This window comes from Bos indicus x Bos taurus, chromosome 1 (genome assembly GCF_003369695.1).
Source record: "Bos indicus x Bos taurus breed Angus x Brahman F1 hybrid chromosome 1, Bos_hybrid_MaternalHap_v2.0, whole genome shotgun sequence".
NCBI classification, from domain to species: domain Eukaryota; kingdom Metazoa; phylum Chordata; class Mammalia; order Artiodactyla; family Bovidae; genus Bos; species Bos indicus x Bos taurus.
Genome location: NC_040076.1, coordinates 111,123,820 through 111,247,567, shown reverse-complemented (window position 1 = coordinate 111,247,567; position 123,748 = coordinate 111,123,820). Strand labels below are relative to the sequence as shown.

Genomic DNA, 123,748 nt, shown 5'->3' with positions numbered 1-123,748 from the left:
TTCTGTATCCCTCTGAAATGTTCCTATCATTCTCTGAGCACTTCCTAACTTTCTTGCACAAAAAGATATTCCTTGTCACTTTATCCCTGCTTCCATCCTGAAATTAGCTATTTCTCCAAGAAGTCCTGATTCCTCTTGCTGGAGACTGCTATTTAGAAACCAGTCTGGGTGTTAGGTTTGCTTGTTGCTGCTGGGTTGATATTGTTTCTAGGGCTTTTCTGTGGACAGAAACAAGTGAATGGTAAACATTGTAGAGGGTGGTGAGTAATAATGAAGGACAAAGGGTTACCGGAGCAAAACAGAGGACGAGATATCTAACTCAAAACTTCAGAGTTGTGGGGAGGGGACAGAAATATTCTAGACAAGAGATATTTATGTGCAAAAGGCCCAAGTCAAGAGAATGTGTCACATTTAAGGAATGAAGGCAGTTTAATATGGCTAGAGAGTAGAGTGAGAGGGGCAGCGATCAGAGCAGGCTATAAAGTGAATAGGAACTGGCCAAGTCTCCAAGTACCAAGCAAGAAATGCTAGAAGTCTGGAGTTTATCCCAAGAGCAATGGGGAGCTATTAAGATTTTGGACAAAGGATTTATGACCAGATTTAGAACAGCTGTTTCCAGAATTTTTTTTTTAAACTCACAAACTGCCAACATTATTTGGATTACAGAGAAAGCAAAGGAATTCCAGAAAAACATCTACTTCTGCTTCACTGACTACACTAAAACCTTTGACTGTGTCAATCACAACAAGTTGTGGAAAATTCTTAAAGAGATGGGAATACCAGATCACCTTACCTGCCTCTTGAGAAACCTGTGTGCAGGTCAAGCAGCAATGGTTAGAACTGGACATGGAACAACTGACTGGTTCCAAATTGGGAAAGGACTACCACGAGGCTGTATACTGTCACCCTGCTTATTTGACTTATATGGAGAAGTACATCATGTGAAATGCTGGGCTGGATGAGTCACAAGCTGCAATCAAGATAGCTGGGAGAAATATCAACAATCTCAGATATGCATATGATACCACTCTAATGGCAGAAAGTGAAGAGGAAGTAAAAAGCCTCTTGATGAGGGTGAAAGTGGAGAGTGGAGAAGCTGGCTTGAAACTCAGCATTGGGAAGAATAAGATCATGGCATCCAGTCCCATAACTTCACAGCAGATAGAGGGGGAAAAGTGGAAGTAGTGACAGATTTTATTTTCTTGGGCTCCAGAATCGCTGCAGACGGTGACTGCAGCTGTGAAATTAAGGGACGCTTGCTCCTTGGAGGGAAAGCTGTGACAGACCTGGATTGCGTATTAAAAAGCAGAGATGACTTTGCCAACAAAGATCCGTCTAGTCAAAGCTATAGTTTTTCCAGTAGTCATAAGGATGTGAGAGCTGGACACAAAGAAGGCTGAGTGCCAAAGAAGGCTGAGTGCTTTCTAACTATGGAGATGACTCTTGAGAGTCCCTTGGACTGCAAGGAGATCAAACTAGTCTATCTTAAAGGAAATCAACCCTGAATATTCATTGGAAGGACTGATGCTGAAGTTGAAGCTCCAATGCTTTGGCCATCTGATTTGAAGAGCTGACTCACTGGAAAAGACCTTGATGCTGGGAAAGACTGAAGGCAGAAGGAGAAGGTAGGGTGGTGCAGAGGGTGAGATGCTTCGATGGTATTACTAACTCAATGGACATAAATTTGATCAAATTCCATGCTATAGTTCATGGGGTTGCAAAGAGTCAGACGTGATTTAGTGACTCAACAACAACCATCCTAAAAGGGTTTTGAAAACCTATGTACTTCCTTCCACATTTTAAGCTTACACCTAATATTCTTCATAAACTTAAGTTAATTTTTTTATTAATAGGTTTAAAAATATTAAATATTTGAAAGATGAAGTGAGATGACCATGGATTATACCTGAAATAAATATTTTATGATACTCACCAGATCTGAAAAGTCATATAAATTTTCTCTCTGTGGATTTTCTGAAATGTTTCTTTTAAAATGTGTTCGTTCCAGCAGGAGGGAGGCTCAGGAGGGTGGGTATATATGTATACTTATGGCTGACTCACGTTCTTGTATAGCAGGAAACAAACAGCATTGTAAAGCAATTAGCCTCCAATTAAAAATAAAATTAAGAAAACTCAAATACAAAAAATGTGTTGGCCCCAAAAACAACACAATTACATTTGTAAGAATCAGCATCTCTAATCTATGTTACCTAAGTTGTTCTGAATTCAGGGCAATCTTCACCCTTAACCTTAATAATCACGTAACAGTATGATAGGACCAGTAACAGAAGGAAGACATTATAGGTTTGAGATACCTCAATTAATCATTAAAAGACTTTCATTTCGGCCAAAAATGGAGTAAGGAACTGGATGTGCCCTTCTGGGAACAACAAAATGTATGCAACAATGGTTTCAGGATACTGGGTATTGAGCAACAAAGGACAGTGATCTCTGAGAGACAGGACACAAAAGAAATGAGCCCTTAATTGCCCCAGCTTACTGCCTTGAAAACCTCCAGATTAAAGAAATAAAGTTAACCATATCAATAAACATTTAACTGTAAATGATACAAACACTCGAATTAAAGCAAGACCCAATTATATGCTGTCTACAAGAAACACTTTTTAAGCATAAAGACATGAACAGTATAAACAGTTGCAAAAAATATATCATGCCAAGAACCAATCAAGAAAGCAAAGTTCAATATTTTAATACTGGACAAAGTAAATGTCAGCATGAAGAATATTACTAGGGATCTAAAAAATATCATCCTATAACTATAAAGGGATCAATAACGACCCTAAACATTTATGGGGCTTTCGTGGCTCAGATGGTTAAAAATCTGCATGCTATGCAGGAGGCTGGGGTTCGATCCCTGGATCTGGAAGATCCCCTGGAGACAGGAACGGCTACCCACTCTAGTATTCTTGCCTGGAAAATCCCACTGACAGAAGAGACTGGTGGTCTACAGTCCATGGGGTCACAAAGAGTCAGACATGACTGAAGTAACTTAGCACGCATGCAAACATTTATGACCCTAAAAACAGAACTTCAAAGTACACAAAGCAAAAACTGATAGAACTATAAGAATCTGATAAAATCACAGTTATGTTTGGAAATGTTAGTGTCCTTCTTTCAATACTTGATAGAACAAATGAACAGAAAACTAGCAAGAATAGTCTTGAACAAAGCAGTGTTTTGGACTTGAGTTTAGGACCCACTATGACATTGAACATCTAACTGCGGGTATACACTGTAATAGGGACCTGGGGCTCAGAAGAGAGAGCTGTCATGATAGAGTCTATCAAAGTGTTTTTAAGCAAGTCTGTGTTTTTAAATAAGTGTCCTAGGGAAAACAGGTGAGCAGTAAGATGAGAAGAGGGCTAGGAATGGAAATACTGAAAAAAACCAATACTTAAGTTTCCTTCTGTAGGAAAGATACAGGAAGAGCGACAAGAAAAGGTGATGGAGAACAATCATGGAGGTGAAAAGACATCTCTGTGGTGCCTTGTAAGGAAATGCATTTTCAAGAAGGAGGAAGGGGTGAACAGTAAAAAGTTGCAGAAGACTTAAGCTATAAGGATTTTAGTACATGCTGATGTTCTTAGTCATAAGCACAAGTGACCACTAGAATATATTTAAACTAGGCATTATCTAATACCAGTGAGGTTTAACCAATCCTTAATGCCAGCACATCACATTCCATTCCACTCCAGGTGGATGTTGATGCACTGCTCCTATTGGTTATGACACTGTTCCCTGGTTTGTTTACTCAGACCTATCAACAGAACACAATCTCCATGGCTTTAGACAGTTCAAGTATCCATTTTTCTCCTCAAAAAAAGGTAAATAAAATACTTTCTTTGAGTCTGAGGTCTAGGAAGGTCTTGGGCCTTTTGTTCATGTAAATGTTTTACTAACAACTGGTCTATTCTTTCCCAGATCAGGAGCCTCTTGAGGGAGTAGCACATAATCTCAATGAGCCTCAATTTCCTTATTAGTAAAAGTGTATAAGAACATCAATCTTACTGTACTACTTCCATGGGATTAGTTAGAATAAAACGAGATTTTGGAAGTTTGGGCTGTCTTACTCTAGCCCTTTAATACCTGGACTAGAGTTTGACACATAGCATGAGCTCAGCAAATGTTGCCTGTATTATAAATGACTAAATATTTGTTAAAGGGCTTTGTAAACTAAAGCTGTTGCAAGTGTTATTATTTATTCACCAATCCTGATTTAGACCCCTAGGTGACCAAATTCAAGGAACTATAATACCTTGCATTGATGGATGCCATGGAGTAGCTGGAAAGACTGCTCCCTCTTCCCCACAAAATATCCAAATAAAAATAAAAACACTGCTGTGCAAACAGAGCTCCTGTCCTCGGGTTCAGTTTTCCATCAGACTGCCGCTCCCAAACCCCTTCCTTTTGAAAATTCTGCACCCGATGTAGAACTTCTGAGGGACCTAAGTGATCAAATATCACTTTTAAGCCCACGGCTGTCACCACGAAACTCTTCAAAGCAGCTTTGGCTTCCTCCATGGGCCGCAACCTGAGATGAGGCCGCACCACCCGGTAAGCGTTCCCCAGAGACCCAGCTTCTCTGGAGGCCTCCTTCTCAGGGCCACAAGTTTCTCACAGCCGTCCAAGGCTGCAGGCCGGCAGGCAAACAGCAAGCGGACTGCGGCTTGGGTTTCCATCCAAGGCCGGCTTTAGCGGCTGGGGGTGGGGTAAAGCGCCACACGCCCTCGAAGCCAAGCCGGCTGCGGGGTGCGGAGGCGGGACAGGGGCAGCTAAGCTAGTTGCCGCCGGCTCCTCCTTCCAAGGGCGGGCCAGAGCGGGGTGTGGGCGGGGCTATGAGCCGCAGGCCCCGCCTCCCTTTGGGCGGGCAGGCTGGAGATCCGTGGGTTTCTTTTCCTGGAGGCGGGCCTCGGCGGTGGGGACTGATCTGGAGGCGGGGCCGGACGCCGAAGTCCCCTCCTCCAGAGGCGGGCTTATTCGGTGGCTGCCGCGGCAGCTGCGGGTGTCCGCCGCTCGGCAGCCTAGCCACACGGGCTCTGGCTCCTCCCAGTGGCCGGCCGGGGCGGAAGCAGGAGGCGGGGGCAGCGTGCGCGCTGCTGGTCTGCTCTCCCGCGGCGCTGGGGCCCGCGCTCCGCGGCTGCTGCTCTACTCGGCGCTTCGCAGGCAGCTAGCTGCTCTCCGCGCCTCTTGCTCGCCCGTTCCTCGACCAGGCCTTCTTCTTAGTCGTGGTCCGTGGCGTCGACCCTCGCGGCCCTTTCCCGCCCCGTCTTATCTCTGGTCGCCGCCGCCGCGGCCCCAGCCCCGATGGCTCTGTGCAACGGAGACTCCAAGGTCAGTCTCTGGCGTGGGGGCCCCCTGCCTCACCGCTTCCGGACAGAGGCAAGGCTCCGGGGCCGGGGAGTCACCGCGTGGGGCCCTTCCTTGCTTCCTCCCCCTAGCCCGCCAGCGCAACCCTGCGGCCCGGGCAGCGGCGTGTCGGAGAGCGGGCGGTCGGGGCCTGTGGCTTGTTTTCTCCTCGGGAGCGGCAGGTGCTTTGTTGATTTTTGTCTGCGTGTCGGGGTTCCCGCGCCCGCCGACCTCCGGGCGTCGGGGAGGGCGTCAGCTTTCCGCGGCCGAGCCGCTGGCCCCCGCCTCCCCGGCGTTGCTGTGGGGCGCCGAGCCCGCGGAGGGCGGCCCGAGGGTGGGGGTAGGGAGGCGAGCGGGTGTGTGTGTGTGTGTGTGTGAGTGTGTGTGTGTGTGTGTGTGTGTGTGTGTGTGTGTGAGTGTGAGTGAGGGGGGCTTCCTCAGCCCTCACCCCGTCCCTTCGGGAGCCGGGGAGCCTTTTGTGGAGCTCTCCGGGCCCACCGAAGGCGGGGTAGGGTCAGGGCCTCGCGTGCGGCGTTCGAGCTGGGCCGGCCTCCGTCTTCCCGCCACCCGGTTTCCCGCCTGCCTTCGGTGAGGCTAGTCCAATTCCCCCACGTCAGCCTTGGGGTCCGGCGCGGCGAGGCCGGCCCTGGGTGAGGCCGTGTGACCGTCCACCCCCTCCCCGCACCTCGCCGGTCAGCGGCCCCCCTCCCCCCCTGTCGGATCCGGTGGCGGGAGGGTCGCTCACGCCGTCCCCTGCCCCCCCCCCCCCAAGTCTTCCCCAAGGAAAGGAGCCTGTGTCCAGCCCCGCCCACTCCTTATTTTGCACATTGGTTGGCGGTGGGACCGGCGCCGGGCCTTGGGAGCCCCCTCACGTACGCCGGCCGCCGCCACCGCGCCCTGGGGTCGGGGAAGTCCCGAGTCCCGGGTGCTGGGGAAGTTAACTCGAGGTGCGGAGTGGAGAGAGCAGTTTGGGCCGCCGCTGCGTTTCTCGTCACCTCCGACTCACTTTTTCTTTAGACCCTCTTTTTGTCTCGCTTCCGAACTGAGCACCTTCGCTTTCACTTCTGTGTTAAAATTTTCGTTGGCCCGGAGTTCTTTCAGACCCGCACAGCCCATGTTGTCCGCGGGAAACTGCGCGGTTTTGAATCGGGATTTAGACTTAAGCCAGGTGTGCCTCTTATATACGCTGTTTAGGGCCTGGCTATGTTTCATTCAAGGTGTGTGGAATTTTAGACGTCAGATAGTGCCTTTTCAGGCAGCATTCTCTTATAAAGATGGTGCCTCGTCACATCTGAGCCCTCTCCGTGAATAAATGCTTAGTCTCTAGTAAATATTCAAAAAAGTTATTTGTTGAAAAAATGAGTAAAGATTATAAGCTATCTAATAAACTGCTAAACCGGGGAAACTGATGCTCAGACTAGTTGGAACTCTTTCTGAAGGTTTTAAAAGAAGCTACTCTAAATCTTAACGTACAGCTCTTTCGTGTACACAAGTTAACTTACAAAGCATTTTTCTTCTCTTTAATTTTGAGTCGTAAAATCGTTGAAAAGAGTCATCTTTGTGCTGGAAAAGGAAATGACTATTAGGATTCAAACCTAATTTGCAGACTTTGAAAAATATGTGTTGATTTGAAAACAGTATTTTCCAAAATTAAGTGACAGCAGAAAGTTAAAGATTCAGTTTCCAAATTACTTGATTCAGGTGTGAAGAACATACACTATTTTTTCTAGCTGGTATGTTTTTGTTTCGTTCAACTGGAATTTTACAGGGAATCTTACCAGTTTCATATATTTGAAACTCCGGTGAATCGCTGATTACCTTTATTTCAAGGTTGTTTTGTAGTATAATCAAACATGTGTCTTTTCTGTTTTTTGGCCATGCTGCGTGGCTGGGATGTTAGTTCCCAGATCAGGGATCCAACCTGGACCTCAGGCATTGAAAGCACATGAAAGCTAACCATGGTTTTTTGTTTTTAACTTTGCTAACAATTAGATGTCAATCGAATTGAAAGCATTTTCAGGAGGAGCAATCCAGGAAAATAACATTTCATCAAATCTATTATTATTTCATACGCTCCTAAAGAGGGGGAAAAAATCTCTGTAAATGGTGTTGTAAACAGTGATATGTCATTGATCATAAGGAACATGTCAGGTAAAGAGATGTTTAAATATGGGGGAATATGCATAGTAAAGTGGGTTAAATATGATATTCTGATGGTCCACCCAGAAATCTAAGTAGGCATCTATTTTCTATAGCTTACCACTGAAGCAGCTTTCTTTCTGGCATAAAATACAAGTACTGGACCCAGGCTAACTTTGTACATCTGTTGTGCCTCTGATAGCTGTAAGTCCTAGTTGATAAATGAGAATGGGGAAAGAGCTGATTTTGATTCCTATTGTACATTTCAGTGTTTTTCAGGGTTTTTTCTAAAATAACATTTCTGCCTGATAGACATTAGGGAGAGACCTACCTAAATTCTGTAAAAGTATTTGGACTGTTTTCATTAGTTTTATCCACAGAGTATCATTTTAGAGCTGGAAAGTATCTTCATGTTTTCTAGCTTCCTAAGCTGAAAAAACAGCTGGAATTAGAATCTGGCTTTTCTTTTTTCTTCAGGGCTGGTTAGGTTAAGCATCCAAGGCAGAGAGTATTCTTTTCCTTAAAGACCTGACATAATATTATTTAGTTAAGATCTTATATGAACAAGAGCATAGGCAGTCAGCTCTTCTTTAAAAACTTTTTACAACCATTCAGTGATAAATATGAATATAGCAAATATTAATGACTTTTTTCACTATTATTAAGGCAAGATTGTGAGAGTAATGCTGTTTGAGCTGCTTGTCAGATTTTCCACTTTTGGTCCCATCTAAGCCTTAGACACTTTATTTTGGCTGTTCAGAGTCTTCATTGCTTTTGTACTGGCTTTCTCTCCTTGTGAGAGGGGTCCAGCCACTCAAACTTGCACTGCATGGACTTCTCATTGTGGCTTCTCCTGTTGCGAAGCACAGTCTCCAGGTGCTTGGGCTTCACTAGTTGTGGCACATGGGCTCAGAAGTTGTGGTGCATGGGCTTAGATGCTCGCTGCCTATGGGATCTTCCGGGACGAGGGCTCAAACCCATGCATTGGCAGGTAGATTCTAATCCACTGTGCCACCAGGGAAGTCCTAAGCCTTAAACTCATTTGGTTGGAATAGAGGTAGGATCTGCCCTACTACTTTCACTGAGATGTTGACTAGGGTATATTGTACTTGGATTAAAGGCTTTTAAAAAAATAAATATTGTTAACTGCATGTTATATAGGATCTTTAGTGATATCTAATGTTGAAAATTTAAATTTGCATTTTAAAATTTGCAAATGTGGGATACTTTGAAAATTGAACAACTATCCTTTATAAAGGTAACCCTATTGTGCTGTGCTTAGTCATTAAATTGTGTCCTACTGACACTTTTCGACCCTATGGACTGTAGTCCACCAGGCTCTTCTGTCCTTGGGATTTTCCTGGTGAGAATACTGGAGTTGCAATTTCTTCTCCAGGGGATCTTTCCCACCCTATAGTACATTTTTTTCAAAGGTCAAAGTGGATTTTTTTTTTTTCCTTTTCAGATTTCGTCTCATCTGTTAAGGTATTCACCTAGACTAGAAAAGCTGTTACAGACAAAAAGAATGGTGGGTTGTTTTTTTTTTTAATTGTTTCTCTGTTCTTAGACTTGAAAGGTTTTGAAATTCCTCCAGGAATTCAGATGACTTTGTCTTTAATTTAGCATGGGCCAACTTGTCAATTACAGATAATAATTGTCTTTTAAGAATTTTTTTAAAATACAGATTTTTCCTGTACTTATTCTAATGTATTTGATACTTTTTAAGTCTCTTTAATGAATTATATATTAATCAGTGCTGTTTGGAGAAAGGAATGAATAATTATTTGATATCCAAAATGATGAAATTCTCCTTTGTTACGGGTACTTAAGGGCTTCCCAGGTGGCGATAGTGGTAAAGAACCCACCTGCCAATGCAGGAGATTTAAGAGACAAAGGTTCTATCCCTGGGTGGGGAAGATCCCCTGAAGTAGGGCTTGGTAATCCACTCCAGTGTTCTTGCCTGGTGAATCCCCATGGACAGAGGAGCCTGGCAGGCTGCAGTCCATAGGGTTGTAAAGAGTCAGACACAGCTGAAGTGACCTAGCACAGCACGGTGCTTAAACTATTTTCATGCCTCCTTCTAACCTAAACTCTGTTTAAATGCTCAAAGTGAAGGAAGTCCTCAGGGTTAATACGTGATTTTGAAGCACTTTGTGAACCAACAAAGAACTAATAGAACTCAGAATCTTTTGTGATCGCATATATAGTTCTAGGTGTGGACTATTCTTACTTGTTGTGGAATAGTTTTTTTTTTTTTTGTATTTGTTCAAGAATCACATTGGTTAAAAAAATAATTTTACTATAGAAATAGTGTGGTATTAGTTGGTTTTCTTGTTGGCTGACCCTTGCCTGCCATCCCTTCAGGTTAATGGTTTTGAGGACCTAGGAGATACTTTATGTAGTTAGATTTAGATTTATAGACTCGCTAATATGGTCCACTACAACTTTATAGGGAATAAGGTGTTTGTTTATAGTAGTGTGACCATATACTTTTTGTGTAAACTGGGGCACTTGAACAGAAAAGGAGGTGCTAAAATCGTTTAACTTTCTAATAATTGTTGTAAAATATTATCCAAAAAAAAATTTGTTGTGTTGTGTATATCCAATTAAATAAATGGCAAAACTACTATAGTGTAAGTTCAGATTGCTCTCTCTGTACATTTGCACAGGAACACACAGTCTCGTTCCCACACGTATTTCACAAACAGCTGTATATCCCACTGACTCGGCTGATAGAGGCCTGGAGGTCATGTGCATTTTGCAACCTGAGGAATGGCAGTGGTACTCCTGGCAGGTACACCAAGTGGCTGGCCAGAACAGCAGCTTCAGACATTCCTTCTATCAGCACGCATGGCTGGATAGTTAGCTACCAGTAATTGTCAGTGTCCAAGTTCTAAATGTACTTTGTACTTCGTTTTATCAGGAACATGTCAGGAAAGAGAGATTGGTTCTCAGTGGTTGGCTTTTAGAATGAACCAGAAGTTAAAATGAGAACTCTTCACTGCACCTGCACTTCAACAGAGTACCAGGCAAAGCCATGGCAGAAGGTGGAAGTATAATAAATCCATACTATCTTACCTTAATGCAATTATTCATAATAATATATTAAAAATGAAAGGCATGCGATATATGTTGCCTTGGGTCGGCCGTTGGAATAACAGGTGTAAATTAAGACAGTTCTGGGCAAACTGGGCCATATAGGCACTTCAGTGACGGAGTACATCATCCTGAATTTGAATTTTGATTTCTCTAGTGACTGTATTTAAAATTTGGCTAAAATTCAAGCCTAATGTGTATACATTAAAAGTTTTGTTTTCTAAATTAGTACCTATTCTAAGAGTTATTCTGAAGTTAAAAATTGAGTGCCAAAATTAACTCTAAACTTTGAGAACCAGCAGTGTTGAAACTGACCAAAAGGTAAAATAATCTGTTCTAGTCTGCCATAACATTTACAGAGGACATTTTCCAAACTTTTAAAACTGCCTGCACATGTGAAATTCCCTATTTCTTTTGTTCATCAACTGGAGAACAGAACCTTTTTCATTCTCAAAACGCATGGAGGTTTATGTAAAGTTAAGTCACCCTCACCTTGTCTGTAATTTGGAGAACTAATTCTTAGCCTCTGAGTGTTATTGTGAATGTAAGCCAGGGACTACAGAATTCTAAAATCTGCTTTGGACAAGTTTTCAGTGAACAGTCTCTAATTTGGGAGACTCTTAGATGAATACAATGATTGTAGATAGATCATTGTTTTTATGTATTACTGGTAAAAGTGAAACATTTTTATGCTGTGATTTTTTTTTCCCTCCTTTAACATTTCATGAAAAATTTCGAAACAACAAGCAAGTTGAAAGAAATTTTAGTCAGCATCTGTATCTACCAGGTAGATTCTACTGTACAACAGCTTGAGATATGATTCATATACCATAAAATTCACTCCATTTAAAGAGCACAATTCAATAGTTATTAGTATATGCACAGATTTGTGCAACCATCACCACAGTCAATTTTAAAACATTCTCATGATCCCCAGAAGAAATTCTGTACCCTTTAGCAATCGGTCCTCATTTTCCTCTACCCGGCCTCTCCCAGGGTTTCCCAGGTGGCGCTAGTGGTGAAGAATCCACTTGCCAATGCAGGAGACTTATATAAGAGATGCAAGTTCGATCCCTGGGTCAGGAAGATCCCCTGGAGGAGGGCATTGCAATCCACTACAGTATTCTTGCCTGGAGAATCCCATGGACAGAAGAGCCCGGCAAACTACAGTCCATGGGGTTGCAAAGAGTCGGGCACAACTGAAGTGACAGCACTCCCTCCCAACTGTGGGCAACCACTAACCTATTTTCTGTCTCTATAGATTTGCCTACTTTGGACATTTTATATGACTAGAATCTTAGAATATGCGGTCTCTTGTGAGACCTAGCATAATACTTTCAAAGTTCATCCATGTATAACTACCTTATTCCTTTTTATTAGCAAATAATATTCCGTTGTATGGATATATAGTTGTGTCCGACTCTTTGCGACCCCATGGACTGTAGCCTACCAGGCTCCTCTGTCCATGGGATTTTCCAGGCAATAGCACTGGAGTGGATTGCCATTTACTTCTCCAGGGGATCTTCCCGACCCAGGGATCGAACCCAGGTCTCCTGCATTGTAGACAGACGCTTTACCATCTGAGCCAACAGGGAAGTCCCTCCAGTATTCCGTTGTATGGATATAGCACCTTTTATTTATCCATTCATCGGTGGATGGACATTGGGTTGTTTACATTCTTTTGCTGTTATGGATAGTGTTGCTATGAATATTTCTGTATAGGTTTTTATATAAAAATAACTTCATTTCCATGGGTATACCTAGAAGCAGAATTGCTGGGTCATGGACAGAGGAGCCTTGTGGGCTATAGTCCATAGGGTCACAAAGACTGGGAACATGACTGAGCGCTGTGGTAATTTTATGTTTAACCTTTCGGTGAACTGTCAAACTGTTTTCCAAAGTGGCTGCAGTATTTTACAATTCTGACAGCAGTATATGAGATTCCAGTTTCTTCAAATCCTTGCCAACACATGTCTTTGATTATAACCATCATAGTGAGTATAAAGTGGTATTTCCTTATGGTTTTGATTTGCATTTCCCTAATGACAGATGTGGAGAAGGCAGTGGCACCCCACTTCAGTACTCTTGCCTGGAAAATCCCATGGACAGAGGAGCCTGGTAGGCTGCAGTCCATGGGGTCGATAAGAGTCGGACACGACTGAGCGACTTCACTTTCACTTTTCACTTTCATGCATTGGAGAAGGAAAAGGCAACCCACTCCAGTGTTCTTGCCTGGAGAATCCCAGGTACCTCTTGAGCCTCTTGAGCTGCTGTCTGTGGGGTCGCACAGAGTCGGACACGACTGAAGCAACTTAGAAGCAGCAGCAGCAATGACAGATGATTATGAACATTTTTTGTGTGTGCTTCTTGACCATTTGTATATTTTCTTGGAAGAAATGTCTGTTTAGCTCTTTTGCCCATTTTGAAGGTGGGTTGTTTGTCTTTATTGAATTGTAAGAATTCATTATTTTAGTGACAAATCTTTTCAGAAATATGATTTGCAGATATTTTCTGCAATTCTTTGGGTTGTTTTTCACTTTCTTAATGCTGTCTTCTGATGAATAAAAGCTTTTAATTTTGATGAAGTACTACTTATTTTTTTAAAATTTTGTCACTGTGCTTTTGTTGTCATATCTGAAAAATACTTCTTAATTCAAGATCATGAAGACTTGTGAAATTGCCTATGCTTTTTAAAAGTTTTATAATTTTAGCTTTACTTAGTTTTATATTTAGGTTTTTGATCCATTTTGAGCTAATCTTTGTGTTTGCTATAAGGTAAAGTACCAGCTTTATTTTTTTTTAATTTGTGACTCTCCACTGTTGGGCTTCCCTGGTGGCTCAGTGATAAAGATTCTGCCTGCCAGTGCAGGAGCCGCAGAAGATGTGGGTTCAATCCCTGGGTCCAGAAGATCCCCTGGAGGATGGAATGGCAACCCACTCCAGTGCTCTTGCCTGGAAAATCCCATAGACGGAGGAGCCTGGTAGGCTGCGGTCCATGGGGTCACCAAGAGTCAGACACAACTGAGCGACTTCACTTTCACGCATTGGAGAAGGAAATGGCAACCCACTCCAGTGTTCTTGCTTGGAGAATCCCAGGGACGGGGGAGCCTGGTGGGCTGCCGTCTATGGGGTCACACAGAGTCGGACACGACTGAAGCGACTTAGCAGCAGCATAAAACAATAGAAATGAATCACTACTTTATTTGGTACTACAGTTTGAATTTTAAATAAAAAATAATTGGATAGTAAAGCTGATTAAAATAAATAGAATTTCAAGCATTGTGGATTTAACAAGAGTGGGTGTTTTAAAAATGCAACCTTGGCATTGGTATACTATTTTCATATGAAAACTGTTTTCAAGTATTATAAAAGAAAATTTCTATCAATTTGTCTGTGAGACATATTATTATGTCTAGTCTGGTATCTCTTTGAGTTCACCAGGCTTGGCCTTCCAGAGGTTATTTTATAGTGCTTCTAAGTGGTTTCTCTTTCCTGATGTAGTTCCTTCATTCATTACCCCCTTACAAAAAAAAAGTATGGAATTATTTTAACCTCTAAAGGCAAAGATTCAGTGTAATATGTATTTTGAAGTCATGGTCGTAGAGAACTAAGCATGATAATAACCATCTTGTACAATTTCTCATACATTCTTACATATTTCTACTATAAATGGCCAGGGAAAGCAGAATCATAATTTGCTACTGATTCATAACCTGCCATGAATGCTTTGCTGTTAGATGGTTTTTTAAAATTTGCTTTAGGTTGATTTAGAAACATTTTCAGAAAAACAAGTGATGCCTACTTCTTGCTCAAGAGTTTGTGGGTGAGCTCAGCTGAGCTCCACTACTCTCATCTTTTGCTTGGACCAGTAAGTAGCTCACAGCATTTTCATGATGATGACAGAAGCACAGGAAACAAGTGGAAACATGAAGATGGCTTAAGGTTTGGCACATTGTCACCACTGCCCTCATTACAGTGGCAAAAGCAGGTGTCAGGGTTGAGCCCAGTGTCAAGAGTATGGAAATATATTCTGCCTATAATGGGACAGACTGCAAAGTGACACTACAAAAGACATGATTATAGGGAATAGTGAAGAACTGGGGTCAGTGTAGTCTGTTGCATATGGAAAATTTAAAAACATGCACAAGCAGAGCAAAGAGTATAATGTCCCGTCATTCGGCTCAGCAGTTATAAACGTTAGTTTTCCTACGGATATTTACTTAGTGCCTCATAGTAAGAGTTGCATGTATCTGTAAATTCCATCAGTGGTTTCTTAAGTCAGTCTCCCAAAGCAACAGAAATAATAACAAACTAATGGGATCTAGTCAAACTTAAAAGTTTTTGTGCAGCAAGGGAAACCATACACAAAACGAAAAACAGCCTACAGAATGGGAGAAAATATTTGCAAACAATGCAACTGACAAAGGCTTAATTTCCAGAATATACAAATAGCTCATACAACTCAGCAAAAAAAAAAAAAAAAAAACCCACCCAGTTGAAAATTGAGCAGAAGACCTAAATAGACATTTCTCCAAAGAAATGGCCCATAGGCACGTGAAAAGATGTTCAACATTGCTAATTATTCAGTTCAGTTCAGTTGCTCAGTCATGTCCGAATCTTTGTGACCCCACAGACTGTAGCATGCTGGCTTCTGTGTTGATCACCAACTCCCTGAGCTTGCTCAAATACATGTCCATTGAGTAGGTGATGCCATCCAACCATCTCATCCTCTGTCGTCCTCTTCTCTTCCTGCCTTCGATCTTTCCCAGGATCAGGGGTTTATCCAGTGAGTCAGTTCTTCGCATCAGGTGGCCAAAGTATTAGAGTTTCAGCTTCAGCATCACTCCTTCCAATGAATATTCAGGGCTGATTTCCTTAAGGATGGACTGGTTGGATCTCCTTGCAGTCCAATGGACTCTCAAGAGTCTTCTCCAACACCACAGTTCAAAAGCATCAATTCTTAGGTGCTCAGCTTTCTTTATAGTCCAACTCTCACATCCATACATGACCACTGGGAAAACCATAGCTTTGACTAGACAGACCTTTGTTGGTAAAGTAATGTCTCTGCTTTTTAATGTGCTCTCTAGGTTGGTCATAGCTTTTTTTCCAAGGAGCAAGTGTCCTTTAATTTCATGGCTGCAGTCACCACCTGCAGTGATTTTGGAGCCCAAGAAGATAAAGTCTGCCACTGTTTGCCCTGTTTCCCCATCTATTTGCCATAAAGTGATGGGACCGGATTCCATGATCTTAGTTTTTGAATGTTGAGTTTTTAACCAACTTTTTCACTCTCCTCTTTGACTTTCATCAAGAGGCTCTTTAGTTCTTCTTCACTTTCTGCCATAAGGGTGGTGTCATTTGCATATCTGAGGTTATTGGTATTTCTCCTGGCGGTCTTGATTCCAGCTTGTGCTTAATCCAGCCCGGCATTTCACATGATGTACTTTGCATATAAGTTAAATAGGCAGAGTAACAATATACAGCCTTGACATACTTCTTTCCCAATTTGCAACCAGTCTGTTGTTCCATGTCCAGTTCTAACTGTTACTTCTTGACCTGCATATAGATTTCTCAGAAGGCAGATAAGGTGTTCTGGTATTCCCATCTCTTTCAGAATTGGCCACAGTTTGTTGTGATCCACACAGTCAAAGGCTTTGGCATAGTCAATAAAAGAGAAGTAGATGTCTTTTCTGGAACTCTCTTGCTTTTTTGATGATCCAACGGATGTTGGCAATTTGATCTCTGGTTCCTCTGCCTTTTCTAAATCCAGCTTGAACATCTGGTTCACGGTTCATGTACTGTTGAAGCCTGGCTTGGAGAATTTTGAGCATTACTTTACTAGCATGTGAGATGAGTACAATTGTGCAGTAGTTTGAGCATTCTTTGACATTGCCCTTCTTTGGGATTGGAATGAAAACTGACCTTTTCCAGTCCTGTGGCCACTGCTGAGTTTTCCAAATTTGCTGGCATATTGAGTGCAGCACTTTCACAGCATCATCTTTCAGGATTTGAAATAGCTCCACTGGAATTCCATCACCTCCACTAGCTTTGTTCATAGTGATGCTTCCTAAGTCCCACTTGACTTCATATTCTAGGATGTTTGGCTCTAGGTGAGTGATCACACCATCGTGGTTATCTGGGCCATGAAGATCTTTTTTGTATAGATTTTCTGTGTATTCTTGTCACCTCCTAATATCTTCTGCTTCTATTAGAAGCATTCTGTTAGAAGCGTGTTAGAGGCATACCATTTCTGTCCTTTATCGAGCCCATCTTGGCATGAAATGTTCCCTTGGTGTCTCTAATTTTCTTGAAGAGATCTCTAGTCTTTCCCATTCTTTTGTTTTCCTCTATTTTTTTGTGTTGATCACTGTGGAAGCCTTTCTTATCTCTCCTTGCTGTTCTTTGGAACTATGCATTCTTATGGGTATTTCTTTCCTTTTCTCCTTTGCCTTTAGCTTCTCTTCTCAGCTATTCATATTGCTAAACATAGAATTACCGTATGATCCAGCAGCCCCATTCCTGGGCATAAATCCAGATGAAGCTCTAATATGAAAAGATACATGGACCCTGTGTTCATAGCAGCACTGTTTACAATAACCAAGACATGGAAGCACTCTAAATTTTCATCAACAGATGAAAGGATAAAGATGTGGTTATATGTACACAATGAAATACTACTTAACCATAAAAGAATGGAGAAGTGTTGTTTGCAGCAGCATAGATGCAGCTAGAGATTATCATACTAAGTGAAGTAAGTCAGAGAAAAATACCATACGATATCACTTATTTGTGGAATGTAAAATATGACACAAATGAGCCTATCTATGAAATAGAAACAGACTCACAGTCATAGGGAACAGACAAGGAGGGAACAGACATAGGGAACAGATTGCCAAGGAGGAGTGGTTGGCGGGAGGGATGCTGTGGGAGGTTGGGGTTAGCAGATGTAAGATGTTATATCCAGAATGGATAAACAAATATTTTCAATATCCTATGATAAACCATAATGGAAAAGAATGTTAAAAATGATGTATTAACATATATATATACACACACACATCCTTTTTAAAATATATATATACCTGAATCACTTTGCTTTATAGGAGAAATTAACATTGTAAATCAACTACACCTTAATTACAAAAAAAAAGTCATGTATGTCTGGTCTCTATTTTTGTAGTTAAGATTTATCAGAGTGTTGCCATCTTACCCATCCATTGTCAAATTTCTCATCAGTCTTTAGTGATTTTAATAGCCAACATCTAGTTCTGTGCTCCTCATAGATCTGCAATAAAAAGCCAGTTTTTAAAAAAGTTTTCAGTTTTGCCATGGCTGCTATCTTTGTAAAATAGAATAAATTTTTAGACAAATGATATTTAAAACTCTTAAGACGTAGACCATAAAGGCTCCAAATTTTTATTATAGATTCAAGGAAATAAAATTGCTGTCAAGTTGTTATATGTTTATGAATGCTTATATAAAATTTATGAATGAACTGCTCTATTTCTTATGAACTGGTGGCAGTTTGCAAACCAGCAGTGGTTTGTAGGCTGCAGTAGCTTAGGTCATTATTTTATGAGAGATTACAAAATGGTGATATTCTAATTCTGTTCTTTCTGGAACTGTGTATAAAGAACTTTCTTTCATCTGCTAAATGGTTACTTGTGGCCAAGTTGATAGTAAAAAGGCAGAACGCATGCTTGATTCCTTCCCTAACTTTCACCAGTTTTGTTCATAGGTTTTTCAAGTTCTAATAACTCAGGATTATTTTCAACAAAGTAGTTCAGGCTCATGCTACAGTAGAAAGGGCAGGATTAGAAAGGAGGTTGGGTTTATTAAGTATAATAGTTGCATCTTGAAAAATGGTCTGTGTGCGAAATAACTGAAATTAGGACATTCTACTGTTTAAACTTTAAAGTTTTTCTTAGGAAAAATGTACAGATCTCTTCTAAGCTAAGGTTACTTCTTAAGAGTATTTTAGAGGTAGTAACTAGAGACAAAATTGAGTCTGTTCACAAACTCGGTATATTTAAGAAGAGGTAGCTGTTTGATTATCTTTCATCTCTGCATGGGAAGTGTTGTTATCTGAGATCATCTTTAGTATACTGATAGTATGTGGAGATGAACTGAAGAGGGACAGTGATGTTTGGATATATAAATCTATATTCTAGATCGTTGTTTCTTTGCAAAGAGCCTTTGGTTCTTGTTCATGTGAACAGGCTACGCACACTTGAGTCACCATTCAAAGAAGTATTTTTTTGTTAAAATAGTAGATCTCAGTCATAAGTCAGAGATCTCAGTACAGAGTTAGTCAGGAAATCTAAAGGTCAACATTTAAAAAAAAAATTTGAGGAGTGTAACTAAGTAGATAATGAGACTGAACATGGTTCAAAACTTTTCCTTCTGATATTTTAACGGTATGACAACAGTTGTTACTGAATGTTGTTTGTGTGTGTTTGTGTAAATTGCTGACTTTTAGAAGTAGGATGATTTGGGCTAATTAATAATGGTTTAGGTTTATCTAGAGATACCTTTGTTCCTCAGTTGGCTAATGCTTATCATCAAATGGGAGAAGTAGCTATGGTAAAACTTAAGGATTGAAAGAATCATGAGGTAAACAATAGTGTATTTTGATTTTAGCCAACAGTACCAAGTTTTATTAATTTAAAACTGGCTACATAAATGCTGTTTGTCAACCAAATAACATTGCTATAACTTTCTGCAAAAACTTCATTGAAATCCAAGGGGAAAATAGTTGATTTAAAAAGATTTAAAAATTGGAATTACCAATTGTGACATAGGAGTAAATTTTATTTCCTCTGAAGTTGGAAAAGAAAGATAATAAACAGTTGTGTGTTTACTTTCTTACCCAGTGATCATGTGTCTCAGTTAAACCCATTAAACTATATTTGGCATTATAACTATATTTACCTAAGAAGTTAAGTTCTCCAGAAACTTCCATGAATAGAGTTTGTGTTTATGGGGTCTGTTTGCTGTCTTTTAAGTGGGTGCTAGTGGTAGTATCTGCCCCATGGACCATACAGTCCATGGGATTCTCCAGGTCACAGTACTGGAGTGGGTAGCCTTTCCCTTCTCCAGGGGATCTTCCCAACCCAGGGATCAAACCCAGGTCTCTTGCATTGCAGGCAGATTCTTTACCAGTCGAGCTGCCAGGGAAGCCCAAGAATACTGGAGTGGGTAGCCTATCCCTTCTCCAGTGGATCTTCCTGACCCAGGAATCAAACTAGGGTCTTCTGCATTGCACGCGGACTCTTGTCCAGCTGAGGTACCAGAGAAGCCTGAGTCCAGACTAAACTGCTTTTTGATTTGTTGATTTAGATAGTACATTCAGACTGTGTTCATTATGCTCTGGGGTGGTGCTTGCTTGAACTTGAAAGGAACTATTAGTACATTTATAGATAGGGGAGAAGAGAATTTGGAATGACTTTGAAAAGTCAAGAGACATAGTTTATTCAAAAAAGGATCAAGTTGTAATCAGAATTACTATAAATTGGTCGGTAAAGGAGAATAAATTAGAAGTGATATGGAAATGATAGTAGCAGGATCGCAGATAACATGTAGAAACAAAGTAGGAATGTTGAACAACCACTAGCTTGAAATCTCAGTAGGGAAAAGTGTTTCCTCAGTGTATGAGCTCATTAACAAACCAGGAGCAGTAAAAGGCTAAGATAACACTATATGTCACTAGGGACTTGTATTTCACAAACGTTGTGAACACTGAAAACTTTAAAACATAGTAATTTATTGAAATATTTGTTGAGGAGGCCTATAGGTTGCATACTTAGATTAAACAAGATGGAGAAAAATAAATACAGACAAATTGAGTGATCAAAATGATCAAAAGTTAGGGATCATAATTTAGGCAATATGAGACAGTCAGTGCTAAGTGAGCATTGCTTGAACAACTAAATGTACATACAATGTTGCGTATTATTGCATCAAAGCATGGTTCATGGCTTCTAGATTTTTCTTAGGTGTATGACATTGTTTCCTAAAGGCATTTTATACATTTATTATGTAAAATGAGCAACGGTGTAATTGTCACTTGTATTCAATGATTGCACCTGGAATTTTATATATACATATATATTTTTTTCTGGAGAAGGCAGTGGCATCCCACTCTAGTACTCTTGCATGGAAAATCCCATGGACAGAGAAGCCTGGTAGGCTGCAGTCCATGGGGTCGCTAAGAGTCGGGCATGACTGAGCGACTTCACTTTCACTTTTCACTTTCATGCATTGGAGAAGGAAATGGCAACCCACTCCAGTGTTCTTGCCTGGAGAATCCCAGGGATGGGGGAGCCTGGTGGGCTGCCGTCTATGGGGTCGCACAGAGTCGGACATGACTGAAGCGACTTAGCAGCAGCAGCAGCATATATATTTTTCAGAGACTTAGACTTTTAATTTACTCTTATTTTTAATAAAAACATTATTTATTCATTTGGCTGCATCGGGTCTTAGCTGCAGCAAACAGGATCTTCCTGTGGTGCACAGAATCTCTAGTTTCGACATTTGGGCTGAGTTGCTCTGTGGCTTGTGGGATCTTAGTTCCCCGACCAGGGATCAAACCCATATCCCCTGCATTGCAAAATGGATTCTTATCCTGACTTAGACTTTAAATTTTTTTTTAAATTTTATTTATTTTTATTTTTGGCTGTGGCATGTGCCATGTAGGATCTTAGTTTCCCAACCAAGGGTTGAACCCATGCCCCCTGCAGTGGAAGTGCTGAGTCTTAACTACTGGATGACCAGTGAAGTCCCTGGACTTAGCCTTTTTTAGAAGAATCATATACTACTTAGGTATAGAGAAAGGATATCTATATATCTATTTATATGAAATAAATTGGTTTTCATATAAGTCAATTCAGTGTGAACTTTCTTCACATTTAGCCTGACTCCTCAATTACTTTTTGACTTGAGTTGTCCAGGTCTTGTTTTTCTACAGATCTTTTGTTCCATCAAGAATTTTGATGATTCATTATTTCTTGTGAGTGCTCAATTACATCTGGGATTTTTTTCCAGACCATTGACAACTCATTCTGGGATTCTTTTTTTTTTTTGCTAGTACTTCCTTGTTCTTACCAGAAGATGTCAATGGAAGTTTTCAGATAATAACCAGAACTCAGTCCTTCTTCAAATGGTTTTTTTTTTTTTATTTTTTTTATTTTTAAACTTTACATAATTGTATTAGTTTTGCCAAATATCAAAATGAATCTGCCACAGGTATACATGTGTTCCCCATCCTGAACCCTCCTCCCTCCTCCCTCCCCATACCATCCCTCTGGGTCGTCCCAGTGCACCAGCCCCAAGCAACCAGTATTGTTCATCGAACCTGAACTGGCGACTCGTTTCATACATGATATTTTACATGTTTCAATGCCATTCTCCCAAATCTTCCCACCCTCTCCCTCTCCCACAGAGTCCATAAGACTGTTCTATACATCAGTGTCTCTTTTGCTGTCTCATACACGGGGTTATTGTTACCATCTTTCTAAATTCCATATATATGCGTTAGTATACTGTATTGGTGTTTTTCTTTCTGGCTTACTTCACTCTGTATAATAGGCTCCAGTTTCATCCACCTCATTAGAACTGATTCAAATGTATTCTTTTTAATGGCTGAGTAATACTCCATTGTGTATATGTACCATAGCTTTCTTATCCATTCATCTGCTGATGGACATCTAGGTTGCTTCCATGTCCTGGCTATTATAAACAGTGCTGCGATGAACATTGGGGTACATGTGTCTCTTTCCCTTCTGGTTTCCTCAGTGTGTATGCCCAGCAGTGGGATTGCTGGATCATAAGGCAGTTCTATTTCCAGTTTTTTAAGGAATCTCCACACTGTTCTCCACAGTGGCTGTACTAGTTTGCATTCCCACCAACAGTGTAAGAGGGTTCCCTTTTCTCCACACCCTCTCCAGCATTTATTATTTGTAGACTTTTGGATCACAGCCATTCTGACTGGTGTGAGATGGTACCTCATTGTGGTTTTGATTTGCATTTCTCTGATAATGAGTGATGTTGAGCATCTTTTCATGTGTTTGTTAGCCCTCTGTATGTCTTCTTTGGAGAAATGTCTATTTAGTTCTTTGGCCCATTTTTTGATTGGGTCATTTATTTTTCTGGAGTTGAGCTGTAGGAGTTGCTTGTATATTTTTGAGATTAGTTGTTTGTCAGTTGCTTCATTTGCTATTATTTTCTCCCATTCTGAAGGCTGCTTTTCACCTTGCTAATAGTTTCCTTTGATGTGCAGAAGCTTTTAAGGTTAATTAGGTCTGATTTGTTTATTTTTGCTTTTATTTCCAATATTCTGGGAGGTGGGTCATAGAGGATCCTGCTGTGATGTATGTCAGAGAGTGTTTTGCCTATGTTCTCCTCTAGGAGTTTTATAGTTTCTGGTCTTACGTTTAGATCTTTAATCTATTTTGAGTTTATTTTTGTGTATGGTGTTAGAAAGTGTTCTAGTTTCATTCTTTTACAAGTGGTTGACCAGATTTCCCAGCACCACTTTTTAAATGTTCTGCTGACTGAAGTGTTAAGGGGTTGCACTTGCTCAGTCATATCACTAGAAATAAAGAATCACTACACTTTCTAGGGATCTTAACTCATAGACTGCATAGAGAAATGATGTACTTGAGCTACATCAAGCTCCAGCATGTCTATTCTAGATGACTTTCAGCCAGACTCACCTGTATTTCTTTCTCTGAACTCTTGGGACATCTTTCTGCTCTAAGGCAAATTTCCTGAGAGATTCCTGGAATCCCCTTTTCTTTAGAGGATTTTATGTCAGCTTATATGTAGCTATCACCGTGGCAGTGACAGCTTTGTCACTGGGCAAATGGAAAATGTTAAGATATAGCATGATTTCGGAGATGTCTGATTTCTTTTAGTGACATATTTGAGATCGATTCAGAGGACAGTTATACTTACTATGTGGGACTGTAGAGAGTTTAAAAGAGCAGTTTAGGCTTAAGTGTAGGCCAAGGCCTCACAGGACTTGTATTTTGGACCTTATTGAACTTGATTCTGAGAGAGAGTCACTATAGGGTTTTAAGCAGGGGGAAGACTTGAATCAGATTTTTTTTCTTTTAATCGCAAAATCATGTTAATCAAGTGATCAAAGTCAGTATCACCAATAATGGAACAAAATGACACTGTGTCCTTGCCATTGTATGACATCAGGAGAAGGCAGTGTAAAATCATCACCAATGTAAAATCGCTGCAAGAAAAAAAAGTTTGTCTAGAATCTAATCATGAAGTAGGAAGCAGATCCTGGTATGGGTCATTCTACAAAAAGAATTTAAAAATTAAAAAAATGAAATATTTGAAATTTAAAAAATGACAGTGTCATGAAAGATCTTAAAAAACTGAATAATTAGGTTAATTGTGGGAAGTGTGTGGTCTTTGATAAGAGTTCTGGAATTAAAAAATCCTTTAAAGTATTTGTGACATTTGGGAGAATTTGTATATAGATACTATCAGTGTTAAATTTCTTGGATATGAAAATAGTATTGTAGTTATGTAGGAGAATGTCTCTGTTTCTAAGAGGTACATGGTGAGAAATAGCTTGGAGAGTGAAATATCTACAATTTACTTTCCAGTTGTTTAGGGGATAGAATGTTACTAATGTTATATTTAGGTGGAGGATGCTGTTAACTGTACCATACTTTCAAATTTTGTAGGTTCAAAATTTTTCAAAATAAAAGGAGGGTATAACAAGTATATGGTGAAGTCAAGAGCTAGAATCTGACTCTTTGATTTAACCCTTTAAGTTGTAGGTTCCAAAGTAATTGAGCATTGTAAGTGAGGTGATGGTCTCTTGTAGAAAAATCTTTAGTGAAGTTGATTCATCCAGAATACCTGAGATGTTGGATAATTTTGTCAAGAAACTGTACTATTTTTTTAGTTATAGGTGTGGTGAGATTAGAAAGATAAATGTGTTCAAACTTCCACTAGCCTTTTGGTAATGAAAGGATTATTCTGAATAGTTGAGATTCTCAGATCACTAAAATAGGTGTTGGTGAGTGTTTTTAAAATCTTTCTTAACCCTAAAACTTTCTAATTTTAACAGTTGAAGGGTTCTAATTTGAAAGACCTTTTAAAGACAGCTACTTGGCTATGGTTTTTCCAGTGGTCATGTATGGATGCGAGAGTTGGACTGTGAAGAAAGCTGAGCACCAAAGAATTGATGCTTTTGAACTGTGGTGTTGGAGAAGGCTCTTGAGAGTCCCTTGGACTGCAAGGAGATCCAACCAGTCCATTCTGAAGGAGATCAGTCCTGGGATTTCTTTGGAAGGAATGATGCTAAAGCTGAAACTCCAGTACTTTGGCCACCTCGTGCGAAGAGTTGACTCACTGGAAAAGACTCTGATGCTGGGAGGGATTGGGGGCAGGAGGAAAAGGGGACGACGGAGGATGAGATGGCTGGATGGCATCACCGACTACATGGATGTGAGTTTGAGTGAACTCCGGGAGTTGGTGATGGACAGGGAGGCCTGGCGTGCTGCGGTTCATGGGGTTGCAAAGAGTCGGACACGACTGAGCGACTGAACTGAGCTGAACTGAACTTGAATAAACTTAGTACTGATGAAATTCAGTTTCAAAAATGATTTATAAAATAGTACTTTTCTCAGACACAAACAGAACATTATTTTACTCATGTAAGAAAGCTTTTTAAAATAATAAAGCTTACCCTTTTAAGTACCAAAATACTAAAGAATAAAATAACTTTGAAGATTATTTACCCACTTTCCTTCTGCAGTGCTAATTATTTTGGGGTTGGAAAAGCTTACATTTTAGTCCTATCTCTAGGCAACCGACATTTTCTTCATCTGTAAAACAAATGTATTACGAGTAAGAAAGTACGTAAGACACCTAAAAGAATAGGTATAGGCTGTTACTTCCCTTCTTTTGCTTTATTTAAAAAATTTTCATTGTAACATAAGACACATATCAAGAAAACTACATAACAGATGTGTAGTTGATTGAATTACGTTTTTACCCAAAATAGTCAAGATTTTTTTTTTTTCTATGAAGCCCAATAATATTGTTAAGAGTATGTCTTGGGATTGATCCTTTTGGGTTTTAGTCTGATTTTTATTCATATTCTTTGATCCTTTGCATACCTTTTGTCTCATTTAGAAATAGCACATTCCAGTTTTGATCTGGCGTTTGAGTTTGCCTTTCTCTCTTGCTCTCTTTAAAGATATTATTCTATTCCTTATTTCCTTTTTTACTTTTAATAACTTTGTATGGGATTTAACTTCTCTGCTTATTGTTTTTCTTCCATTCTAATTTAACTTCTTGCAGTTTAATTTTTTAAATTTTATATTGGGGTATAGGTGATTAACAATGTTGTGTTAGTATCAGGTGTGCTTCTTGCTTTTTTTGACCACCTGTGGTAATCTTGTGGTAATCTTAGTTCCCCAACCAGGGATTGAACTTGTGCCCTTTGCAGTGGAAGCACAGAATCCTAACCTGTGGACCGCTAGGGAAGTCCCAGCATTTCTTTTTGCATTTTAGACTGCCTTTCTAAACTTCTACAACTTGATAGAGCTCCTTCTTCTGTTAAAATTATGGCCGTTTGTTTTCTAAGCATTCCTGGCATGGATTCCTCCCCCTGCTTTATCTGGCCTTTCTGTTTTTTTTTGGTGCTTCCCTGGTGGGTGGCTCAGATGGTAAAGAATCTGCTTGCAATGCAGGAGACCCAGGTTCAATCCCTGGGTCAGGAAGATTCCCCTGGAGAAGGAAATGGCAACCTAAGTATTCTTGCCTGGAGAATTCCATGGACAGAGGAACCTGGTGAGCTACAGTCCATGGCGTCACAAAAGAGTTGGCTGCGACTGAGCGACTAAACTTAGAGCACTTCTGTTTTCCTTATCCTACTTAATTATGATTCTGATCCCAGCAGTTGCTCCTTGTCATGCATGAGCTCTGACCCACAAGGGAGTCCAGTTCTGTTAGTTTCAAAGCTTCATGGGAATTAAAACCATTCTCTCCTGGAGGCCTTACTGTGCGTTCTCCTGCTGGCTCTGCACCTTTGGAGTGGCCATCCCTCCTTCCAGCGCAGCTGCTATTTTTAAATTGGCTCCCTGCTTTTTTTTAAGCTTGTACCTGTCGGTATTTTGGCTTTTTCTTGTTTTCTTTAATGGTGCTTCCCTCACACCAGGGATTGTGGCTGTGGTAGTTCATTCTCACCAGATTGTATTTTGGGGACCTTGGGGGATAACTTGGTATTTAGTTATATATGTCATGGGTTTTGGCTTTGCTGTCTGGTTGGTCAGTGATATGTGGAGCTTCAGGAAGATCCAAAAATGATGCTGTCTAAGAATTTGCAAGATTCTTTTGCTTTATTCTAAAATAGGGTACTGAATATGATTTAGTTTTTACTTAATACTGTTTTCTTACTATCTTAAAACATGAATATTTATTATGATGACTTCAGGTCACTTGAGAAGGGGTAGCCTTTGTATTTACTTTTAAATCAATTTTTTAAATAGATACAATAGGTTTTTTCTGTCTCCTGATGTTGAATTTTGCTTGTCTCTACTATTGATGTGATTAATGAGCTGTTTTTCTCTTTAGGGTGCTTTTTCTAGTCGGTGGAAGGTTTGGGAGCTTAATGATCAAACTGTAACTCTGTGTGAAGTAAGAATAAATAGATTCAGGGTCTTCAGGGAAAGGAACTTTCCCTTTTATCACTGGTGTCCTTTTGCTTTTCCCTGAGTTGTTGAAACTATGCTAGATAAGCAAGTTGATAGCTGAAGTGGAGAAGTATGAGGCAAGGTTCATTGTTTCCTCAGTGATCTCTGATGTCATTTGCTTGAACAGTTTTAAAATGTGCTAAGTAAGCACTATACATTTTTATTAAAAACCCATTTATTTAAGAAAAACTTGTTGATTTAAATAAATAGGAGTCCTTACTATGTGGTAGTAAAATGATTATAAAAATGAACTTACCAGGTGAAACCATGCAAAGCAATCTTGTAATCAATGGGAAAATTGTGATGGTTTCCTTATGTTTTAAAAAGTTTTGTTGGAATATAAACTTCCTGTTATTACTATAAAGAATAGAGATGTATAATATAAAGAAGTAGTGAAACTAACATTTAGTGTAACTTAAAACATTGGAAACATTGAGAATTGTGTTTTATTTTTAAACTACTCTTGATAAGTTTGTACACAGTGCTTCTCTTCACAGTTTTTGTATGCTTTGATGACTTTTAACATTTTATCCTTTGCACTTGAATGTTATGAAATATCTCCAAGAGTTTGTTGTATTTTCAAATATTTGAAGTATTTTCTTGGAGTCCCTTCCTCTGGGACATTGTCATTCTTTTTATTACAACCACTTTCCTCGTTGATCATTTCGCCTTCACTAAAGTCCTCTGCAGCGGTGTCATCCTTGCCACCACCAGCTACTTCTTCTATAACTCCATTTACTTTGGACTTGAAATTCACTTCCAGCATATCACTTTTCATTTCTTTGCTGTACTTTGATCCTTTATTGGTTAGACTGCCCTTTGAATATGTGTAAAATGGCATGTAGATTTGTCACTGGGCAACAAGGAGACGACACAGTTGTACTCTCAGCTATGTGTTGTGCAGTGACTAGTTGCCAATACACTTTGAAAGAGGGACATGATTGGCCACTGATTATGATGTTCATCTGCTATTTATGTGACGATTTGTGGACTGAGGAGCAAAGTTTGTACTTATGTAATAGTTAATATGTTAGCAGAAATTGGAGCCATGGTGTTGGGGACTGTTCTTAGTTAACTAAAAGTGTGAAAAAGTGTATATGTTAGTTGTTTAGTCGTATCTGACTCTTTGCAACCCATGGACTGTGTGTAGCCCGCCAGGGTTCTCTGTCCATGGAATTCTTAAGGGAAGAATACTGGAGTGGCTTGCCATGCCCTCCTGCAGGGGATCTTCCCAACCCAGAGATCAAACCCAGGTCTGCCACATTGCAGGCAGATTCTTTACTATCTGAGCCACCAGGGAAGCCTTTAGTTAACTAAACCCTGGTGTAAAACATGGAATGAAATTCTTACACAACAGAATCATGCAAAGTGAGAACTCTGTCCTTAATACGAAATATCAGGTTGTACTTGGATTTGGTGACAATTGTGAAGATGATAATGGAATTAATCCGAGACACTTATACAGTAACATGATAGTCTTTCAAAAATTCTTTATTAAAAAAAAAGATTAAAAATATTTTTTTCAATAAATTCCTTAACAGGGGAATGTGTGTGTGTATTTCTGTATGTATACTAAGGGTAAAGATTTGAAAGGAAAAAGTTTTAGCATTTGTTGCATTAATATATTCTATAAACATCTGTTTTCTGTGATCTGATTATTCTACACTGCTCAGTGTTACGATTACAACCTTCATTTCGCCATCTGAGGAATTCCTTCTGGCCTGTGGTTGGGTCCCTCTCACAGATCCTCCTCTGTAGATGGCTGTGATTGTTGCTTTTTTTTCATTACTGCTGTGAAGAGTTAGTGGTGTTGTGAGGCCTCCATTTATTTGTTCACATAAATGGAGAGGGATAAGGGATGAAAGGATTAAAAAACATGCCTCCAGGGCTGGGCTTAAGTATTTTTTACTGTGCAGATTTTACAACTGGAGGGGGAAAAACTATGACATGTATATGAACATACTGAAGAGCATGAAGAAAAATTTTAAATCGCCTACTGTAGCTCCATTTCTCTATTGCCTCTATTAGTATATAGGTGTATATCTGTTTATACATTTCTTCTTCATATATATTCATATACTCTTGTATTTTTACCCAAAATGTTATAAATGTTTTTCATATTCTTTATGCTTCCAAGTGGATTTTCAAGATACATACACATTTTAAAGCTTTTTCTTATGTAAAAATGTGTGAAAACAGAACAGAGACTAAAGTGAGGACAGTACATGTATTACCCAACTTTAGTGATTTCGTTCCCAGGCAATCTTATTTCGTCCATACCCACCTACTCTATTATTTTGAAGTCAGTTCCAGGCGAATATTTTAGTACACTCCAGATAACTATTTCAGCACATAGAGTTAAATTTTTTTTTGCCAAATTGTTCTCCAGAAAAGTGTTCTCTGTGTATACTTGTCAGAGATGGGATTGTGTGTGTTAGTCACTCAGTTGTGTCCGACTCTTTGCAACCCCACGGACAGTAGCCTGCTAGGCTTCTCTGTCCATGGGATTGTCCAGGCAAGAATGCTGGAGTGGATTGCCATTTCCTTCACCAGAGGATCTTCCCAACTCAGGGATCGAACCTGGGTCTCCTGTACTGCAGGCAGATCTTTACCGTTTGAGCTACAGGGGAGTCTGAGATAATATTAAAACACATTAAAAAATGTAGTATTGTTGGTCAGACACATGTATATGTGTAATTTTCCTCAGATAATATAAAAAACCTAATAAAGTGAGTTTGGGTATGCTTATATACTCTGGCAGGAAACTTTCGGTTCTCATCAGTATGTCCCTCATAGGAATGCTGTGACAATTAGGGTGATTGTATAGTTCACCACCCAGACTGGGACACGTTTGAGACTTGACAGAGGCACTGTTAGTAATAATGCCAGTGTAACAGACTAGCATAGACCTGTGCAGTGTTTTGGCACAGCTGGACCGTATGCTTACCTTAGTTCTACATAATGTGTGTAAGATGGAATAAACATGAAGTGACTGTATCATGTAGTCAGTCAGTTCAGTCGCTCAGTCGTGTCCAACTCTTGTAACCCTATGAATTGCAACACGCCAGACCTCCCTGTCCATCGCCAACTCCCAGAGTTCACTCAAACTCACGTCCATCGAGTAGGTGATGCCATCCAGCCATCTCATCCTCTTTCGTCCCCTTTTCTTCCTGCCCCCAATCCCTCTCAGCATCAGAGTCTTTTCCAGTGAGTCAGCTCTTCGCACGAGGTGGCCAAAGTACTGGAGTTTGAACTTTAGCATCAGTCCTTCCAGTGAACACCCAGGACTGGTCTCCTTTAGGATGGACTGGGTGGATCTCCTTGCAGTCCAAGGAACTCTCAAGAGTCTTCTCCAACACCACACTTCAAAAGCATCAATTCTTTGGTGCTCAGCTTTCTTCACAGTCCAACTCTCACATCCATACATGATCACTGGAAAAACCATAGCCTTGACTAGACAGACTTTTGTTGGCAAAGTAATGTCTTTGCTTTTTAATATGCTGTCTAGGTTGGTCATAACTTTCCTTCCAAGGCATAAGTGTCTGTTAATTTCATGGCTGCAGTCGCATCTGCAGTGATTTCGGAGCCCAAAAAAATAAAGTCTGACACTGTTTCCACTGTTTCCCCATCTATTTCCCATGAAGTGATGGGACCAGATGCCATTTTGGGATCAAACGAAGAACCAGATCTTCGTTTTCTGAATGTTGAGCTTTAAGCCAACTTTTTCACTCTCCTCTTTCACTTTCATCAAGAGGTTTTTTAGTTCCTTTTCAGTTTCTGCCATAAGGGTGGTGTCATCTGCATATCTGAGGTTATTGATGTTTCTGCCAGCAATCTTGATTCCAGCTTGTGCTTTTTCCAGTCCAGCGTTTGTCATGATGTACTCTGCATATAAGTTAAATAAGCAGGGTGACAATATACAGCCTTGACATACTCCTTTTCCTATTTGGAACCAGTCTGTTGTTCCATGTCCAGTTCTAACTGTTGCTTCCTGACCTGCATATAGGTTTCTCAAGAGGCAGGTCAGGTGGTCTGGTATTCCCATCTCTTTTAGAATTTTCCACCGTTTATTGTGATCCACACAGTCAAAGGCTTTGGCATAGTCAATAAAGCAGAAATAGATGTTTTTCTGGAACTCTCTTGCTTTTTCAATAATCCAGCGGATGTTGGCAATTTGATCTCTGGTTCCTCTGCCTTTTCTAAAACCAGCTTGAACGTCTGGAAGTTCACGGTTCACGTATTGCTGAATCCTGGCTTGGAGAATTTTGAGCATTACTTTACTAGCATGTGAAATGAGTGCAATTGTGCAGTAGTTTGAGCATTCTTTGGCTTTGCCTTTCTTTGGGATTGGAATGAAAACTGACCTTTTCCAGTCCTGTGGCCACTGCTGAGTTTTCCAAATTTGCTGGCATATTGAGTGTAGCACTTTCACAGCATCATCTTTCAGGGTTTGAAATAGCTCCCCTGGAATTCCATCACCTCCACTAGCTGTGTGCATAGTGATGCTTTCTAAGGCCCACTTGACTTTGCATTCCAGGATGTCTGGCTCTAGGTCAGTGATCACACCATCGTGATTATCTGGGTTGTGAAGCTCTTTTTTGTACAGTTCTTCTGTGTATTCTTGCCACCTCTTCTTCTGTTAGGTCCCTACCATTTCTGTCCTTTATCGATCCCATCTTTGCATGAAATGTTCCCTTGGTATCTCTCATTTTCTTGAAGAGATCTCTAGTCTTTCCCATTCTGTTGTTTTCCTCTATTTCCATGTAGTCAGTAGATGGTAGCTTTTGTTTATTGCCTGTGTGTTAATATGTATAAAAGTCTTTCCTTTAAAGAAGTGTTTTTGAATTAGCAATCCAAAATCCTAAGTTAACAGTTTGTGTTTCTACGTGTTTTTGGAGCTGACAGTGACCATAGTTATTAAAAGTACATCTGATTTTCATAATTAGGAAAGTTCTGTGTTCATATTTGCAGCTGGAAAATGCTGGAGGGGACCTCAAGGATGGCCACCACCACAATGAAGGAGCTGTTGTCATTCTGGATGCGGGTGCTCAGTACGGAAAAGTCATAGACCGAAGAGTGAGGGAACTGTTCGTGCAGTCTGAAATCTTCCCTTTGGAAACACCAGCATTTGCCATAAAAGAGCAAGGATTCCGGTGAGATTAGATTGCAGGATATTTTATTATTAATTTGCTTGGACACTGAATTTTTTAATGAAAATAAAATGGATTGGTTTTAATACAAGACATTTTCCATAGCTCTTGACATTAAAAGAAATTAAAATTAAAGGAGAAGATTATGTTAATTTTATTTGCACAGTTTAAGAATTTATCATTTGAATATTTTATGTTTTATAGCAGGGGTCCCCAACCTCTGGGCCAAGGTCCGGCACCTGTCAGATCAGTGGTTGCATTAGATTAGAATAAAGTCTGCACCAAATGTAATGTATGAGAATCATCCTGACACTACCCCCACCCATGGAAAACTTGTCTTTCATGAAACCACTCCCTGGTGCCAGAAAGGTTGGGGACTGCTGTTGTATAGGATTTCTGCATCAGACTTAGATTTGGCTGTTATGGTCATTCATTCATCCCAGATTACTTGATCAAAGGGATATATATAATGGTTAGAGTACCTAAATTAGAGAATGCTGTGTACAGTGCGTCCCTTTTGCTTCCTATCCCAGGAGACTGGTTTCTAAATTATGAAGACTTCTAATTTAAGGGCTAATTCTATAACTTGTACTATTAAAACTAGTCAAAATGACATTCAATTTATATGTAACTTTGTCCTACAACTATTTTTGGTTAATGCTGTATCTTTTCTCTTGGAATTAATGTTTGTTTTTTATTGATTGTTATTCAGAAGCAAGCACCTTAATTAGCTCTCAAGATTTGGTGTTGTATTTCTTCCAAAATTCAGTATGTTTAATTTTTCTTAAAAGCATATAATGTTTTTCCTTCAGACAAATGGTTACCTTTCAGAAACTTTATAAATGTGTATACATTATCCTTTGTTTCTTGTTTTTGAAATGGAGTGAATTGTGAATCAGAAAACATTTAACTCTGTTTTAGTTGTAGGATGCAGATAATTTTATAGTAAGAAGGAACGCTTTGAGTTTATCTTATTCAACTGTCTTGATTTGCCAGTGAGAACCAATTTTAAGGGAATTAAAACTGTAAGGAATCTGAATGGCTCTCTGTCAAATCCAAGCTCCATCATTCCCCAAATCCAAAGCAAACAGACAAAAATTCCCAGCAAACTAATTGAAACCAAATGTTGTGGAATAGGTTAACCAATATTGACAATAGAAGTCTGACTTTCTTGTCATCGGATTACCTGATCGTAAACAGTTTCTAGGTCCTGCTTCACCAACAGCTGCTTCTCTCTGTAGGAGAACGGGAACTATAGCACTGTTGCTTTCCTTACCATGATCCTTTCTGCTGAGATAGCCATTTGATCACCCTTTTACTAGAATAAATTTTAGATTTATGACTTGAAAGACATCTTAACCTACCTGTTTTTAGAGCTTGATCTGCTTGATACATAAGCTGGTATCTGGAATGCCTTGAGACTTACTGGGCCTTGTAATTGCAAGTTATTTCAAAATAATAGCAGGGTAGAAATAGAAAACTCAGAAAGAGTGATTAGCTTTTCTCAAGCTTATTGAGATAAGAATTTTCATAATTGGCTTAAATGCTGCTTGAGTTTTATCCTTGACTAAGTCCATTGCTTTTTCTTTTTAATAGTATTAAGAATCTTATAGCAGATTAATGAGGGATGCTGGGCAGTCCCATGGTGGTTATCATTTATAAAACTAAATGTAACATACTGAAATTCTAGAGATCTTGGTTATTGAATATATTTTACAGAGTTTTAGCTTCTGCATTTTAAGGAGCTAGGTTACATATCTACCCTTAGGGCTAGCCCCATTCCCCTTTAAAATTGTTATCTTAAAGGGATGTCCCATTTATCATCTTGAGTAAGGAGATTGTCTTCAGTCTGTTTGCAAGAGATAAGCTAACGAACATAATGTATACCAAGATTCATGTTACCAATATAAAGTTCAGAGAGTAGGGCTTTTGTCCTCACTCAGATTATTATATATTTTTTTTAAAATTGAGTAATTTTCATGATTTATATTATTTTATTGGATGTATTACAAGTCTGTCATTTTAGTTTATGTTTTTACATGGCAGGCAGCCACTGATTATACAGTGGATTGTAATCCAGATTTGTTTGTAAGTAGATTTTGGTTACATCTTGGAATGTGTTTTCCTTTAGAAATTTGGACTTCCCAAGTGACTGAGTGGTAAAGAATCCACCTGCCAATGCAGGATACTTGGATTTGATCCCTGGGTTGGGAAGATCCTCTGGAGAAGGAAATGGCAACCCATTCCAGTATTCTTGGCTGGGAAATCCCGTGGACAGAGGAACCTGGCTGGCTACAGTCCATGGGCCAGGCCCCAAAAGAGTCCGACATGACTTAGTGACTAAGCAACAACATGCCTGTATTGTATAAGTGGGTGTGTGTGACAAACTGGGGAGCCTAAGTAATCGGAAGGTGCAAATCTTTCTGTGATTCCAGTTATTTGTAGCCATGAGAATGAGTCCAATGTTAGCAGATTTTTTTCCTAAAGAAAATATAGAAATCTGTATTTTTATGTAAAAATCATGATATTAAAGTGTTCCAAAATTTTTTGATTGAATGGGGAGGACCAAGGTTACCTGTGTCAGAAGCCAGCCTCATTTTTCAGCTTTCTTTATACAAATAGTCTGTTCCCAAGTTAACCCATAGAATGCTCTATAAATTCTAATTTATAGAATACTGACTTGGGTTCTGAGAGCAGGGCATATGAGGCAGGTCATGTTGGCTCCTACTTCTGGGTCTCAGGTAGAATTGTTGGGAATACTGGACAGGTTGTAAACAGGCAAAATTAGGTAATTCTTCACATTGTCTGATATTCTTTATTGTATTTTGCTCTGCATAATCCAGGGCTTTCATAATACTTTCACTTGTCCCGCTGTGTAACTGCTTTACTCCTTAACCTCTCAGAAGACGTGTATTTTCACCTTCTGCCTCGAGAATTCTCATTTACTTCCTCCACTGATGAGGAAAACAAAACAAATTCAGGCTTACCTTCATAGATTGAGACATTGGTTTTATATGTTTGGAAGTTTGTGCTTATAAACAAGTGACTGTTGAATTGGTCAGCTTTCCCATATTGCAATAAAACAGTAAAAATAGCTGTGTAGGGGATTCCCTGTCAGTCCAGTGCTTGAGACTTCCACTACAGGTGGTATGGAGCATGGATTTGATCTCTGATTGGGGAACTAAGATCCCACATGTCACACAGTCCAAAAGAAAAAAAAAAATAAGCTGTGTAGGAGACTATTAATTAGCTGTGATAAAATCTGGATCTGCTGTGGCATACTAAAAACATAACAAAATCTGAGTCTGTATTGAGTTTCCCTCAGTGGTACAAGCAAGAGAGGGCATAGACCTTGTATAAAAATTAACAAAGATTCTTCGTTACTGTCTTCTTTAAATCCACAGTGCTATTATCATCTCTGGAGGGCCTAATTCTGTGTATGCAGAGGATGCTCCCTGGTTTGATCCAGCAATATTCACTATTGGCAAGCCTGTTCTTGGAATTTGCTATGGCATGCAGGTACATACATCTGTGAATTTGCCTTAAAAGTTAATTTGTTCTGCTTGTGACTCCTACTGTTTTAGTGTTTTCTGTCTTTAGAGCATTTAGGATATTTAGTTGTATGAGAGAATTTGTTCATATTAAAACTGTTTATGAATTGCCACACTAGTATGGCAAAACTGATTTGAGTGGGGATTTTCAAAGGAGAAACTATATGTATTACTGCTTACAACAAAACCCTGTCCATTATAAAAAAATTTAAATATACATGAAATATTTAATATATACATGAAATTTAAATATACATGAAAGTTGAAGTAGTAGTTCAGAAAGAGCTCCTTTTACATTTACTCAATTCCCTAATTATAACATTTTTAACCATTTTGAGAGTAATTTGCAAACATGGTGTTCTGTTACTTGTTGTATCCTAAGTACTAGAATTCTGTCTTACATAACCACAGTATGGTTATCAAAATCAGCAAGTTAACATTGACTTGGTGTTCACATCTGATCCACAGACTGCATTAACATTTCACAGGCTCATTAATGTCTCTTAAAAGTCATGAATTCAATCTAGACCATGTGTTGTATTTAGTTGTCATGTCTCTTTACATTCCTTTAGTTTGGAATCATTTCTCAATCTTTCCTTCTCTTTCATGACCTTGCCAATTTAAAAAAAAAAGTGCATTCCCGTTACCTTGTAGAATAGTCTTCAGTTTTGGTTTGTTTGATGTTTCCTCTTTGTTAGATTCAGGTTATATGTTTTCGGCAGGAATAGCACAGGAGTAATGTGCTCGTGTTTCTGGTGGCTCAGTGGGAAAGAATCCCCTGCAATGCAGGAAACATGGGTTCGATCCCTGGGTTGGGAAGATCCCCTGGAGAAGGAAGTGGCAACCCACTCCAGTATTCTGCCTGGGAAATTCCATGGACAGAGGAGCCTGGCATGCTGCAGTCCCTGGGGTTGCAAAAGAGTCATATATGACTTTGCAAAACTAAACAGCAAATGCTGTGCTCTTCTCAGCATCTCATTAGAAGGCTGCTGCTGCTGCTAAGTCGCTTCAGTCATGTCTGACTCTGTGCGACCCCATAGACGGCAGGCCACCAGGCTCCCCTGTCCCTGGGATTCTCCAGGCAAGAACACTGGAGTGGGTTGCCATATGTCAATTAATCTGTGATAGGTGGTTTTCCTTTAGATTATTTGGTTACGGTGGTGTCTGCCAAGTGTCTTCACTGTAATGTAAATTAGGTATATGTAGGGTAGTGGCCAAGATAGTGGAATAGGAAAACCCTGAGCTCACCTTCTCTCTTGGGCACAGGGATCCTATGCCAGGAAAATGAGCCCCCAGAACATTTGGCTTTGAAGGCCAGTGAGACTTACTTTTGGGAGAGACAAAGGGTCATGGGAAATAGTGATTCCTTTCTTAAAGGGCACCCACAAAAACTTACATGCTCCAAGACCCAGGGCAGATGCAGTAATTTGGAAGGAGACTGGGTCAGACTCACCGGCTGATCTTAGAGTCTGCTGCAGAGGCAGGAGCGACTGGAGCTCACCCTAGGGACATGGGCGCTTGTGGCAGCCATTTTGTGAAGCTCGTGCTGCCGTGAGGAGCTGCTGCTAGTGCCATTTTTGTGTCCTCCTCATTTTAGTAAGTGAGCAAAACAGTGCATTCTCTTTTTTTAAACAGTCTGCTTGAAACCTGTGTACTGATATGAATAATGCTCAGAGGGAATCTGTTCAAAAGTTAGAAAGTGAACAGACCAATATATTTTCTTCTGGCTATCTCTGGAGCTTTCAGTAAAGGAAGGAAATATAAATCAGTGTTCATGTAAGAATGTGAATATTTTTATTTCTATTCTTAATACAGGGCAGAATATTAGAAGTTGCTGGTCTGCAAAACAGCTTTAGTTGATTTTGTTTCTTTCTAATTGTTACGATTTTCCATTATAACATAAAGAAGAGTCTTGCAGGATATTTTTTTAGGACCCACTTAGAGTGAAATAGGTGTGAAATATGCTCCTTTAATATAAAATGATAGTGGCTACTTGTCCATTTTGCCAGTACCCCCTTGTAATTGTGAGGCCACATTTTCTGTCATTCAGGATGGATCTTTTGGTAGCCAGAGCCAGGTCTGTTTATGTTAAATGCATAAAAAAATTGCCTACTGCTTTCATAGGAGGATAATGGAACAGAATGATCTTGTTCCTTTGGGCAGAAATTATCTTTCTATAAAATGCTGATATAAATAATGCCTCGTAGCTAACGTGCAGTTTGTAAAGGACTAACACTTCCTAGAGACTCTTGATTGGGTAATGTTAGCACCAAAGGCCTCCCTCTAGTGTATACGTTTGCCCCCCTCCATGGCAGCCTGAAATCTTATGTACTGTCTTTTCCCATTAACTCTTGAGTCTTACTGATTGCTTCCTGGTAATTCTTTGCTTTGGAAGAAAAAAGTCTGTCCTGCTCCTTGAACTGTTTATTTCTATTATGGTTTATCCGTCACTCAGCATAAGAAATAGAATATTAGAACTTTTGAAACTCTCTTTGTACTTTTTTCCAATCCACATTGTTCTATCGTCCAGCAAGAGGTAAGTAACACTTTTATTGAATTGTTATTCATTCCCTTTCTTTTCTTTATAGATATATACACATTGTATTTCTAGATAATATATTATCTAGTTTTGTCTGTTGATCTTCATGTAAGTGAATTCATGCTTTGTGTAGTTCCAGTTTTGGTTTTGAAAGTCACTAATTTTAAGTTATTTTCACTACTGAAATTATTGTTTGAATGTAGTGATACATTCAAGTGTATCGCAAATAGTGATATATTCGACTGTTAGCGTTGCTGGTCTTTTTCCAAGTTTTTGCAGTTACAGATGCTGCCATGAATATTTTTGGACTTTGGTATTGTACATACACAAAATTTTCTCTAAGCTAACCATTAATTGAAATGCTGAGTCTCAACTTCACTAAGAACTATTTTCCCCCAATATACCTTCCCACAGCAGTATGTAAAAATTCCTTTTGCTCTATATCCCTGCAGGCCTTGACAAGGTTAGATTTTTTTTTTTTTAATTTGCCTAGCTGAAGAGGTGTTAAATGACATGTTGTAGTCTTAATGGTCATTTTCCTTATTTTAAGATTCATGGATTTATTTGCCATTAGTCATTAGTGTCTGGTTTGCTGTAAAGATTAGTCATGATTTTTGCACATTTTTTGTTGAATTTTAAAATTGTTTTTATATATGCTAGATGCTAAACTTTTGCCAATTATATATATTGCATATACCTTCTAGATTCTGACTTCTCTCTTCACTATAGTTTCATTTTTTTAAGAAAACATCTCTATTACAAGCATTTGGTTCCTTTATATACTGTCACACAGATTTTGTTAAATTTTTTGTTGGGAGAATTTCCTTTCATTTCCCCCTCCCAAATCTAAGATTTATTTTGAAATCTTGACATACAAGACAGATAAAAGGGGAGCTGACCCAATTGCAGCGGTAAACCTGCTAGACCTACAGGGCTTTTGTTGTTGTTTGAGGCATTTAGGACCTCAAGGTTAGCATGAATCCAAAGCAGAAGCCATTTCCTTAAGTCAAAAAAGAATATTAAAACAAAATTTTAACCAAGTAGAGTGTTCTGCTTTACATAAAGTTATTCCCTCTCCCCTCTGCCACACACAGACGCTTAGCTGATCCTTCAGTTCCTTGTATTTTCACTTTTACCTAGCATACATGCATACATAAGTTAGGAGTCAAGAATAAACATGAAAGCCTTCTGAACAGGTGAGATAGCTCTAAATTTTGCTGCAAGCCTTTGGCTTTATAAAAACCTTTAATTTAGACTTTGTGGAGTTTTAAACTGTGTTGTGTTCTAGCAGCTTTGGTCAGCTTGACCATTCAGCTGTCTTCTGATTAAGAACTGGAAATTTAGAGGAGGCAGAGGCACACAAGGTTCATCTGGTACATAGAGGAAAACATTCACTTTTCATTCAGCAAATTGAATGACTGCTCTGGGCCACATACTTAGCTAGGCCACTGGTACTGTGACCAGACCTGAAGACATGGTGGGGAGAGAATATTGCTAATTCTACGTTGCTAATCACACTAGCTTGAATGGCTTGAGTAGAGAATAATGGGAAATATGAAAAGTGGAGTTAGATGGAGGCAGTGCATTGAAAAGTCTTTGTTGAGTATAAGGGACTTGGACTTTATCCTGTAGACAGGAGGTCAGCAAATTACAGCCTGCTGCCAAAGCTGGCCACTGCCTGATTTTTGTATGACCAGCAAGCTAAGAATGGTTTTTATGATTTTAAAGTGATTTTTATGGTTGGAGTTGAAAAACATTTTTAAAAAAGAATTGTATGCTATGACATGTGAAAATGAAATGAAATTCAAATTTCAGTGTCCATAAATAAAGTTTATTGGAACATCATCATATCCATTCCTTTAAATATCTGTGGTTGCTTCTGTGCTTCAACGACAAGAACTGAGTAGTTGCTTCAGAAACAGTAGGGCCTACAAAAACTAAAATACTTATTCTCTGGTCCTTTACAGGAAAAATTTGCTAACCCAAATATAGATGATAGCCATTAAGAATTTAATCATGGACTAACACAGTCATATTTATATTTTAGTAGCTGACATTCATCGATCTCTGGAAGATGGGCACTATTAGAGGCAAGGGGACTGATTAGACTGCAGCAGTGTTTCTTCAACTATGTGTTTGTTAAGATGCTGCAGAAAGTGTTTGACGTATGAGTCTTTAGTTTGGGAAGTACTGGGTTAAACGGGTTAGGAGGTGTTTTTTTTGTTTTTTATTTAATTGCTGGACTTCATGCAGACCTTTATTGCAGGAAGTTTTATAGTCAATGTCTAACAGGAGAATGTAGAGGGCAGCATTTGCTGATGCATATTTGAAGAATATGCCATTGTGCATTGCAAGAATGAACACATGTTTAGCCCTCTGCCTGTTTTTCTGTTGGGTGCTGGGTACACCTACATCGTGTATCATTGTGGCAGATATCTTACGACACCTGTTGTGGAGCAGACATAATGAAGATAGGTTGTATTGATTTTATCAATGCAGATTTAATGTTCCTAAAAATCCTATGTATATCTGTTTTGTGTTGGAAGAGTTTAGGCATATGTAAATGATGAAGAAGATTGACACAGAAGGGTCAGACTGGAGAGACTACTTAAAACAAAAGTCTATAGGTGGATGGGATTTGAACAAATTAATTTAAAGACCAGATTATATTGCTTATCCCATCTCCACAGCACAGCCTTCTGTAGACTTTCAGACTGACTGTTCCTTTGGGGCCAAAGATTAAACAGTTTGGAGGAATTTATAGCTGCTAGTTTTAATACCAACTGGGTACTTTCTGAGTTCAAAGAGTGTTTTAAAATGCTTTAAAAATTAAACTCAGATATTAAAGAAATACTTATCTTTTATAAAGAAATCTTTATTTTTAACAGAGGAATTAAAGTATGTTAAATGGAAAATTTGCCAGTGTTTAATAAAAATTAACATTAGATCAAATTCCTAATCTAGTTTTGCAACTGTTCCTTTTAAGAACTAGATAATTATATATAATAATAACAAGTAATTTACAGTTAGCAAACTTCCTGTATTTTGAAGGCACAAACATAACAGCTATCCTAAGAACAAGAAATAAAAATTTTTAGTGTAAGAAATTGGGTAATTTTCTTTTGAATTATATTAACCTCAATTTATTTTCTCCTGGAACAGATGATGAATAAGGTATTTGGAGGTACTGTGCACAAAAAAAGTGTTAGAGAAGATGGAGTCTTCAGTATTAGTGTGGATAACACATGCTCCTTATTCAGGTATGATAGATATTTTTATATCAGTAAGAATGTTAGAGGAGTAACTTACAGCTGGGAATGTTATTCTTCAAAATTGGAGATTCTGTAATTCTTAGACAAAATTAAGGCCACGGCATTGGCCAAAGGTATTGTCATATTTGTTTTCCAATTGAGTGTCAAGACAGAAGAGGATGGTGGTGATGCTAATTAGGAATAAGAAAAGCACTTAATGACAGAATTGAAAAGCAGTTGTGCAGTCTTAAACCCCTATTTGGGATTGCAGATGGCGATGCCAACATTTGTAGTTTTCCCTTTTCACTTTTTAGCAGAGCATGATTCTAAATATTAGTATGACAGATGTGACAGACAATGCTTTAAACTGCCTGCGTTTGTACACATCTTCTTCTACCATGTTCTTTCTCTGGGTGCTTAACTAGCTACCCATTTGCTGGCCTCATTACTAAATATGTATTGCACTTTTTGTACTGAGCATAAGTATATCTTGTGTACTGTCTTTTTAATATAGTGAATGTATTAATTGATTTTATTGCTGGTTGATAAGGCAATGGCACCCCATTCCAGTACTTTTGCCTGGAAAATCCCATGGATGGAGGAGCCTGGTAGGCTGCAGTCCATGGGGTCGCTAAGAGTCAGACATGACTGAGCGACTTTGCTTTCACTTTTCACTTTCATGCATTGGAGAAGGAAATGGCAACCCACTCCAGTGTTCTTGCCTGGAGAATCCCAGGGACAGGGGAGCCTGATGGCTGCTGTCTGTGGGGTCACACAGAGTCGGACATGACTGAAGTGACTTAGCATAGCATAGCACAGATAATAGTTTAGGTGTATTAGCTCTAATGTATTTAAAGATTGGTGAATGAGCTGTTCATTAGCTTTCTAGAATCATTTATAAATCTTCTGCTTTACAAAAAACCAGGTGAGTTTTCATTCAGCTTCCTGAAAGACTAGAAAACTTAAATTTTAGTCACTTTCTTTCTTTCTTTGGGTTTTCCCATGTTTTGGGTATAACCCACTTAGGTGGACAGTTCATTTTTCTTTAAAAATCACATTTCTCCCTAACTGCATTAAATCTATGAAATGTAGGCTGGTGTCAGTTAATGTGCATATGTAGTTTATTATCATTTCTTGTAACTGTGCTAATTATCTTTATAGATTTGTTTTATTAACATATATTCTTACATCCTCCATAGAGTTGTACCTAAATTAATTCTTAATGGATAGTGTTCTCCAAATTGGACAAATCAGTTTTAAAATCCAAGTTAAGACCTTTTGTCTAAAATGGAGAAATCCCAGTTTTTACACAAAACTGGCTGTGGCTGGCTTTTCTTTAATATTAGAACAAGAATATCAGTATTCAGAGATTCTCATTTTCAAAGTGATATTAATAAAAAAGCAACAGTTGCTCAAAATAATTTTATGAACTGAAGCTACTCATTGCCAAAATACGTTTTTGAAATCCATTTCTTGTTCTACTTTATAATGGAGAGGTGTTGCTTACATTCATCTGTATCTCTAACAAATTCTTGAGAACTACTTCAGGAATCTTGCTGGTGGAATGTGATACTACAAGAGACTTTAAAGATCTGATTAAGATTTAAAGTTTTTCTGTCTTGACAGTTCTAAAATCCTGGTACTCAATTACAGCCTACACTAATCCTAAATAACAATGAACAGTGATGACAGTAACAACCCCCCCAAAACATCCTTTTGGTTTTAATGTACTTAATCTTCTTGCTTTATTCTTAATTTTTGTTTCTTAATATTATTTAATACAAAGTCCTTATTCAAATTTTTTCATAATATAACAAATATGTTTTATAAAATTCATTCGTTTACATCAAGGTCCAAAGTCTGCACAGTTGGTTTGGTAAATGTTACTTACATCTGTTTTAAACCATGCCATTAATTACTTCTGTTCTTAAGATTAATTCCAGTAGAGATATAATTTTGAAACCATGATAGCCTCTTGAAACTGTGTGTGTGGTTATACCACCAGCTTTATATATTCAGTTTCAGTTTTTATGGATTGCCTTTTCCTGGTATTTATTATTGTTATTGGCTTTATAATGAATAGAGTAAATTTAAATTCTAGCAGTGTTGTGCTGTTACCTGCTTTCTCTGTTTTGTTGATTTATGCATAGAAGCTAGTAACTTTTAAAGCAAAAAACTACCAGTTTATAAGATGAATTAAGTTCTAGGAATCTAATGTAAAGCGTGATGACTACAGTTAACAACAATGTATTGTATATTTGAAAGTTGCTAAGAGAGTAGAGCCTAAATGTCCTTACCATACACAAAGAATGGTAATTCTGTGAGGTGGTAGATGTGTTAACTAAATTAGTGGTAATCATTTCACAGTATATAGGTGTATCAAATTATCACATTGTACACCTTAAACTTACAGTGTTACAAGTCATTATATCTCAGTAAAGCTAGAAAAAAATAAAGCAAAAGACTCCATTAATCGTGTCTAATAAAGCTATTTGTATATTGTTTTATTTTCTATTTACTTAGGGGTCTTCAGAAGGAAGAAATTGTTTTACTTACCCATGGAGATAGTGTAGACAAAGTAGCTGATGGATTCAAGGTTGTGGCACGTTCTGGGAACATTGTAGCAGGTAAAACTTCTAAAACTTTTGAAGATTTTCTTTTTAAAAGTTTATCTGAAAGGTTTATAAACATGTTTCTGTATGTGATACTGTTTTTGATGTTTCTTAATTTTTTTAAAGATACTGTAAATGTCAAGGTCAATTGTTAACTCATGAAGGATATTTAATATTAGAAGGATTATCTAGAAGTCACTTACTAGTTTGCTCTGAAATACTTTTAAAATTGTTTATTCTACTATGCTTTTCAAACATAAATATATCTGTTGTAACTCAGGAAAGTTTTGAGAACCGTTTACCTCTCTAGCATGTACAGCATGCTAGAGAGGTACAGATAGGTACATTTTTAGGTATAGATAGGCATGTATCTTGGATGTCTGTAAAACATCAGACTAAGCATTCAGAGCATTGCTCTGAACCAGGGTAACCTGTGGGTCAAATCCAGCCTACAGACTGTTTTTTGTATGTTCAGGAACTAAGAATGCTTTTTATATTATTTAAGGGTTATAATAAATGACAGGGACTGTATGCATATGTCCCACCAAGCTTAGTTTATAACATCCAGCCCTTTGTAGGAAGTTTGCTAGTTAATGCTCTAAACAATTTTTTGTTCTGTTTTTCTTGAAGAGGAGTTGATGTTCTGGCAGTTTGTCATTTTTTTTACTTGCTTACTTGAATAATTGTAAATAATCACCAGTAATCCTGGATATCTGTAAAAGAGAAAAAGTGGAGTTATCATAAAGTTGTTGTTTTTATGTTACACCTAAAAAGTTGGGGAAAAAAAATTTGTCATGGATAAACTGAATTGAGTAATCTACCTGCAGTTACTTAATGGATTATTGTATTAGCATAGGAATTATCAAGAATAGTTTCCTTTTTGACAGGTTTCTATTTCTTATACAAAATCAAGTGGTAGATGAGATTATATATTTTTATTCATTCAACAAATATTTGAGTACCCACATGTCCCAGGCACAGTTCTAGGTGCCAGTGAACAAAATGAATTATACCTCTGTTTAATGTTCTAGTTAGTGAGGCTGGGGATGGGGGAGGGGTGGGACAGACAGTAACCAGATAATACAGAAAAGTCAGTGCTGGACAGTGTTCAAATGCATTGAAAAAATAAAAAGATGAGAGGAGTGTTATGGAATGTGTCATGTGGACTGTTACTCTTTTAGATAGGATATTCAGAGATGGTGTCCCTATTAGATGGTACTAGACATGGAGGAAGTAGGTGCTTGGCCCTTTTGGATATTTGGGGAAAGAGTACATAGCAGTACAGAATTCCTGGGAGGGGACTTTGTTTAAGGAACAGCAAGGAAACCACATGGGTAGAGCTGGGTAAGTGTGTGGGGGTATGTGGTAGAAGGTAAGGTAGAGAGGCTGTTGGGAGCCAGAATCCCAGGACCTTTGAAGCCATTATGAGAATGTTGGCTTTACTTATAGTGAGTGAAGATTTGAACAAAGGAGAGACATGATCTAATTTCAGGATTACCCTGGCTACAGAGGAGTAAAGAGACTGTTAAATGTAGGAGCAGAGACCAGCTAGAAATGTATTGTGGTAATCAGGAAAGGAGACTGTAAGGAGCAGAGTGGTAGAGGTATAAGCGCTCAGGAGTGATTGGGTTCTCATATACATATTGGACATATTTTGTTAGATTTATACCAAAATATTTCATTTGGGAGTGTTAATGTTAATTGTATTTATAATTTAAATTCCACTTGTTCATTGCTGGTATATGGTAAAGCCATGAACTTTTGTGTATTAACCTTCTGTCTGGCAACTCTGGTGTACTCACTTACTAGTTCTAGGAATTTTTTTTGGTTGATTTTTTAAAATTTTATACATAGACACTCATGTCATCTGTGAACAAAGACCGTTTTATTTCCTTTTCCCCTCAATCTGTATATCTTTTATTTCCTTTTCTTGTCCTGTTGCGTTAACTGGGACTTCTGTTATGATGTTGAAAAGCAGTGGATAGAGGGAACATCCTTGCTTTGTTCCTGATCTTAGTGGAAAAGTTTTGAGTTTCTCATGGTTAAGTATGATGTTAGTTGTAGGTTTTCAGAAAATACTCTTTGTCAACTTGAAGTCCCTCTCTGTTCCTAGTCTCCTGAGAGTTATCATGATTGAGTGTTTGGATATATCTCATATACTCTTTCTGCATTTATTGATATGATCATATAATCTTTCTTCCTTAGCCTATTGATATGATGGATTACAGTAATTGACTCTTATTTGTGACAGAGGGATTTTGAAGTATCTAACTGCAGTAGTGGATTCATGTATTTCTCCTTAAAATTATATCAGTTTTTGCCTTACATATTTTGATGCTTTCCTGTTGCTGCTGCTGCTGCTGCTAAGTCGCTTCAGTCGTGTCCGACTCTGTGCGACCCCATAGATGGCAGCCCACCAGGCTCCCCTATCCCTGGGATTCTCCAGGCAGGAACACTGGAGTGGGTTGCCATTTCCTTCTCCGGTGCATGAAAGTGAAAAGTGAAAGTGAAGTCACTCAGTCGTGTCCGACTCATAGCGACCCCATGGACTGCAGCCTACCAGGCTCCTCCATCCATGGGATTTTCCAGGCAAGAGTACTGGAGTAGGGTGCCAGTGGGTTCCTGTTAGGTGCTTATATATGAAGGATTATTATGTCTTCTTTAGGAATGGATTCCTTTATCATTATATGTATGCCCCTCTTTATCCCTGATAAATTTTCTTTTTTCTCTTTTTTTCTTTTTAAATTATGAAAGTATGATAACACATTTACAAGAGACTTGGAAAAATACAGAATGAAGTTATATATAGTTCTATCATACAACTATTTTTTAAGTAGATAAATTAAAAATTTTAGTTGCAGTATCAAAAGTCTCAAAAATTAAGAGTGAATATACAAAAAAGTAGAAGGATATAGTAGACCTGAAAAGCACCATGAACCAATTCAGCATAATTAAGATTTATACAATTTTCACACAACAGATATAAATTCTATTCCAAGTTCCCATAGACCACATAAAGTAGGAGACACTGGAACATATCCAGGGAATAAAACAAGGTGCAAAAATTTTGTGGTCTTAAGATATTGAAATCATACAGAGTCTGTTCTCTTACCACTGTGGAATTGTGTTAGAAATCAGTATCAAAAGACAGTTGAAAATAACTCACATATTTTCAAGTGCAATATGACATTTACCAAGAGGCATCATTTAACCTAGCCATTAAAAGCCTCAAAAAGTTGAAGACTGAAAAAACAACAGGATGATTGCAAAGAGGAAAGCATTTATATGAGAAATCAATCCTGGTAACTTTTGGCTGAAGTCTGCTCTGACATTGATGTATCTACTCGTGTTATCTTTTTATTTATTTATTCATGGCTGTGCTGGGTCTTGGTTGTGGTGTATGAGCTTCTCATTGCAGAGAACATGGGCTCTAGGACACTTGGGCTCAGTGGTTACAGCTCGCAGGTTCTGGAGTGTGGGGTCGTTAATTGTGGCGCACAGGCTTATTTGCCCATTGGGATATGGAATCTTCCCAAATGAAGGATTGAACCCGTGTCCTCTTCATTGGCAGGTGGATTCTTAACCACTGGACCACCAGGAAGGTCTCTCATGCTATCTTTTAATTAGTGTTATCGTGACATATCTTTCTCTGTCCATTTACTTTTGATCTGGGTTTTTATATTTAAAGTGGGCAAGAGACAATACATATAAATTATGTTTTCTTTCTTGATCCACTGTGACAATCTCTGTCTTTTAATTGGTACATTTAGACTATTGGAGTTTAAAGGGATTGTTGATAGTGTTGGATTAATATCCATCGTATCTGTTGTTTTCTATTTATTGTCCTTGTTCTTTGTTCATATTATTTTTGTCTTTTCCTACCTTTTGTGGTTTTAACTGATCATTTTATATGGTCTTATTTTCTCTTTCTTTGCACGTCAGTTATATCTCTTTTTTTACATTTTCTAAGAAAAAGTTGCCCATGATTTTACAATATACATTCACAGCTAACCCAAATTCACTTTCAGATAACAGTGTACCATTTCACAGGTAGTGTACCTTATCATAACAAAATAAACGTGATTTTTTCCCTCATATCCCTTGTACATTGCTGTCATCATTTCACTTAAAAGTAAGCATGAATAATATATCTCTATATAAGCATGCATAATTATATCATTGTTGCTATTATTTTGAATGAAGTTATCTCTTAGCTCAATTAGGAAGAAGAAAGTTTTTATTTTACCTTCATTTATGCTTCCTCTGCTCTTTTTTATGTGGATCCAAGTTTCTGATCTTTATCATTTTCCTTCTCTCTAAAGAACTTCTTTTAACATTTCTTGCAGAGCAGCCTATTGGCAACAGATGGTCTCAGGTTTTGTTTGTTTGAAACTTTTATATTTTTCCTGAACTTTTGGAGGATAATTTCTCAAGGCACAGAATTCTAGGTTGGTGGTTTTTTCCCAAAAACATTTTTTTAAAAATTAACTTTTTTAGCTTTATTGAGGTATAATCAGCAAAATTGTAAAATATTTGAAGTGTACAATGTGATGATTTGATAAAGTGAAGTTGCTCAGTCATGTCCGCCTCTTTGCGACCCCATGGACTGTACCCTACCAGGCTCCTCTGTCCATGGGATTTTCCAGGCAAGAGTACTGGAGTGGGGTGCCATTCCCTTCTCCAGGAGATCTTCCCGAACCCAGGGATTGAACCGGGGTCTCCCGCATTGTAGGCAGATGCTTTACCATCTGAGCCACCAGGGAAGTCCCCTAATATACATTATGAAAAGATTTTTCCCCATTGAGTTAATTAACCCATCCATCACCTCACATACAGTTGATCCTTGAACAACACAGTTTTGAACTCTGCGGGTCACCTTATATATGGATTTTTTCACTAAATATGTGCTTCAGTACTACATGATCTGGGTTGGTTGAAACCGTGGATGTGGAACTGCAGATCCAGAGGCCTGACTGTAAAGTTATGCACAGATTTTTGACTGCACTGAGGGTAGGTAACTAACCCATGAATTGTTCAAGGGTCAACTGTATTTACCTTTTTTTTTGGTAAGAACATTTAAATTCTGCTCACTTAACACTGTATTGGATCACTGAAATTTGCTATCAGCTATAATTACCATATTTATTATACATTAGATCCTCAGACCTTATTTATCTTAAAATCAAGAATTTGTATCCTTTAACCAACTCTCCCTATTCCCCTTGTTCCCTCACCCCTAGGTCACTACATTTGTACCTTCCATTTTTGATAGAGGTTGAATTGAATCTGTAGATTACTTTGGGTAGAACTGACTTTTTTTTAAAAACCTTTTTTTTTTTTTGATGTGGACCATTTTTAAAGTCTTTATTGAATTTGTTACAACATTACTTTTGTATTTTTTTGGCCACAAGACATATGTGGGGTCTTATCTCCCTGACCAAGGATCAAACCCACACACACTCCCTGCACTAAAAGGCAAAGTCTTGACTGCTGGACTGCCAGCAAAGTCCCTAGAACTGACATTTTAACAATATATTAGTAATTCATCTAATCCATGAACATGGAATATCTTTTTATTTGTGCCTTCTTCAGTTTCTTTCATCAAGGTCTTACGGTGTTCAGTGTACAGATCTTTCACCTTTTTTGGTTAAATTTATTCCTAAGTGTTTTATTCTTTTTGAATTTGTTGATGGGAGTGTTTTCTTCATTTCTTCAGCTGATTGTTGTTGATACATACAGAGTTGATTTCTGTATGTTGATTATGTATCCTGCAATCTTGCGGAAATAATTAGTTCTAATGGCATTTTAGTAGAGTCTCTAGGGTTTCTTAGATACAATGTTGTGTCATCTGCAAATAGAGACAGTTTACTTATTACTTTTAATTTGGATAATTTTATTTCTTTTTCTGGCCTGGCTGGTCTGGCTTGTACTTCCAGTACTTTGTTGAATTCTTGACTTGTTCTAGTACTTTGTTGAATTCTTGACTTGTTTCTGATCTTAGAGGAAAAGCTTTTCATCACTAAGTATGTTAACTGTGGGCTCGTTGTATATGGCCTTTATTATATTTGAGATATGTTCCTTCTGTACCCAGTTTGTTGAGAGTTTTTATCATGTGTGATGTTGAATTTTATGTATTGCTTTTTCTGTATCTATTGAGATGACCATATTATTTTTATCCTTCATTTTGTTAATATGGTATATCATATTGATTGGCAGATGTTAAACTATCCCTGCATCCCTGGAATAAATTTCACTTGATTATGGTGTATGATCTTTTTACTGTATTGTATTTGATTTGCTAATATATTGTTGAGGATTTTTGCAACATTGTTTATCAGAGAAATTAGCCTATAATTTTCTTTTTTTGGTAGTCTTTTCTTGTCTAGCTGTGATATAATATTGCTAGTTTCATAGAATGTGTTTGGAAGTGTTCCTTCTGCTTCTGTTTCTCATGAGTTGTTACTAGTTCTTTAAGTGTTTGGTAGAACTCACTAGTGAAGCCATCTGGTTTTGCAACTTTTGGGGAGGTATTTGATTATTGATTCAATCTCCTTACTTAAAATGAGTCCATTCAAATTTTCTGTTGCTTCATGATTTAGTCCTGGTAAGTTACATGTTTCTAGGAATTTATCCATTTCTTCTAAGTTTTTCAGTTTGTTGGTGTATAATTGTTCATAGTATTTATGTGGTATCTGTTTTAATATCTCCTTTTTCATTTCTAATTTTGAGTCCTCTCTTTTTCTTGGGAAGTCTGGCTAGAGGTTTATCTATCTTTTCAAGAAACTATCTTTTATTTTCATCTTTTTAAAAATCATCATTTGTCTGTTTATTTCTGCTCTGATCTTTGTAATTTCCATTCTTCTATTAACTTTGGGCTTAGTTTCTTTTTTTTTTTTTCTAGTTCTTTGAAGTTATTAGGTTGTTTAAGGCCTGACCTTTTTTTGGATGTGGGCATTTATCTTTGTGAACTTCTATCTTAGAATTGCTTTTGGCATATACCGTAAGTTTTGGTTGTTTGGTTTTCAATTTTCTTTGTCTCAGGCTTCTAAAATTGCTCTCTTGATTCCTTCTTTGACTTATTAGTTTCTCAGGAGCATGTAGTTTAATTGTCACATATTTGTGAATTTTCCAGTTTTCTTCTTGTAATTTCTACTTCTACCATTGTGGTCAGAAAAGATACTTGATTATCATTTCAGTCTTCTTGAATTTAGTATGACTTGTTTTGTGGCCAAACGTGATTTATTCTGGAGAATGTTCCAACTGTGCTTGAGAAGAATATGTATTTTTCTCCACATTTTACTTATTTCAGTCTATTCTCACTTCCATGGTTTACAGTCAGTTGGATGTATCAATAATTCTTATCTTTCCTCTATAAGTGAGGCTCCCCCCCTCCATAAGCTTCTTTCAAGATGTTTTTTATTTTGTAAGTCATATGCCTAGGTGTAATTTTTTTCTTTTTGTATTTATGCTGCTCAGTGTTTTCTGAGCTTCCTGGGTTAGTTTGATGTCTTATATTAATTTCAGGGGAAATTCTCATTCATTATGGTTTTAAATATTCTGTTCCTCTTTCTCTTTCTTCTAGAAGTTCCATTGTTTATGTTATTTGTACTTGTGTCACAGTTCCTGGATGTTCTGTTTTTTTTTTTTTTTTCCCAGTGTTTTTTTCTTTTTGGTTTTCAGCTTCTAGCTTAGAGAGTATTTCTTAAGCCATGTCCAGTGATAAGCCCATCAAAGACATTCTTCATTTCTGTTATAGTGTTTTTGATCCCTTGAAATCATTTTGGTCCCTTGGAGAATTTCCAACTCTCTGCTTACATTGCCCAGCTCTTCTTGCGTACTCTATCCATTTGAGCCCTTAGCTTCTTAATAATACTTATTTTAAATTCCCAAGCTGATAATTCCAATATCTCTGCAGTATCTGAGTCTCTTTTAACACTTGATCTATCTCTTCAAACTTATTTTTTCCCTTTTAGTGTATCTTGTACTTTTTTCTTGCTAGCTTGACATGATGTACTGGGTACAAGGAATTGCTGTAGATGGCAAGGTGTTGGGGAGAGGGAAAGTGTTCTGTGGTCTTAGGAGTAGGTCTCAGTCTTAGTGAACCTGTGGCTTCGGGCTGTAGATTTCAGTGTTTTCAGTTTTTCCCTCTGTTAGATGGGACAGGAGGACTAGAATGGGCTAGAGTTGAGTGTTTTCTTTTCTCCCAAGTTAGTTTGTTCTGATAAAACCCTGTCATATTAGACTGGTTAAATAGTTTCTCCTGAGAGTAGAAGACCTTATTAAGAAGAAAAGAATGGCTTGGTGTATTTCAAAATGTTTTATTTTTCCCTCCCCTTTTGGAAGCACAAGGGGATTTTCCTCTAATATTCACTGTGAGAACTTAGTGAAGCTACTGGAGAGTGTGGGGATCCCAGATGACTGGGTCTTCCTGGACATTTTATCTCTCAGATTTGTCCATGCTGAGCCTCCAGTGATATCAATTATAGTTCAAGTTTCCCTACCTCAGCAATGGTTCCTATAGAGGTTTGCAATCATGGAGTTCTCCAGTAAGTTGTGATTCTCTGTATTTACCTGTCAGTCTCTCTAAGGGTATTTAATCAACTTTTTACTTGTTGTTAGAACATAGTGGTGTCTTCTAGCTTCTTACTTCCAAGTGTTTTAGCCTGAGCAACCAGAGGATGGTTTCTGTTTACCTGATGTGAAAGAATGAAGTAATTTGGGTTTGCATATTAAATTTAAGGTTTCTTATTAAACATTGAAATGAAGGTGTGACTAGGCAGTTTTATATATTTTTGAGTAGGACTGTAGAAGAGAAAACTGGACTGGAGGAATAAATTCAGGGATATACCAACATACAGGTAACATTTAAGGTCATGAGAGTTTGGAATCATTCAGAATGTATAGAGCAGAAATTTAAGGACTGAATACTGTTTGACTTTCATGTGTAGAGATGGATAAGATGAGGAACCAACAAAGAAGGTTCAGCTTAGACAATGAAATAAGGAATGAACCAGGACAGTGGTGTCTGAGAAGCCAAGTAAAGAAAGTGTGAGCTTCCCTAGTAGAGGAGAATGAGTGTAAGTTTGGGAGGTTAGCAAGCCTGATTTATCTACTTAATTAGCTGGGGATACTGGCAAGTTTCTTGATTTCTCAGAGCCATAGACAGCGGGTAGTACATGTACATGTAAAACATCTAGCCTATCGTCTGCTGCTTTGTAGATGATTATTTGTCAGAAGCCCATTAGTCAAGTAAGTGGAGTTATATTCATGGTTAATAGTATGCAAGAAGGAAACACTTAGGATATTCTGATGGGTTTAATGTATGAGGATTTTCTAATATAGAAAATTGGTAGCTGCACATTGCATGTTGAAGGCATATAAGACTGAGATCTAAAACTGAGTTACCCTTGCGTTGAATAGACAAAATGATTGCAGTAATGATTCTCCACTGGGTGGAGAAGTGAGGATACTGTGAAATGATGTCACAGCCATGTCGTTCATTAATTGCTATATGAAGGAAGGCCTTATAAAGCCAGATCATGGCAATGTAGTTTTTATTTGTATTTTTTTTCCCCATAGCTAAAAATCTACTAATTTGAATCAGTTTCCACATTTATGGAGGAAGAAATTGTGAGGAATTACTGTGGGTGCTCACTGAGTATTTTCAATATGAAAAAAAAATTATTTATGATTATTTTTTTCTATAAAGGTATAGCAAATGAATCTAAAAAATTGTATGGAGCCCAGTTCCACCCTGAAGTTGGCCTTACAGAAAATGGGAAAGTAATACTGAAGAATTTTCTCTACGATATAGCTGGGTGCAGTGGGACCTTCACTGTGCAGAACAGAGAAATTGAGTGCATTCGAGAGATCAAAGAGGGAGTGGGCACATCAAAAGTTTTGGTAAGCAATTTACATCTGAAAGTCTAAAACTTTGTGCCAGTAATGTTAGACTCAAGGTTGACTTACTTAGTATAGCCCTTAAATTTTGACTGGGTGATAAGTGTTTTTGAGTTGCCCTGTTTCAGAGTGCTTTTTCAGTTACCATACATATCTTTAATACAAACCAGGGGTTGAACCTGAGCCCTTAGCAGTGAGAGCACGGAGTCCTAACCACTGGACCACCAGGGAATTCCCCAGTGTTTTTAGGTAGTGATTTAAGCTCTTACTGTCTTTGTGCTTATTTTACTCAATTTGACTTTTCATTTCACCCTGCAGGTTTTACTCAGTGGTGGAGTAGACTCAACAGTTTGTACAGCTTTGTTAAATCGTGCTTTGAACCAAGATCAAGTCATTGCTGTGCACATTGATAATGGCTTTATGAGAAAACGAGAAAGTCAGTCTGTTGAAGAGGCCCTCAGAAAGCTTGGAATTCAAGTCAAAGGTATTGATGAACTCCAGAAAAGTTAACTTACATCTCAGGACTTGTTTAATCAAATCTAGCTTGTGATTAAATTAACCAAGTAGAGTTTTCCCAGTAATCGAGTACAGTTTTCCCAGTAAGCTTATGGTTGAAATGTTTTTTATTTTTACATTGTAGTTACTTCTGGTTCAAGAGTGGCCACAGTATAAATTTTGCAAATTGATTCCTCCTAATGTTATATATAGAAGAATAAGTTACCATTTTCCAGCCACCATTCTGTTCTTTCTATTCATCTTCTTAGGCCTTAACTGCTTTTACATTTATGGATATCTTCTGCACTTTTATAAAAAAAGATGTAAGCCATAGTTATAGTGAAATTAAATTAGTAGTTTAATGATATAAACTATTGACTTAATTGGAATTGATGCCAAAATGTTGAGTGTAAAATGAAGACTTGTATAGTTAAACATGAAGTAAAAATGAGTCTATTTCTTTCTTCTTTGGAAATATCACTAAAATAACAATACAGGCATAAAACAAGTGTAATGCCAGAAGGATGAAGAATAGAGAGGAGGTGATAATAGCAGTCTAATGGTTTCAACAAAATGTTGGGAAGTGGAAAGCAGATGGTTTATGCAGATTTTCTCTGATAAGCTAATGAAGCTTAAATTTTAGGGCTACTCACCAGCCAGGCCTTTTCCAAAATTTGGGAAAGGACCGTATTAGTATCTTCTCATAGTTACACATTTTATGAAATTTGAAGTAAGGTATTTTAATAATTTATAGTTAATTTATTTTGTCTTTCTCCTCTTTCTCTCTTTTGGGTGGTTTTATAGTGGCTGCAGGCATTTGGGAATTATGCTAAGAAAACATCGAGTTGGGGATACATTTAGTTTGGATTTGGTGCTATATTTGTGATTTGCAGTAGTTTCTGTGTATAGTTTATAGTTTGTGTTAGCCATAGGAGTATTGCGTGATTTGTTATTCCTTTTCTTGAAAGGGCCCTCTGAATGGTTTCGTTTCAGCCCCACAGAAACCTGCATCTGTCTTTGTTAACTGAAGTGGTAGGATGGAGGACTCAGAAACTTGGGGAAGGGTTGCGGGAAGGAAGCCCAGCAAAACGCAGGGCTTCTGGGAAGCTCAGGAGATGGGAACACTGGCTGCCTCACAGGGCCTGCTCACTGTCAGCCTAGAATGTGTTGGATCAAAGTCTGAGAAGCAGTTACTTTCCCCTTTAAATAGGAACACAGCTGCTGCTGTCCCTCAGACCCTAGGCTAAACAAGAGAGGCTTTGGACTTGGGCATGTCAATACCAGGCATAGTTGAAGGTGGAAGGAAGATTGTATGTTAAAAACGGTAACATTAAGGAAAAGCCTTATGTACAGAACGATATCTCTTCCCCTCCACTGGCCACTTCCTCTGTTCAGGCTATCAGAATGCTTAGAAACAGGAAATTGGAGATGTCTTCTCTGGGTAATTGACCAGCTTGAGAGAAAGACCTACAAATTCAGTAAAGTGAAGTAGCCAGCTGCCTTGGCATCTTGCAGAGAACCCTTTCTTTTTTTTTTTATTTAACTTTACTCTTTAAAAGGACAGCTAAGGATCGCTAAGAGTATGCTTTTAGACATTAGGTTTTCACGGGACTGGTCACTGTGCAGTTCCGAGGATTTTGATCCCTGTATATGTACCGCTGCTTTGACTCCTTTTGGGGGATTTTGCTTGTTGCTCTGGTGAAGCACTGAATAGAGGGAAAGCAATTAGCATAATTTGTGATAATATGGTCCTAGATAGTAAAATGCCACAGAATTCTCAAAGGAACAAAACTCAGTGAGTGCCCGTATATGGACTCTGTTAGTCATAGTTCATTGGTAGTTCTAGAATATGTAGGCTGTTTAAGGGGAGAATCAGAAGATCCATATAGGTTTTCTTTTTTGTAGTTGATCTACTACTTACTATTTTCAAAAATCTTCTGTTAGTTTAAAATATGCTTCTCTCCTCTTCCCCAGTGATAAATGCTGCTCATTCTTTCTACAATGGAACAACAACTCTACCAATATCAGATGAAGACAGAACTCCCCGAAAGAGAATTAGCAAAACGTTAAATATGACTACAAGTCCTGAGGAGAAAAGAAAAATCATTGGGGATACTTTTGTTAAGGTACTTTTTAAATATTTTCAGTGTGTACTATTTTAAATATGAATTTTAGTATTGTTTTCCTTGTCATTATACCAAATAGTCAAATTTTGTGACTAATTTTGATTCTTTTTTGGCTAAGAGTTTTACTGTGTTTTGTTATTATACTGACTAATAGAAACTATTTTATGTTTTAAAAAACATGTACTTACATTGTTAGGCTGTTGTTTTAATTGCTTAAGAATAGATATTTTTAGTTGATACTAGATTTTAGTTCTTTGGATATATCAATGGGTAGATGTCTTTTGGCTTTGATGGGGATGTTCATATACCTTTTTGAATTATGTTAAATAAGCATTTGTCCTTGAGTTCAGTTCAGTTACTCAGTCGTGTCCAACTCTTTGCGACCCCATTAACCACAGCACACCAGGCCTCCCTGTCCATTACCAACTCCTGGAGTCCACCCAAACCCATGTCTGTTGAGTCGATGATGCCATCCAACCATCTCATCCTCTGTCGTCCCCTTCTCCTCCTGCCCTTAATCTTTCCCAGCATCAGGGTCTTTTCCAATGAGTCAGCTCTTCACATCAAGTGGCCAAAGTATTGGAGTTTCAGCTTCAACATCAGTCCTTCCAATGAATATTCAGGACTAATTTCCTTTAGGATGGACTGGTTGGATCTCCTTGCAGTCCAGGGGACTCTCAAGAGTCTTCTTCAACACCACAGTTCAAAAGTATCAATTCTTCAGCACTCAGCTTTCTTTATAGTCCAACTCTCACATCCATACATGACCACTGGAAAAACCATAGCTTTGACTAGACGAACCTTTGTTGACAAAGTAATGTCTCTGCTTTTGAATATGCTATCTAGGTTGGTCATAACTTTCCTTCCAAGGAGTAAGCGTCTTTTAATTTCATGGCTGCAATCACCATCTGTAGTGATTTTAGAGCCCAGAAAAATAAAGTCAGCCACTGTTTCCACTGTTTTCCCATCTATTTGCCATGAAGTGATGGAACTGGATGCCATGATCTTCATTTTCTGAATGTTGAGCTTTAAGCCAACTTTTTCACTCTCCTCTTTCACTTTCATCAAGAGACTCTTTAGTTGTTCTTCACTTTCTACCATAAGGGTGGTGTCATCTGCATATCTAAGGTTATTGATGTTTCTCCCGGCAATCTTGATTCCAGCTGTGCTTCCTCCAGCCCAGCGTTTCTCATGATGTACTCTGCATATAAGTGAAATAAGCAGGGTGACAGTATACAGCCTTGATGTACTCCTTTTCCTATTTGGAACCAGTCTGTAGTTCCATGTCCAGTTCTAACTGTTGCTTGACCTGCATACAAATTTCTCAGGAGGCAGGTCGAGTGGTCTGGTATTCCCATCTCTTTCAGAATTTGTCCTTAAAGGAATTTAATTTGAGGGTTGGTGGATTTCATCTCCTGGTTAGTATTGCAAAAGGACTCTTAGAAATTTAGCTGTAAGTATAAAATTTTGTTGTCTTGAAAAAAAAATTGTTTGTTTTACTCCTGTTGATTATAGATTGCCAATGAAGTAATTGGAGAAATGAACTTGAAACCAGAGGAGGTTTTCCTTGCCCAAGGTACTTTACGGCCTGATCTAATTGAAAGTGCATCTCTCGTTGCAAGTGGCAAAGCTGAACTCATCAAAACCCATCACAACGACACAGAACTTATCAGAAAGTTGAGAGAGGAGGTAAAAGCTTTTGAAATCTTTACCATAAAGCCTCTTTCCCTCCTTCACCATTTTTAAGTGTACAGTTCAATAGTTTTCAGTATATTTATATTGTTGTGAAACAGATCTGCATAACTTTTTCATTTTGCAAAACTGAAACTCTGTACCTGTTGAACAACAGCTACCCTTTTCTCCCTCTCTCTAACCCTTGATAATCTGCCATTCTACTGTTTGTTTCAATGAATTTGACTATTTTAAATACCTCTTATAAGCACAATCATAGTTTTTGTGACTGGCTTATTTCACTTAGTGTAAGTCCTCAAGGTTCATCCATGTTGTAGCATGTGATAGGGTTTCCTTCCTTTTTAAGTTGAATAATACTCTATTGTATGTAAATACACACGTCACCAATGGGCATTTGGATTACTTCCACTTTTTGGTTGCTGTGAACTTTGTTGTGCTGCTGTGAACAGGGATTTGCAAATGTCTCTTTGAGCGCCTGCTTTCAATTCTTTTGGATATGTACTAAGAAGTGGGATATCTGAGTCTTAATGATAGTTCTATTTTTAGTTTTTTGAGGGACTTACTTAATGTCTCATCAGCAGCTATACTATATTAAAATCCTACCAGTAGTGCAAAAAGCTTCCTATTTCTGCATACCTTGCCCAACACTTGTTATTTTCTGTTCTTTTTTTAAAAGTAGCCATCCTAATGGATGTGAATTACCTGTCCCTTTTTATTATTTTAGGCATCCTAGTAGATGAGAAGTGGTAGGTATCTCATTGTGGTTTTGATTTGCATGTCCCTAATTGGCCAACGATGTCAGTCACCTTTTATGTGCTTATTGGCTCTTTGTATATCTTTGGAGAAAAATCTATTCAGATCTTTTGCCCATTTTTAAATTGGCTTATTTATCTTTTTATTATTGAATTGCATGTGTTCTTTATGTAGTCTGTAGTCTGGTTGCTGGTTATTAGATACATGATTTGCCTTCTGAGGGTTGTCTTTTCACTTTCTTGATGGTATCATTTGGAGAGTTAATTTTTAAACACTAGTATGTTTTCTGATCGACTTATATTACAATGAGAACTAGATCAGAGATGTGTGGGTAAGTTTGCTCTGCTTTTTGTCTGTTTAAAAGGTTTGTGTTTAAAATGTATCTCAAAGAGATATATAAAAATCACTAAAATATCTAATTCCTTAAAAAGACAAAGGAAGAAATACTTTAAAAGATGAAGTTTTAAAAATGATTTTTAAAGGTAAAAGACAACAGGAAAAGTGAGTAATTTGTTGTTCTTTGTTTTTCGTGTCATTTTGGTTACTATTATAATTTGTATTAATTGGCCTTTTTCTTTCATGTAGGGAAAAGTAATAGAACCTTTGAAAGATTTTCATAAGGATGAAGTAAGAATCTTAGGCAGAGAACTTGGACTTCCAGAAGAGTTAGTTTCCAGGCATCCATTTCCAGGTAAGAAATGTAGTTCTGTTTGGTTTACCATTATGTCTTCATGTTGAACAAGAATCAATTCAGACATGTTTTGAAGTAATTTATCATCTTAGAGAATATGTAACTTGAAAGAAAGGAAAGGATGGGTAGGAAATAAACATTGTTTTTAGTGCCTACTGTATATATTTCATTTTATTAAATACTCATTTTTAATTATATGTATATTTAAGTGTTGCATTATCCTTGTGTAAATAGGTTGACATGTAATGTTGCCATCAGATAAGAAAACCAAGGAATATTTTAATAACATTGCCATATAATTCTCAGTGTTAGAACTTGGGTTTTTATGTTCTTTCTACTATACCGTGATGTATTCCAAATAGTAATTAACTAGAAATAAGAGAAGTGTGACGCAAAGTAGCAAACTGAATGCTTCACCAGTGGCAACCCAGAACTGTCTCCTCGCCCTGCATCTTGTAGGGAGGCAGGGAGTTTTTTGCTCTTGTGTTTTAAAAGCTGGAACTGAATTGTGCCATATTTCCCATTGCTGCTGAAACCACGCATAGAAGACTCGCTGCCTTTGTGCATTGTCACGTATCTTAATGTCAGTCCTTTGCTGTACATGACATAAAATAAGTTGGTTTTGTTTTAGTGTAGTACAGATTTTTTTGTTGTTTTTTAGTTTTGCTTTTACAGGTGGTAGAGAGTCTTCCTGCAGTGCGGGAGACTCAGGTTTGATCCCTAGGTCCGGAAGATCCCCTGGAGAAGGAAATGGCAACCCACTCCAGTTTCTTGCCTGGAAAACTCCCATGGATGGAGGAGCCTGGCATGCTACAGTCCATGGGATCACAGAGTCAGACATGACTGAGTGACTTCACTTTGCACTTTAAAACTCAGTTCTCTGAAACCCTTATCCCCTGACTGACTTGTCTGAATGGATGAACCATTTGTTTTCACAGTGCTGTATGTAACTCATTCGTGAACAAATGAAAATATTCCATTTTTAAGTAGTCATAAAAATATTAATAATTAGAGGTGATATTTGTTAATTAGGACTGTAAGCAAGTCTTAACCTGTTTTTGTTTTGAGTTCTTGAGCATGGCAAGTCTTCTACCTCAGTTCCTATGTCTCTATGATAGTTATTAGGTGATGAGTTGAAAGTGATCTAATCAAATTAAAAAGAATAGTTAGCGTTTCTTGAGTACTAGTGTGAGCTAGGCATTCTGGTAAATATTTTGCATATTGTGTTATTTGATCCTCACAATAACAACTACTGTTATCCTGTTGTCCAGTTGAGGGAATTTAGGGACAGAGGCTAGTTTGCCAAAAGTTACACAGACTGAGTTTGGAACCAGGAGTCTAGCCCCACTAAGGCCTCCTCAATACTGGTTACTCTTAACTACCATATTGCCTCCATAAATAGTGTTAGAAAGATAATGACTCACATGGAGATTAGCACTTGTTTATGTTACTAACTTCAATTCTGGTATTCGAGATGTTCAGTCCCAATGTGTGTTGGCAAAGAATTGTGTCTGCAAGTAGTTTTAAATAGATTGGCACATATATTGTGTATTAAAAATAATTATTAGAGAATTTTGAGGTTCTTAATACGTGTACTATGAAAATAAGAGATGGAAATAACTGATATGAAGAGAATTGAGGCATTCTAAAAGTGATGAGTTGTATGGGAAACTCATAGCTGAATTTCATGTTAAACACTTTAGAAACCCTAAAGTGTATATGTCAATTATATTTCAATAAAAGCAGTATCTTGTGACACAGAGCTAAAAATATATCCGGTAGGGGAGAGGTGAGTATTGTTCATGAGTAGACAGAAGGCAACTGCACTTTACTGGATGCTATACATGGGCACTTACAGTACACGAAGTCACTGGATAAGTGACTCTCCCAAAAGTGGGATGAGAATGGAGTATGAGGGCTCCAGCGACAGCCCGGGCTTGGGGCCTGCACCCTGACAGAGGCAGAGCAGCTGCTGGGGAGCTCGCAGGAGGAGGGGTCGGGGAGTGGAGCCGGGGGGCCGCTGGGGGCTCAGCACTGCCGCTGAACTTGGGGACCCCTCATGACCTGGCAGCTGCTCCAGTGCTGGCTGGAGAGTCTGTCCCAGGTGCCCATTTGTAGGGTTCCTTCCTCACACCCCTAGGAGGGGCAGCATCCAGTAAAAACTCTGTCCGGGGGAGGGGAGAATAAGATTTTATATTAAATATAACATTTATATTAAATATCATTGTACTCCCTTCTTTAGGTCCTGGCCTGGCAATCAGAGTAATATGTGCTGAAGAACCTTATATTTGTAAGGATTTTCCTGAAACTAACAATATTTTGAAAATAGTAGCTGATTTTTCTGCAAGTGTTAAAAAGGTAATTTGTGTTGAATTTGTATATTATAGGAGCTTTAACAAGATACAGCTAATCAGTACAAGGAACTGAATGGATTCTTGTTATATTTCAGTATTTACAATGAATTAATTAGGGTTTTATTACTTGAAAATTCAGAGATATTTAACCTTTGGAAATGACTACGAAGACAGTATTCTACAGAGGCTCTTAAATGCAGACTTCTCTTTTAAGCTATTCTATATGTTTATCAGCTATTCTATATATTTTAACAGATTAGATACATTGAATTCCTGAAAATAAAATACTTGATATCAAGTATTTTAAAACACCCTTTCATATGTCTTGTGAGAAAGTAAAGGAGATCATTTTAGTTCCAAACTGAGGATGATTGAGAAGTCTTCAGTTCTTCTGTATATTTGGTGCTTAAAATTTATAATCTATATTAAAGTGGGCTTTGATTGGTAGTGCTTTTGAGTGTCGGAAAAGAAGCAGTATAAATTATCTTTGGAGTCTCTTCAACTGGGCTTCAGAGAATCCCCATAAATAGGACTTTAACAAATATGAGCTTATAATAAAAAACTACAAAATACATCTAAAAGTAAGGCACAATGAATGAGAGCTAGTAGAAGATGACCCTCAAGCACTTCAGATACTGGAATTAACAATAAATCATATATAAAGTACAAAGAATTAAAAGAAGCAATTGTTAATGAGAATAAGGTATATAAAGTGCCTGGGAGCTTTGAAAAAAAATTAAGTTCTAGAAATGAAAATAACTGAAATTAAAAAAAGCTAAAGAGAGAGTTAGTGAACTTGAATTATCCAGGAATTGGAACAAAGCATCAAAGAGAAAATATGATTAGAAGAGATTAAGACAAAATGAGAACGCCAACTTAAATGTATATCCTGAAGGAGATAGACAAAAGTATTTGCATTCTGCCACACTTTTGAAAGGGCTTCCCTGGTGACTCAGTCGCAGAGAGCTGGACATGACTAAGTGATTAAGCACAGCACAGCACACTGTTGAAAGACACCATGCCTCAGATTTAGGAAATATAGTACATCCTAATCATGGTAAAGGAGAAGAATTTGACATCTAATAGGCATAACTATTTGGGCTTCCCTGGTGGCTCAGAAGTGAAGAATCTGCCTGCAGTGCAGTAGCCACAGGAGAAGCGGGTTCAATCCCTGGGTGGGGAAGATCCCCTGAAGAAGGGCATGGCAACCCACGCCAGTATTCTTGCCTGTAGAATTTCATGGACAGAGAAGCCTGGCAGGCTACAGTCCATAGGGTCGCAGAGAGTTGGTCACAACTGAAGTGACTTGGCACACGCAGAAGCATAACTGTGGAAACTACAGGCTGCCAAAGACAAAGCAACTGCATAAAGGAAATACTGTTATGCAGGCTGTGAAAGGAACAGTAAAAGCAGGAAGAATTCAAAATGCCAAGAGAAAATACTTGTGAACAATAGTGAACAGATAAATCGTCTCAAAGAACTTGGGCGAAATAAAGATGTTTTCACAGAAACAGAATTTACTGCCAATAGTCTATTACTTAAGGAGCTAAAGGCAGTGGTTCTCAACCCTGGTTGTATATTAGATTCAACAGGGGAAGCTTTTGAAATATACTGTGCTTGGACCCCTTCTGCCTAGAATTTATTTAATTGATGTGTAATGGCACCTCAGTGTACTAGGTAATTTGAGTGTGTAGCTAGGTTTGAGAACCACTGTTTTAAAGAACTGACTAGAGAAGAAGGAATGGAGGAGCCTGGTAGGCTGCAGTCCATGGGGTCGCTAGGAGTCGGACACAACTGAACGACTTTACTTTCACTTTTCACTTTCATGCATTGGAGAAGGAAATGGCAACCGACTCCAGTATTCTTGCCTGGAGAATCCCAGGGATGGGGGGAGCCTGGTGGGCTGCTGTCTCTGGGGTCGCACAGAGTCGGACACGACTGAAGTGACTTAGCAGCAGCAGCAGCGGCAAAGAAGGAAGAGGATCCTAGTTTGAATGGTCTGAGATACAGGAAGGACTGATAAGCAAATAAAATGGTAAATGGGTAAAATTAAACAGGCTGTATAAACTGATCTCAATTTTGGTGTTTATTTAAAAAAAAATACAACATACAGCTAAAATAGCTTGTAAGCCATGGGAGGATTGATTGGAGTTAAAGAATTCAAAGACCGTTGTATTGCTTGCCAGATGAGCACAGATTGATTCTCTTTTGTTAAAGATCTCCACTTAAGGGGAGCCGCTAAAGAATGAAAATAGAGGGTTTAACTTCACAACTAGTAAAGGGGAAATAAATGAGTTGGGAAAAATCATCAGTTCAGAGAAATGTAAGAAAGGAGAAAGAAACATAAAAAGTGGACACACAAATAGAAACTACTGAATAAACTGGTAAAATGGAATTAAACCTTATTATTAATTAAAAGACTAACATCTTTAGTTAGGACATAATTGTCAAACTAGATTGAGGCGTAAAATCTAACTATAGTCTGTTTAGCTAGGGATAGAAAGAGGGAAGGTAAAAGAATAGAAAAGGATAAAAGAATGGAAAAACATAAATTCATTTCAGACAAAGTTGACTTTATAACAAAAAATTCCCCTGGAGATAAGGAGAATTTGACTTGTGAGGTGTCCCTTGCCGGTGACAGAGGAAAAGGCTCCGTGTGTATAAATCTTATCTGTATTTCCTGTCCTAATATTTAACTTTTCATAGCCCTGGCCCTCAGAGATGAAATTCTGACAATACTGCATAGCACACACAAGTTAGAAATACCAAATAGAATCTATTGCTTATAAACTAGAAAGTATAGATACATAAGACAGTAATAGGTACCAAAAGAGTGACTGCCTTATTTCTTGAAATCCTAAGAAGTATGTCTTTCGTTTTCTTAGCCACATACGCTATTACAAAGAGTTAAAGCCTGCACGACAGAAGAGGATCAGGAAAAGCTGATGCAAATTACAAGTCTGCACTCACTGAATGCCTTCCTGCTACCAATTAAAACTGTGGGTGTGCAGGTGAGTTGTGTGAATTCACTGACCTGTGACATAACTTCTGCTGCTCTTTCTGCTAATATTGAAATAAGAATGACTTACAAAAAGAAATATGAAAGTGTATACAAGTTTAAAAATGTAAAAAGGTAATATTTTATGAATGCTTATGGAGCGAATAAGGTTGTAGGAACTAAATATTCAGGCTGAGATTTTGTAGTTTTGAAACACCTATCATCTATAACCAATAGTAAAACTTCAAAGAATGAATTGTCATAGGATTGGCTTGCTTTTGCTTTGAAGGACAGGAACTGAGAGGTCATGTCCTCATTTATCCTTCTTGATGTGAAATGTTCTGTGGCTTTAGAAGTCTCTGACTGCAGGAAAGGCCCTGGATGCCTGTTCTCGGCTTCTGTTTTCCTTAAAGCCTTGTCCTCTGCCTCTTCAGCATGTCTTCTCTCTTCCTCTGAGCTGTGATAATGTACAACTAACATTTTCAGTATTTGTTGTGCAGTCTTTCCAATTGTAAAAGCATGTGACTATAATATAGTTCTCATTTTTGAAATACTATTCATAAATAGATTATATTAAGTTTGTCTTTGTTTACATGATCATCAAGTGAGTTTCTAGGGGGAAAGGCTTGGGAGGATAGGGAAGGAGTAAGGTTTCTTTTCTGTGATTAGGATTTGAAGTTAAATGGAAACCAGAAAAGGTGTCAGTAATTCTACTAAAAATTGTGTGAGTGCCAGTTAGTGGGTTAATGTAGTTATAATGTTCTCTTAAAGTAGAATTAAGCGTGAAAAGAAATGTTTTACAGATCTAACTCTTTTCCCTAAATATGTGACTCTGAGCCCATTCTTTTAAATTCCCCTTTCTCCTGAATTCATGTAGCCCTGTTTGTAAATAAACAGTAAAACTTCATTGTTCTTTTATAATTAAACTAAAATATTTTAGTTAATGGAAATGATATGGGACAGTTATTTCCCCCTTTCTCCCTTTTTCAGGGTCCTTATGTGAAAGCTACTTACATTGTTTTTAAATCAAGTTGAAATAACTGTTCCTGGAATTGTAAAAATAATTGTCTTTCAATGGTATATAGATTATCTCATCATAGATTCATTTTGAAATTCATGATATGCTATTTCAGGCAGATATTACCCTACTTAATAAAAATAGAAGAGCAGACAGGTTGACCCCCTGCACCCCCAGTTCTAACAAGGTCTGTTATAAAAAACTTGCAGCTCTGTATGCTGACTTCTCATTTTTTGATAAGTTCATAGATAATACTATGGATAAATATAATTTGTAGGATGAATGATTTCTTTTTAAAAAATGATTTAACATATGCACACTACTATATATGAAATACACAACTGTAGTACAGGAAACTATAAACTATAATGGAAAAGAATCTGAAAAAGAGTATGTATATGTTTGTATAACTAAATCACTTTGTATACTTGAAACTAACATAGCATTGTAAATTAACTACACTTCATTTTTAAAAAATGACGCTTATTCAGGCTCTGTTACTTTTCCTGTCAAAATAGAAGTTTCTTTTGTTGTTATCTTTTAGTCTCTTAGGTCTTTGGAGCTGAGGTTTAGAAATCCAGATAAAAATCATAATTCATGGTTAGTGTAGCAATGAGGTTTATTTTCTAAATATCAAAATAAACTACTTGTTAAAAAAAAAAAAGAAAAAGGCACAATACATTTAAAAACTAAATCTCCCTATTTTTGCTCTATAGTTAAATGTCCTTTCAGAATCATTTAGAATGAGAATGAAAGGAAATTATTTGACACATTGTACATCACCTTTTTCTTTTTAACCGAGCATCATGAACTTCTTTTCATGCCATTGCAAGTAGATTCTTATTGTTAACTGTTGCCTTATATTCCATGTATGATTATACCATCATTTATTTAATAATTCTCCTACCAATGGACATTTAAACCATTTTCACTTTGTCATTATTATAGGCAAGTAATCTTATTTCTTCAAGGAGTTATTTCATGTGTTTCAGTAATATTTCTTGGATTAAAGAGCATGTGTGCTTTAAACTTTAATAGATACTATTATATTAGCATTCAAATAGTCTGAATTCTTATATTCTCAAGTTTACTGCATATTTGGTAATTATTTAATCTTGTAATTTACTTTTCAGTTTTTTACAAAGCAAATTACTTGGATTAAACAAGACAGATGAAAAAGGAATCAGTATTATCAGTTTTATTCGCTTGTTTTAAAATTTGCTTTCTTTACTTATTTTAAAACTAACTCATTTTAAAGGAATAAATTATTTTTATATCTGACTTGAGAATCCTTTATCCATCTGATAAATATGGACACATCTTGTCTCCCAAATTAGGTGTGCTGGCTATCTGTATGTAGTTAAGCAGATATTTGGAATGAAATCCCAATGGATCTCATGTGTATGTTGAATAAATTGTTGAAATTACTGTAACACTTTATAATGTCTAAGGTGATTTAAGTAGAATTTAGTGGGGAATTTTTATTTAGGATTTATTTATGTTGTTAGCAAAATATCCATATATATTTTTAGTCAAGCATGTTTTTGTTAAAAGTACTTTCCATGGTGTCACCATGCAGGAAGTATTTTCCATTCCATCTTTTGATTTATATGAAATCAATAAAAATTATCAATTGTATTTTTATTTTTAGGGTGACTGTCGTTCTTACAGTTATGTGTGTGGAATCTCCAGTAAGGATGAGCCTGACTGGGAATCTCTTATTTTCCTAGCTAGACTTATACCTCGTATGTGTCACAACATTAACAGGTATGTTCTGCAGCTGGCAGTGGGGTGAGATGTAGTATAAGGCTGTGATTTTTTTTTTTTAAGGTCTTCCCATTGTTGAAAGACAGTTTAGGTCACAACCCAGCAGGTATTTAATAATACTTTGTATTTTGTTTGTTCATTGCAGTACAATCATCTACTTATTAAAAAAATTTTTGAGGTAAACAGGATAGCTTTTATTGAATAGTTTTAGTATGAAATTTAAAGACTTTAAAAATGTCTGATTAGCAACTTACACTATTTGTTTTATGATGTTTTATTCCAGAAAGATTGAAAAAAATGTACAAGTTACTTACTATTAGGGACTTGGTCAATTTAATAATCATTACAGAGTAAAGATACAAACACACCAGATATCATTAAAATAACTGCCTTTAATGTTTTAAAAATTTTGAACTTAGTTCTTCAGATCCAGTTTTCCTTTAATTTGCACATAAATTCCTTATGTCAGGTATATCAACAGCTTGTTTATAACCTATATGTAATACTCAGTAGCATTGTCTCCTTTACAGTTCAAAAATCTTACTCATTTAGTACCAGATTGCTAATTAAATGTTATTTCACAGTTTTTTACTCTTGTCTATTTCCTTCATGAGTATTAGGCAGTTGAGAATCAAAAAGGGTTACTTGAGATTTCAGTTTACTCAAATTAGCTACAGCATTTATAAACCTACCTGTTGGTGTTTACTTAGCGGGGTGTGTACATTTCTCTTTTTTTGGCTGTTCTTCATGGCTTGTGGGATCTTAGGTCCCTGACCAGAGGTTGAACCCATGCCCTCAGCAGTGAAAGCGCAGGGTTGTAACCTTTGGACTACCAGGGAATTTCCATGGTGTGTATATTTCTGTACTGTTGTGGCTAGTGTTTTTGGCTGTTGTTGGCCTTTAAGAAAAGAAGTCAGAGGGAAGTCACATTTTTACTAATGGGAACATGTTAAAAGGCTTGCGTAGATGAACCAAAGGCCTCCAAATATAGATACACCTTTAATACACTGAAAAGTGAATTATTAATAAATAATGGTAAATTTGTAATTGCCTATTTTGAATGGAGGTAATTGTCTTGGTTAAAATAATGGTTTAAAATTCTAAAATGCTAGTACCTAAATAAACTTCATTGGTCATACAGAAAATTCCCTTTCACTAAGTTTGGCTCCATTGCTTTACTATATAATTAGTATATTTTTCATTTTGCAGCATTCTTATAGTTTCATCTGTCTCTGTCCTTTTCTTTTACCAAAGGGCCCTTACCCTTGTTTAAACTTTATCTCTATCCTTTTGTATTCTATTCTTTCTGCCTGTCTTTTCTGTTTTTCCTTGTTTTTCTCTCCCTCCATTCTTAATCCTTCCTCACTTCCCAAAAAGGAAAAAAAAAATCAACAACCAATAAACAAAAAACTAGATTTTAAAAATATGAACCTAGCAAGCCCCTGAAAAACGTATTTGGTGATTTTTAAATTTTTTTTGGGGGGGGGATTGGAATTTAAGTAACTTTAAGCTTTCAATTTTTGCCAACCCCTGCCCCGCCCCCCTAGTTTGCATGGTGGAATCTTTGTGTAGAGAGGGACGGTTCCAGTTTTTCTGTCCTACACAGGATGGAAGACAGCTTGTCTCTGTACATATTCTGTGACCACTCTTGTTTGAAATAAATAAGACAAAAAGGAGCAAGTTAATGGCATTCTCTTGCCCAGTTGCTTTTTCCTCTAAGGATTATGAGCTCTAGGAAGCATATTGCTTTAAAGTGTGGCTTACTTTCAATACCTGGAATGAAAGTGTTCCTGTGAAAGTATGTTTGGAAGGAGGCAGTGAAGTAGTTGGTGGTTTTGATCGGATGCTTTTTTCTTCTGTATGTTTGTTTTATTCTAAGTACCTATTAATAAGAAGGGGAAAAGGCATTGTTAAACTTCCCCTTGGTAGTTGCAGGGGAGATTTATTTTCTCTGCTAAAGACAGATATGGCTAAGGAAAAGGGATAGTTGCCTGCTGGCTGGGACTGGATTGGAAAGAGCCAGGTGGCACTTGTCTCTGTCCCCTTCTCTCTCTTGTTTTCTGGGTGAAGGTTATAGAACAGATTCCCCAAATCAGCAATAAGATTCCCCTTGAGTTGTTGTACTTATTTGATACTAATTTCTTTAAGCTATCTTCCAAGTTCTACTTTTATTAATTAACATCTGCAATGTATCTTCATAAGTTTCAGACATTTACTTGAAGCCGTAATGAGTCATTCCTTTTCCAACAAGTCTTACTTTGGTGACATTTACCCCCCACCCCGCTTACTAGTTATTTAAATTTTTGGCTTTGCTGGGTCTTCGTTGCTGTGCAAGGGCTTTTTCTAGTTACTGCTGGCAGGCTTCTCATTGCAATGGCTTCTTGTTGCAGAGCACAGGTTCTAGGGCCTGTGGGCTTCAGTAGTTGTGTTGCATAGGCTCAGTTGCTCTGTGGCACGTGGGATCTTCCTGGACCAGGATCAAACCCATGTCCCCTTCATTGGCAGGCAGATTCTTAACCAAAGGACCACTGTTTATTTTAAGAATGGCTTCCCTGGTGCCATTCTTTTATTCATGAAATATGTACATAGTGAAATAAGAATCTTTCTTTGGGATCAGTGTTCTCCAAAGTGTAAAAAAAAAATGTATAGCTTCATCTTGGAGGTGACCAGTGCATATTAGCATATTACAGTGTCTGAAGTTTTGTTATCAGTCAGTTCAGTCACTCCGTCTTTGTGACCCCATGGACTACAGCACACCAGGCCTCCTTGTCCACCATGAACTCCCGAAGTCTACTCAAACTCATGTCCATTGAGTTGGTGATGCCATCCAACCACCTCATCCTCTGTCATCCCCTTCTCCTCCCACCTTCAATCTTTCACAGCCTCGGGGTCTTTTCAGATGAGTCAGTTCTTCGCATCAATTGGCCAAAGTATTGGAGTTTCAGCTTCAACATCAGTCCTTCCAATGAATATTCAGGACTGATTTCCTTTAGGATGGACTGGTTGGATCTCCTGGTAGTCCAAGGGACTCTCAAGAGTCTTCTTCAACACCACAGTTCAAAAGCATCAATTCTTCGGCACTCAGCTTTCTTTATAGTCCAACTCTCACATCCATACCTGACCACTGGAAAAACCATAGCTTTGACTAGACGGACATTTGTTGACAAAGTAATGTCTCTGCTTTTTAATATGCTGTCTAGGTTGGTCAAAACTTGTCTTCCAAGGTGCAAGCGTCTTTTAATTTCATGGCTGCAATCACCATCTGTAGTGATTTTGGAGCCCCCAAAATAAAGTCAGCCACTGTTTCCATTGTTTCCCCATCTATTTGCCATGAAGTGATGGGACCAGATGCCATGATCTTAGTTTTCTGAATGTTGAGTTTTAAGCCAACTTTTTCACTCTCCTCTTTCACTTTCATCAACAGGCTCTTTAGTTGTTCTTTGCTTTCTGCCATAAGGGTGGTGTCATCTGCATATTTGCATTATTGATATTTCTCCCAGCAGTCTTGACTCCAGTTTGTGCTTCATCCAGCCCAGCATTTCTCATGATGTATTTTGCGTGTAAGTTAAATAAGCAGGATGACAATATACAGCCTTGACGTACGCCTTTTCCTATTTGGAACCAGTCTGTTCCATGTCCAGTTACAACTGTTGCTTCCTGACCTGAGTACAGATTTCTCAAGAGGCAGGTCAGGTGGTCTGGTAGTCCCATCCCTTGAAGAATTTTCCACAGTTTGTGGTGATCCACAGTTAATGGCTTTGGCATAGTCAATAAAGCAGAAGTAGATGTTTTTCTGGAACTCTCTTGCTTTTTCGATGATCCAACAGATGTTGGCAATTTAATCTCTGGTTCCTCTGCCTTTTCTAAAACCAGCTTGAGCATCTGGAAGTTCATGGTTCATGTATTGTTGAAGCCTGGCTTAGAGAATTTTGAGCATTACTTTACTTGCGTGTGAGATGATGCAATTGTGTAGTATCTTGAGTATTCTTTAGCATTGCCCTTAAAACCTATTTATTTAATTCATTTTTCCCCCAGGCTTTTGTGAATTGATTTCCTAGGGCTACCATAACAAATCACCACAAACTAGAAGGCTTAACACAATAAAAATCTATTACGTCACAGTTCTGGAGGCTATAACTCTGATATCAAGGGTGGTGTCAGCAGGGCATTGCTCTCTCTGAAGGGTCTAGGGGAGCATCCTTCTCCTCTTCATAGTTTCTGATGTTTGCTGGCAGTCGTTGCCTTGAGGCAGTCGAACTCCAGTCTTCATCTCCATCTTTACATGGCCCTCTCTTCTCCGTGTGTCTGTCTTTCCAGATTGCCTTTTGCTTAGAAGGACACCCACCAATCATTGGATTAGCCTCCTGCCCCCGCCCCAGGTTATGACCTTTGTTCGATTACATTTGCAAAGACCCTGTTTTCACCCCCAGATTCGAGATGAACATGAAGTTTTGGGTATACTTTTCAATCCAGTACATTAAATGGAAAGAGGATTGTGATAACTCAAGTTTATCTTCACACTAGTATTTCAGAGAATGTATTTTGAGAAAGGTTCAGACAACAGATACCTTCTATAATCCTGTCCTTCCCATTGGGGATTTGAAGTGGGTAAGAGATGGGCCTAAGAACAAATGCAAAATATGTTATTTTATGTGCTTTGTTTCCTCATACTAAAATGTGTTGTCTTTATAATTTTCACTTCCTTCCTTCTAGAGTTGTTTATATATTTGGCCCACCAGTTAAAGAACCTCCTACAGATGTTACTCCCACTTTTTGACCACAGGGGTGCTCAGTACTTTACGCCAAGCTGATTTTGAGGCCCATAACATTCTCAGGGAGTCTGGTAAGTTGCCCATTTTGTTCATCACTACATGCTTCGACTAGATTTTGAAAGCTTGGCTTTATGATTTTTAGTAGGAGGATTCAGCTTTTAGTATTATTATTTTAATTCTCTGGGTAGTTCTGTGACATTGCCTTATCTGTATAGAATTTACTCATATTTATGGTCACTTGCAGACATGCACAAAGTGACAGAAAATTTGAATTGCTCAACTCAGATGTTCCCAGCTGAGGTTGAAGATGGCAGTCCTCTGTCGTCTTGTTTCAGCTCTGTTTCTGTAAAAAGTGTCTTTTTTGTCATCTATTTAATGCCATGTTGTTTTGCATTTTCATGCTTTTTGTTGGTGATTTCACTGTTCAAAAATGTCCTCTAAGCTTAGTGCTGAGGTGCTGCTGACTAGGTTCCTAAGCACAGGAAGACTATCATGTGCCTTACTGAGAAAACTGGTGTGTTAGATAAGCTTCCTTCAAGCTAGAGTTACAGTGCCGTTGGCTGTGAGCTCACTGTTAATGAATCTACAACAGATATTGAGCAAGGTGTCTTTAAACAGAAAACACATAAAGAAAGGTTATATATTGATCAGTTGATGAATATGTTATGACTAGAGGCTTGCAAGACCCTAACTCTGGATTCCCTCTAGGGTTAGTGGCTCAGTATTTTCTTATTCAGTGTTTGCAGTATAGAAGATAATTACATGAATAATTAATTGACTTATATGTATAAAACATCACTGCAGTCATCAGACTCTATAATTTGTATTTGTGATTGCATTTGCTTACGGTACTATGAGAGTAGCTGAATACAGTACATGATGACAGTCCTAAGAAGAGCTGTGTCTGTGTGTGTGATTTTAGATCCTGTCTGGAAGGATTTAATTGAACTGAGAGTGCTTTCCTATGGCATGGTGATTGATTCTACATGTTAACTTCCTTTCTCTAGGGTATGCTGGGAAAATCAGCCAGATGCCGGTGATTTTGACACCTTTGCATTTTGATCGGGACCCACTTCAGAAGCAACCTTCTTGCCAGAGATCTGTGGTTATTCGAACCTTTATTACTAGTGATTTCATGACTGGTATACCTGCAACCCCTGGCAATGAGATCCCCGTAGAGGTAATATATACATTTTTTTCTGATGTACGTATTTAATACCTTAACATTTTATAATAATGGTGAATGGGATAGGCTGTGGCAATGTTATTTCTGAGGTTGGTTTTCTGTTCATAAAATAGGCTCTCATTTTTTAATGTCCACATAATTCATTATTTAATACATTATAGTAGGAAAAAGCCCTAAGTTTATTAACCTCTCCTCCAGATGTCTGATTATTATGTGGAGACTCCCAACTCTAATCTATCTTTTTATCTAATCGTGCCAACCTCTGCCTTATATATAGTGTCCTCCAAGTAAAAAAAGAAAACCCTAGGAGTGAAGAAGAGTTGATTAGATATAAGGATGAGATTTAATAGCATTATGGCCAGGCACCCATGAATTTCTTAATGCTCTGCCAACTAGCAATTACAGTTTTGATCACCATCTTCTTTCTTGTTATCCCTCCACTAGAGTGTTCTTTCCAGAGGAGCTGTTTCTAAGATAGCAAGTAAAAGTCAAAGCAAGACTTTATTAGTTGTACCACTGTTCCAGAACTCTGATACAGGGCTCTGATTATATTACTAGCTAGTATAGATATGTGGATTGGAGAATGTGGCTTAGAGTCTGTTTTCCCTTAGGCTTGCATTTGCCTAGTTTCTGGCCAGTTAGGTGACAAGGCCTTCCTCGTCTATACGTGTAGCAATGATTATTACTACCTGTGTTATGTGCCACCTTAGTGGCCTCGGAGTTGTGAGCTGCAGAGAACCTGTGAAGCGTTGTTTTCCACCCATGAAGTCACATGCTTGGATGCTGTAGCAGGGTCAGGTTGCTATAAATGCTTCTAAACATTTGCTGTGGACCAGTAACACCCATGACTTGCAGACTGCACTTTGAGTACTACTGAATTTAAGTTACTTACATCTGTAGAGTCACTACGTAAATTAATCATAAATGTATCCCGTATACCTAGAAAGTGAAAGTTGCTCATTCGTATCCGACTCTTTGCAACTCCATGGACTGTATAGCCCATGGAATTCTCCAGGCCAGAATACTGGAGTGGGTTGCCATCCCCTTCTCTAGGGGATCTTCCCAATCCAGGGACAGAACCCAGGTCTCCTGCATTGCAGGTGGATTCTTTTTTTTTTTTTTTTGGCTGCACCAGGTCTTAGTTGCAGCATGTGGGATTTAATTCCCTTACCAAGCATTGAACCCAGGCCCCTTGCATTGGCAGCTTGGAGTCTCAGCCACTGGGCCACCAGGGAAATTCCCACAGGTGGATTCTTTACCATCTGAGCCACAAGGGAAGCCCGTATACCTAGAGAACAGTGGTGAAAATAGATTGTGTTTTAATCTGAAATTACAAATGAAATTACAAATTCTAGCTCTGTTGAACATGCAGTGGACTCTAGCTCTTTATTTATAATCTTTGTTTTATAACAGGTGGTGTTAAAGATGGTCACTGAGATTAAGAAGATTCCTGGTATTTCTCGAATTATGTATGACTTAACATCAAAGCCCCCAGGAAACTACTGAGTGGGAGTAATAAACTTCTTGTTCTACTAAAGTTCCGTGTGCAGTTTAAATTGTTTAGAAACCATTCCCAGTATTGAATGCAGTACTGTTAAAAGTGTTACTGGAGCAACCACATCACATCTGAATTCTCTGCAGCAAAAGTCTACGGCTTAAGAGCTGAGCTGGGGATAACTAAAAGGGACTGAAGAGTTCGTACGGGTATAATCAAAGCACCATTGCCTACACTCATACAGACTGACACTGCTTTTGCCTTTACCTCTGTCTCACTTGTTCTTTATGTATAAACTCACTGTGTCTATTGATGTCTCTGCAATCAAAGATGTATGGAAGTGGGTGAGTTTGGGGGCTGGTAGTGGACTTCTGTCCCCTTGCCAGTTTCTAAGAGATATTAGAAACACCATTATTTACCAATGTGACTTAGGATGTATACCTTTTGGCAAAACTGAATTTCCCTGTAAGTAACTTTATTTCTCCAGGAATGGGTCAACATACCAGATAAAGAGATGGGTGGGCTGTCCCACCCACTTTTGTAGGACACTGAGACCATAAAATGGTAAGCTACCTTAAGATGGAAAAGCACCAGGAATTTGCTGAAGTACTTTGGGTTTTATGTCCTTGCAGTCATGGGAGGAAGGAACTGTGAATGGTCTCCATTTAAAATGTTTTCAAATCATGCTCCACGTTGCGCTCTGTCGACCTGTTCATTAGTAAGGAGCTTTCTCCTCCCGGTCTTACGTCGCAAGCTCCCATAGCCTTGTAGAGGAAGTTTCTGTTCTGTCCACAGAAGAGACTGTCTTTGGGTCTAGTGTAAAGTTCAAGCATTTTTATCTCGTTTGGCCAGAGTGAAGCTCTGAGATCACAGAAACCATCATGCATGCCCACAGCTTACAGATGCATGCCTACGGTTTATATAATCTAGTAAAGAGCTGTAAAATGAACTCTTGGTGTAATCTATAGATATTTTTTTTAATGCACTGCTCTGAAGATTGTGACCTGTCTTGGCCCATGCCAAGTATTGCCAAACTTTGTACTCCTTTCTACCAGCTGTAAGAGAATATTCAAGAACTGGTATAGGACTTTTGCCATTGCCACCAGTTTCTAACAGATGCTTTTATAACATTCATATATGCACTATAAAAATAGACAGTACTAGATTTGAATTTTACAATCATTTATCTCTCAATATTTTAGTTGATGTTACTGTTCTAAAATGTTACCTTGTATTTTCTTATACGAATTCCATCTCAAGTTGCTGCCTCTTTTATGTAGTCTTCAAGATTTTCTGTATTATTAATCAGCTATACAAATTTGTTTGGACTCCACTCTTAGATAAATAATAAAATTACGCGTGGCAGAAGTCTTTCATTCTGGTTGGCCCAGGGTATAAGAAAACTGTGTTCCTGGACCAGCAAGGGAAGAGCTTCTGACTGTTGTAACTTATCTGTATCTGAGAGAGAGCAGTATTTGACTTCTACAAAACTTGAAGGGTTCATTCTCTGTCCTAACAATGAGGTACTCATAATGGCCTTTTACAGAGAAGGGTATACTAGTGGCCTGGCCTTAACAGATTTGAAGGTGCGTTATTTTAGAGCTGAAATAGACAGTATATAAAAGGCTTGTAAGCCTTTGTGTTTATGTGACAAAAGAATTCCTCTTCTAGCAAAAGTGTCTTATAATTTTGTATTCAGACAAGTAATAGGAATCTAGGAAGACTTTTTCCCTAAAGTATGTTCTGTGGAACACTGTTCACTTGAATGAACGATGAACATTGAACACCCTTCACTTAACACTGTTCCACAGAGATAAAGGGGTAGGTGGTTGTGTAATTTTGGGACGTGCTGCTCACTTGTCCTTCCGTCTTGGAGATTCATGGGTTACATTATCTTCAAAGCTCTTAAGAAATCTTGAGGTTAGAAACAGTTGTTGCTTTTTTAACCTAATTATTCCTGATATTTGTTCACTATACCCCCTTTTATATAATCCTTCTTAATAATAAAATTGGAAAAATTGCTTCTCCAAAACACTTGTCGACATGATATAGTAAAAAAACAATTCTAGAATTCAAAGATTTCTTAATATTTAGTACCCTGTGTTTCTTTGCAAAGCACTTTTTTACTTCGTGTCATGTAGTATTGCTCTATACCTTCACAGTATTTTATACAGGGGCCTGAGAGGAGTCAAGATTTCAGTGCCATTTTACAGTTAAGGAAACAAGCTCAGCTTAGTAGTGGTTACCTGAAGAACTTCAGAATTAAATGTAGGGTTTCCCAGTTATTCTTTCTTTAAGTGAATTTTTGAACCTATTTTAAAAATTACATAATTTATATAAAATTATATAAACTTATGGGTTATCTTTGACCAAGGCTTTGGACAGTGGCTCCTTGTCTAATTAAACTTCTCATTGTTTATCCTTGACAGCTCATGCCTGCACACCCTTCATTTACCACTTAGCTAGGACACCTCTCCATCTGAAAATATATTTTACTAGAAGGAGGAAGGCAGGTTAGTGAAAGCATTTATTTCTAAGATTGTTGTTGTTTAGTCGCTAAGTTGTGTCTGACTCTTTGCAACCCATAGCCCACCAAGCTTCTCTGTCCATGGGATTTCCCAGGCAAGAATACTGGAGAGGTTGCCATTTGCTTCTCCAGGGGATCTTCCCGGCCCAAGGATCTAACAGCGTCACCTGCATTTGCAGGCGGGTTCTTTACCACTGAGCCACAATTTCTAAGATTAGTAGGCATGAAAGAAATTTTGAGAACCAAATATCTTGTCCGAGCTTTGTGGCCCCGTCTGTGATCAACAGCTCTGCTAGAAGTAACAGGTTGGTACAGTTGCTGAGAGTAGGTCTTTAAGATGTATCTGGGAGATAAGGTTACCCACTCATTCCCATCTTTTGCCTTATCCCTTATCCTAAAATAGGTACATATGTGTAGCCAAACAAACATTGTAAAAGTTCATTTCCTTACTGTGTTTGGGCTTATCTCTTGATAGCCTGTTTTTATTGAGTAACTAACATCAGACCTCTAGAGAGTGACGGCATTCACAGTAGCTTTCATTTTCATCTTTAGTGCTTTGTTTTGCCATTAAACAGCTATGTGAAACTGGTCAAGTAATTTCTGGTTTTTTACATGTAAGATGAGGCAGTTGAACTATATAGATATCAAATCCAGCTCTAAATTCTTACTTTATAAATAAGAAAAAGCATAGCAGGAGATAGAATGGAGAAAATGGGATGGTTTTAAGTGCTTTTAACATCAGATTGGATCCAATCAAATGTAAACATCGAAATACATTGTAAAATCAGATGATTAATTACCCTGTTTTGAACCCGAGGCATAGATCAAGGTTTGACCATGTGAGAATCTTCTGTTGTGGCCGTGACACTTGCAAGGTAACTCATCAACAATGTGATCCTAGTTGGCAGTCTCTTTACTGTGTGTTTTTAGAAAAGTTGACAATATGCTTTGACTTTGAGACCTATGAGAAGTCTCCCGTACTGAGTTACATAGGATCCAGGTCTTTTGCTCTCTCCACTGAAGAGATGATGCTCCAGGGCTCTTCAAGGTGAGGCTTAACAGGAAGTTCTCAGTGTATAACTTACCATGAGGGAAAAGTGTACTTTCAAGGTGTTAATAAGTGAGTGATTAGTTCCTGAAAACAGTGCTGTCTCCCTGAAATCCTCTTGATACTCTCATTCCCAGTGTTAAACCTGCTTCTTTCTACCTTTCCAAACAGCTCCCTTTGCTACTCCCCACACCTTTCTTCTCTCTCCCCTTCCCTTGAATTCTCTTTGAAATAGGATGTGAACACAGCTTGGCTGTTACCTCAGTAGGTGCTCCTTTCATTGGCCCCAGTTAGAATTTAATAGAGAACTGAATACAGGTTGGATGTCTCTATCCTTGGAAAGTTATTGAAGGGACGCACAGACACTGTAGGGAACCACGGAATCTTTTTCACCAGCGTGGGACAATAATGGTGGCATCTGTGACTATTAGGTTTCCAAAAATTTCTTCTGGAAATGACAGAAGATTTGAAATCCCCCAAAGCTTGCTGCCATGAAATTAAAAGGTGCTTGCTCCTTGGAAGAAAAGCTATGACCAACCTAGACAGTATGTTAAAAAGCAGAGACATTACTTGATGGTCTGTCTAGTCAAGGCTATGGTTTTTCTAGTAGTCATGTATGGATGTGAGAGTTGGATCATAAAGCTGAGCATCAAAAAATTTATGCCTTTGAACTGAGGTGTTGGAGAAGACTCTTGAGAGTCCCTTCAACTGCAAGGAAATCAAACCAGTCAATCCAGAAGGAAATCAGTCCTGAATATTCATTGGAAGGACTGATGCTGAAGCTGAAACTCCAATACTTTGGCCACCTGATGTGAAGAACTGACTGGAAAAGACTCTGATGCTGTGAAAGATTGACGACAGGAGGAGAAGGGGATGACAGAGGATGAGATGGTTGGATGGCATCACCTACTAGATGGGCATGAGTTTGAGCAAGCTCCGGGAGTTGGTGATGGAAAGGAAGCTTGATGTGCTATAGTCGATGGGGTCACAGAGTCGGACACAACTGAGCAACTGAAATGAACTGAAAGATGGCCAAAATGCCAGCCCTCAAAACCCCAGTCTTACATACTGAAGAGGCTCGGGTATACCACCCAGTTCTAACCTTTTTCAGTGGTTCTCAATTCTGGATGCCTGTTGTTATTACTTGAGAAGTTAAGTCTGTATAATGCCCAGACCCTTCAATCAAATCAGTTAAATTAGAACCTTGGTGAGGCCCAAGTATTGACAGTTCAAAATCTCCCAGCTAGAGTAAGTTGTTATTGAGGGACAGGCCTGGCATCTCTGCTGCTGCTGCTAAATCGCTTCAGTCATGTCTGACTCTGTGCAACCCCATGGACTGCAGCCTACCAGGCTTCTCCGTCCATGGGATGGACGGAAGCAAGAACACTGGAGTGGGTTGCCATTTCCTTCTCCATGGCGTCTCTAGTTATAGCTTAAAATCTTGGTCAAACCTATAGGTGAGGAGACCCTAGATACTGTCTTGATAAACATCTGTGTACTAAGTTAGTTTAAAGCTAGGGACCAGACTCTGGAACTGACTACCTATACAGGTTTCCCCACTATCGAAAAGTAGGGCTTTGCTGTGAAACTTTTTCATAAGCCAAAGGGGTATAAAGCAAAGAAGCAGTCACCTTAGGACACATCTTGCCAGTGATGTACAAAATAAACCCAGATAAAGCATAGATGCTCACACAGTTAAGAGCCACTGTAGCTGGTTGTTCCCAGGGAAGGAGCTTGGCAGTATCCCTCTTGCTGTTTGGGGTGTGCGCTGCTGCTGCACCAGTTCACTGCAAAACAAACACTGATTGTTTTCACTTTTCATGCTTTTTATATAAGGAACAATCCTTTTCCAACTTACTTCAGCTTGGGAAAACAGGATCTACTGCTCGTCTTTTGCAAAAGGGCAGTGGTGTCAAGTGAGGTCCGTGCAGCTACTACACAGACATCTTCCTCTCAGTCTCCTTAAAGAGAGATCCACCCCTGTGCAGCAGCCAGGTCTCCAGATGGGACTTTAGCCAGATTAGGAAACCTAGAGTGAGCTATGCCTGTTAACCGAGTTATTACTCAGCCTTCTGGAGCCATGTCATTTTGATATAATTCTCTAGAGAGCTCGAAGTGACTAGAAATTACCTGTAACTTAAGTTCCCAGAATGAAAATGAGTGGTTACATCTTAATTCACCCATTTAGGGTCTTTGTTCACTGGTGAATCCTGAGACATCCTTTGACATTGTTAAGGACCCCTTGATTGGCAAAATCAGGAGACTTGGGTGGGGGTGGGGGGAGTTTGGCTGTTTCTTGGGTATACTAAGTTCAGTAGCTCCACAATCCTTTGAGTATTCCAGGAAGCCCGAATCTTGACTAATCCAAGTAGAGTATATGCCTTTGGAGAATACAAATGTTTAAGGTAAGTAATTTTCTGGTTTTGAATCTCCTATGACCATTGTTTTGATATTAAATGAAGAAGTGAATGTAACCTTTTGAACAGATTTTTTATAAAGAAATATTTTGTTAATCAGTAACAGGTGTAGTTGTGAAATACTATGTAATTGTTCATGGTATACTGAAATGTCAATTGTATGTTGTTGGCAACGTTAATATAGCTTTGTTAAACTAATGTGAAATGACTTCAGTGGGTTTTTGTCTTTGGTATACATCATAAAGGAGGAAATGATGACTGATAATTTGTCATTAAGCTTCAGAGTTAATGAGAAAGAAGAGAAGATAGACTATTGGGATGTGAGAAGGAGGAAATTTCATCTGCTGTCAGGTTTCTGGATGATAAAGTTAATGTTTCTCTTAGTTATATAGGAGGGTGTTAGGGTTTTACCTGCAATGTTAACAGTGGCTGTAAAATACTGGGTAGCTTTCTATTTAAATAATTGGCTAAAGGTGTTTGTGTTTCCAAAATTAAAGTTATATGTATGTACACACACATGCTTATTTGATTTCTTACTTACTCATTTGTATTTGATCAAAACTGTTCTCAATTTCTTAAAACATAAATTGTCTTTACTAATTTAATACAGCAGGTGGATCTTTTTCATTGTTTGTAACTGTTAGCAGAGTTGATGAAACCCATTAAAGGAGATGTTTATATTCGTGAATTACCAATATGAAGGTTAGAGGAATTAACGTGTTCAGAAACTGAACTCAGTCATTTTCAAGTAACTACATTGCTCTGGTAGCTGGATCCTTTCAGATCAATGACCTAGTCTGGTCTTCTGCTGAAGGGGAAGACTTTGGTTCAACTGTATTTTGTAAAATTTTTTCTGTTTTACCATCAGTTCAGTTCAGTCGGTCAGTCGGGTCCGACTCTTTGCGACCCCATGAATCACAGCACACCAGGCCTCCCTGTCCATCACCAACTCCCGGAGTTCACTCAGACTCACATCCATCGAGTCAGTGATGCTATCCAGCCATCTCATCCTCTCTTGTCCCCTTCTCCTCCTGCCCCCAATCCCTCCCAGCATCAGAGTCTTTTCCAATGAGTCAACTCTTCGCATGAGGTGGCCAAAGTACTGAAGTTTCAGCTTTAGCATCATTCCCTCCAAAGAAATCCCAGGGCTGATCTTCAGAATGGACTGGTTGGATCTCCCTGCAGTCCAAGGGACTCTCAAGAGTTCTCCAACACCACAGTTCAAAAGCATCAATTCTTTGGCGCTCAGCTTTCTTCACAGTCCAACTCTCACATCCATACATGACCACAGGAAAAACCATAGCCTTGATTAGACGGACCTTTGTTGGCAAAGTAATGTCTCTGCTTTTGAATATGCTATCTAGGTTGGTCATAACTTTCCTTCCAAGGAGTAAGCGTCTTTTAATTTCATGGCTGCAGTCACCATTTGAAGTGATTTTGGAGCCCCCAAAAATAAAGTCTGACACTGTCTCCACTGTTTCCCCATCTATTTCCCATGAAGTGATGGGACCAGATGCCATGATCTTAGTTTTCTGAATGTTGAGTTTTAAGCCAACTTTTTCACTCTCCTCTTTCACCTTCATCAAGAGGCTTTTGAGTTCCTCTTCACTTTCTGCCATAAGGGTGGTGTCATCTGCATATCTGAGGTTATTGATATTTCTCCCAGAAATCTTGATTCCAGCTTGTGCTTCTTCCACCCCAGCATTTCTCATGATGTACTCTGCATATAAGTTAAATAAGCAAGGTGATAATATACAACCATGATGTACTCCTTTTCCTATTTGGAACCAGTCTGTGGTTCCATATCCAGTTCTAACTGTTGCTTCCTGACCTGCATACAAATTTCTCAAGAGGCAGGTCAGGTGGTCTGGTATTCCCATCTCTTGAAGAATTTTCCACAGTCTATTGTGATCCACACAGTCAAAGGCTTTGGCATAGTCAATAAAGCAGAAATAGATGATAGATGTTTTTCTGGAACTCTTGCTTTTTTTCGATGATCCAGCGGATGTTGGCAATTTGATCTCTGGTTCCTCTGCCTTTTGTAAAACCAGCTTGAACAAACTGGAAGTTTTCAGTTCACGTATTGCTGAAGCCTGGCTTGGAGAATTTTGAGCATTACTTTACTAGCATGTGAGATGAGTGCAATTGTGTGATAGTTTGAGTAGTCTTTGGCATTGCCTTTCTTTGGGATTGGAATGAAAACTGACCTTTTCCAGTCCTGTGGCCACTGCTGAGTTTTCCAAATTTGCTGGCATATGGAGTGCAGCACTTTCACAGCATCATCTTTCAGGATTTGAAATAGCTCAACTGCAATTCCATCACATCCACTAGCTTTGTTCGTAGTGATGCTTTCTAAGGCCACTTGGCTTCACATTCCAAGATGTCTGGCTCTAGGTGAGTGATCACACCATCGTGATTATCTGGGTCGTGAAGATCTTTTTTGTACAGTTCTGTGTACTCTTGCCACCTCTTCTTAGTATCTTCTGCTTCTGTTAGGTCCATACCATTTCTGTTATTTATTGAGCCCATCTTTGCATGAAATGTTCCCTAGGTATCTCTAATTTTCTTGAAGAGATCTCTAGTCTTTCCCATTCTGTTGTTTTCCTCTATTTCTTTGCATTGATTGCTGAAGAAGCTCAAAACAAAAATATTTAAAAGTTTTTATCTTGCACTCTCATAGATCTTTCATGTTTAAAAAAAATTCTACCTTTATCAAAAGCTCTAGTTCACACCACAGCTAAGGTTTTTCTTAGAGTGTTAGTGAATTTCTTTAATGAGATATATACTTTAGATACTAGTAAAAGAAGCTAGGAATCCCACTTAAACTTCACTGTTAACCAAATACTGTGTTGAATTCTAATAAAATGTTCATATATATATATATATATTTCAGGATGCTATTCCTATGCAGCTGTATATTACTGTTCTTTTAGACAATATGTAACCTGCCAACACATACACTTGAAAAAAATTACATAGAGAAAACTATATTTTAAAATTCCCACTTAATGTGGCTACCTTAAATGGTGGAGAGAGCCTTTTGGTCAAGATGCCTTTACCTAATTATTTTAGCATATTGATATTTGCTCTAAATAAGGATAAAAAGGTTCAGTGGAATAAATTTTAGAACTAATATTAGGCAAAGTGCAAGAAAGTTCCGTCTTCTGATTCTTTGGGAAAACAGCTTCTGTTGCAGTGTGAGTGGTGAGGACGTAATGAATTGAACTCTTATTTATAGTCCTTATTTTGCAGTGCCTGAATGAACAGTTTGAGAACCATGGAGTCTCAGTATCTTTTTTTCTTTTCAGTTTAGTTGTCTTTGAAGAGTATGTTTAAAATATGCCTAAACTGTGTCCTTAACATTGAAAGTGTTGTCTTTCTTGGTTTTGACATTTGAGAATTGGAATGTTTTACAAAAATATAGATATTAAAATTTTTTAATGCATCTTTGTAGGAGTGTAGAAACAGATATACCATATATTGCATAAGGTATATGTGTATAGAACGTGCCTCAATTTGAGCTTGGTGTATACTTCCATTCACTTTGGAGCTTGTTTTGTTAGGTACTTGTTGCTGCAGAGGCTTAAGACTTTCCCATGCTTTTTAGACCTGTATGTAGTGGTGAGCATTGTAATTTATTGACTTTAGACTATGCTGAATGTGCTATTATACATTTACTACTATATTAATTTCTCTTTGTGAAACAAGGGAAAAGTTTCATACCACGCTCATGTTAGCGATGATCTTTGTTAAGTAGATGGTGATGGCATGGCCATCCATGAATGTGTTTTCAGAGTTTGGAGATGTCACTCTGTTAGGCAGAAAGAGGGAATTAGCATAGCTCACGTTAGTTAGTGGAGGGCTATAATTCAGCCAAGGGTTTGAATTGTGTCCTATTGGGAGTGTGTTCTGGATGAACCAAAAGGGCTGGAGAAGCTGGTGGGTAGCCAAGCTACTCTGTCAGAGAGTAACACAACCCTTTCCCCTTGCTGTGAGTAAGGTCTATAGTCAGTCACATATACTTTTTCCATGATACTTTATGTGGTTCAAGTGACCTGCTATATGTTTGAAAAAGCATTTAGTATAACTTTAAGGCCCTCCGCAACCTAACTGTCGCCCATCATCAGGCTCAGATTCGCCCTCTGCGGCCAGATCCACTTTGGGTTCTTCATGCCCTTGCTGTTGCACGTGTCACCTTTGCCTCTATGCTGCCCTTGCTCAGAGTGCGGGCTCTAGGGTTCTTAATGTCTGCAAACAGTCACAACTTTCAATAGAGGGTTGGGAAGGTCCCCTGGAGAAGGAAACGGCAACCCACTCCAGTACTCTAGCCTGGAACATTCCATGGGCGGAGGAGCCTGGTAGGCTACAGTGCATGGGGTCGCTAAGAGTCGCACACGACTGAGCAACTTCACTTTACTTCAGTAGAGGATCTCCTCTGTGAAAACTTAACGTCTTTTCCAAACTCCCACTGTGTGTTGAATTCCATGACTATTTGTTTATAATTTCTTATTTCTCTTCTTGTTTACAGTTATTTTCTTCAGCCAGGCTGTAAACTTTTGAAGGCAAGATCAATGATTTACTCATCTTTGAACTCTCAGACCCTGGTTTATAAAATGTGAAAATGGAACGCTTTTTAGAAACCTGCAGGAAGAGCGTAAAGCTTTCTTTAAAGGAGGACATGTCTGGTAGTAGAATTCCAAAATTAAGACACTTAAGTGAAAAAGCTAAGCTCAGGCAGATCTGGCCTATACCCTTGTGATACCACCAAATAGGAAACCACTTACATTTTTTTATTACCTGTAGCTTTAAGCCTTTTGTGTTACAGCCCTAAGTGTGCTGCTTTGTTTTTTTAAAACAATATTTTTTTAAACTCTAGACAGTATGGTCTTTTTTTTTTCCCCATAAATTCTGTTTGAATTATAAATTAAAATGTGAATGCTTAGAGAATAGCATTCAATTATTGGTATTTGTTCAATTAGATTGGGTGGTTAAGAGCTTCCCTGTCTGGGAAACAGTAAACCACAGAATTCAAAGTGGAATGGTGGTCCTGACTTAAGGTGTTCTGAATGATTTCCATAGTGCTTATGGTTAGGTAGTCCAGTTGAGAGTTCAGGTTTTCTTTAGAAACTGTCTATAGTCCTTCTTCAGTTGTTTAGTTCTGCTCTTTAGTTTTCTGGACATATTATAAATACTCTTTTTCACAAGATAAAAGCAGAATTTTGGAAAAGTTTAGGCAGTTAATCTTGAGTGAGGATTTCAATGCTGTTTTTCATCTTTTGCTGCTGCAGAGACACTAGTTCATTACTCACAAAAATAATGTGTTTATCATATGAGGTTTATTTTTGAGCACCAATATATTGCTGTGTTGCCTGGCAAAATGTGAGACAGCCATAGACTGCATGTATATTATGGCTTAATGGTATAAGAGCAAGAGAGATTTATTGTCTGTTATAATAAACATTTTGCATTTATTCAGTAAGGGGAAGGTATATGTAACTTAAACTGCAGAGCAGAACGCAACAAAAGCCTAAGACAGATGCACATAATGTGCTATGAAAATGTAGAAAGAGCACATGCTCTGACCTGAAAGAGTTGAGGAAGACTTCTAGGAGAGGTGACTTGAACTGCGCCTTAAAGCACATGCCAGTTTCATACCACACCAGCCCAGGCAGAGCACAGCCTGTACACACACAGGAGCAGAAAGATGCCTAAAGTTTGAGGAGTTCCAATGGCTGCAGGATAGTCTGCAGAAGATGATAAATAATCATGTGCTATGGAAAGTAGTCTGGGCATAACTCTATAGACACAGTAAGTTATTTATGTGTTTTGAGCAAACAAATAAGGTGGCTAGAACATTTTATGAGTCCATGATCTGTGTTTGGAAATGGAGATACTAGCTTGGATAGGGAAGAAACCAGGGGCAGAGATAACCCCTAGGTTGCTACTACAATGAGACAATCAGAGATAACTGAGGCCCTGCACTATGGTTGAAGCTGGGAATGGAAAGGAGCAGACTGATGAGACATCTTGGGAAGAGAAACAGTCATTTGAAAACAAAGTGGGTATACGTGTAGAGGACTGGGTATGAAGAAGGAGCCACAGCAGTCAATCATAAAACCATCTCCTCCGGGCTTGGAGCCTCATTCTCTGGAGTCTAGCACAGTGCAAGGCAGGCACAGAACAAGTGCACAACCAGTAGTTACTGCCATGAATGAACCCATGTTTACTTCTTAAAGGATAATAAATGCTTGTCTGATTCCCACATGTTAACTTGGTGAGAACAGAAAATGGGTCTTGACTTTTGTGTCCCATCAACACCTGTTAACAGTGTTTGATCTGTAGCGGTCCTCAGCAAATGCTTGATAGATGTTACATTCCATGTTTGTTATTCCTTGCCTTGTGGCCCCTAGACTGTCTTAGTTTTCATAAATTACCAGCACTGATGCTTGAAAGGGAAACTAGACACTTGTCACCCAAACTTAATCTGTGCGTGTGTGCTTGTGTGCATGCTCAGTCATGTCCAATTGTTTGTGATGCCTTGGAGTGTACCCCACCAGACTCCTCTGTTGATGGGATTTTCCTGGCAAGAATACTGGAGTGGGGCTTCCCTGGTAGTTTCGTGGTTAAGAATCCTTGCAATGTAAGGAATACTGGTTCGATCCCTGTTTCAGGAAGATCCCACATGCCATGGCTAACTGAGCCCAGGCTCTGCAACAGGAGAAACCACTGCAATGAAAAGCCCACACACCAGAACTAGAGAGTAGCCTCCGCTTACTGCAACTAGAGAAAAAGTCTGTGCAGCAATGAAAACCCAGTGCAGCCAATAAATACATCAATCTTAAAAATACTGGAGTGGGTTACCATTTCCTCCGCCAGGGGACCTTACTGACCCAGGGATCAAACATGCATCTCCTGTGTCTCCTGCATCGGCAGGTATGTTCTTTACCACTGAGCCACCTGGGAATCCCACACCCAAACTTAATAGGGGTTGGGTGATGAAGGTGAAAGGTGATTTGTGTGTAACAGGCAGGTCAGCAGAGTAGAAGTAACATGGATAGGGAGTCCGGAGGTTGTTTCTCGAGCTTCATCAGTTATCAGTTGTGTAATCTTAGACAAATTACTTAATCTTTCTGAAAGTTTTCCCTCACTTGTAATCAGATGAAAATACTACCTACTAACTAGGACTGATGTAAGGACTAAATAAGATTAGATGTAGTACCTAGTGCAACTGCTGGCACATAGCAGTTTTCCTGGACTGGTTCTATTCTGTGTGACCCTCCATACCCCTAAACAACAACTGACTAGAATGGACAAAGGCAGTCTGTTCATAGACTGGCCAGTGAGCTGAGATGTGGCTTGACATGAAGGCCTTCTCAGGTAGAGGTGATTATTATTTCCTGGCTTGGGAATTTAAACTAGAGGCTTTTGAAAGACTGAGTTATATAAGGATGTGGGAACTTAAGATAAATTAGAGTTGGATCCTGAGAGGCTGTGTTGGCCCTGTGCAAGGTGATGTTATAAGTAAGCAGGGGGAAGTGGTTAAATGAGAACAGAAGAGATGTTCAGGAAGGAGCAGGGATATGGAGGATTAGGGGTGGGGGGAGAGGTGTGGAGAGGGAGGGAGGGAAAGCAAGAGAGTGAGTGGACTCAGTTCTTAGTAGCTTTTAGTAGTTTTCCGGAAGGGATGAGTGGCCCTCTGTGTCTTGCCATAGAAGACAGAAGAGGTGGCATCGTGTGGTATGTGGACTTTATTGCTTTTACCCCCTATCCTTCGAGGGCTAGTTAGGCAGCTAATTAGGCTAGTTAGTCCAGCTAGTTAGGCAGGTTCATGCAATGTCTGTAGAACTGATGGCTGGTGAGCTTATCTAGAAAGGGAATTAATGAAGAATTGTCTGCAATGTGGTCTCTAGGTCCACTTGCCCCCAGGACTCTGGGTCTTTTCAGCATCGGAGAGTCATGACAGAAGCAGTCTTTGTTTTCCTGGAGAGCTCCAGTGTGATCACTTGGGGCGCCAGGGTATAGATTGCTTGGCTGGTAGATCCCAGTCATGACTTGCATGATGGATAGGAACTTGGGAATAGGACCCCAAAGAACCAGACCAAAGAGTGAGGAGGGGAGTCCACAGATTATGCAATTTATAGTGGACATTAAATGATCAAAAGGGGGACTTCCCTCATAGCTCAGTTGTGAAGAATCCACCTGCAATGCAGGAGACCTCGGTTTGATTTCTGGGTTGGGAAGATCCACTGGAGAAGGGATAGGCTACCCACTCCAGTGTTCCTGGGCTTCCCTTGTGGCTCAGCTGGTAAAGAATCCGCCTGTAATGCGGGAGACCTGGGTTTGATCCCTGGGTTGGGAAGATCCCCTGGAGAAGGGAAAGGCTACCCACTCCAGTATTCTGGCCTAGAGAATTGAACGGACTGTGTAGTCCATGTGGTCTCCAAAGAGTCGGACACGACTAAGCGACTTTCACTTTAAATGATCAAAACTGTTGAAATTTGAGAAACAAAGGGAGGAAAGAAATCTAAGTTCATTTTTGCAGTTTAGACAGTGAAACTCTGGCCTAGTAAAATCTATCCATCCTTGCCTTAATAATTCAGAAATGGTGTAGGGGTTTACCTAAGTGTCCTTTTTGCATAATAAGGGTTAAGCACTCCCCAGATCTCCAGTTCCCCTTCTGCTTCCTCCCATATTGATTGAGGCACAGAACTCTTTACCAGCCTAGTTTTTGATTCAGCCTCAAAAAAGAGTTCCTATTTTAATTGGTTTCTTTTCTTTTTTATCTTTTAGCACCAAAAGTCAGCCTGTCTAAATTTAAAACACTTTTGCAGCTAAATGTCTGGGGGGGAGGGAAATGTGAAATCAGTTTTTTGTTGTTGTTGTTTTAAGTAATTGGATCATTTTGGAGCCATCCATCATTTCTGGAGCCTTTTGCCTTCTAGGAAAAACAAAAAATAGGGTGTATAAATTGGGTGCAGGCAGTTGGAGTGACTTGGTCCAATTATAATTTGCTTAAAATGCTTTTGGATACCTGTCCATCCCTCAGCTATGCAATCCTAATTATTTATGCCCTCTGTTCCTTGTCTTCTTACTGCCTGACATTAGCTATAAAACTGCTTTCCCCCTCCTTTCCATACTCTACTCTTAGCAAGCAGCTGGAGTGGGTGGTGGGGAGTGGAAGGTGGGGATATTTACATAAATTATTTGGAGTTAGTTATTTATACTAATATATTTATACTTTAAATAATTGCATGGGTATTTATTTTACATTTTGGGGCCATGTTATTTATTTTATTACTCAAAGTGTTCCAGTTTTAATTGTTGGGAGATCTTTTAGGTTGGCTCCTGTGTTGTGTTTCTTTGACATTTCCCTCCACCCCCCCTACTATGCCCCTCTCTCGGGACCTTTTTATTTAAATCTTTTTTTTCCTATCACTGAAGATGTTCCTGGCTTATCTTGTGTATTCCCTGACCCAACTGTAGAATTAGTGTCTCCAAGGATCCTGATTTCTTTTACTGGATAATGATATTGGGTGTTAGAAGCCAAGATCTCGGTGCCAGGTGTGCTTATTGCTGCTGAGATATGTGTCCCTGCTTCTAGGCTCTCGCTGGAGAGAACGAGGGAATATACGTGTATTAGCCCATGCATATACACTTGTCTGTGTATTGGCCCATGCATATACACTTGTCTGTGTATTGGCCCATGCATATACACTTGTCTATGTTTGGGTACTGTGTTTGTGTGCTCTCAGTCGCTCAGTCATGTCTGACTCTGCAACCCCATGGACTGTAGCCTACCAGGCTCCTCTGTCCATGGAATTTTCCAGGCAAAAATACTGGAGTGGGATGCCATGCCCTCCAGGAGATCTTCCCAACCCTGGGATTGAACCTACATCTCTTGTGTTTCCTGCCAGTATTGGCAGGTGGATTCTTTATCACTAGCGCCACTTGGAAAGCTCAGAATCTAACACTAAACGTGACTTTGAAGTAAGATCACTTTTAAAGAAATACACTGTGAAATGGGCAGAAAGATTTAGTGTTTTAAACATGGTGTCTTCTTAATGCAAGGTAGAACCATTTGTTCCATAGGTAGAAACGATGCCATAGAATCTTCTACCTGACATGATTACCCATCCGCATTTAACCATGAATGCATCCTCACCCTCCCCATCAGAACACAACTCCCATCATACTGTGGGGCTTCTGTTCTCAGAGTCTCTGGTTGGTGTCCACTCTCTCTTAGGTGCAAGTCGTCAAGGGTCTGGGAACCTGAGGACAATAGAGTATTGGTTGAATGAATTAAAGCACATTCATGTGATCATTAAAATTAATATTACAGAAAATCATCATCATAAGAAAGTGGTTTTTGTATAGAAAACCTTATGAACTAAATGAATCTATTACTGCAAAAATATGCCTATGGGAAAATTGTAAGGATATTCACTAAAATGCTATTGCCGTGTTAACTCAAGATAGTTTAGAAGGGATTCTAAATTTTCCTCTCTTTTTGTTTGCAATTTCTAAATTATCCACAATTAGTGCATGCCTCGCAGTAAGAAAAAAATTCTCACCAAACAAATGTAGATACTCCTCTGAAAAGAAGGCTTAACCATACTTTAATTAGATCATAATTTTAGGTGAAGAAACCATAGCCATTAACAGAAGAAACCAGGAATAGGACTTTATGATGAAATTACTGGATTAAAAGGTTTTTCAGAGCATGGGAGAATATGAGAAGGGGCAAGTCTTGATAAAAGTAAACCTTTTTTGATACTTGGCAAGGAAGCATGAATTTTTTGAAAGCCCAAGAAAAAGTGGAAAAAAAAAAAAAAGCACCTCCAGCCTTATGTTTTGGCCTGATGCCCTTGTTGGAAATTTTGAAACTCCACCTCATGTGAAGAGTTGATTCATTGGAAAAGACTCTGATGCTGGGAGGGATTGGAGGCAGGAGGAGAAGGGGACGACAGGATGAGATGGCTGGATGGCATCACTGACTCGATGGACGTGAGTCTAGGTGAACTCCAGGAGTTGATGATGGACAGGGAGGCCTGGTGTGCTGAAATTCATGGGGTTGCAAAGCGTTGGACACGACTGAGCGACTGAACTGATGTCTAGGGAGGGAACCTGGACAGCTTGTAAGGTGGAATGAACTCTTTGTTATTTAATGTGTTTAAATGTAAATCCCTAGCTAGAAGCCACGCAACTAGGGGCCTAAATTAGAGAGGAGACTCCATTTAGGCCCTTCTATAGAAGGTAAATAGTGGCTCTTGAAAGGTACACATAGGAGAAATGAGTGTGTGTGTTGGTGTGTGTGTGTTGAGGGGGAGTTTATACATAATGACATACTTTGACATGCTTTGTTTTTTGGTTAGGTTGTTTCTTGAATTTTAATATCAAATCACTGTCACTAATTAGCATGTGGTTAATTGTCCTAACCAGGAAAGTTTATTTAGAAAAACACAAACTGGTTTACAGTTGGTCCAGATCTACCTAAGCCTGAGCCTTTTCTATTCCAAGTATAATATCTTCTCAGGTAAGAGTTAAAGGAAAGGGAAGAGTCTTTCATAATGACTCAAAGTTATTTAAAAATTCCTTAGTTTTTTTCCCCTTAGTTTTCATTCAGGTTTTGTATTTATCATCAGATTTTTAGATCAAGATTTAAATGAATATTTTAAAATATTTTTCTGTATCATCAATTGCAGTTGAGCACTCATTTAGAACAAGTACTTAAAAACTTGCAGATGAGTAAAAAGGAGTATTGAGAACTTTTAGGTCAATCTCACCTCCACCATTCTTTGCAGTAAATTGGGAGAATGAATGAACCAGTAGTGAAGGGAAGCAGAAGTTGAACTAATTGTAAAGGAGATGGAACACAGTACAACACAGGATATATGTATGACCTCGGTAAGTTACTCAGCCTCATATAACCTCATGACAACTTTGCAAAGTATATATTACTAGTATTATCCCTAGTTTACAGATAAGGAATAAGCAGAGTACAAGCCCTTAGGTCAGAGCCTGGGCTTTAGAAAGTTCTATGTTAGAGTTGGTTAAGTCAATACATTAACATGGAGACTGAAAGACCATATTGTGTCTATGATCTTGTCTGTTTTTGAATCTTTCAGCCTCTTGAAGAATCAAAGTTGATTATTGTGAGTTATTTTCCAGATTAATAATTAAATTCAGATCCTCGACTCTTTTTTTAAAGCTTATTTTTAAAATTGGAGTGTAATTGCTTTATAATGTTGTATTAGTTTCTGCTGTACAACAGTGTGAGTCAGCTGTACATATACCTTCTCCTTCTTGAGCCTCCCCACGTCCACCACCGTATCCCTCTAGGTCATCACTTCAGTTGCTTCTGATCACTTAATATTGTACATTCTTGGTAAAAACTGTCTTAAAAGAATTCCAGGTAGGCCTGCAGGAGAGGAGAGGAAAAACTATCCCTCATCTGATCTCTACCTTGCTTTAATATGAGCTGGCTCAGGTATGTTGATAAAAATGTACTTTCCAAGGTATTTTGTAACAGTATTCTGGAATTCAGGGGATTGCAGAACAAGGGTGATATTCAAATTCTGGTTCCCCAAAATCTGTAAAGCCATTTTCTCTAGTCCATGGAGGTATATTTTTTCATTGAAAATTGGGGAAATGAAAGATCTGAGGAAGGTTTCTACTTCTGTATTTCAAGTAAGAATTCTTAAACTTGGCAAATTTATCCATATTTTTGAACTTTAAAAAGCTGAGAAGCTTTGTTTTAGAAACTGTGTCGACCACGTGTTTTATTAATACCTGGCCCACCGAGCTTCAGGAAGAGCAGAGATCTCATCTGTCGCTTGCTTTCTCCCTCACTGCTCTTCCCTTTTCTCCCCTTCCTGGACTGTGTTCCCTGTGCATAAAGAAATGATGTCTGTTTTTAAATAACTTGTATATATTTAATGCAAAGTACGTTACTTGGTCTTAATTCTCTTGCAGCACTTCTTTTTATAAAAGAAAACTATTAAGTTCACTTAAATTATGCATTCACCTAGAGTTCATGTCACACAAATTCACGACACACAAATTTTTGACATTTATTGTGGTAGAAATGTATTTAATAATATAAGATAGGGAAAAACTCATTGTCCATTCAGAGAATGGTTGAATGAAATAGGGTCCATGCCTAATCTAGTATTCTTGTAGCTGCTAAAAAGAATAAAAAACTTTATGTGCTGATACGGAAAACTCATATATAACTTAACCATACTTAGGTTTGAAAAAATGTAATTCTATAAATGCATGAAAAAGCACTTGATACTGTCTAAAGTAGTTAAGTCAGTCGAGGTGGGAAATTGGGACTTCAGCATTTTGCTTTGTATTCTGTATGCTAGAGTGTTTCAAGGGAATAAATTAGTGCATTATTTCCATTTCTGTATTACTATTTTTCACGTCCACACGAGGGATACAGTGTTTCTTTAGTGTAGGTGGATAGAAGATTGCAAAACTGAAAAAAAAAAAAAAAAAAAAGATTGCAAAACTCTGAAGAGTTTTTCTTCCTTTTGAAATTTTTTTTAAAACATTATATTGGAATATAGCTGATTAACAACATTGTGATAATTTCAGATAGACAGCAAACAGACTCAGCCATATATATACATCTATTCATTCTTTCCCCATCCCATCTAGACTCCCATCTAGACTGCCACATAACATTGAGCAGAATTCCCTCTGCTATACAATAGGTCCTTGTTGGTTCTCTATCTAAAATATAGTAGTGTATACATGTCTATCTCTTAACTGTCCTCTTTCTCTTTCCCCAGTTCTTCCCCCTAACAACCATAAATTTGTTGTCTAAGTCTGTGAGTCTGTTTCTGTTTGTAAATAAGTTCATTTGTATAATTTCTCTTTAGGTTCTTTAGCATATAAGGGATGTTTTTCCTGTTCCTCCTTTTGAACAGTGAGCTGGTACACATGCCGCTGGTCTCCAGCAGCCAGTAGTTTCTGAAACATCAGCCATCATTGTGATGTTAATACTTAAAGTTTATTGCTCCATTTGCTTCCATTAAAATTTATATGTCCCCATCTCTTTCTCCTGGAGATTTTCTTCCTTATTACATGAAAATGGGAGGCCAGTACCAATAAAAGCTACCTCAAAAGCCTTTTGGAAGCAGAGAACCAATCAATAATACATTAAAAAATAACATATATTAGTTGATAGAGCTAAAAATATGATTTTTTCTCAATCTATTTGACTGAGAAATTTCTCAATCTATTTGAAAATTCCACATAATGTAAAAGTCTGCCCTAGATTGCTCCAGATTGGGGTTTGGAGATATTCTAGTTGGCCCAGTTCAAACCCTAAACTCCTGTGTTTATGGCATCTTCTTTGCCCCTGCACCCTGCAGTGCTGAATGACTCTCTTGAACCTTGTCTATGCCTAGAGGCATATGGACGGCAGCCACTTTTCAATGCCACTAACTTTCTCCTAGTGTGTGTTTTCCCCTTCTCCCAGTATCTACATTTCTTTCTTATTCTCAGTGTCAGCATTAACTCTGTTTGAAGCTCTCTTTCTGTGTGTCTGTATTATCTGAAAACATTTTTTTTTTAAAACTATTAGAAGCAGACTTCATGGGAAGCTGCCTCATTTGACCACCCACAGGGGAAGAGCTCACTGCCCCAACAGGTTTAAGAAATTAGTTATTTTCCACCTTTGTTTTTTTGAATCCAACTTAGCTGTCTAGATTTTATTCTAATCCAATTTCTCTTAGGCCCTTATACAAACCTTAAAATTCATCCAGTTACCATCAACAAAGGACCTAACGTTTTGGGAGCCCAGATCCTCACCTAGTGTGGATACTAACTAGCAGGTCCCTATGTATAATAGCCATCCAAGCTTTGCCCTACTATCTGATATCTGACTCTAGTGCCTTTAGTTGCCCTAAAGCTCTTCCAATTACCATCAACAGAAGAACTGCCATTTCCAGTACTCTGCTCCTCATTTAGTGTGAACACAATCAGAATTGTCTATGAATAAAAACTGGCTAAAGTTTTGTCTTACCAAATATTTCACCGTAGGCTCCTCTGTAGTCACTGTCAAGCACTTCTAGCTATCATCAACAAAGGAGCTTACATTTTCCGTTTTCCAGCACCAGTTCCTCACCAATGTGACTACGCCCTGACTTGTCCCTGTTAACTAAGTTTGGTCACCCAAGATTTGTCCTATCACAGTTTCACTCTACCTCCGTCTGTAGTCTGTCTTACATTGCTGCAATTAGCATTAGCAGGAGAGCCAACATTTTCTGGGGTCCAACGTGGGACCCACCTGGCTTTCTGGATTCAAGCCTCAGGAGCCAGTTCTTTGCGAAGTTAAGGTGCTAGTCCTCTGGAGAGGACTCTGTCAACAGCCACAGCCTCTGTCCTTATGTCCCTACCCATTCCATGCTCAGTGTTGGCTCTTCATCCAGTGCTCCCAGATCTACCTAGGGTTCCAGACTTCTGGATATTCTCCCAGTGGCTGCAGAAATGATGCTCAAGGGTAAAACTAGGACCCTTGTGATATATCCATTGTCTAATAGCTTCTCCCTTTCCTTGCTCCTTTCTGTCTTATTGCTTTTTGACCCCCTTATCTCCTTCCCTCCCTTTGTGGATTTAGAAGGGACATCAGAGAATTTCTCCCACTAGTGTGAAGCAAGTGCTGCTTTCCCCAAACTCAACAGACAATTCCTATGTTCTGATCTCAGCCTGAGAAGTGACTGGATCACCAGAAGTCAATCTTGGGTCACTTCATGCTTCAAATATTTTTTGTGGTTTTGATGGCCATGTGCCTTAAAAAAAAAAAAAAAAACCCTTCTTCTCTCTCTGCCTTAACCTTCTGTTATCATGAGCAAAGAAAAAACAAGACACTCCGTCTCCCCTCCTGACTCAGCCTACTACTACTGAATATGCAGTTATCCTGTGGCCCTTCATTCTGTAATGCGGGGAGCTGCCCTTGAGAACGGGGTCCTTTATCTAAAGGACACAGCCGTGGGAGCTGCCTCAGTCCTTGAGGGTTTGCTTGCAAACATAGTTCTCTGTCCCGCCACCCCAGAGATTAGGCGACTATTTGTCCAGAACCTGGAGTTCTGGACAAACTTTTCTCTCACAAGGAAATGTTATCTGGTGTAAGAAATAATAATAGGGTGCCATTCCCATGCTCTCAAGATTTCTTGTGACTTTTCGTAAGATGTATAGGTCAGCCAAGAAAAATGTTAACTGTCTTGTTTTTCTCTTGCTCTCCTGTGCCGGGACCAGCCCTGGCTGATCCAGGGTATTCGAAGGAGAGACGGCATAGGCGAAGATCAGGAAACAATTGCTTAATTAAACGTTAATTAAGGATATAAAGAGTAATAGAATGAGGATAGCTCAGTGAGGAAATTTAGTGGAGAAAAGCGGCTGAAATAAGGATAGCTCAGTAGGAAAATTCAGTGAAGAAAAGAGGCTGAATAAAATTCCAAAGCAGGGAATTAACGTCACCTACGAAGGCCGCAGGCGTCCTCCCGTTCTCCCGAAGGAGAGGAGACACTAAGGCCTCCCCGGTCGGATCTTAGAAGCCCAGGCAAAATTAGTAGGCTTGACGAGCTTCCCCGCCTCAGAGGAAAAATTCAGCCAGAAGGTGAAAGAAAGAACGACATGGGGAGACCAAATTTCGGTGAACAAAAAGGAGTGTACTTTTCAAAGTAGTTTATACCTTAAGTTGTGCATAGAGGATAATGGGGGAAGGGGTGGAGTCATGCAAGGACAGCAGTTCCTGGTTCTAATCGAAGCCAGGCTTTCAAACTTATCATATGCAAAAGTTCAGGTGATTTACATCATCTTCTGGCCAGGAGGCCTGTTAACATTTTAAGAAACTTATTTTTCTCTAAAGGTGATTATTCCAAAGTCAGGCGATTATTCTAAAGTCAGGCGCCAGCCTCCAAAAAGCATTGGCTAGAGTTGCATTCCTATAGGGCAAAGGTGAGGTGAGCTCAATCAAGAAAAGAATTAACTCAAGCGTCCAAGGTTACAAACATTGAGGCTACTACTTACATTTCTATACACCCATTATATCAATCAATACACTGCCAAGGACACAGTAGGTAAGGGGTATGGAGACTTAGCAGCAAACATTGGCTGAAATGTTTTAGTGAAATGTTATTAGTGAAAAAACCCTTCACCAATACAATTTCTAATCAATCTTTTAACTACTCAAAAGAATCTGTGTTTAGACAATTTAGAACGTCTCCGGCCTCTCACAGTTGGGAGGCTCTGAACAATCACATGTGGCCGGAAAAAACCTATTCAGGCAGGCTAGAGGACTTCCAAAGGAGTTTGTAGGTTGAAACACTGTCACACCCAGGAATTATTAACTGGAGCTGTAAGCTAACTCTTTTTTCAGAGAGAGGTAGTGGGGGACAGCCCCCCGTAAAGTCAGAGGTGTAGGTGAAAGCACAAAGCAGAAAGTAGGCAGACTCTGGTTTTGGGTGTAAATGCTCGAGAATTTCCAGGGGGACTCCTGAGGCTCGATCCCGCCTTTGCATGTGCCGAGCCTCCTTCCTCATGACCTTTGTCATGGGCGGAGCTCCTCACGCTGGCTACCGGCAGTGATAGAATTCCAGTTGAGCTATTCCAGATCCTGAAAGATGATGCTGTGGAAAGTGCTGCACTCAATATGCAATATGCACTCAATATGCAATATGCCGGCTCCTGGCACTCCTGTATAAATATAAGATGCTGAATAAAGTCGTGGTCAGACCGCTTCCCTTTGTGGAGACGTGTCTGATCCTCTCCACCCCATCTTTGCTGTAGTATTCTTTCTCAGCCGCATCGTGCACATTCTCGGGACCTGATTGACTTTGCCGCCTGGCTCCGGCACTGTAAAACCCCTTCGGACACCTTCTTAAAAGAGAAACCTGAAGATTCTAGAGCATCTATCTTCTGTGCCCTAAGGCTGCAGTACTTTCTCCCTTGTCCTGCTAGGAGAGAGGAGAACCACACATTGTGGCTCTTTTTCTTTATGTCTCAGTAATCAGCTCAGCCCTCCAATTTTCTTTCCCATATAGAGAAGTAGCAGTGAGAAATCTCAGATCTCCAAGGTAAACATCTTTTACAGCAGCCAGAGCCAAAGCCGCGTTAAGGAACTGACCATTCATTATGAAGTGAATTTAGAATATTTTGCAATGACTTAAATATTTTCCATGAAGCTCCTTCCTCCTGAAACTTTTTTTTTTTCCTGTGTTGGCTCTTGGTTGCTACACGGATTTTTCTCTAGTTGTGTGAGCGGTGGCCACTGTCAAGTGTGAGTGGTGGCCACTGTCTAGTTGTGTGAGCGGTGGCCACTCTCTAGTTGTGTGAGAGATGGCCAACTCTAGTTGTGTGAGCGGTGGCCACTGTCTAGTGTGAGTGGTGGCCACTCTAGTTGTGTGAGCGGTGGCCACTCTAGTTGTGTGAGCGGTGGCCACTGTCTAGTTGTGTGAGCGGTGGCCACTCTCTAGTTGTGTGAGAGATGGCCAACTCTAGTTGTGTGAGCGGTGGCCACTGTCTAGTGTGAGTGGTGGCCACTCTAGTTGTGTGAGCGGTGGCCACTCTCTAGTTGTGTGAGCGGTGGCCACTCTCTAGTTGTGTGAGCGGTGGCCACTGTCTAGTTGTGTGAGCAGTGGCCACTCTCTAGTTGTGTGAGCGGTGGCCACTGTCTAGTGGTGTGAGCGGTGGCCACTGTCTAGCTGTGTGAGCGGTGGCCACTCTAGCTGTGTGAGCGGTGGCCACTCTCTAGTTTTGTGAGTGGTGGCCACTCTCTAGTTATGTGAGCGGTGGCCACTCTAGTTGTGTGAGCCGTGGCCACTCTCTAGTTGTGTGATCGGTGGCCACTCTAGTTGTGTGAGCGGTGGCCACTCTAGTTGAGTGAGCGGTGGCCACTCTCTAGTGGTGTGAGTGGTGACCACTCTCTAGTGGTGTGAGCGGTGGCCACTGTCTAGTTGTGTGAGCGGTGGCCACTCTCTAGTGGTGTGAGCAGTGGCCACTGTCTAGTTGTGTGAGTGGTGGCCACTCTCTAGTGGTGTGAGTGGTGGCCACTGTCTAGTTATGTGAGCGGTGGCCACTCTCTAGTTGTGGTGTGTGGGCTTCTCCTTGCGATGGTTTCTCAGCATGGCCCTGGGTGCTCTGGCTTCAGTAGTTGCAGCCTTTGGGCCCAGTAGTTGCGGCTTCTGGGCTTTAGAGCACAGGCTTAGTAGTTGTGGTGCCCGGGCTTAGTTGCTCTGTGGCCCGTGGGATCTTCCCTCCTAGGGATCTAACTTACTCCCCCTGCACTGGCAGGTGGATTCTTATCCACTGTGCCACCAGGAAAGTCCCCGAAACAGTATTGCACTCTGAGGATCTGGGTCAGCTGTATTGTATCTAGTTCCAACTCAAACTGTTACGCTGCCTTTCTCCTCCCCACCAATATCTGTTTTTTAAAAAGAAATCAATAATCTGTACTCCTTGGTTTTCCTGATAGGAAAATAACTAGGAAGTTTACCAGAGATCAAGAGCTGCTGCTCTACTTCAGTCCCAAAGCTGATCGTATTCCTCCTGTCCATGACTCCCTAGCTTCTGAGCAGTCTAAGAGCTCCTGTCGGGCCCTCCAGAACTTCCTGGCAGGCGCTCTAAGACTTCCTGTCAGGGTTTCCCAGGCTTCCAGGGAGGGGTTCTAAGACTTCTATCAGAGTTTCCAGGCACAAGCTCCTGTCAGAGTTCCCAAGGATTTCAGCAGATGGTGTTGGGAAGAGCAGCTCCCTCAACAGGAAAGCTTTTTTGGTGCTGCCTCTCAGTTAGTAAATAGCTGTTTTCTTCAGCTAGTTTCATTCATTTAAGGGGACTCTACTAAGCACAGTTGTGAAAGATTATGACACATGGTATCAGCTTCCAAACACCTCATTGTCCCCTCAGGGAGGTCTTTCTCCTGGAGAAGTTGGTTTCTAAAACAGGCCTGTCTTCAGTTTCCAGAGTGTGGCACTTCTCTGGCTGCTGGGTTCCAGTAGACCCCACATCTCTGTGCTCCATTTCTACCTGCACATGGTCCGGGCAACTCCCAGTGAGTTCCCTCCCTGTGGACTTTGCCTAAGCTCCTCCAGAGATTTTATCTAGTTTCTTCTGGATTGGTATTAAGGGAGCAATTATATTTTAAGTCTCCCTTTCAGCTTTCCTTTTGCTGTACTCTGAGCCAGGAGAAAAGATCTCCAGGTTATCCTTGCTTCTAGGGAACTCTCATATCTCCAAAGAGGTGCTCCAAGGTTCATAGGATAGAGCTCAAGAACATAATTATGGAATCCTGGAATCTCCAAAGTATGGGGGTTCAGGGGTCATTCAGTCATTCAGCTACTCTGCTTAGCCCCACCCAGTAAACCTACTTACATATTGTCCACCTTAACTTTTTCATCCTGGATGTGGAATTCCACTGACAACCAGTGTGAATGGATGCGTTGAAAGGATACACTTTATTATTCAAAACTGTTCTTAATTATGCTATATAATTTTGTAGTTGGGAAACTAGGTTGTCATGTAGCATTGAGTGAAAAAAAGCAACATTCAAATTTATATTTACCCTGTCCTCATGCCTGGATCACAGAAGGCAATGGCACCCCACTCCAGTATTCTTGCCTGGAAAATCCCATGGACGGAGGAGCCTGGTGGGCTACCGTCTATGAGGTCGCACAGAGTTGGACACAACTGAAGTGACTTAGCAGCAGCAGCAGCATGCCTGGATAAAAACGTGGATGCCTGTAGACCAGATCTGGAAAGGAGTACAGAACTGAACCATGTGGTGTGTTAGAGAGGTAGGTTCATGAGTGATTGTAGTGTACAAATTTGTTTTCTTTTGTGATCACAATTTTTTATTAATTTATGCAAAACATATATAATCAGAAAATAAAATAAGCCAGAGAAGGAGCTAAAACAGAAGAGAAGGAAGATTGGGAGAACTGCCAAGTAAGGTCTAGTAACTGCTGCAGCTCTGCAGCCCCGAGAGGCCTGATGAGAGAGTGTGGAGTAGGAGGGAGCACAGGGCCTGCCGCTGCAAGATAGGGACTTGAGCCCTGTGAGAAAGGAAAAGCAGCCCCAGACAGCTGCAAGCTGGGCTGGCCTGGCACTCACCAATAGGCAATGGTGTTCTGTAGAATGTTAGCAGTTCTACAAAATCAGCATCAGACAAGGTGTCTGTGATGGAGGGAGACAAAATGAGACCACTCCATAATCATGTCCGAGCACAGACAAAAAGAAAATGGTGCAAAATGCAAGAATACCGAACATCCCCTCACTTAGCTCACACCAGTGACCACTGCTTATCTACTAATTACAGCATTCTCCCCACTGTTCTTCTGATGCAAATGATCAAGATACCCAAGTACAATAAGTCCCCTACATGCAAACCTTCAAGTTGCCAGCTTTCAAAGATGAGAACATGTCCAGACATGTAAGTAATACATGGGTCTGGTGTACACTGTCGTGTTCACGCAATCCTCTACAAGTGGTCATGCTTTTGTACAGAGCCTCCGTCTCCAATTGCTGATGATCCTTCAGCTCTCCCATCTTCCGTCTCCTCTCCCTCCTCCAGTCAGTAACTCTTGTTGCTTGTTCACTTGACACGAGCCCCTGTGTGCCTGCTGTTGTATTGTTCTACTGTGCTTATCAAGATATTATACTATAATATTTAAAATGTTTTATTTTTTGTCTTTGTTTTTTATGTATTATTTGTGTGAAAAGTATTATAAACCCATTACAATAGAGTTATATAGCCAGTTGTGTTAGTGGGTAGTACCTAGGCTAACTTTGTTGGACTTAAGAACAATTTGGATTTATGATTGCACTCTTGGAACAGAGCTCGTTTATATATAGGGAACTTACTGTATACAGTTGCCCCACTACCTGTGAGCATTCCATCCAGAACAAAATCATGCTTCATCTAGTCTTTTCCTAAACGTCTAACGTAAGTCCAGATCATAATATGCCCTTCCTAAGAAACTCTCACTGAGAGTGTCCATGGCTTTCTATGCTTGCAAATGTTCCATTAGACCCAGCTTTTTTGGTTTATAGATATGTTCCTGCATTTAACTTCCTCTGGGGTTTTGGGCAAAGAATTCAAACTTGCCATAACTCACTTTTATTTATTTAATGGAGAAGATAATCTCTGGGAGAAAAAAAATGAGAAATCACTTGTGAAAGTACATTGTAAACCCTACAATGTTATATAAACCCTTTACTGCCTCTGAAAACACATTCTTTCCTTTCCATGGCTTTACATATGCTTCTCCCTCAGCTTTGTAAAACCTCCCCCCAGCAACCTTCAGACTCTTATTCACAGTTTGGCTCCAGGTGCTGAGGATAGTGGTGTATTCCTTTTCCATTGCTGCTGTAACAAATTGCTACAAATTCAGTGGCTTAAAACAACATAGATGAATTTTTTTTATAGTTCTGGAGGTCAGAAGCCCAAAATGGGTTTCACTGGGCAAAAATGAGATTATTGAAGGGCTGTGTTCTTTCTGAGGCCCTGGGGGAGAACCCATTCTCTTGCCTATTCCAGTTCCTTTTGAGGCCTGGATTCCTTGGCTTGTGGCCCCTTCTTCTGTTTTCTACACCAGCAATAGCCAGTTGAATCTTTCCTACATCCCAGAACTCTGACCTCTGTCTGTTATCACATCTCCTCTCCCATTCTTCTGCTTCCCTCTTTCACTTACAAGGAAGTTTGTGACTACACTGGATTACGTTAATCCAGAATAATCTCCCCATTGCATGGTGTTTAACTTAATCACATGTGCAGTCTCTTTTGCCATATTATATATGATAATGCATTTACCATTTCCAGGGATTAGAACGTATGCAATTTGTGGGGTTGGGGGGGCATTTTTTTCCCTACTTTAATTAGCAGTAAGGGAAACAAAGGCCCTATTTTAGTAGTGAGGCCCTGAATGAAGTGAGGCTGGTTGTGATAAAGAATCTTAGTACGTGATAAGGTGTGAGAGCCAAACTCAGCAGTGGGATCTTCCCTATGACAGTCGCAAATTCCTCAGGTACTACTGCTAAGACAGGTAGCTTGGTGAAGGCACACTTTATTATCCTGGTCCCTGCCTCCCTATCGTCTTTCATTCACTTGCTTTTTGGCTCAACTCGTTGATGTGTTGGAGCTGGCTCTCATCAATTTTATTTTTAGTGTTGATAGCTTGAAATTGGCCATCAGATCAGATCAGATCAGTCACTCAGTCGTTTCCGACTCTTTGCAACCCCGTGAATCGCAGCACGCCAGGCGTCCCTGTCCATCACCAACTCCCAGAGTTCACTGAGACTCACGTCCATCGAGTCAGTGATGCCATCCAGCCATCTCATCCTCTGTCGTCGCCTTCTCCTCCTGCCCCCAATCCCTCCCAGCATCAGTGTCTTTTCCAATGAGTCAACTCTTCAGATGAGGTGGCCAAAGTACTGGAGTTTCAGCTTTGGCATCATTCCTTCCAAAGAAATCCCAGGGCTGATCTCCTTCAGAATGGACTGGTTGGATCTCCTTGCAGTCCAAGGGACTCTCAAGAGTCTTCTCCAACACCACAGTTCAAAAGCATCAATTCTTTGGTGCTCAGCCTTCTTCACAGTCCAACTCTCACATCCATACATGACCACAGGAAAAACCATAGCCTTGACTAGATGAACCTTTGTTGGCAAAGTAATATCTCTGCTTTTGAATATGCTATCTAGGTTGGTCATAACTTTCCTTCCAAGGACTAAGCGTCTTTTAATTTCATGGCTGCAGTCACCATCTGTAGTGATTTTGGAACCCAGAAAAATAAAGTCTGACCCACTGTTTCTACTGTTTCCCTATCTATTTCCCATGAAGTGGTGGGACCGGATGCCATGATCTTCGTTTTCTGAATGTTGAGCTTTAAGCCAACTTTTTCACTCTCTACTTTCACTTTCATCAGGAGGCTTTTGAGTTCCTCTTCACTTTCTGCCATAAGGGTGGTGTCATCTGTATATCTGAGGTTATTGATATTTCTCCCGGCAATCTTGATTCCAGTTTGTGTTTCTTCCAGTCCAGCGTTTCTCATGATGTACTCTGCATATAAGTTAAATAAACAGGGTGACAATATACAGCCTTGATGGACTCCTTTTCCTATTTGGAAATTGGCCGTAGTGGGAGTATTTACACCATGGAAATGGGCAGATACTATAAATCAGCCCCCTCCCCCCCCTGCCTTTCAAGAACTGGTTGTCAAACATTTACCAGCAAACCACTGGAGGTACTAGAGATGTAGGGGTTGTAAGAATGCAATATAGAATATAGACCCAGAGCCAGGCTGCTTCTGTTTCAATCTTGGTTTTGCTACTATTACCTTTGATAGTAAGGTAATAGTTACTTAACCCTTCTGTGCCTCAATTTCTTCATCAGTTTAATAGGGGTAACAATAATATCTGCCTCAAGGGGGAATTTTGGTGAGAAAATAAACGTTTGGAACAGGGTGTAGTACATAAGAAGCATACATACTGTTTTAAGTGCTGTGGGAGCTAGGGATTTGCTAATTGTCATTTCATATTTTCACCTTAGAGAAAATACTGAGGATCTCAGCCGCTGGAAGCCTAGTCCCCAGAAGAGCTAGAGGATAAGGGTTCTGCTTGAGGATGTATCTTTCTTCCTCTGGCCCCTCCTTGACCTACTTCTCTGCACAACCCCGAGGACAGTGCATGTCATAAGCATTTTTGAGCCCTGCCACTGGTCTGTGCATCCTGTAATTGCCTTGTCACCCTGAGGCATAGCGTTGTGGCCTTCAGAGATCTTAGAGCAGAAAGGGACAGATAGCTGCCAACGTCTGCACGAGCATTTGTCAAACATTTGCTTCCTACTTTCCATACAACAGGCAAAGGTATACTCAGAATTAGCTGTTCATGTAAAAGGAGAGCGTCTAAACCCTGTTTAAAAGGGCAAGTTTAGTGTCCAGGTTGGCCCTATCTGATCATGGAACCCAATCATTTTATTATTATAAAGTTACAGAGAGTGAATGATACATAGGAAAAAGCACTGTACTAAAAGTCAAGAGTTTGGTACTTAAATCCTGGTGTTCTTGACTAGAATTTAAATATTTGGTAGTTGAATTAACCTACGTTATCTTAAAAGGCTCTTCTCCCAAGACTTATTTTGATGAAAATTATGAAAGTGGATAGTCTAGTTTCCTCAACCAGACCTACTCATTTGAATTCCAAGTACAGGGCAATTTATAACAAAACTAAATAGGAGATGTTTCCTGTAAGAAAACCTTAGGTGGCAGTCATTATCTGTGCAGCCAGTGAGTTGTGAAGATTTGAAATTATTGTGCAGTGATAAAGGCTGGCTGGGCCTCTGAGTCTGTAGGGAAAGGACATGTTTGCTGGAAGCATTGGGTGCAGTTGTTTTGGGCAAAGCCTGGTGACAGTGTTCAGAAGGTGGTTTGGTAAAGGAAATGAGCCAATGGCTTCCTCCCATAAAGAAAGTCTGAGTGGAAAGAGAGCAAAAACTTAATCTTTAAACATCTTATTCACCCAGGAAATGGATCCCAATTGGCAGTGAGTTTTTATACAGACATTGAGGAGGTGAGAAGCCCCTGGAAGCCTAAAAGAGAAAGTGGATGGGATTCTGTGTGATTTTTTTTCTCTTGTTAATGCAAACTGCTCCCTTCTCAGCTTCTCTTTCACCTTGGAAGTCCCAGTCATTGTTTCTGTGTTCCTTCCTCTTGCCCTTTCCTTCTTCCCTCTATCTCTGTCCCTCTCCTCTCTCTGCCTGAAGTGACTCATTTATGTTCATATTGTATAGTGTCTTTGAGTTATTTGGTGACCTGGGGTCAATAAATTGTTGTTCAGTCACCAAGTCATGTCCGACTCTTCATGACCCCATGGACTGCAGCACTCCAGGCTTCCCTGCTTTTCATTATCTCCTGGAGTTTGCCCAAGTTCATGTCCATTGAATCAGTGATGCCATCCAACCATCTCATCCTCTATCATCCCCTTCTCCTCTTGCCTTCAGGCTTTCCCATCATCAGAGTCTTTTCCAATGAGTCAGCTGTTTGTATCAGGTGGCCAAAGTATTGGAGCTTTAGCTTCAGTATCAGTCCTTCCAATGAATATTCAGGATTGATTTCCTTTAGGATTGACTTGCTTGACCTCCTTGCTGCCCAATGGGCTCTCAAGAATACTATTTGGTGCTCAGTCTTCTTCATGGTCCCACTCTCACATCCATACCTGACTACTGAAAAGACCATAGCCTTGACTGTACGGACCTTTGTCAGCAAAGTGATGTTTGGCTTTATACAATTATCACCTTTATTCATTTGCTAGGGCTGCTGCTAGAGTCAGACACGACTGAAGCAACTTAGCAGCAGCAGCAGGGCTGCTGTAACTAAGTCCTACAATTGGAGTGGTGTAAATGACAGAAAGGTGTTGTCTCAATTCTGGAGGCTAGAAGTCCAAGATCAAGGTGTTGGCGTGGTGGTGGACTCCTGAGGATTGTGACAGAGCACCTGTCTCATGCCTTTCCCCAGCTGCTGGTGTTTTGTTGGCAGTCTTGAGCATTCCTTAGCTTGTAGATACATCATCCTGATCTCTAACTTCATGTTCACATGGTGTTCTCCCCATGTATGTATCTGTATCTCTGTCCACATCTCCTTTTTTTATAAAATCACCAATCATGTTGGATTAGGGCCTACCCCTAAAATGACTTCATTTAATTTGATCACCTCTGTAAAATACCTTCTTTCCAAAATCGGGTCACATTCTGAGAGTTAGGACTTTAATATCTTTTGTGGTGCGGGGTGGGGATGGGAAACAGAACTCAACATATAACAGCCTCTAAGGCTATGCTTGGAGCAGTCAGGTGTCTAAATGGTTCAGTAAAGTAATTACAAATGTTATAGAGCATTTCCTATAGGCTGGTCACTTTATACGTGGCTTAAAAGAATAAGAAACATGCTATCTTGGTCCCATTTTACAGATGAAGAAAGCAAGGCTTAGAATAAGTGACCTACCCACAGTCACATGGATAGTACATGGCAACACCAAGTTTCAAGCTCAGGATTAACCTGAATGTCTAAAATTACAAATGCAATGCATTCTACCTCCAGGATAGACCACTGGACCTAGAATAAAAGTTTTTTCATAGAGAGAAAAAGCCCTGTGCTCTTTATTTCATTTTTACAAAGTAAAATCTATTAATCTCTTACTCCATTTCTGACAGTAAAATTGAGCTCTATATGCCAGTTGGGCTTCCATGGTAGCTCAGCTGGTAAAGAATCCATCTGCCATGCAGGAGACCAAGATTCGATCCCTAGGTTGGGAAGGCCCCCTGGAGGTGGGCATGGCAGCCCACTCCAGTATTACTGCCTGGAGAATCCCGTGGACAGAGGAGCCTGGTGGGCTACAGTCCATGGGGTCACAAAGAGTTGGACATGACTGAGCGACTAAATACACAAACACATAGGCCAATCACCCCCGCTACTGTTTATGATAATATTTTGATGAATTTTGGTAATTGCAGAAAGTCATGTGTACCACCACAGCCTAGAACAGATCCTTCACCCTAAGAAGTTTCCTCCTGGCCCTTTGTAATCATCCCATGCCTGTCCCCAACTCACAGGACTAGGCAGCCACTGATCTGTTCTGTGTCAATTTTGTATAGGCCTAGTTTTTAAGTACTAAAATCCTAAAAGAACCAAGTCTTCATTATTTACCAAAGAAAGCTGAACAAGGAAAGCAGAGAAGAGCCCTCTCCTTTGCAGTTACAGAGGGAGAGAAATAACTTTTTGTTAAACTTGTTAAAATAGTCTTATTTGGTAAGAGTTAATTTGATAATGTTTACAAGATTATTAATTTTCCTACTCTTATTTAAAAATTCATCTATTTTGCAGTTTGCATTGACCTTTCACCCCTTTAAAACATCATGCATTGGTCATTTGGAAATATTGGCTGGCTATCATACAGGTCTTCTGAATGTGGCACATTTCCGTATACAATAAGAGAAATTCACATTTGTTAATGTCACCACTGATCTCATCAGAAAAGCCTTTAAGGGTTGGGAAGCTGTCAAGTTCATGGTGGCTGTCAGAAGTTTCCAAAAATTTTAATGTCATCTTTAAAATTTGAATTTTATTATTAGCAACAAACACTGTAAGTTGTTTTCCTTGAAGTGACAGTCTCACTTTATTCATTTTTGAGAAAATGTCTACCAAACCCAAATCTGAATAATCTAGTTTATCTCTCAGCTATTCTTTCAAGTGAAAATGTTGTTTCATGCGAAAAGCAGTTCAACTTGCAAATCGAACAGTTGAAGGTGAAGAATGCAATAGCTATTAGCATAGTTTGGTACCACTGTCCTGACTCACGCTAAAAAGATTACTCACTAAAAAGTGTTACCCACTGTTGTTTTTGTATCATCAGTGCAAATGTCAACACCCTTTAAAAATGAAAAAATGTTTTAGTGTTACTGGGAAAGTAGTTTTGACTTCATGAAATTCTTAAAGGGGCCTTGGTTCTCCCAAGGATCTGTAAACTTTAAGAACTATCTTTCTAGTGGAGAAAGCAAAACCCAGTAACACATAAATGATGGGCTATAGTGCTACACCACGTAGATATATTGAAATCTTTTGAACACACAAAACAGAAAAGTTTTATAAAAGTCACCTGATATCCATGAAAATGTGATCAATTGAAGTACAATTTTTAAAGAAAAAGCCAGAACTTCTTGTCTTAACAGTAGATTATAACACCATCAATCAAAATTCAGATTACAGATGGCACATGGCCTGTCTTATATAGGACAAGTTTTAGAGTTAAGACTGAGACATGTTAAGAATCTTAAAGATTTGTGTAGTAAAAGACTAAGGAGGTGCTCTGCTTCATGAGGATATTTCAGAACTCAACTTCAGCCTAAATTTTCCTGGGCAGAGGCAACTGCCAAGCAGAAATCAATTTCGTATTAAAATTTTTTTTAAGTATTTAATATTTATATATAAATGTATACAACACAGATGTAAGTTATAAGGCATAATAATGAAATGAACATTGATGAATTCACAACCTGATCCAAGAGTTAGAGCTCTGCCAATGCTGTTTAACCTGTCAGTTCTCTATTCTATCCCTCTACTTTTCCAGGCTGATGTTGACTGGCTGATGTTATCTTACATTTCAGACTTATTATTCTTTTACATTTTAGAAAAAGTTTTATCACAAATATCATTAAATCATATTTTTGTGCTTTATAAATAATTTTTATACTGTATGTTTAGTCTTTTAAAACATGTTGTCTGTTTTTCAGTCAACTTTGTTTTTCTAAGATTCATTCATGTTGTATATAACTGTGATCCCTTAGTTTTCATCTCTGTATAATATTCCATTGTATGAATACACCATACTTTACCTATCCCTTCTCTCATCCATGGTTCTTAGGGTTTGCCCAGTGCTTTTCCATCTTGAACAGTGCTTGTGTAAAAATAGTTGTACATGTCTCCTGGTACATATGTGTAAAGTTTCACGTGGAAATATAGCAAGGGGTGAGATTGCTGAGTTATAAGATACATACATTACTTATCTTTATGTGATAATGTCAAATTATCTTATAAAGCTTCTGGACAAATCTTCAGTTCCATATATGGTATAGAGGTGTGTGTATGTGTGAAAAAAAATGTGTATATCTCCACTGATTTATTCCTTCCCAATTCTTGATATTGTCAGACAATGTAGTGAGTGTACAGTTCACTTCAGTCGCTCAGTCATGTCCAACTCTTTGCAACCCCATGGACTGCAGCAGGCCAGGCGTCCCGGTCCATCACCAACTCCCAGAGTTACTCAAACTCACGTCCATTGAGTTGGTGAAGCCATCCAACCTTCTCATCCTCTGTCATCCCCTTCTCCTATTGCCTTCAATCTTTCCCAGCATCAGGGTCTTTTCCAATGAGTAAGTTCTTCGCATCAGGTAGCCAAAGTATTGGCATTTCACCTTCAACATCAGTCCTTCCAATGAATATTCAGGACTGATTTCCTTTAGGATTGACTAGTTGGATCTCCCTCCTTGCAGTCCAAGGGACTCTCAACAGTCTTCTCCAACACCACAGTTCAAAAGCACCAATTCTTTGGTGCTCAGCTTTCTTTATAGTCCAACTCTCACATCCATACATGACCACTGGAAAAACCATAGCTTTGACTAGACGTACGTTTGTTGACAAAGCAATGTCTCTGCTTTTCAATATGCTATCTAGGTTGGTCATAACTTTTCTTCCAAGGAGCAAGCGTCTTTTAATTTCATGGCTGCAGTCACCATCTGCAGTGATTTTGGAGCCCACCAAAATAAAGTCTGCCACTGTTTCCATTGTTTCCCTATCTATTTGCCATGAAGTGATGGGACCAGATGCCATGATCTTCATTTTCTGAATGTTGAGTTTTTAGCTAAACTTTTTCACTCTCTTCTTTCACTTTCAAGAGGCTCTTTAGTTCTTCTTCACTTTCTGCCATAAGTGTGTTGTCATCTGCATGTCTGAAGTTATTGATATTTCTCCCGGCAATCTTGATTCTAGCTTGTGCTTCATCCAGCCCAGTGTTTCTCATGATGTACTCTGCATATAATTTAAATAAGCAGGGTGACAATACACAGCCTCGATGTACTCCTTTCCCAATTTGGAACCAGTCTATTGTTCCATGTCCAGTTCTAACTGTTGCTTCCTGACCTGAGTACAGATTTCTCAAGAGGCAGGTCAGATGGTCTGGTATTCCCATCTCTTGAAGAATTTTCCACAGTTTGTTGTGATCCACACAGTCAAAGGCTTTGGCATAGTCAATAAAGCAGAAGTAGACGTTTTTCTGGAACTCTCTTGCTTTTTCAGTGATCCAATGGATGTTGGCAATTTGATCTCTGGTTCCTCTGCCTTTTCTAAAACCAGTTTGAACATCTGGAAGTTCACGGTTCACATAATGTTTAAGCCTGGCTTGGAGAATTTTGAGTATTACTTTACTAGCGTGTCAAATGAGTGCAATTATGTGGTGTTTGAACATTCTTTAGCATTGCCTTTCTTAGGGACTGGAATGAAAATTGAATTTTTCCAGTCCTGTGGCCACTTCTGAGTTTTCCAAATTTGCTGGCATATTGAGTGCAGCACTTTCACAGCATCATCTTTCAGGATTTGAAATAGCTCCCCTGGAATTCCATCACCTCCACTAGCTTTGTTCATAGTGATGCTTCCTAAGGCCCACTTGACTTTGCATTCCAGGATGTCTGGCTCTAGGTGAGTGATCATAGCATCATGATTATCTGGGTCATGAAGATCTTTTTTGTATAGTTCTTCAGTGTATTCTTGTCACCTCTTCTTAATATCTTCTGCTTCTGTTAGGTCCATACCATTTCTGTCCTTTATCGAGCCCATCTTTGCATGAAATGTTCCCTTGGTATCTCTAATTTTCTTGAAGAGATCTCTAGTCTTTCCCATTCTATTGCTAATTTTCTTGAAGAGATCTCTAGTCTTCCCCATTCTATTGCTTTCCTCTATTTCTTTGCACTGATCACTGAGGAAGGCTTTTTTATTGCTCCTTGCTATTCTTTGAAACTCTGCACTCAAATGGGTATATCCTTCCTTTTCTCCTTTGCCTTTCACTTCTCTCCTTTTCACAGCTATTTGTAAGGCCTCCTTAGACAACCATTTTACCTTTTTGCATTTCTTTTTCTTTGAGTTGGTCTTGATCACTGCCTCCTGTGCAATGTCAGGAACCTCCATCCATAGTTCTTTAGGCACTCTATCAGATCCAATCCATTGAATCTATTTCTCACTTCCACTGTATAATCATAGGGGATTTAATTTAAGTCATACCTGAATGGTCTAGTGGTTTTCCCTACTTTCTTCAATTTATGTCTGAATTTGGCAATAAGGAGTTCATGATCTTAGCCACAGTCAGCTCCTTGTCTTGTTTTGCTGACTGTATAGAGCTTTTCCATCTTTGGCTGCAAAGAATATAATCAATCTGATTACAGTATTGACCATCTGGTGATGTCTATGTGTAGAGTCTTTTCTTGTGTTGCTGCAAGAGGGTGTTTGCTATGACCAGTGCATTCTCTTGGCAAAACTCTATTAGCCTTTGCCCTGCTTCACTCTGTATTCCAAGGCCAAATTTGCCTATTACTCCAGGTATTTCCTGACTTCCTACTTTTTCATTCCAGTCCCCTATAATGAAAAGGATATTTTGGGGGGGTGTTAGTTCTAGAAGGTCTTGTAGGTCTTCATAGAACCATTCAACTTCAGCGTTTTCAGCATTACTGGTTGGGTCATAGTCTTTGATTACTGTCATAATGAATGGTTTGCCTTGGAAACGAACAGAGATCATTCTGTCATTTTTGAGATTGCACCCAAGGACTGCATTTAGGACTCTTTTGTTGACTATGATAGCTAGTCCATTTCTTCTAAGGGATTCCTGCCCACAGTAGTAGATACAAAGGTCAGTTGAGTTAAATTCACCCATTCCAGTCCATTTTAGTTCACTAATTCCTAAAATGTTGATGTTCACTCTTGCCATCTGCTGTTTGACCACTTCCAATTTGCCTTGATTCATGGTCCTAACATTCCAGGTTCCTATGCAATATTGCTCTTTACGGCATTTGACTTGACTTCCATCACCAGTCACATCCACAACTGAGTGTGTTTTTGCTTCGACTCCATCTCTTCAGTCTTTCTGAAGTTATTTCTCCACTGATCTCCAGAAGCATATTGGCCACCTACCAGCCTGGGGAGTTCACCTTTCAGTGTCCTATTTTTTTGCCTTTTCATACTGTTAATGGAGTTCTCAAGGCAAGAACACTGAAGTGGTTTGCCATTCCCTTCTTCAGCGGACCACGTATTTTCAGAACTCTCCACCATGACCCATCCATTTGGGTGGCCCTACATGGCATGGCTCATAGTTTCATTGAGTTAGACAAGGCTGTGGTCCATGTAATCATATAGGTTAGTTTTCTGTGATTGTGGTTTTCAGTCTGTCTGCCCTCTGATGGAGAAGGATAAGAGGCTTATGGGAGCTTCCTGATGGGAGAGACTGACTGAAGGGGGAAAGTGGGTCTTGTTCTGATGGGCGGGGATATTCTCAGTAAATATTTAATCCAATTTTCTGTTGACAGGGTGGGGCTGTGTTCCCTGCCTGTTATTTCACTCACTCACTCACTCACTCAATTCAATCGCTCAGTGTTGCCTGATTCTTTGCAACGCCATAGACTGCAGCATGCCAGGCCTCCCTACCCATCACCAACTCCCAGAGTTACTCAAACTCATGTCCATTGAGTTGGTGAAGCCATTCAACCTTCTCATCCTCTGTCATCCCCTTCTCCTATTGCCTTCAATCTTTCCCAGCATCAGGGTCTTTTCCAATGAGTCAGTTCTTCGCATCAGGTGGCCAAAGTGTTGGAGCTTCAGGTTCAACATCAGCCCTTCCAATGAACATTCAGGACTGATTTCCTTTAGGATGGACTGGTTGGATCTCCTTGCAGTCCAAGGGACTCTCAAGAGTCTTCTCCAACACCACATTCAAAAGCATCAATTCTTTGGCACTCAGCTTTCTTTATAGTCCAACTCTCACATGCATACATGACCACTGGAAAAACCATAGCCTTGACTAGATGGACCTTTGTTGGCAAAGTAATGTCTCTGCTTTTTAATATGTGGTCTAGGTTGGTCATAACTTTCCTTCCAAGGAGTAAGTGTCTTTTAATTTCATGGCTGCAATCACTATCTGCAGTGATTTTGGAGCCCAGAAAAATAAAGTCAGCCACTGTTTCCTCATCTATTTGCCATGAAGTGATGGGACCAGATGCCATGATCTTAGTTTTCTGAATGTTGAGCTTTAAGCCAACATTTTCACTCTCCTCTTTCACTTTCATCAAGAGGCTCTTTAGTTCTTCTTCACTTTCTACCATACGGGTGGTGTCATCTGCATATCTGAGGTTATTGATATCTCTCCTGGCAATCTTGATTCCAGCTTGTGCTTCTTTCAGCCTAGTGTTTCTCATGATGTGCTCTGCATATAACGTAAATAATCAGGGTGACAATATTCAGCCTTGACATACTCCTTTTCCTATTTGGAACCAGTCTATTGTTCCATGTCCATTTCTAACTGTTGTTTCCTGACCTGCATACAGATTTCTCAAGAAGCAGGTCAGGTGGTCTGGTATTCCCATCTCTTTAAGAATTTTTCAGTTTATTGTGATCCACACAGTCAATGGCTTTGGCATAGTCACTAAAGCAGAAATAAATGTTTTTTTTTTCTGGAACTCTCTTGCTTTTTCAGAGGATGTTGGCAATTTGATCTCTGGTTCCTTGGCCTTTTCTAAAACCAGCTTGAACATCTGAAGTTCACAGTTCATGTATTGCTGAAGCCTGGCTTGGAGGATTTTAAGCATCACTTTACTAGCATGTGAGATGAGTGCAACAAGGAAATGTATCCTTGGTATCTCTGATTTTCTTGAAGAGATCTCTAGTCTTTCCCAATCTATTGTTTTCCTCTATTTCTTTGCACTGATCATTGAGGAAGGCTTTCTTATCTCTCCTTGCTATTCTTTGGAACTGATATTTACCTGGGGCCAAAGTATGGTGGAGATAATGAAGGTAATGGCAACCTCCTTCAAAAGGTCCCATGTATCATTGTTACACTCAGTGCCCCCAACCCTGCAGCAGGCCACTGCCAACCCACGCCTCCACCAGAGACTCCTGGACACTCACAGGCAAGTCTGGGTCAGTCTCTTGTGGGGTCACTTCTCCTTTCTCCTGCATCCTGGTGTGTACAAGGTTCTGTTTGTGCCCTCCAAGAGTCTTTTTCCCCAGTCATGTGTAAGTTCTAGCAGCTCCATGGTGGGGTTAATGGCGACCCCCTCCAAGAGGGCTTATGCATACCCAAGTCTGTACCCAGAGCCCCTGACCCTGTGGCAGTCCACTGCTGACCCATACCTCCACAGAAGACACTCAAACACAGTTTTTTCTCAGTCTCTGTGGGGTCTCTGGGTCCTGGTGTGCACAAGGTTTGTTTGAGCTCTCTGAGTATCTCTGGTGTGTATAGGGTTTGATTCTAAAGGCGATTTCACCCCTCCTACCATCTTGCTGGAGCTTCTCTGCCCTTGGATGTGGGGTATCTCCTCACAGTCACTCCAGCGCTGTGCAGCCACTGCTCCAGCGCCTTTATTAACTAGTAGCTAAATGCATTTATGCGTGTCTTAAAACTGTATTGTATCCAGGAAACAGAGAAAGACTGAGTCCAAAGATAAATTGCACCGGACATGACTGAAGTGACTTAGCAGCAGAAGCAGCAACAGCAGTGAGTGTACAGTGGTGTCTAATTTGTATTTCTTTGAGATCATCTTTCTATATTCACCATTATTTTTTCCTTGAAACATCTGCTGATGTCTTTTGCACATTTTTCTATTGTATCCTTTCTTACTGATTTGTAAGAGTTCTTTATTCTTGGTGTTGATTCTTTGTTAGATGTATGTGTTGCTAATATTATCTCCCAGGTTGTGGCTTGGCTTTTCAAAGTCATTGCTGTTTTGTTTTCTGGATAGCAGTGTTTTATATTGCTCACATCTGTATCCTGAAGTCACAGAGTGTTCTGTTAATCCATCTGGGTGAGGCCTGCAATTAGAGTCAAACTGAAACAACTACTGAGAGTGTCCTAGTCTGCTGGGGCTGCCATAACTAAACACCGCAGACTGAGTGGCTTAAACAACAGAAATTTTTGTCTTGCCGGTTTGGAGGCTGGAAGTCTCAGGTAGAGGTGCCAGCAGGCTTGTCTTTTGGTGAGGCCTCTTTCCTGGCTTTCAGGCCATCTTCTGGCTATGTTCTCACATGGTCTCTGCTCTGTGCATAACAAGGGAGAGTGAGTGCTGGCGTCTCTTCCACTTTTATGAAAACATTAGGTCTGTCAGATGAGGGCCCTAGGTAGCTCAGCTGGTAAAGAATCCACCTGCAGTGCAGGAGAGCCCAGTTCGATTCTTGGGTCAGGAAGATCCAAGAAGATCCCCTGGGGAAGGGATAGTCTACCCACTCCAGAATTCTTGGGCTTCCCTTGTGGCTAAGCTGATAAAGAATCCACCTGCAATGTGGGAGACCTGGATTCGATCTCTGCGTTGGGAAGATGCCCTGGAGAAGGGAAAGGCTACCCATTCCAGGATTCTGGCCTGGAGAATTCCATGAACTGTAAAGTCCATGGGGTCACAAGGAGTTGGACATGACTGAGTGACTTTTCACTTTCACTTTTTCACTTATAATATCACTTAACTTCTATTACATCCTTACAGGCCTTATCACTAATGCAGTAACATTGGGAGTTAGGACTTCAGCATACTAATTTTTAGGGGATGCAGTTCATAACAGAGGGTGTATTTATCTTTTTCTTGATTTTCAGGGAATACTTTTATCATTAAAAATTATGTTTCCTCATGGTCTTTGGTCTTTATAAATATTTTTTTCAAGGTAAGCAAGTTTCCTTTTTTTTTTAAACAGGTTTTTTGTTTTTGTTTTCCCACTGCTTGTGGGATATTCCCTGACCTGTGATTGAACCCAGGCCACGGCAGTGAAAGTCTGGAATCCTAACCACTAGGCCATCAGGGAACTTGGCAAAGTTTCTTTGATTCCTAGTTTGGTAAGAGGGTTTTGTTGTTGTTAAATCGTGATTGTATATTAAATTTTATCAAATGCTTTTTATGCATCTATTGAAGTTATATGTAAGGTTTTTCTTTTTCAGTCTATTAACATGATAAATACATTTATGGATTTTATTGACTTTAACTGTCCTTGCATTTCTGCTGTTAATCCAACTTGGTCAATATGTACAGCTGATTCTTGAACAGCATGGGTTTAAACTGCACAGATCCACTTCTATGCAGATTTTTTAAAAAGTAAATACATTTCAGTACTACATGATCCAAAGTTCTTTGAATTCGTGGATGTGTGATGGTATATACATAGGGCTGACTATAAATTTATATAGAGATTTTTTATTTCTAGGGGAGAGGGAGATGTTCCAACCCCCAAGTTGTTCAAAGGGTAACTATATTATCATTTTTCTGGGTTTGTTATCTTAATGTTTTGTTAGAGATTTTTGCAGTTATGTTCATGAGTGGCTTTATGTTCATTGGTTGATAATATTCCTTTCATATATGCTACTTGTTTGATTTGATCTTGAGTTTACACTTATTCATAGAGTGGGTTGGAGAAGTCTATCCTCTTTTTCTGTTCTCTAGAAGAGACATTAGTATAGTGCAAAGGACATGGATTCCCAGGGTGCCAGCCTGTGTGTTCATGAGTTACGTAGCTGTTATTCCCAGGTACTGTGAGAATGACTTGGTGATGAGGCCGGTGGGCCTGTAAAACCCAAACTCAAATTCCTTTTCAGAAATCCCCAAGAGATAAGGTCCATTAAGTTAAAAGCCTGGAAAAATAATATGCTTATAAGCCTTTTTTTAAAAAAGCAGGTACTACTTACTGTTGAGGGCTTCCCAGGTGGCACAGTGGTAGATTATCTATCTGCCAGTGCAGGAGATGCCAGAGGCAGAGGTTTGATCCCTGGGTTGGGAAGATCCCCTGAAATAGGAAATGGTAATCTACCACAGTATTCTTGACAGGGAAACTTCATGGACAGAGGAGCTTGCCAGGCTATCGTACATGGACTTGCAAAGAGTTGGACATGACTGAGAGCGCGCACACACACACACACTGTTGAATATCACTGGTTATCATCCCAAAGTCCTAAATTTTCTCAGTGTTTCCATTTTAATTATAAGTTTAGAATATTATAAACTTTATAAATGTCAATGTCAAACTTTAAACATGATTCAGTATTCTTATAAAATGACTACGGAATGTTTAAGTACTTAGTCTGACAACTGGATGCCCACAGGGGACTCTTTCCAGAAAGCCAGATGGGATGTAAAGAAGAATTTTCAGCAATACAAATAAAAGGAAAAAACCTATACATATTTATGTAGATTTCACTTGTGTGTATTTCTCTAGCTAAGAGAAACCAAATCTTTATTTGTTGGCGAAACTGTCTTTAGAGCTTCAGGACAAATGGATGTTGGGGAGAATATTGTAAGATAATTTACTAGTGTTCTAGTGCTCTATTTTTACTATGCCGCTGGTCCTCTATTTTTACACAGAAGGTGACAAATGTGACAGCGAGGGGAAACCTCACTTTTGGCTGGCAGGAACAGATGTTGAAGTGTTCAGAGGTGAAATTGGCCGGGTTTTTTTCAAATTCTCACATCTCATAATTTTAAATGATGCTCAAACGGAAGTTGCCCAATGAATATGACATTCTGAAACTCGAAGATTCCAAATGGCAAGGTTTCTATGTTTTTAAAATTCACATTATTTGTATTAAAAGCCCCTAGTAATGGGACTCTTGCTGTATCTTCAAGCACAGAGATTTTTCCCTCAGCTGTGCTCAGTCTACTAATAAGTCCATTGGAGGAATTCTTTATTCTGTTACAGTATTTTTGACTTCTAGCATTTCTTTTTGGTTCTCTGTTAGAATTTCCGTCTCTATGCTTGCTTTACCCATCTGTTCTTGCATGTTGTCTATTTTTTCCATTAGAGCTCATAGCATATTAATCACAGATGTTTCAAATTCATGGTCTGGGGATTCTAACATCTCTGCCATAACTGAGTCTGGTTCTGTTGCTTGCTATGTCTCTTCAAACTGTGTTCTTTGCCTTTTGGTATGCCTTGTAATTTTGTTGAAAGCCAGTCATGATGCACTGAATGAAAGGAACTCTAACAAATATACCTTTAGTGATATGGCAGTAAGGTGTGGGAGTAAGGGCAGTGTTCACTAGTCTTTTACTGAGCCTGTGGCCAGGGCTGTGAACCCTACAAGTGCTTCTCTTCCTGCCCCTTCAACTCCCCACCCCCTTAGGTGGGACAGGATGGCCATTGTGAGCTGGAGTTGGCCATTTCCCTTCACCCAGACCAGTTAGGCTCTGATAAAACCCCAGTAGGTTGGGCTCAGGTAAAATAATTTCTCTCGAGGGCTGGCCTTGTTAAAAAAAAATGTTCTACTGTATTTCAAAATAGTTCAATTTCTCTTCCCCCTGCTGGAAGCATTAGAGGATTTTCCTCTGATACTTACTGTGAAAACCTGGTTCAGCTCCAGGAGATAAAACTTGCAAAAGTGTGTGGGTCCCCTCACCACCTGGAGTTTTAACTCTCAGAGTTGTTCACACTGAGCCTCCAGCCGTTCATCAATTACAGTTCCAGGTTTTCCAACCCTGGACCTGGCTTCTGGGGAGGTGTCAGCTCTCCTGTTTCTGCTCTGGTAAGTTGTGATTCTCCATATATGCCTGTCTGTCTCTACAGTTTTAGGGTAGCAATTTGCCCTGTGACTTCTCTTTTCTGATGGCTCTAAGAAGAACTGTTGATTTTTCCATTTGTTTAGTTTTTCACTTGTTAGCAGAGTGGTGACTTCTAAATATTTTTCATGCCACACTGGAAAGTAGAAGTTGATACATAAAAGAACTCTTTAAAATTAAACACTTTTTAAGTTTAACTTACTCCTAAATTCTCAAAGCACTTTTCAAGGACATTAAGTGGTATGCTTAGTAGAAGAGAATTAGTCCAGTTCAGTTCAGTTCAGTCACTTAGTCGTGTCCGACTCTTTGCGACTCCATGAATTGCAGCACGCCAGGCCTCCCTGTCCATCACCAGCTCCCGGAGTTCACTCAGACTCATGTCCATCGAGTCAGTGATGCCATCCAGCCATCTCATCCTCTGTTGTCCCCTTCTCCTCCTGCCCCCAATCCCTCCCAGCATCAGAGTCTTTTCCAATGAGTCAACTCTTCAGATGAGGTGGCCAAAGTACTGGAGTTTCAGCTTTAGCATCATTTCTTCCAAAGAAATCCCAGGGCTGATCTCCTTCAGAATGGACTGGTTGGATCTCCTTGCATTGAAACAACATAAATCACTATTAATTATGGAAGGAAAATGTCTAAAATGCAGGTATCATGAACTTGTTGTAGTAAATTTTGTGTGTCAGCTGAGGCTCAGTTATGCTGTGGCAGCAAACAGCCACAGAATCTCAGTGGCTTATGACCACAGAGGCCTGTCTCTCAGTCATGCAGCATTTCCACTGCAAATCAGTCGAGGCTTTGTTCCATGTCATCTTTATTCTGTGACTCAGGTTGAAGGAGTGGGCTGTCCTGTGATGTGTCAGTCAAAGGAAGAGAGAAAGTTTTGTTCAAAAGCAGCACTTCTGTTCACATGTCTTTGCCAAAGCAAGTCATGTGACTACTCCAGAATTCAGTAAGGTGGCTCCAGGAAAGAATATTACAGGTCGCATGGCCACATATGACATCAACACAGTGAAAGTAATCTTCCTACAGAAAGGGTGTCAGGTATTTTGAATATTAATGTAATTTACCAAAGTTTCTACCAGGTTCTTCTCTAGTTTATTATAAGTTGGCCAACCAGAATTCTCTTATCTGAGTTGTTCCAGGATGTGCTTACTACTGTGCAAAGTTTCTGTTGGCCACCTCCATACCTGCTTTGAGGTTCAGCGTTTTTTTTTAAGCATTCACTTGCTAGAGGATGCAGGGACAAAAGAATCCTCCGTTAAATGCTTTTGTGAGGAACTCCTGGGCACTGAGTGGGAGTGAAGACACAGCTCTTGTTTTCAAGGTATTTATAAAACAGCTCTCTCCAGTCAGTCCTTGGTGTAGGCATATACATTCCTGGAATCTGCATTGTGAGATAGTTGGTGAAAAAATAACTCCTCTTTTATGCCACATCAGAATTGTTTCTTGAGAAGCATGTGAGTATCCCTGTTACCATCAGATTGTATATGTGTAATGACAAGGAAATAAATTGACTGAGGGATGGTTCGTTATTTTGTCTATACAAAGATGGGGATAAAAATTACTAAATGGGGAGAATTAGGAACAGGTTAGGAGCCGGAAAACTCAGTTAAATAAAGGGATAGAGAAAAGTTGCTTGTTCTGGTGATAACTAGAGTACAGATCTCCAAAGTCAGGTCAAATTATTAAAGAGAAATTCTGTGACTCAAAGGTCACCAGCTGGCAGCTCACAAGGATGAGTCTGGGCTCATATATATGTTTTAAACATCAGGAAATGTTACAAAGAAAGAATATAGGTTATGGTTTCTCTTGAAAAATGAGAAAATTTTCCATTTTTTGCTGACATTCCTGAATTTGGTAAAGTTGGCTGGAGTTGCATGGCTTTCATCCCCTTGGGAGTTAGCATGAATCTCCAGTTCTCCACGTGGAATCTAGATGGATTAAAGACCTTAATATGGAAAGCACTGTAAAATGTATGAAAGAAAATACAAAAGAGTATTTTTGTCATTTTTTTGAGAAGAGATTTCATAAATAAGACTCCAGATAGTCTACAGTCAACCCTAAAAATTATTTTTTGCCAAAATCAAGGATCCCTATTCAACAATGGCCATCATAGACAAGCAACCTATAGGAAAAGAGATTAGAAAAGCTATTTTCAATGTGTCATACCAACAAAAAATTATTTATCTAGAATATTCAAGGGATTCTTGAACATAGTTTTAATTCATAGCAAAAAAAAGTCAGAAAACACAGACTGTTAATAAGTAATTAATAGAGAAGGAAACTCATATAATTATTAAATATCTTTAAGTGAATATAATCAGAAAAATGCAATGTAAAATGACTACATTTTCTAGCAGTCCAGTTGGCAAGAATGATCAATCAGGTATCATCAAATACTCACCAAAGACATGGGGACATGAGAATTTTCCTGTGCTGGTAGAAGTATAAACAGCTATTCTAGTGAGCCATCTTGGCATTGCAGAGTGAAATTAAGGACATACATACACTGTGCTTAGAAATTCCACACCCAAAGGAATGTCAACATCTGGAAAACCACTTGCATGGTTCTACAAAAAGATGCCCTAAGAAAGATTTATGAGAATGTCCATGGCAGTATTACTTGTTCTAACAAAGGTCAGAAATAACATAGGTGTCTATCTACATCTGAATGTCTAAATGAAATGTGGTACATTCATTTAATGGAATGCTATGCAACAGGAAAAATCTTGATATAAGCAAGATTTACATA

At 39.2% G+C, this 123,748-nt stretch overlaps 1 protein-coding gene across 1 annotated transcript; it reads left to right on the top strand.

Annotated features, from left to right (window-relative positions):
- The first annotated feature begins 5,225 nt into the window (after positions 1–5,225).
- Positions 5,226–77,708, top strand: GMPS (guanine monophosphate synthase). The gene is given in 19 exon segments (XM_027542927.1): positions 5,226–5,352; positions 8,972–9,034; positions 32,298–32,479; positions 35,881–35,995; positions 41,729–41,826; positions 44,341–44,444; positions 54,139–54,332; positions 54,648–54,813; positions 56,799–56,950; positions 58,466–58,639; positions 59,981–60,086; positions 62,329–62,444; positions 65,326–65,451; positions 68,108–68,223; positions 72,937–72,995; positions 72,998–73,066; positions 74,003–74,175; positions 75,595–75,678; positions 75,680–77,708. Coding segments are annotated over 19 exon segments (2,142 nt in total). The 5' UTR covers positions 5,226–5,325; the 3' UTR covers positions 75,698–77,708.
- Positions 77,709–123,748: the final 46,040 nt, after the last annotated feature.